This window comes from Convolutriloba macropyga, chromosome 7 (genome assembly GCF_964194025.1).
Source record: "Convolutriloba macropyga chromosome 7, txConMacr16.3, whole genome shotgun sequence".
In the NCBI taxonomy this organism is placed as follows: Eukaryota; Metazoa; Xenacoelomorpha; order Acoela; family Convolutidae; genus Convolutriloba; species Convolutriloba macropyga.
In genome coordinates this window covers 74,415,574-74,537,469 of record NC_134474.1, presented here as the reverse complement: position 1 = coordinate 74,537,469, position 121,896 = coordinate 74,415,574, and the positions used below count along the sequence as shown (strand labels likewise).

Below are 121,896 nucleotides of genomic sequence, written 5' to 3'. Positions count from 1 at the left end.
CTTGAGTATTTGTCTCTCTAACAATATGAATCAAATATGAGCATTTTTTGGTTGTATTAATTGAAAGGAAACAGTTTCAGTTGAGCTTCTGTTTTTCTTCAATTTGGTTTGACGGTTTGTTTTGTCTCTTAGTGTAAAAAAGGCAATTTTTGGCGACAATTTTTGGCGCTAAAATATTAGTTCAAATCATAATTTTGACTAAATGTGAATGCATAGGGCAAAAAACATTTTGTGCATGACAAAACGAAATTTGCAAAACCTCCACAAGAGGGATACTTATGGTTAGGGCAATTTCGGAATAACCCTAAAAATACAAGCACATGGACAAAATCGAAATATCCGGAATAGGAATGTTTTTAAGTAAATTGATAACAGATGTAAATATGTGTTGTAAATAGGCTAAATATTGTATATAAGGAAAAATTTTCGATTGAATTTTTTAGAATGTTTCCTAGAATTGTTTTAATTGTCATCTCAGACAAATGTAAATACATAATTTTATAGATTTACCGAGATGGTGCATATTTTGGCTGCAAGTTCGCTTCATCACGCCGTAAATAGTCTCCCATATTCAAGCAAGAAACAGTTTTTAAGGAAAGTAACATCAGTTCCCGGATTCTCCTTCAACAGAAATTCCAGAAATTGGTTCAAGAACGCGAGAAATCTCCATCAGAAGGGTCATCTGAGCAAGAGGAAGGACTTGGTAGTGTGGCACGACCTGATAAACAACACAATCTCACGTCACAAGTCAAACAACTACCAACCCTGCAGCGTGCCGGAGTTGACATCGTTTCTTAGAACAAACAAAGACCGCTTCTGTGCTATTGTGTACTGTCGACGTATAGGCACAGAGGATATTTTTCAGGAGCTGCTGAAGTCCGAGTTAATGGTGCTAAGCGTAACCAAGCACCTGATTTCGAAGAGAAAAAGGAAGACGCAGCCAGGAAAGTATTCTCAGCTGCATCAGGAAGCTGGGCTGGAGATTAAGACCTTGGAGACAGTATTACGCCATCAATACAACTTAAGAGGGCTGCTCAAGAAAGGAAAAGGCAAGAACTTGGGCAAAAGGCAGAGGAAAGTGAGAGCCAAGGCAAGGAAGGTGCAACAGACACAGACTGAGGAGGAGCTCCTGAACAATCGGGCTTCATTGCCCCCTGTCCTTGAGCTTCTTTGAGGTATGTGGTTGCTGCTACCGAAGACGTGGCTCAGGTATATTTTGAAAAAATCAAACTGTTTCAAACTTTACAGTGGGACACGATAAGGAGATGAAATTGTTTAAAAGGTATGTGGATGATATTATCTGCACGGTTCGTGGTGACCCGGATGAGTATTTAAAATTTGCAAATTCATTACACAACAACCTGCAATTTACCTTAGAGAAAGTGAACATGGATGGGGGTTTGGCTTTTCTTGACATTAACGTAAATGTGAGCAGCAAAAATAATATCACCTGTCATTGGTATCAAAAACCAACTGACACTGGAATAATACTGAATTTTCGCAGCTGTGCACCGCTTCAACATAAGAAAAATGTGATTCAAGGGACGGTTCACAGGGTTTTTAATGCAACCTCTAATTGGTTGGCCTTCGATCAGGCTCTTGAAAAGAACAAATCTTGCTGGACCAAAAATCAATATCCAGAGGAATGGTCTTCAAAAATTGTGAATCAGACTCTAGAAAAAATAATAAGTGGCGGTAAAGACCAATTAAGAACAACACCAAAAGAGCATCAAAAAAGCAAGACTAAATCTAATGATAAGCCAACTATTTTTCTACAATACAGAGGCAACCTCACTCAAAACTTCGCAAGCAAATTGAAGAAACTAAGCGAATTGCAAGTAGTTTTTACAACGCGAAAATTAAGATCGTGCCTCCCCACCCTGAAATCATCCTTTGATAGAGATCTGAAATCCCACGTGGTATATGAAATTAAATGTAATGGATGCGGATCCATCTATGTTGGGCAAACAAGCCGGCATGTTACCACAAGGATAACAGAACATCAAAAGAAGGATTCACAGGTGGGTCAACATCTAGTTGAATGTCGTGGCGCCACGAATGACATTGAATGGAGAATTTTGGACGCCTGTCGGTCAGTAGAAAAACTAATGATCATCGAAGCTATATATATCAGCAAGCTGAAGCCGGCACTAAACACACGCGACGAATATAGGGGGAGGGAACTCACGCTAAAATATTAGTTCAAATCATAATTTTGACTAAATGTGAATGCATAGGGCAAAAAACATTTTGTGCATGACAAAACGAAATTTGCAAAACCTCCACAATAGGGATACTTATGGTTAGGGCAAATTCGGAATAACCCTAAAAATACAAGAACATGGACAAAATCGAAAAATCCGGAATAGGAATGTTTTTAAGTAAATTGATAACAGATGTAAATATGTGTTGTAAATAGGCTAAATATTGTATATAAGGAAAAATTTTCGATTGAATTTTTTAGAATGTTTCCTAGAATTGTTTTAATTGTCATCTCAGACAAATGTAAATACATATTCATTTTATCTTTTAACAATTTGTAAAACAGTTTTAACCTGACGATGAACGTAAAGTTCGAAAACGTTTGTTTTAAGTATTGGAAGTAATTTTAATTTGACGAATTGGTTTCTTTTACATTAGACAATAATTATCAAACGATTTTTGATATTCATGGACTGATTTTTTTCTTCGTTATATGGTTTTTGTAAAAGCAATTCTGGAGTTTTTCTCTAGAACTGCCTTCCTAAAGGTAGCACATTTTTCCAATGCACTCAACATGAGAAAAAAAAAGTATTTAGCATCTTTGTAGTTTCTTGAACTTGCATATACCTTGAACGAAGTCTTAAGCTGCTTACAATTTTTGAATGCGTTTTTAAAATTAATGTGAACTATGCGTAGCTTCTGTTAAAATTTCATTGACATTCTGATCAATTGTTTTTGTTCAGTTTTAGCTACCGGATTCTGCTCCATGTCACCACAGTGTTCAAAAATAGTGCAGCATACACAAAAATTGACATTGCGTAAACTGCAGCGTCAGAAAGCGCAACGCCTCACAAATCAATTTTTTTTACATACATCAGAGAATAGCACATTATCCCATTTTTAGAATTGTACCCCTAGTTTAATTTTATATGGTACTCCTTAACATCAACTCTGATTAAAAAATCGTTATATGATAACCTCGATCTTTTGGTTTGCGACGTATTTACTGGAATATTCATCAAATAAGAAATCTACTCTGAAATTAACCAAAGATTTTAATTAATAATTAAATTATCTTCCATGTTAAACAACCTGAAAAGTATGTTCAACGCATACTCAACGAGGTGAAATAAATCATAATTGTTTGTTGAATTAATTGAATTAGATTCTCATGTAATAGCCTGTGCACAAAAGCGTAATAGAAATTGGATCTATTCTGTTTTGGCCCCTAGTGTTCCTTACTCCCCCCGTTACAAATTATGTTGTTATATTGCACGCTACTGTGTAAGAAAAATGCACATGCTAATGGGGGGGGGCGTCAAAATTATAAGCTCACTAAGTTGGGGGGGGGGGGCAAAAAAGAATAGATCCATTTAAGTTCCGTTTTGTTTTTATTGAGCACAATGAAGTTTGCTCGCTGATTACAAACTTGTTTGTAAATTTGCTGTAATTTTAGAATTGTAGTCGTATATAAGAATTTAAAGTTACTTGAATGGTGGTAACAGTTTGTGCAACGTCAATAAATTCACCAACTGCAAGCATATTTTCGGTAAGCTTTTGTCAATAAAATTTTGAGGTACAGATCAGTTAGAAAACTCTGTCTGTCATTAGGCTTTTGTGAAGCACTACGCTTACTTGCTAACTCGGGCATTCGAGACCAGAATTTTCCATCAGATTGGCTTCTCCAAATCATATAAAAATCGAGTTACTACTTCAACTTTTTCTTAATGATTTTTATTATTATTGGAGAACTTCAAAAATAAAATTTAAGATGCTATGCCCAGTGGTAACGTCTATCAATCTGGTAGTAGCAGTGGCAGCACTATCAAATACTGCAGTGATCAAGACAAGGCCTGTCTCACGAATAATTTCGAAAGGAAGGGATGGATTCATGTAGCACCCGACGATGATTGGAATTTCTACTGGTCCGTGGAGAAAGTATTTCCCTGTGTTATTAGTCCCGTTAATTCAGTACTGCCGTGGGCGAAAATGCGTAGTCTTGTTCGGTAACAGATCTTTCCAACTCCAGAATTCAGGAAAAAAAGTAAAATGAGTTAGAATAGAAATAAGATTTATCATATGGCGAAAAAGATGGGATACGTTTTCGGCGACGTATTTACTGGAATACTCACCAAATAAGAAATGTACTCTGAAAATAACCAAAGATTTTACTTAATAATTAAATTATCTTCCATGTTAGTTAACATGAAAAGTATGTTCAACGCAAGCTCAACGAGGTGAAATAACTCATAAATCAGCTGGAAACATTAAAGCAACAATTACTAGCGCCTTTTAAAATCAACTTCCAATTCTGAAACTAATACTTCGATTTCCAATAAATGATATTGTCGGCAACAATAATAGTCCAAAACCATCTCAAAAAGAATGGATCAATGGATCAGATGCAATTTGGATTACCTGTTTAACCAAACAAAGGCAGTTCAGGAGCGTTTACGTAAGACCAATAGATTGAGAGAAGTTAATGAATGAATTCAAGGCCTTCGATAAACAAATAGAAACCGGTAAGATATCAAGCGCTTGAGGACGCTTGTCTGATCATGCAACAGATGGTGTCTAACAGTAGATTCTAAGTATGTAATATCGGACTTGAAAGAACCTGATGTACAATTTCTTCCATCCATCTTCGAAAAAATAGTTTTATCGGAAATCAGACAAGCAGCAATGAGGACAAGTGGTAGTCATAGTCCCTCCGGTCTTGACGCGACCGAATGGCACAGTTTTTCAACATCATTCAAGACCTCATCCAGTGATCTTTTTAAAACAGTGTCAAAGTTAGCTTTTAGAATGGCGAGTCGTGGTTTCGGCTCCATACAATGCTTGCCGTCTGATAACACTAGATAATTGACCGAGGGTTAGATCTATTGTTATAGGCGATGTGTTGAGACGAGTAATGGGCAGAGTACTGTAAAATGTGTAAGACAAGATCCTCAGAAATTTGGAGGAAATGTACAGCTATGTATGGGACAAAAGAGTTGCATAGAGCATTGGACCAGCGTTTCAAGCGCTTCATGGACGCTTCCACGATTAAAATACATATGCAATTTTGCTGATCGATGCCAAGAACGCGTTCAAGAATCCCAACAGATCTTGCCTTACAGAACATACCAAACGTTGTTCATTGCTTTATGCAGCAGATAAAAAGATCGTATAACAGATCCTGCCTTACAGATAATAGCAAAGGTTGTTCATTGATTTAAGCAGCAGATAAAAAATCGTAAAGGACAACATTAGACCTCTTCATAGGTAAAAAAAAGTAATCAAGTCTTAAGAAGGTGCAACGCAGGGGAACCCTATAGCAATGCCCATGTATGGTATAGCTATTCTTCCATAGATTCACTCGAAGATCAGAATATCACGCACAAGTGGTACACTGATGATGGTAATGCTGCTGGTACCCTCCAGCCTTCGACATTTGTACTTGCACGACTCAATGAACATGGAAATGCCTTTGGATAAAACGTAATGAAGTTTCATCTATTAGCAAAACCGAGACTTAGAGAGGGCTCAATAGCTTTTTTGGGTATAGATATTGACGTGATTGCAGTTCATTGTGTTCTGGGGTCCATAATAGGCTCAAATGGGTTTTGCGAACAGTTCCTGAAAGAAAAGTAGAAAAATTATTCGATTCTGCTCCGAAAACTTGGCTAATAAATTAAGTTGTCTCCTTCGAATGTCCATACACACAAATTGAGGCTTACATAAACTCAACTTCATTTAAAGAACGACGCCACATTCCCACAAGGTACTTAAAAATCAGAAAATAAAATTGAAAACGATTTGATCTCTTCAATGATGAGCCATCCTTCCTTCAACGATAATTAGAAAAATTATCTTTCCTCTTCATGTGAGAGAAGGTGGCCTAAGCTTGTTATTACCCGAAGACAGGGCGCGCTAGTATCAAAGATCGCTTTAACTCTGTGAACCCTGCATGAGTCTATTGCAGCAGAGCCGGTCATGAAAAAATGGATCTTCGAGTAATCCGAAAAGCAGATACCAGTTCGCCAAAAATTCTCAAATGTGAGATCCTTGATGAACTTAACGCTTTTCCTCTAGATCTCGCAAAGATAATAGGAGTGATGTGCTGACTGATTGCACTTCCGTTGGGACGATACAATTTTGAGCTAACCAAGGGAGAATTTTGACGGTATTGCTGGGAACCTGTAAATTACCATCAGCCTGTTTATGTGGAGAAACATTTAACTTAGCTCATGCGTTACTTTGTCCAAAAGGTGGCTACACGACTTCAGCAACAAAGTATATGAGTTTCATTCGTCAATTTTCTTGATGAAGTATTTAATGTCGAAGTGAAGCCTTGTCTTCAGAGTTTGCGAGAAGAAACCTTTGCAATTAGTTGTATCACAACTGATGACGCTCAATTTGATCTCAAAGCAAATGAGTTGTTTGGTTCTTGCTTCAGCAAGACTTTTTTATGTAAAAGGGTTTAATCAGTTTGTTTAGAGTTGCTCTTAAGCATACCAGAGTAATATAATTATCTCAAGAACACAACAAAATTGAAGTATGATCAGAGTAATTGAAGTATGATCAGAGTAATTGAAGTATGATCAGAGTAATTGAAGTTGAGAAGGTCCCCTTATGTCTATTGATCTTCTGCACCGTGGGCAGTGCATAAAATCAATGGATCAGGAGCCCATCAGCATTTACAGCCATGCAGAGGTTGGCAGCAGGAATCAGCGAAAGCGAAGAGGATTCATATTCCGACGTGATTACATACATCAGAAAACCTCATTTCGCTCTCTGGTATTGCTACATGCCATGCCTCCGTGGCGCGGGGCCAAAGCTCCGCCATCCCGCTGTCAAAGGTTCTATTATTGGAACCATAATAACGAGGGGCGGTTGTCTTAAATCACGTTCTAGAATTTTCAAATCTTGATTTAAATTTTTTTGCACACCCTTTCTTATTCATACAGAAGCTTTTTTTAATTTACGATGCTTTGACGTTTGACTAGTGTAAGAATATAGATATATAGGAATTGACTTGCCGCCCTGAGTTGACCGGTTACCCTGTAAGTGGAGGGGATTTTTCTTAATTGACGGTTTTTTGTCGGCTTTACCCCACATTTATCTGAAACCATTTGAAGTTGGGTCTAACTAAAGTGGACCAGAATTTTTTGGTGCTACTAAGAGCAAGAATTGTGGTTCTTCTAATGCGAGAAAGAAACCAACAAAGTTCACGAGGGGTTCATTTACATTTCCCTTAACTTTTATCTTGCGGAATCAACATCTTATCTGCAACTCCACCGAATCTGTTTTGAGAGATGTTTGTAAACTCTTTTTCGATGTAAACATCGAAACCGAAGCACGCCTCTCTTATATGGGGAGTCCCTTTGGCGATGCTGGTTTCAAACACGTGTTTGTTGGGAACCATAAGTGACAACTTTTGACGAAATTTTCTGTTCTGAGTTGACCGTTGCAGGGGCACCGATAGTGGGCCAGGCCAGTCATTTTCATTATGTTGGTTACGTTTTTACTTAGTTTTTACGACAACTATCAGACCCGAAGATTACTGTTGAAATCATTACTGAGCCAAAACGTAAATTATCGCCCCGTTTTGTATCCCTTCTGGATCATTATCGAAAAAATGTTTTTTAAGTAGTTGTCTTACTCGTCCAGTTCATTACACGCGTGCCCGAGCCATGTATGCTAGCTTCACTTACTGACTGTAGTCTCAGTCCTTTATGACAACCTAACTTGCTGAAAAAAAGAAATGATCCTAATTCCAATTTAGAAGATGTGCTTGTGCCGACCAGAGAAGACACTTTGAAATTGATTTACGGTCCAGACAATTGCAGCGCTTGAAGTTGTAGAAGATTGCGAGGCAGGTTTAATTGTCAGGGATAAAATAGAATGTTGAATAAAAGAACAATTTGTTCAATGTATGCCATACAAATATAAAAGTCCTTTTGAAACAAAATGAAATTGAATGTGAACGACCTGTATGCATTTGTCAAGCGGCAAGTCCAGTCCGCTTTGATCAGTTGGAACAAGGAGCTCAGATGAATAGCGAGACACAAGCGTTAGAACGTCTTATTTCAACAATATGTCATCTTGGTAAATAATAAACACAAAAATGTAACGAAAGCAGATCTGATCATGGAGAGTTGTGACGATAAGACTTTTGCTCCAACAAATGCTAGAACATGTTGAAAAGTATAAAATAATAAACAGAATTCAATTTGGGTTTCTGAAAAGAAAATCTTCGAATGACAGTTATATCGTTGACGGAATCAGTGAACAGTTTGTTAGAAAATGAAACTGTTCCTAGTATATTCTTGGATTTAGCCAAAGCTTTTAACTCAATATCTCAATGTGCTTGTGCCGACCAGAGAAGACACTTTGAACTTGATTTAAGGTCCAGACAATTGCAGCGCTTGCAGTTGTAGAAGATTGCGAGGCAGGTTTAATTGTCAGGGATAAAATAGAATGTTGAATAAAAGAACAATTTGTTCAATGTATGCCATACAAATATAAAAGTCCTTTTGAAACAAAATGAAATTGAATGTGAACGACCTGTATGCATTTGTCAAGCGGCAAGTCCAGTCCGCTTTGATCAGTTGGAACAAGGAGCTCAGATGAATAATGAGACACAAGCGTTAAAACGTCTTATTTCAACAATATGTCATCTTGGTAAATAATAAACACAAAAATGTAACGAAAGCAGATCTGATCATGGAGAGTTGTGACGGTAAGACTTTTGCTCCAACAAATGCTAGAACATGTTGAAAAGTATAAAATAATAAACAGAATTCAATTTGGGTTTCTGAAAAGAAAATCTTCGAATGACAGTTATATCGTTGACGGAATCAGTGAACAGTTTGTTAGAAAATGAAACTGTTCCTAGTATATTCTTGGATTTAGCCAAAGCTTTTAACTCAATATCTCAATGTGCTTGTGCCGACCAGAGAAGACACTTTGAACTTGATTTAAGGTCCAGACAATTGCAGCGCTTGCAGTTGTAGAAGATTGCCAGGCAGGTTTAATTGTCAGGGATAAAATAGAATGTTGAATAAATGAACAATTTATCCAACGTATGCGATACAAATATAAAAGTCCTTTTGAAACAAAATGAAATTGAATGTGAAAGACCTGTACGCATTTGTCAAACGGCAAGTCCAGTCCGCTTTTTGATTAGTTGGAACAAGAACCTCAGCTGAATAGCGAGACACAAGCGTTAGAACGTCGTATTTCAACAAGATGTCATCTTTTTAAATAATAAACAAAAATGTAACGAAAGCAGATGTTATCATGGGAGTTGTGAGGGTAAGACTCTTGCTCCAACAAATGCTAGAACATGTTGAAAAGTGTGAAATAGTCAACAAAAAAGAGGACGTTTTACAGTTTGCATATGACACGTGCATTATTTGTCATTCCAAATCCGTTGAAAATCTTTTATTCGAAATTAACAGTGTTTTTGAACATACTTACAGTTATATGAGGCAGAATATGCTAGCTTTAAACCGAGATAAATCAGAAATTGTGATTTTTTCAAAAAAAAATGGTGAATCAAAAATTGAACAATTGCATTATAATGGAAATTTCAAAGAGCCAAAAATAAGTTGCCGTTATTTAGGTATGATGATTGATAACCATCTAAATTTTGACATACAGCTAAACAAAATTTTAGCAAAAATGGCAAATGCTATAAGGTCAATTTACTTAGTAAGTCATCTTATATTATTAAAAGCAAGAATGGGTCTTTTTAAATCACTCGTTTTGTCCCATCTCCATTTCAGTGCAATTTTTTTCCAATCGTTGTCGGTTATGTCACTTCAGATAGTTAATAGACAAATAAACTGGGAAATAAAGGTTAGCCACGTGCGCAAAAAGTTTGACAGTGCAAGAGATCTTTTTTTGAAAGACAAAATTTTACCAGCAGAGCTTTTCATTAAAAAAGTTTGTCTTGAATTTTTTGATCTTCTCTCACAATATAAAGAGAGCAGTCGAGAAACCAAAAATTCCTCATTCAGGTTTTTTGAAAAACTCGAATTGACCAAAAACTCCAGAACGGCCCAGTTTTTTCCAAAGAATAAGTGCCAATCCAAATGGAGTGACATGTCATTGATCAGAAATTTTTCTAGGAAGTGGAATAATTTACCCATTGAGATCCGAAAAGAAAAAAAAACTAAAAATAAATTTAAGGAAAAACTAAGCAGCGAAATGGTCAAATTGCATGAACGTGTTCCAATAGATAGACAAGTAAGAGGCTTTAGTAATTTTTTCTACTGAAGTATAAAGACCGAACTATTCATATATTTACGAGGTGATTTTGAAAATGTAAATTATTAACCAAACGTTTTTTGTGGTTATAACTTTAAATTTACAGCGCAGAATCTCGTGGATTGACTAGATCGTGGTAAATTGAGTTGACATGAGAAGAAAGTGACAACTGTGTTTTCATGGAGTTACAAAGAGGGCGACTTAGTTCTGCAATAAAAAAAGTTAAGATGGAAAGGTGAACGCTGGGACAATGGAAACGCTTTTGCTGTGCTATTTTAAGTAAAGCTAGCGTCCAGAAAGAGTGAACACGAAAAAAATAGAATGGCAATTGAAATAATAGATTTCTCCTCGGCTATCGCGTGATTATTTTAACTCTAGCTCTACAAACTGCCCATGATTAGTGTGAAACGCAATTCCAAATGAATTTTTGTTTGTAATTGAAGTAAATGTGTTGAATAGCATGTATATGGCTAATTGGTGGCTACAAAAGAGAACAAAACAAGATTTATGCAGTATTGATTTTGTTTCATAATTATAAAGATTTCGTAAATGTTGTGAAGAAAAACCTAGTGACGTAAAAACTAACACAGTTGTAAACTATGAATCTATCACGGCAATACAGTTTTCAATCGTTATTGATTAAATCAAAGTGATTGATTAAATCGGATTCAATCAAAGCTTGTATTCGATTGCAAAGCATTTTCTAAAAGGAGGAATAATTTGCAAATATAAGCTCTACAGTGAAAACGTGGTCAGATTTTCTGCTGTTGGTTAAAATGTGGCAATGAAAAACTAAAAATTATAGAAAAACTAAAAATTAACTAGAAATTATTTAAGATTGAGAAGTCAAATGGAAGCGCAGAGATAGTTGGACAAATATTAAGACGGTGACTAGAGTTTAATGCGCCACAAGCTGTCGATTGATTTAGTACCTCCTTAGCATTGCCGAGAACGATTTGATAATGATTATTATTAGCAATTTTTGTATTATCGTGTTTAGGGCTGGGGTTGGGACTGCGCGCAATATTTTCAGCGTAGAAAGTGGACATAGACTGGCGGATGATCAGTGAGTATTGTTTGTTAAGGAATTGATCATATTGATTGAGAGAACAATGTTTTTAAGTTCTTACCTTTGTAGGAATTGTATTAGCCCTGTGGTCTTCTTTATGCGATTTTTCGCTTGACCAATGTTTCGTCTGACTGGCCCTTTTGACTTCGTCCTATTTTGAGGAGACAATATCATGCTAGCATCTCTAAGCCCCAGCTGGGTACTACGAAAGCCAGTCGGTCGTTTGAGAGCAATTTGCCCGACGTTAGTCGATTAAAGTATTCTCTCAATCTTGTTAGTGATTCACTCAAATTTCGTGTTAATCCGGAACATATTAGTTTGGTATGTGTTTTAGGATTATCTGCCACTATCCGAACCACTTTGAGCTGACAAGGAAGGATTTGGTTGTGAAGAATATAAAGAGGTACAGGAAAGATTTAGAAAAAGAGGGAAGTCCCTTGGCTGAGAAGGATGAGAACGGACACTACATCCATTTAGGTAATTATTATCAATAGATAACTGATGAAATCTGTGGTTGTCTTAAACGATCATTTTTAAAAACGGTTTGTTGTTGATATTAAGCAATTCAAAATTACTGTTGTGTTATTCTTCCTTTTTGTGCATTTTTATGTTTTTGCGTGTTATTTCACCTTCGGTGGATACGAGAGGGTACATGAGTTTATTGTATTTTTCAGAAATAATGCTGATCATAAATTAGATCTGTATGCTCTGCTGCTGTTTAATTGCTCTCAATTATAATAGTCCTACTGGTCTTTTATGTATTTTTTTGTACTGCCAACTTTGTGTCTGATTGTTTCTTTTTCGCCTGACTATTTGACTCTCCGTCCTCAAGAACGGGATAAACAGGTAAAGCCCGGACGGTATTAAGTTCTTTTAGAGCCTTATGTCTCACCTGTCTCCTCACCCCCTCCCCCCCCCCCCCCCCCCCCCCACTGAACGATCGCTAGTCCTTTTCAGAGCAAATCGTCTGACACTAGTCGGATATGTTTTTGTTTGAATCATGTTAAGTTGACAATGATTTGGATACTTTTGCGAGCGTGGCTTTTCTGTTTAGACTTCATCCCTGTCACCTACATTCTTCCTGGTGATTACAATTTGTTTGCGGAGGAATTCAGAAAAAATCCGAACTCAACTTGGATCATGAAGCCATCTGGAAAAGGTAAGTGTCTCTTGATATTCAAGTGTAGAAATTGGTGAGAAAATGTCCACCCATATTTGTTGATACTCTTGTTTCAGCTCGTGGAATTGGAATTTTCTTAATAAACAAATTGACGCAGCTTAAAAAGTGGTCAAGAGATGGAAAGACGCAAAAGTAAGTGTAGTTGTGATTGATTGGCCAACGTTAGTTTCCCATTTCCTACTCGATCACTTTTAAATAAATTAATCGCTTTTATCAAGTTCAGTGGCTATCTGTTCAACTTTGAACAATTTTAGGTGGACAACAGATTGCTAGGAATTAGGGACGAATGAGAAAATTAGAGCCGTATGTTTTAGTCTGATCGGCCAGTTTGTAGAAACATCGAATAGGAAATTTTGCAAGAAATGCAGATATTGTATTACCAAAGGTGTGAGGTTGAGTCGCGCAGCAGTCGAACAGTCCATAATATTATTCACTAGAGAGGGCAAAGGGTACTAGGGTGGGATTTCGGGTAACATAGTCAAGACGTAGAGATTTCTAATTGCTCTCCAACAAAGTTTGTAGCAATTGTATCAGTCATGTGGTCTTTTCTATGCGATTTTTCAATTTTTTTGCTTCATGGATTTTTCGCCTGAGGCTTTGACTTTTCGAGTTGATTTTTGCATGTTCTAAATTGCTCTCATTCAGAATTTAAGCCCCTAACTAAATTCGAGGGGGTTTACAACTTCTGTTTTGCTGTACAACAGTGTGTAAGAATAGCTAATGGTGAGAATAGCCAAACTGTGCTCAAGGTTTTTTTCCTCGCAAAAAGTTTTGTTAATCAGTTTCCCGCGAACAAATATTTTAACCTTAATTTTTGTGTCTTGCTGGTCAATTTTTGCATGATTTTTTCTTCTGACTTTGAGAAATTTATATTGAGTGAAATGAGATAAACTGGCGAAGGACATTAAGTCGCAGTTTTGGTTTATGAGAGATTAACTAGTCTCAAACTACCTGTTTAACCGAAACTGTTAATTAGGCAAAAATTCTTGATGCATTTTGAAGCTATTGATTATCGCTTATTTTTCCCGCCCCTCCTTCCTAGTGAGACTAAGCTTAGGCGAGCCACAAACAAAGCAGGCATTCTGAAGCAATTTGTCCGAAGTTATCGGTTTTGTTTTTAATAGCCGCCCTCATCTTCTCAGCCGGCTATTATAGCACTCCTATTTTTTTTACAATTCAAAGAATTTGAATTGTATTGGGGCGCTGTCTTTTTTTTAAGATCTGTTCACACATTTTCGTGATTTTTGAAGTCAAATTGGAGCAGTGATTTTCGTCACGCCGAAACAGGAAGTGGAGCGAAAAAGCGAGTGGTTTTGCGGCGTGAAATTTTTTCGCTCTAAATTTAAAGTAGAGTGAGAGAACGGTGTTTGAACAAAAATAGCTTTCTCGCTAGTGGTTTTTTGTTCACATGCGGCAATTTCACTTTGATTTTTACTGTTTTTTTTTTCGATTCTTTGGGTTAGATTTTCTATATGGTTTTCTTAATCCATTCATAGTTCCTTCTGGGCCTATATATTTTGTTTGAACCAAATTTCATTGCCTAGTTTCCATTGTCTATATCCCTCAATGGGCAGTTAATGCTTTTTATGACTTTGACACTATTTTTGATCATAATATATTGGTGTTGTGTGGTCACATGCTGTCTTTAATGATAGTATTTAGACTTTGCTTATGAGGCATAATAATGAAATCTAATTGATTTAGATGATAATTGATGCTTTTTGTGACGGACTCTTTCTTTTCATGAAAAGTTAGTGAATTTTTGAAATCTGCCCGTTGTTATAGCATTTATTATGGTCTTGTCTCTTATTCTAAATAATAAAAGATTTTATCGGCGTTCTAATGCGGACTACTTTCATGGGTCAATCATCTTCAGTTTGGCGACTGTTTTCAATCCTTTAAACATTTGAAAAGTTTCAGGGATTTCTGAAGCTTGCCTTCACTTGTTTGTCAATTTTTCCCCAATGGAGTCGATTAAAGATATTTTTTTGAATTCTTTAAATTGAATGATATCCTGCAATTACGAATTTGAATATTGTCTCAACTTTGAGGTCTTTTTTTCATAGAATGTTACTTTACCAAGTTTCCCATTTTGTCTTTTTTATAGCTGCGAAGCTGTAAGCTGTGCGTAGCTATATTGCGGTGCTCTTGGTTTTTTACAATTCAAAGAATTTGAATTGTATTGGGGCGCTGTCTTTTTTTTAGGATCTGTTCACACATTTTCATGATTTTTGAAGTCAAATTGGAGTAGTGATTTTGGTCACGCCGAAACAGGAAGTGGAGCGAAAAAGCGAGTGGTTTTGCGGCGTGAAGTTTTCGATTTTTTGGATCGGATTTTTTTTCGAAATGGTTTTCCCAATCCATTCATAGTCCGTTCTTGGTCTAGTTTTCTGTTTAGTCAATGAAAATTCTTTGAATTGTGTGTCAGGACTTGTCCTGCTATGTTTTTTTACTTCGTCGAATAAAAAAATGTTCCGCTTTACCTCATTTTGCCGCTTTTTCAACATTTTGCGTGATATCTTTTTGACTTCTCTAGGCTAGTTTCTCTCTTCTCTCATTCTGCTAGAAGTGATTTTGAACATCAGTTGCTCAGCAAAGCAATTCAAAATGAACAGAGTCAGTATAAAAAAATGAAGTCAGAATTAGAAACGGGATAAACCCATAAAGCCCAATTTTAGATGCCCGCTATTTGAACGTCGTTCCTATAAGTCTTAGTTACCATCTCTAATGCTTATTGGTATTGATAACAGCCCCTGTAGCCTCTCTCTAAGAAACAGAAGTACGTTATGTTCAACTACGAAATGCCATCAAAATAAATCGGACTTAAAAAAATGTTTTTGTACAAAAATCTTTTTTTTCAATTTCTATTCTTTCAATCCCAATCATGCTTATTGGAATCAACGGCGGCTATTTTCCGGCAATCTGCCGGGTATGTTTAGTATTGTTTTATCTCCTTATACTTGTGTCAAAATGTCTCGGTACTTGTGAAATTTAATAATTATTTGAAATATTGTTATTTCTGTCAGCTCTGCCAGAAATAACGATATCGGCGTTAAAGGCCTGTCTTTTCAATATGTAACCTCCATTTTTGTTCCGACCCCACTTGTGGGGGGGAGGAACTATATACTCAAATGGGTTTTTTTTGTTCCGTGAATTTTGGCCGATCGATATATTCATCGTAGAGAAGAGTGAGTGGTATCATTGAAAAGCTCGTCTCGCGTAGAATTCGGAATTAAAAAGATTTTTTCGAATTTCGTGTTTTTTGAGGAATTATCGAGGTTTAAAGTTTTGCGTGAACACGTGAAGTTTGGCATGATTTTGTTCACTTTTTGTTCAAATTAAGCTATTTTCTATAAAAAAAAATATCAGTTCAAAATTACATTTTCTGCTATAAATGGAACATTCTTGTGATTCTAACAGACGAAAGGCCATAAAAGGGGTAGTTTTCGTCTCATAGTGATGTTTACTATAGAAAATCCTCGATTTTTATTTGAGAGCTGGATTTTTTAAAAACCTTTCCATGTTTTTTTTTATTATTTTTTTTCAAGTCACTTGGAGACTAGTCACATTTATTATCCAGGTTGTGTTCCTGACAAACCTCATTTACCGTCAAGTAATGCCCAATAAACAAATAATTAGTTTTTAAGGAATCGGGCAATTTTTATGGCTCCGATTCTGAGTTTTATTAATTTTTTTTTTAAATTTGATTCTTTTTTTTGGAGATTTTAATGAGATTTTGTAGACCTATGACATAGATTCGTTGGTTAGAATTGCAATACGCTTCCTAAAAAGCATTAAGCGAACCTTACTGGCTTCGACACCGGTTTTTCACAAGAAAAATAAATTAATTTGTTTTGTCATTTTTGACGTTCTTTTTGTAGACGTTAGACATATTCTGGATAACTGCAGGTCTCAAGAGGTTCCTATGGATGAATAAACGACCCTATTTGAACATATCATTATGTAATTAAAGTCTTTTTTGACTTCTGATGTAATTTTATTTCGAAAAAAATTATAAGTTTTACATACTTTTGCCCTTCTTTCTTTTTTGTCTACTTGTTACCTAGTCTCACTAATGAATGACCACATACTACATTTTTGGTATTTGAGGAAAGCGCAATCAAATATATTTTGAGGGCCAAAATATGGCTTGAAGGTTTTGACAGCGTTTTCTGGCAAGCTTCAATTAATTTTTTGTTTGTTGTTTTTTTGTTCTTTTTAGCCGCTTAAAAAATGATTAAGGTCAGGTCCCAATGCCCTTCTATGGAAGCATTGGTTATCGCACGCCTTTAGGATATTTTACTTGATTTTTAACGGTTTTCATTACTTTAAAGTTAATAATTTAAAAAAGAAAGCGAATTTTTTAACTTTACTGTTTTTGTTCTTTTTTTTCTAATTGTTACCAAACCTTTTTATGGACTGGTCCCATATCTTTTCTGGTGATTTTTAAGTTATTTTGTTGAGTCTTAGTTTTATCTGACGGTGTGTTGAATTTGTTATTAAGCTTGGTTTTTTAAAACGGACGTAAAATTTTTGATGTAATTAATGTTTGTTGTTGCTGTTGTTGTTTGATTTTGCTCTTCGTCTTGACTCGCTTTCTTAATATTGGCATATCACAGCAATCTAATGCATCAATTTTTACTCCACTGAGTTATTTGCTTTGGAGGCTATCTTATCGTTCATACATAATTTTTTTGAAAAATACTTGGGTTTTTTTTTAAAAAAAAGATAATTTTTGGGTTTTTCTATCTGTTCCTCATTTGGTAGACAATTATGCCAAAATTGTGGATGGGCGGGGTCGGAACCTTATGTGCCATCGCACATTACCGAGCCGCCTTGTTTCAATATATTATCTTTGGATCATTTTGATGGACATGAGCTCTCTGGCTCATGAGATTTTTGTTGAATTGTTTTGATGGTTTCAGTTACTCGACTCCAGTGAAAGACAACTACGTGATATCGAAGTACTTGGACAAGCCTCTTTTGATTGGTGGAAAGAAATTCGATTTAAGGCTCTATGTCTTGGTGCTATCTTACCGCCCTCTAAAAGTGTACATGTAAGTTTTTAACCGTCTTTTCCAGTAGTGTCAGATTTAAAAATGAAGTTATTTATTGAAGAACAAAATTAAATTTTTAACAATTTTCTTGATCTTTAAATCTCTGTAGCTTTCTATGCAAGAATGGAATGAAAAGTGGATCCAAAATGCCCCATGCTAAATTTGACAACTTTTCAAAGAATTTTTTATACAGTGACGAAATCGGAAAGTTATGCAATAAACATAAACTCCAGCTTTTCTTGTACATTGTCGATGATGAGTTTTGTGCTTTTTTCCTCTAGATATCGACTTGGCTTTGCCCGATTCTGCACAGTGAAATACAACACGAGTGTGGGAGAGCTGGACAACATGTTTGTTCACCTAACTAATGTGTCCATCCAGAAATACGGTGTAAGATGTCCATAGTCTATTACTTAAACTCCCTGTAGGCTCTGAAAAACATTTTTGAGAGACACTAAATTTTGCTGCATGTTTCACAATACACTCAAAACTAATTGCTACCGAAGTTTGTAGCAATTATATTAGGCCTGTTGGTCTTTAACGCGATTTTTCGCTTGACCAATATTTCGTCTGACCCATTTGACTTTTCGTCCTCAAAAACGGGAAAAACAGGTAGCGCCCAGCGGTAATTAAGTTCTGTTAGAGCCTTTCAGCTCACTAGTCTCCAAGTATGCGATTAACAGAAACTGTTTTGGAGACTTATACTTATGGTGTGAAGGGAAGTTCTTAGAGGTGAACCCCCTCCCCAGATCAGCCCCCTCACTTCACCCCAATCCCCACTCTGCTCATCGTTCAGGGCGTAAGGGCCCGTACAGCCAAAGACCCCCCTCGCACCACCCCATCCCCTATTGTTTATTAAGCTAAATAATAAGTACTTTTCAGCAAATTTAGAAAATTAAGAAAGCTTGAAGAGGCAAATTTTCTTGAATTGGACTAACCCCTTTACCCACATTCTTAACCCCGCCTCTCTTTTAATCAAACTCACCCTCTGAGGCTTGCCCTCCTGTGCTCCAGCTATCTAAAAGCAAAACCAGCTCTCACTGTCGTTCAAGAACAATTTTTCTGAAGTCAGGTAGTTCTTTTTTTTGTGTTATTAGTTTTTTTTGTGTTCTTAGTAGCTCTCGGACGAAGTTTGTCTTTTGACGAGAAGAAAAAAATTGGTTTTACGCATGTCTATATAACTCAAAGAGGACTAATTGCTGTATTAGTTGCTCTCAAACGAAGTTGTAGCAATTATATTAGTCCTGTCGGTCTTTATGCAATTTTTTGCTTGACCGATTTTTCGTCTGACGCTTTTGTCTTTTCGTCCTCAAAAACGGGATAAACCCTTAGCGCCCAGTGGGCATTAAGTGTTCTTAGAGCCCTTCAGCTCTGTCTCAGCTCAAATTGTTTATACTAATGGTGTGAAGGGCGGTTCTTAGAGGTTGAAGACACCCCCCACTGTTGACCCCCCTATTGCCCTATTGCCCCCACCCCAGTGTTGCCCCCCCAATCAGCCCACGTTGCACCCCCCCCTCCCGTGGCTAGCTACTGACGAACAACCGCTTGCTAAAAACGCAAATTTATACTATTTTGCAATTTTTTTCAAGCTTTTTGAAAATTTTTGACATTTTTTGTTTTATCAGCCCTAGCTGTCAAGGAACCTTCTAAAGGTTTGATAATAGGTTACTGCATTGTTTTTAGTGGTAACGGAACGTTTTCAATATTTTAACATCACGAATTTTACCAATCTTTTGACAAAACGTGCAATTTTCAAATTTTTGACATTTTTCCCTAATCAGGTCTTTGCAGACCCAGGGGCCAGAAAACATCCTATGGGTTTTGATAATAAGTTACTGACAAATTTTTAATGGTCATGGAATAGTTTTTCAACTTTTTAATGTCACAAATATTAGCAAATTTTTGATCAAAACTTGCTTTTTCAAGTTTTTTAAATTTTTTTTTCCTTAAGAGCAAAGGAACCTCCTCTAGGGTTTGAAAAAAGGTTATTGAATAATTTCTAGATTAAATGGAATGTCCTGCAAGATTCTAACATCACGATTTTTAGCATTTTTTTTGATATTTTTTGCCATTTTTTCAACATTTAGTCATTTCAGTTTTTTTGAGCGCCAAGAATCAAAAAAGCCTCCGTTCGGGTTTGATAATAAGTTATTTGAATATATTTGTTGGTCGTGGGTCAATATTCAATTTTTTAACATCACAAGTTTTTGCAATTTTTTTAAATAAAACTTGCAATTTTAAAGTTATTTTTTTTGTCATTTTGTCATTTTTTAGGCTTCTCTATTCTCAAGGGCCATGGAACTTCCTCTAGGGTTTGATAATATATTACTGCATAGTATATAATTGTAATGGAATGTTCTTCAAGATTTTAATAACACAAATTAAAGCAATTTTTTAAAATATTTGCAATTTCATGTTTTTGAATTTTTTCCGGCAACAGAGGGCCTAGGACCTCCTCCATGGTTTGATAATAAGCTGCTGTATGGTTTCTAGAGTTAATGGGATTGTGATCAACATTTTTTAAACTCCATTTTGAGTAATATTTGGATAAAATTTAAACTTTTCAAATTTTTATAAATTTTTTGTTCCAATCGTATGGATCCTTATGAGCCAGTAAAACTCATTCAGGCTTGAAACAGGGATACTGGATAGTCTCTTGAGACAATTAAATGGTTCATAAGATATCAATGTCTTGAATTTTAGCAAAGTTTTTTTTGAAATTTGCAATTTTCAATTTTTTTCAATATTGTCCTTTTCTGAGTTTAACGACCATTACTGGCCAACGAAACTTTTCAATTCAGGGAGATGGCTTACTTGGCAGAACTTACGAGACAAAAAATGGTTTTGATTTTTTTAATTGCTAAGTTCAAAACTTTTTTTTAGATTTGCCTTTTTCAATTTTTTTCAAGGTTAGAAAACTAGAAGTTGCAGTGTCGAATCCAATCATGGAAGATGTTCCTGTCTCCTTCTCTCTCGGTTAGGGTTGCTTTCCTTCTCGTTCACGTTTTATCTCTCTCTCTTTTTTTGTTGATTCCGCACTTCAGCTGCTGTTAGGTGGCGTAATGTCATGATCTCTGATCCTCATTATCAATGAGTTATAGTTGAAATGTTTTTTATCATTAACGATCTAACAGGCACTTTTAGGAAACCATTGTTGATTGCTCTCAAAAGCAATTTGTAGCAAATATATTAATCCTGTTAGTCTTTTATGCAATTTTTCGCTTGGCCAATTTTTCGTCTGACTCATTTGACATTCGTATTCAGAAACGGGATAAAGAGGTAGCGCCCTGAGGACACTAAATCATGGCTAGCTGTTGACGAAGCCAACCGCTCGCCGGTCGTTTGAGAGCAATTCGCCCGACGTTAGTCGGTTATGTTACAGCTTTTTAAACCTGAATCATCTGTTCTCGCCTTTCTTTTTGACATTGACTAGGGTCCTAGTTTTAAGTATCTCCTAGTTATCAACAAAATTTTAATTTTTGATATAAATCAGGGATAAAATCGTAATTTATGTGCTAAGTTTTTTGCGGTATACATGCATACCTTCTATCCATTTTGCCTGGCCCGTGTTATCAGTGTTTCTGAGACCCATCATTGGCCTATTGAATGTGTTTTTAATGTTCAAGGCGGACTACAACAATCACCATGGAGGCAAGTGGCCCATCCACGCATTGAGGCTTTATTTGGAAAGCACACGAGGCAAACAGGTAAGATAGTTCAACAAAAAATTTTCTCCAAAAATTACCCTCCACCCCGAAAGATTAAATTTAGTGCATTAAAACACGCATCTTGTCAGTTTGAAATGAGTGCTCGGTCTACGTCTCCTTTTGGTCTACGTGTATTTTGGTCTATTCTAGCATTTTACCTTCTGGCAGCTTTCGGCTTTTAAAAACTTGCACGTACGTTTTTTCACTGCCTTTAAACAAATAGAGGTCTCGAAACAAGTAATACATGGCCATGATTATACCTGCCATCTAATGAAAGCTGTGCTTGCCATATCTACATATCCTAACCTGTGCTATTAATCGGCAATAGGGCTTAAAGAAGAACATTTTTTTGCTGCACAGTGTGATCTGACCGTTTTCATTTATTACAAAATTGATAAATTTCCTTAAAAAACAGGTATATCTTGAATTCAATTCAAACCAAAAGATATTTAATTGCTCAAACAAAGTTTGTGGCAATTATATTAGTCGTGTTGGTCTTTTTTATGCGATTTTTCGCTTGACCGATTTTTCGTCTGACCCACTTGACTTTTTGTCCTTAAAAACGGTATGAACAGGTAGCGCCCAGCGGGCATTAAGTTTCATTAGAGGCACTTAGCCGCGTTTAGTAGTCCTTCAAGGCTTAGTTTGGTGAAGCTACTGGGAAGGCCGTAGTTAATGGTTAAAAGGTATTTTCGGAGCTTTTGAGCCCAAAATGTTGCATTTTTTCGTGTTTTTTTCGGCAGTTTTTGCTGGAGCAGTCTAAAATTGAGGCTGGTTAAAGTTGATAAAGGTCTTTCGCAATACAGAAGTACTTTTTATGACCTTTTCATGAGCTATGTTTTGGTACTGCAAACAAAAACACGCAATTTATTCTAATTTAACCAATTTTTAAGTTTTTCTAAACATTTTGGCATTTTTTTGGTTTCTCCAGCCTCAAGAGCCAAGGAACCTCCTCTGGGGTTGGATAAGAGGTTACTGAATATTTTCTAGGTGTGATGGAATGTCTTTCACGATTTTGACTTAACAATTTTTTTTTTGACAAAACTTTGACGTTTTTTGTCATTATTCGGGTTTTTTTTCAGCCTCATAGGCCAGAAAACCTAATTTAGAGCTCAATAATAAGTTACTGGAAAGCTTTTATTGGCCATGGAATAGTTATCAATTTTTAATTTTTATAATTAAATTTTTAAAATTTTTATAATTCATGTCACAAATTTTAGCATTTTTTTGATAAAACTCCTACAAGGTTTGATAATAAGCTGCTGAATAGTCTCAAATGGAATGGTTATCAATGTTTTAATGAATCGAGTTTTAGATTTTTTGATAAAATACATTTTTCAAGTTTTCGGAGAGTTATTCATGTTCCAAGTTTATGGATCTTTGAGTCAGTAAAATAGGGATACTGGATAGTCTTTTGAGGCAATGAAATGGTTCTGAAGATAATAATATCAAAAGAAAATTTGCAATTGTTAAGATTTATGGGTCACGTGAAAGAACTCCAGAGACAAAAAAATAGCATTGAACATTTATCCACTGCGAAATCTCGAAGTTGCAGAGTCGAATCTCTTCATGGAAAATATTCTTAGCTCTCTGTCTCTCTCTGTTTCAGTTGGGGTTTCTTTGCTTCGTTTTCTCGTTCACATTTTATCTCTCACATTCTCTCTCTCTCTCTCTCTCTCTCTCTCTCTCTTTCCTCAACTCTTTTGTTGATGCTCCAATTCAGCTGCTGTTATGTGGGGTGATGTCGTCATCTATTGCCTTCATTAACGCTGATTTACAGTAAAAAGGTTTAATCGTAAATGACTATCTTGCACTTTTTAGGAAATAATTGTAATTGCTCTCGAACGAAGTTCGTAGCAATTATATTTATCCTGTTGGTATTTTTGCGATTTTTTGCTCGGCCGATTTTTCGTTGGACCCATTTGACTTTTCATCCTCAGAAACGGGATAGAAAGGTAGCGCACAGTGAGCATTAAGTTCTTTTAGAGCCTTTCAGCTCACTAGTCTCCAAGTATGCGATTCACAGAAACTGTTTTGGCGATTTATACTTATGGCGTGAAGGGCGGTTCTTAGAAATTGATCCACTACCCCACCCCTCTCCCCACATCAGCCCCTCAATCCCCACCCCTTGCACATCGTTCAGGCCGTAAGGGCCCCGTGCGCCGACCCCGCTGTCTTTGACTACTCGAGTGACTTTTTCACGCTTGTCCTCGTTTTTGAGTGATCTCAATAAAAAACATTTTATCTAGGCTACATTTCCTGAATTAAATTGCCCCGCCTGTCGTTCGAGAGCAAATTGTCCGACGGCAGTGGGTTTATGTTTTCACAAGCAGGCAAATGGACCAAATAAATTTAAAATTCTAACTAAACTTAATTAAAATGAGCATTCATTAAACATCTTGGGCATTGAAGAGTGATGGGTGGTGTTGTGTGTAGGCAGCAGACAAGTTGTGGGATGAAATCCACTGGTTGATAGTTCACTCTCTAAAGGCAGTAGCAGGAGTGATGGCCAATGACAGACACTGCTTCGAGTGCTACGGATACGACATCATCATTGACTCTAACCTCAAGCCATGGCTAATCGAGGTCAGCACACCCACGCAGTCCTACATTTGTTATTGCTTACTCTTAAACGAAGTGCGGTTGGTCTTTTTTCCGATTTTTTGCTTGATCATTTTCTGGTCTGACGCCTCTATGGGTAAAGCTCGATGGAATAAGGTCTCTGTCAAAATCTGCCCTCATCAATCAGTGAGTCCTTATTAAGATCCTTATTAAGTATAAGTTTACGGCCGCAAAATCGAACCGCTTCCCTCGACAGTTGTTTGCAATTCGTCCGATGTAAGTTAGTAATGCTATATTAATAGCCTCCGTCAGGTACTCAAACGCTATTTTGGGCACGCGGTTTTTAAAACAAATCAATTTACCTTTTTCTGATTGTACACTTCTGACCTCCTGTTTCATCTGAATGAGATAAATTTCAATTGAGAGTAACAAATTTACGCAATATAGTGAATATGTTCGAGGTCAAAAAGCTCAAAGGCGGAAAACGGGATAAACCGATAAAGACCGCTCGTGAATTCAAATTGCGTTAAGTTATCAAAACTGTAATAGCCTTGAGTTTAGAGGCTCAATTTTAGACGAATCATCTATTCTAAGTTGGATTGCGCACCAAATAAGCACTCTTTGAAACAAAAAGTAGACTGGAGAATTAATAAATGTAATAGCCGTGTCAGCTCATTCACATCATCTACATAAATTTGCCGCTTTCAACACTTGGCGTTTAACTTTTTTCTAGGCAACTTGCATTCTTCGCTTATTCTGCAAAATTTGCCCTTCAACAGCAGTTGCTCAATAAAATGACTTTTACTTTTTAAAACCTAAGTTCAAATTGAATTAGTTTAACGTCAAAGGTACTCATATGTGAAGTAAAGGTGCCTAATAAAAGGCTTCTGTGGAATGAATTTTAACAAGCTTTTTTAATTTATCGCTGAAGGTTTTCTACCTAGCCTTTTGAGCGGCGTCTTTTGAGTTCTACCTGTTTCTATCCCTATTATACGGCACGCAAGTCTATTCTTTCGCAGCTATTCCGGCAATCTGCCGGCTATGTTTCAAAATGTACAATCTCCTGTATTAATCAAGATAACCAGTGTTTTTTTATTAATAGCCGCGAAGCGATAGCGGCTATTATTGGGGACATCGTGGTTTTTTTTACAATTCGAATTCTGTTGGGGCGCTGTCTTTTTTTAAGATCAGCTCACAAATTTTCATGATTTTTGAAGTCAAACTGGAGTAGTGATTTTGGTCACGCCGAAACAGGAAGTGGAGCGAAAAAGCGCGTGCTTTTTCTGCGTGAAATATTTTGGGCTCTAATTTTAACGATATTTTAACAAAAATTTACTTTCTCGCTAGTGTTTTTTTGTTTACATGCAGCAATCTCACTTTGATTTTTTTTTCGATTTTGTGGATCGAATTTTTTTCCAAATGGTTTTCCCAATCCATTCATAGTTCATTCTAGGCCTAGTTTATTTTAATTGAAACAAATTTCCATTTTCTCGCTGGTGGTTTTTTGTTCACATGCAGCATTTTGACGTTGATGTTCTGTTTTTATCCGATTTTTTAGAAATGGTTTTCCCAATTCACTCGTATTCCGTTCTAGGTCTAGGTTTTCGTTAAGTCAATGAAAATGCTTTGAATTATGCGTCAGGACTTGTCCTGCTAAGCTTTTTTGCTTCGTCGTCGCCATCGATGATTCTTACGACCTGACTTCTTGGATTTGACTTTTAGCGAGTGACCTCTAGTGCTTTGCGTACTTTAAAGTTTGTGTACATGGCGTCATTTGTTTTGCTTTTAGGTCAATTGCGTGACTTAACTCACTCAAAAAATGATTTCTGAACTCGCTTAATGAACTTAAAATGTTTTGAACATTCACTAGTAAAAGGTCAATAGTGAGCATCTAAGTACTGCAAAACGTTTATGACCTTATTCTTGAGTATTACAGTCTTAAGTTATTGATTTCGAATGTTTCTTTTGAAAAAGCTCCATTTGGTTATTTTCTTTATAGAGCGCATGTGTCCCATAAAAGATGACAGTCCGAATTTAACCCAAAAAGTCTAGTGGTCTATTAAAGGACTGTCTGTCTTATTTCTGTAGTTGCTTCAATTCCCTGGAAGGCCACAATTGTCTCGCGGTTTTTTCCGGCAATCTGCTGGCTGTGTTATTCATTTACTCTATCAATGGTCTATCTACTGTTTAGCCTAATTGTTGTGATAAAATTATTAAATAGTCTCCATGTGCACCCGGGAGGCTATTTAATTTCGTTTCAACTTCTGATTGCAATCATTTACTGGATCAAATGAGGCCGAACATTCTCTGGGTACAGTTATAGAAAATTTCAGATTCCAGCGGAAGGTATTCTTTTGCGATAATCGCTGCAATTTATTCATTGTCAAATCATACGAAGTCAAACCATATTTATTACTTTTTAACAAACAATACGAAGCCTCAGATAGGCTTCACTGGTATCTGAATTTTTCTCAGTCAACATTTGGCGCGAGGGTTCTTCGCATTTGGACTGATTTTTCAATTTTTCTTGTAGTTATCTATTTAGATAGAATTTAGATTATTCGTTTAATTAGGACCTATTCGTTTAATTGGGACCTAATCAGCGCTTACTGCAGTCTTTGGACTGCATTCATTTGTCCCAAACAATGACGGCTTTATCCCCGCCGCCTCCTCCATCCGATCCGCCATGCACTCTGTGCATGGGTATATGTACAGAACAAGAACGTGTTATCTGTGTTCGATGTAAATCTAAATGTTTTCATGGATGTTGCCTTGGAATTGCTCAGAAAAATTGCATTGGAATGATATTTTGGTCTTGTCCGAGTTGTTTGCCAACTTTTACAACAGAGTTATCAGCCCTTGATCGAATATCTGCTCTTGAAGTTAAATTAGAAAAAGTAGAATCGCTGATTTCTGAAATTCAATCACTGAAGCTGGAGATAAATTCTCTGAAGAAACCAGATTACACGTATCTCAGAGCTGCTTTCAGAAATCGGACTGACAGCACTGCTAGCGATCGTAATTGAAAGAAACGGAAAGCTGAAGGGAATGGAAATTTGTTTGCTGACAAAGAGTCCCAAGAAAAAACCAAAACTTTTCAAGACGGGCATAAATATTAAACATCAATCGACAGTCAGCGCAATTAAAAAGAAACCGAAAAGACGGCATCTCTACATTGGTCGTTTAAGCAACTCTGTCTCTACGGATGATATAACAGAATATTGCAAGAAGAAGGGAGTTGATATACTGTGTATTCGTGAAATATCCAGAGACGAATCTCGTATGAAATCTTTAAACTGTGTTTTCAAATTTGATAATGATCAAGTTGAATCTCCCGATTTCTGACCCGAAAATGTTTCGTTATCACGGTTTTATTTGAATCAGAAAGCGAGGGAGTGGCTTGCCTTCCTTGATACATGACTATCTAATTTTAAATCCGTCAGTGGCCGTGTAAAAGTTTGTTTACATAATGCAAGATCGGTTCGCAACAAGACCTCGCAAATAAGAAATCTTATTAAAGCTAATGAATTCAACCTTACATTTTTAACAGAAACTTGGATCAGAGATAACTCAAATGATGAGTTTTTTATCCAGCAGTGTTGCCCAAATGGTTATTATTACTTGAGTGCAAACAGAAAAGAAAGAAATGATGGAGGATTAGCGGTGTTCTATGATTGAACTGTACGTGTCGATAATTTTTCAAACAAGTGTTTAACAAACGCGGAGCTGGCTTCCCTTGAGTTTACGCTTGGCAATTCGGTGTATCTTTTGTTTTGTATGTACAGATGACCAAATACCATTGCCCGTGTCTTTATATGTGAGTTAATATCATTTTTTGAGGAGAAAGAGCTGTTGTTAAAAAAATTACTTATTGTAGGTTATATCAATTTTTCTATGCTGCTATCAAATGATGCGTCAAGAAATTGGATTTCTTTTTTAGATGATTTTGGTTTGCAACAGAAAGTTACTGAAGTTACTGTGCCTACTCACAAAGTTGGTGGAATTTTAAGCCACGTTATAACATCCGAGGAGGTTGAAGTATCAGAAGCTCCTGTAAATTTCATTACAAGCTCTGATCATGGAGTTGTGCACTTTGACCTTCTGCAAAAGCACGAGAATTTAGCTATAAAGAAGGCCTCGTGCAGAAATTGGCAAACTTTTGACGTGGAAGCGTTTGCAGAAAATATTATTGCTCCGATCGACAGAGATAGTCCTGAAAATGTTTGGAGCAATGTTTTCATGAACGAACTTAGTTATGTCGATAAGAACCATCCTCTGAAAACTAAATGTGTTCGAAATCATACGTGCCCTTTCTTTGACGATGAGCTTAGGACCATGAAAAAATTGAGAAGAAAATTTGAGAAAGCTTATCGAAAGAATGGAAATTCCCAAGACAAAAGCCGGTTTATTAATTCAGTTTTGGAGTATTTTGAGCTGTTTACCAAAAGGAAAAGTGAATACCTCGACAAATGTGTCGCTAGTGAAAATAAGCATGTTAGGTATTCTATGCTTCAGCAACTTTTAGGAAAAAATAATGTTGTCCTGCCGCAGTCACTAGGGGATCCTGAATGCCTAGCAAAGAAGTTGAATGCTTTCTTTGTTAATAATATAGAAACCGTGTTAGTTTCAATACCTATAACGAATGGTTTAAAATTGAATACTTCATACGACTACACTGGAGACTTTTCAGGTTCTTACACTGAGCGATTTGAAATTACTTCTACCAAAAATTTCGAACAGTACAGCACCGAATGATGTTATATCAACTAGGTTATGCAATTTTTTTTTGAAAAATTCTCCTGACTACTTCATTGCATTAATTAATTTAACTCTCCAGACAGGGTACCTTCTAAATCAATTCAAACAAGGCGTCGTGAGGCCGCTCATAGAGAAGTCTAACCTTGATCCTGATTTGTTGTCGAGTTAGCGCCCTCTTACAAATCTAAGATTCATGTCAAAAGTTGTTGAAAGAGTTGTTTTTGAGCAAATTATTTTGTATCCAGAATCTAATAATCTCAGGAGCAAGTATCAGAGTGCTTTTCGCTGCTTGCATTCAACGGAAGCGGCTTTACTGAAAATCTTTAATGATCTTCTGTGATATCTGGACGAGTCGCGTTCCGTGATGTATATTAGATTAGACTTGTCTGCAGAGTTTGATATAATGGATCATCAGTTTTTATTTGAGATATTAGCGAAAAGGATTGGTTTGCAATCTTTTGCGATAATCGCTGCAATTTATACATTGTCAAATCATACGAAGTCAAACCATATTTATTACTTTTTAACAAACAATACGAAGCCTCAGATAGGCTTCACTGGTATCTGAATTTTTCTCAGTCAATATTTGGCGCGAGGGTTCTTCGCATTTGTTGGACTGATTTTTCAATTTTTGTTGTAGTTATCTATTTAGATAGAATTTAGATTATTCGTTTAATTAGGACCTATTCGTTTAATTGGGACCTAATCAGCGCTTACTGCAGGCTTTGGACTGCATTCATTTGTCCCAAACAATGATGGCTTTATCCCCGCTGCCTCCTCCATCCGATCCGCCATGCACTCTGTGCATGGGTATATGTACAGAACAAGAACGTGTTATCTGTTCGATGTAAATCTAAATGTTTTCATGGATGTTGCCTTGGAATTGCTCAGAAAAATTGCATTGGAATGATATTTTGGTCTTGTCAACTTTTTATTTGCCAACTTTTACAACAGAGTTATCAGCCCTTGATCGAATATCTGCTCTTGAAGTTAAATTGGAAAAAGTAGATTCGCTGATTTCTGAAATTCAATCACTAAAGCTGGAGATAAATTCTCTGAAGAAACTAGATTACACGTATCTCAGAGCTGCTTTCAGAAATCGGTCTGACAGCACTGCTAGCGATCGTAATTGAAAGAAACGGAAAGCTGAAGGGAATGGAAATTTGTTTGCTGACAAAGAGTCCCAAGAAAAAACCAAAACTTTTCAAGACGGGCATAAATATTAAACATCAATCGACAGTCAGCGCAATTAAAAAGAAACCGAAAAGACGGCATCTCTACATTGGTCGTTTAAGCAACTCTGTCTCTACGCATGATATAACAGAATATTGCAAGAAGAAGGGAGTTGATATACTGTGTATTCGTGAAATATCCAGAGACGAATCTCGTATGAAATCTTTCAACTGTGTTTTCAAATTTGATAATGATCAAGTTGAATCTCCCGATTTCTGACCCGAAAATGTTTCGTTATCACAATTTTATTTGAATCAGAAAGCGAGGGAGTGGCTTGCCTTCCTTGATACATGACTATCTAATGTTAAATCCGTCAGTGGCCGTGTAAAATTTGTTTACATAATGCAAGATCGGTTCGCAACAAGACCTCGCAAATAATAAATCTTATTAAAGCTAATGAATTCAACCTTATAGTTTTAACAGAAACTTGGATCAGAGATAACTCAAATGATGAGTTTTTTATCCAGCAGTGTTGCCCAAATGGTTATTATTACTTGAGTGCAAACAGAAAAGAAAGAAATGATGGAGGATTAGCGGTGTTCTATGATTGAACTGTACGTGTCGATAATTTTTCAAACAAGTGTTTAACAAACGCGGAGCTGGCTTCCCTTGAGTTTACGCTTGGCAATTCGATGTATCTTTTGTTTTGTATATACAGATGACCAAATACCATTGCTCGTGTCTTTATAAGTGAGTTAATATCATTTTTTGAGAAAGAGCTGTTGTTAAAAAAATTACTTATTGTAGGTGATATCAATTTTTCTATGCTGCTATCAAATGATGCGTCAAGAAATTGGATTTCTTTTTTAGATGATTTTGGTTTGCAACAGAAAGTTACTGAAGTTACTGTGCCTACTCACAAAATTGGTGGAATTTTAAGCCACGTTATAACATCCGAGGAGGTTGAAGTATCAGAAGCTCCTGTAAATTTCATTACAAGCTCTGATCATGGAGTTGTGCACTTTGACCTTCTGCAAAAGCACGAGAATTTAGCTATAAAGAAGGCTTCGTGCAGAAATTGGCAAAATTTTGACGTGGAAGCGTTTGCAGAAAATATTATTGCTCCGATCGACAGAGATAGTCCTGAAAATGTTTGGAACAATGTTTTAATGAACGAAGTTAGTTATGTCGATAAGAACCATCCTCTGAAAACTAAATGTGTTCGAAATCATACGTGCCCTTTCTTTGGCGATGAGCTTAGAACCATGAAAAAATCGAGAAGAAAATTTGAGAAAGCTTATCGAAAGAATGGAAATTCCCAAGACAAAAGCCGGTTTATTAATTCAGTTTTGGAGTATTTGGAGCTGTTTACCAAAAAGAAAACTGAATACCTCGACAAATGTGTCGCTAGTGAAAATAAGCATGTTAGGTATTCTATGCTTCAGCAACTTTTAGAAAAAAAATAATGTTGTCCTGCCGCAGTCACTAGGGGATCCTGAATGCCTAGCAAAGAAGTTGAATGCTTTCTTTGTTAATAATATAGAAACCGTGTTAGTTTCAATACCTATAACGAATGATTTAAAATTGAATACTTCATACAACTACACTGGAGACTTTTCAGGTTTTTACACTGAGCGATTTGAAATTACTTCTACCAAAAATTTCGAACAGTACAGCACCGAATGATGTTATATCAACTAGGTTATGCCAAATTTTTTTGACAAATTCTCCGGACTACTTCATTGCATTAATTAATTTAACTCTCCAGACAGGGTACCTTCTAAATCAATTCAAACAAGGCGTCGTGAGGCCGCTCATAGAGAAGTCTAACCTTGATCCTGATTTGTTGTCGAGTTAGCGCCCTCTTACAAATCTAAGATTCATGTCAAAAGTTGTTGAAAGAGTTGTTTTTGAGCAAATTATTTTGTATCCAGAATCTAATAATCTCAGGAGCAAGTATCAGAGTGCTTTTCGCTGCTTGCATTCAACGGAAGCGGCTTTACTGAAAATCTTTAATGATCTTCTGTGATATCTGGACGAGTCGCGTTCCGTGATGTATATTAGATTAGACTTGTCTGCAGAGTTTGATATAATTGATCATCAGTTTTTATTTGAGATTTTAGCGAAAAGGATTGGTTTGCAATCTGTTTTGTTACGGTTTATTAAAAATTATCTTTCGAATCGCTAGCAACAAGTTATTATAAATGGATGTCTTTCTGGCGATGTCAAAGTTAAGACGGGTGTGCCACAAGGGTCGGTTCTTGGTCCTTTACGCTTTTCTTGTTACATGTTGCCCTTAGAAGATAAGCTGAAAGAATTAGAAATAAACTACCATTTCTACGCAGATGATACCGTTCTTTATTTTGTATTCGGTTCGGTCAATGCATGTTTGATAATGTTTTGACCTCGATTCAACGTTGTTTCAGCAATCCAAAATTGAAATTGAATGCGGATAAGAAGGAGTATATGATTATTCGGAAATGCAAAATTGTTAAACATGGTCTCTTACGTCTGCCAGAAGATGGTAACTACACTGAACAGGTAAAAGTTCTAGATTGTTATATTGATTGTCAACTCACTCTGCGACGACAGATTAACTTTGTTCGTTTTATTATCTCCGTAATGTATGGTCAATTCGAGATCAAGTTAAAACATCAGTCCTAATTGAGTTAATTAGAGCTTTAGTGTTATTCACGTGTTGACTACTGTAATTCGCTTTATTATGGTCTGCCAAACTTTTTATTAGCAAAACTTCAGCGAATAATGAACTCTGCCGCGCCTTTGATTTTTCGATTGTCACCTTCAACACCAACCTCGTCATACCTGAAGCAGCTACACTGGTTGCCAATTAGGCAACGCATTATCTTCAAAATCCTATTGTATGCGGATCGCTTTGTACGTCAGCCTGGCAAACTCCCACTATATTTATCTGATTTATCGAAACGAAACACGATAGTTACAAGGTCTCACTATTTTTACAGTTTATGTGTTCCCAAATTTCGCTCTACTTTTGGAAGACGTTCGTTCTCGCATGCCATCGCTGTTGAGTGGAATAAACACTCTTTTGCGCTGAAACTTATACCATATGAAGTTTTATTGCGGCGAAAACTCAAAACTCATCTGTTTTAATTTTCCCGCACTGTTGAGATTTTAAATGGTGCTCAAACCAATAATAATAATAATAACTTCATTTGCTTTTTTCAATACCGATCGGTGCTATAGTTATCAATTGCGTCTATTTGTCGGCAATCTGTCAGCTATGTGAATTGTACGGTAGCCACGTTTTTTTTCTCTATCTGTTGCCTCTATATAGTCACGAGAATTGCTTTGAAAACATTTGTGATTTCTTGAATATGCACAAGTTCAAACTGAACGATGCATAACACTGATCTACCTAGTTTCCCAATGCTCCTTCTCATTACGTTTCTTGAATAAAAAGGTTCAAAATTCTTTTCTTAATTGTTAATCGTTGCCGTAATTTCAGCTGCCATTATGCTGGTTGTTTATTGCTCTCAAACGAAGTGTGTAGCAATTATATTAGTCCTGTTGGCCTTTATGCGATTTTTCGCTCGACCGATTTTTTGTCTGACCATCTGACTTTTTGTCCCTAAAGCCTTTTTTGTCCTTCATTAGAAACCCTTAGCAGCGTTTAAAAGTCTTTCAAATGCTTAGTGCGGTCATAATACTGGAAAGGCCGTAGCTTATGGTAAAAAGGTCATCTTGAGGGGTTTTCGAGCCCAAAATGTTGCTTTTTGCCGTTTTTTAACCAATTTTTCGATTTTGTTAGACCAGTCTAAAATTGAGGCTGGTTAAAGTTGATAAAGGTTTTTGCGATATAGAAGTACTTTTTATGACCTTTTCAAGAGCTATGTTTTGGTACTCCAAACAAAAACGCAATTAATACTGATTTTTTCAATTTATTTGAAATTGTTTGCCAATTTTGAGTTTTTAAGCCTTAGTTGTCAAGGAACCTCCTCTAGTGTTTGATAATAGGTTAATGCATAGTTTTTAGTGGTTCTAAAATGGTTTCAACATCTTAACATACCGAATTTTTTTGACAAATGTTGTAATTTTTCAGTTTTTACATGATTTAATTACTAACAAGCCTAAAAAACCAGAAGTTGCAGAGTCGAACCTCATCATGGAAAGTATTCTTAGCTCTCTCTCTCTCTCTCTCTCTCTCTCTCTCTCTCTCTCTCTCTCTCTCTCTCTCTCTCTCTCTCTATCTCTCTCTCTATCTCTCTCTCTCTCTCTCTCTCTCTCTTTCTCTCTCTCTGTCTCTGTTTCAGTTGGGGTTTCTTTGCTTCGCTTTCTCCTTCACGTTTTATCTCTCTCAGACTCTCTCTCGCTCTCTGTCCTTAACTCTTTTGCCGATGACCTACTTCAGCTGCTGTTATATGGTGTGATGTCATCTATTACCTTCATTAATGCTGTTTTATCTCATCTGGTGGAAATCATTGTTAATTGCTCTCGAACGATATTTGTAGCAATTATATTAATCCTGTTGCTATATTAATCCTTTTTTTTTGCAGATTTTTGCTTGGCCGATTATTTGTCTGAAACACTTGACTTTTCGTCCATAATAACAGAATAAACAGGTGGCGCCCAGCGGGCATTAAGTTTCACTAGAGGCCCTTAGCCGTGTTTAGTAGTTCTTCAAGTGCTTAGTGTGGTGAAGCTACTGGGTATGTCGGTTGTGGTTAAAAGATCTTTTTTTGTGCCCAAAATGTTTTTTTTGTTTTTTCGTGTTTTTTTCGTCATTTTTTGATTATTTTGTTGGACCAGTCTATTATTGAGGCTGGCTAAAGGTCTTTTGCAATACAGAAGTATTTTTTTAACTTTTCAAGAACTATGTTTTGGTACTCTTTTTTTCAACTGCATTGAAAATGTGTGCAATTTTTGTGCTTTTCAGCCATAGGTGTCACAGAACCTCCTCTAGGGTTTGATATTAAGTTAATGCATTGTTTCTAGTGGTTATGGAATGTTTTGCAACATTTCAACATTACAATTTCTTTTACAAAACTTGCAATTTTTTCAGTTTTTTCGATATTTTTTGTCATCATTCAAGTTTCTCAAGAACTAGTGCTTAGATAACTTCCTTGGGGGTTCGGTAATAAAATATTGAAAAATTTTTTTGGACCATTGACTAGAATAATTTTCACGCTTTAAATATCACAATTTTTCAGAATTTTTTTATTAAACTTGCAATTTTCAACTTTTTAAATTTTTTTTGTAATTTCTGAGATTTCTCCAGCCTCAAGAGCCAAGAAACGTCTTCTGGGGATTCATAATAGGTTACTGCCCAGAAGTGACTGATCTAGCACGTTCTAGGATGTCGTCGTTAATTGCTCTCAAACGAATTTTGTAGCACTTATTTTAATCCTGTTGGTCTTTTTTATGCAATTTTTTGCTTGACCGATTTGTGTGACCCATTCGATTTTTCGTCCTCAGAAACAGGGTGAAGAGGTAGCGCCCGGCGGTTAGATAACCTCCTTGGGGGTTCGATAATAAAATATTGAAAATTTTTTTGGGCCATTGAATTGAATTTTTAAAGAATTTTTTTAATTAAACTTGCAATTTTCAAGTTTTTTTGAAACTTTTTATAATTTCTCCAACCTCAAGAGCCAAGAAACGTCTTCTTGGGTTTGATAATATGTTACTGCCCAGTTTCTAGATGTAATGAAATGTTTTTCAACATTTTAACATCACGAATATTAGCATTTTTTGAAAAAACAATTTTCTTTTTTTAATTTCAGGAATCAGAAAAACTCGTTACGGTTTGATAATAAGTTTTGGAAACTTTTTATTGGCCCTGGATTAGTGTTCAAACTTTGAATATCACTTTTTAGCTACTTTTCTCAGGTTTTTTGCAACTTTCATTTTTTAGGTTTCTCCAGCCTCAAGAGCCAAGGAACTTCCTCTAGTTTTTAATAGGTTGTTGCATAGTTTTTTGGTTTAATGGAATGTTTTTCAAGATTTCAATAATACGAATTTAAGCGTTTTTAATATATTTGCAATTTTTATTATTTTTTTATTATTTTTGAGTTTCTTTTGATATTAGCTGGCACCAGGGTCTCAAGGACCTCCTCTAAGGTTTGATAATAAGCTGATGAATAGTTTCTAGAGTTAATGAAATGGTTATCTTTTTGTTTTAATGAATCGAGTGTTAGCAGTTTTTGAAAAATTTTTAATTCAAATTTTTGGAAAATTATTACCATGTTCCAAATTTATGGATCTTTAGAGCCAGTGAAACTATTTAAGACTTGAATTAGGGATAATGGATAGTCTCTTGAGACAATAAAATGATTCTGAAGATAATATCAGGAATTTTAGCAAGATTTTGTCAAAATCTGAAATTGTTTTTAAAATTTCTGAATATTTTTGTGCTTTTGTAAGTTTAACGATCATTACTGACCAACAAAATTTTTTAAGTCTTGCAGATGGGATACATAGCAGAACTCCAGAGACAGAAAATGATTTGAACATTTCTTCCTTGCAATATCTGGAAACGTTTTTTTTAAACTTTGCTTTTTTTAAAGTGTTTCTATATGATTTAATTACAAGGCTAGAAAACTACAATTTTTAAATTTTGTCTCAAATTTCGGCAACTTTTTTATGAAACTCCTCAAGGTTTGATAATAAGCTGCTGAATAGTCTCTAGAATGGAATGGTTATCAAGATTTTAATTACTTGATTTTTACCTTTTTTTTGATAAAATGAAATTTTCAAGTTTTCGGAAAATTATTCTTGGTCCAAGTTTATGGATCTTTGAGCCAGTGAAATGGGGATACTGGATAGTCTTTTGAGACAATGAAATGATTCTGAAGATACTAATATCAAGACATTTTGCAATTGTTAAAATTTATGTGTCATTTTACAGAACTCAGACAAAATCTGGAAACTTTTTAAATTTTGCTTTTTTATGTTTTACGAATTAATTGCTAGCGAGGCTAGAATACTTGAAATTGCCAAGTCGAATCTCATCATGGAAAATATTCCTAGCTCTATCTCTTTATGTGACTTGGGGTTTCTTCCCTTCTGTTTCTTGTTCTCGTTTTATCTCTCACACACTTTCTCTGTCTCTTTCCTTACTCTTTTGTTGATGCCACACAGCTGCTGTTATGTGACGTGATTTCATCATCTTTTACCCTCATTAACGCTGAGTTCGAGTAGAAATGGTTATCAGAAATGACTGAACTAGCACGTTTTAGGAAGTCATCGGTAATTGCTCTCAAACGAATTTTGTAGCACTTATTTTAATCCTGTTGCTCTTTTTATGCGATTTTCTGCTTGACCGATTTGTGTGACCCATCCGATTTTTCGTCCTCAGAAACAGGGTGAAGAGGTAGCGCCCGGCGGGCATTAAGTCCTCTTACAGCCTTTCAGATCTCTAGTCAGAGTATGCGATTCACAGAATCTGTTGGATAAATTGATTCCGCACCCTTCGCCCCCCACATCAGCCCACCCCCCCCCCCAATCCACCCCTGCAATCGTTCAGGCCATAAGGGCCCAATGCAATCAAAAATACCCTCCCACCCACCGCTGCTATGCACCAACCCCTACCCCCCCCTTCCCCGCTGTGCTCACGCCCTTCCGGTAAGCTAAAGCTAGCCTCACTGAATCGTGGCTAGCTACTGACGGAGGCAACAGCTCGACGGTCGTTTGAGAGCAGGTTGCCCGACGTTAGTCGTTTATGTTTATGATTTTCATAGAATGCTGTCCTACTTCGCTAATCTAATAACGCTGTAGTTTTTGACAGAATTGCAAAAAAGAGAGCGCGTTTTTAATTGCACTCAAACTTATGCAAAATGTTTGCTATGACTTTTAGCAAGATCATTCTCGAACATTTTTTGCGCTTGCTAGAGATTTTATAGGCAACAATCAGTCTTCAAAAACCTGATAACATATTACAGCCCGAGTGCATTGAGGCTGGTTAAAGCTCTTTTGCAATACAGAAGTACTTTTTTTTACCTTTTCTAGAGCTATTTTTTGGAACTCTTTTAAATTTATTGAAATTGTGTGCCGTTTTGTGCTTTTCAGCCATAGGTGTCACAGAACCTCCTCTGGGGTTTGACAATAAGTTACTGTATAGTTTCTAGTTGTTATGGAATGGTTTGCAATATTTTAACATTTCAAATTCTTTTACAGAACTTGCAATTTTTTCAGTTTTTTCGATATTTTTTGTCATCACTCAAGTTTCATCAGAACTAGTTGTTAGATAACCTCCTTAGGGGTTCGATAATAAAATATTGAAAAATATTTTTGGGGCCATTGACTAGAATAATTTTCAAGCTTTAAATATCACAATTTTTCAGAATTTTTTATTAAACTTGCAATTTTCAACTTTTTTGTAATTTCTGAGATTTCTCCAGCCTCAAGAGCCAAGAAACGTCTTCTGGGGTTTCATAATAGGTTACTTCCCAGAAGTGACTGATCTAGCACGTTTTAGGAAGTCATCGTTAATTGCTCTCAAACGAATTTTGTAGCACTTATTTTAATCCTGTTGGTCTTTTTTATGCGATTTTTTGCTTGACCGATTTGTGTGACCCATTCGATTTTTCGTCCTCAGAAACAGGGTGAAGAGGTAGCGCCCGGCGGGCATTAAGTCCTCTTAGAGCCTTTCAGATCTCTTGTCAGAGTATGCGATTCACAGAATCTGTTGGATAAATTGATTCCACACCCCTCGCCCACCCCCCCATCCACCCCTGCAATCGTTCAGGCCATAAGGGCCCCGTGCAATCAAAAATACCCTCCCACCGCTGCTATGCACCAACCACAACCCCCCCCCCCCACTTGTGCTCACGCCCCTTCCGGTAAGCTAAAGCTAGCCTCACTGAACCGTGGCTAGCTACTGACAGAGGCAACAGCTCGACGGTCGTTTGAGAGCAGTTTGCCCGACGTTAGTCGTTTATGTTTATGATTTTCATAGAATGCTGTCCTACTTCGCTAATCTAATAACGCTGTAGTTTTTGACATAATTGCAAAAAAGAGAGCGCGTTTTTAATTGCACTCAAACTTATGCAAAATGTTTGCTATGACTTTTAGCAAGATCATTCTCGAACATTTTTTGCGCTTGCTAGAAATTTTAAAGGCAACAATCAGTCTTCAAAAACCTGATAACATATTACAGCCCGAGTGCATTGAGGCTGGTTAAAGCTCTTTTGCATTACAGAAGTACTTTTTTTTACCTTTTCTAGAGCTATTTTTTGGAACTCTTTTAAATTTATTGAAATTGTGTGCCGTTTTTGTGCTTTTCAGCCATAGGTGTCACAGAACCTCCTCTGGGGTTTGACAATAAGTTACTGTATAGTTTCTAGTTGTTATGGAATGGTTTGCAACATTTTAACATTTCAAATTCTTTTACATAACTTGCAATTTTTTCAGTTTTTTCGACATTTTTTTGTCATCACTCAAGTTTCATCAGAACTAGTGGTTAGATAACCTCCTTAGGGGTTCGATAATAAAATATTGAAAAATTTTTTTGGGCCATTGACTAGAATAATTTTCAAGCTTTAAATATCACAATTTTTCAGAATTTTTTATTAAACTTGCAATTTTCAACTTTTTTGTAATTTCTGAGATTTCTCCAGCCTCAAGAGCCAAGAAACGTCTTCTGGGGTTTCATAATAGGTTACTGCCCAGAAGTGACTGATCTAGCACGTTTTAGGAAGTCATCGTTAATTGCTCTCAAACGAATTTTGTAGCACTTATTTTAATCCTGTTGGTCTTTTTTATGCGATTTTTTGCTTGACCGATTTGTGTGACCCATTCGATTTTTCGTCCTCAGAAACAGGGTGAAGAGGTAGCGCCCGGCGGGCATTAAGTCCTCTTAGAGACTTTCAGATCTCTAGTCAGAGTATGCGATTCACAGAATCTGTTGGATAAATTGATTCCACACCCCTCGCCCACCCCCCCCCCCCCCATCCACCCCTGCAATCGTTCAGGCCATAAGGGCCCCGTGCAATCAAAAATACCCTCCAACCGCTGCTGTGCACCACCCCCTACCCCCCGCTGTGCTCACTTACGCCCCTTCCGGTAAGCTAAAGCTTTTCTCACTGAACCGTGGCTAGCTACTGACGGAGGCAACAGCTCCCCGGTCGTTTGCGAGTAATTCGCCTGACGTTAGTCGATTATGTTTTTTTTATTACTCGAAGAGGACTATTTGATGAGATTCTTTTTGATCTGTATTTTTGTTGGAGTGTTTTTGAAACCGGTCGTGGAACGCATGATATCACTGTTTGCGTGAAACTGATGTATAATTTTCGTGAGCACAGAGCGGGGAAATTAGTTCATGACACCTTTTTGAGAAAGAGTGAGAAAATTAGGTTCAGAAAAGTAGGTGCTTTTTGTTTAAGCTCATTTTCTCGTACAGAAATGTTTCCGCTAGGCTGGCTTATCAGTTAGTGTGTTGCTTTGCAGGCTGGCCATGTTTAGATTACCATTCTGGGCTAGCTATTTGGCTTTTCCACGATCTTCCGACTAAAATTATTCAATTCGTGAAATTAAAAACAGATTCGAAGTTTTCTGCATTATTGATGCAAAATAAAATATACAGAAACTAATATCTGTAAAAAATGACAGAAGTTGGATTTTCAAAGAGGTTAACAAGACAGTTGAAAGACCAAGTGTTATCCAAAAAATTTTGAAAATTGTTTGAACTGATTGTTGGGGTTTTTTGAAATTCACCCTTTTGATAAATTTAAATTTATTCTTAAGGTAGTTCATTTTTGCTGACATTGATTTGGTATTCTTAATTTTGGTGACACCAGTAAGCATGTGGCCATCTTACTACTTCGAGTTTTCGATGGAACTATTTTTTGTCCTTCGTCGAAGAAAAATGTTCACTTTATCATATTTCACAGCTTGGTGAACATTGTGTGAATTGTTTTCGACTTCTCTAGTAAGCTAGCGACACTTCTTCCATTCTTCTCAAAATCAGAGGCCACTGGCCATGACTCGCAAGAATTGCCCTGATCTCATGTTTAACCTTGCAAATAGCGATACTTGTTACCAGATTTTTTTTTGATCTACTGCTCTTGCGATTTATTCCTCGATCACACTAAAAAGTTGGTCTGGCATATTGTTCGTGGAGGACAATAATCACTGTAATGATTATTATGTAGGTGAACGCGAGTCCATCCTTGAGTGCTACTACAGTGAATGACCGAATTATGAAGTACAAACTGATCCTGGACACCATCAATGTACTGCTTCCAGACAACCAGCCCCCTGAGTTAGTTATGTCGATAAGTGGTAACTAAATAACCTTAGCGTCAAAAAGACTGCTAACAGTTACACAGCATTTTAACCAGCAAGATGTTGATCTCTGTTTATCCTCATAGTCCGATTTAATAATGGTAGAACGTGTACCCTAAATGTTATGTATTGTATTTCTGGCAAGCTTCTCTTTTTCTGCGTGCTTTCTTTTGAAATTGTTAATAGCGGCCGTCATCTTCTCGGCCGGGTCTTATTTGTTTTCCATGCATATGGTTCCAATGAGCATCCAAAATGATTTGTGATGCTTTAAGATGTATTGTCTTGATATGCTGCCTCACCATTGATTGGGTAATTAGTAAGCGGACTGCTGTTGGTAGTAGACAACCGAGCAGATAACTGGCCCCAAAACAGGTGACAATGACGGAGTATTGTTTCAGTGTGAAATCTCCCTCCTTCAAAAACCCACCCAAAGAGGCTCTGGGCAATTACGAGCTACTGTAAGTATACCCCACCACAATCACCAGCGCGCGCACACTTTATACACATATGGTTGTTTTGGTTTTGATAACTCATATGGAGCAGCGCTGCTTTGCTTGAAGAATAGGCTAATAAAAACTATCGGCTGTGTGATATAAGCGGTTTGATGAAAAGAGTGAATGAATTATGAGAGATTGTACATACTTTCTCGGACGCGCTTTTTAGAATAATGCCTCTTACCGGTAAAGAACGCGATTTCAAATCTAACTGCAAGCTGGGTATATTTTTCGAGTGAACTCTTCTTCAAATTCTGTGTGTTTAACAGATACGACGAGGAAGCACACTTAGCCATGGAGGGCAAAGGAGGTGGACTGGGGGGCTCATCCTTCTCTGGCGGGGCGGGTAGTGGAGGTGGAGGACACTCTTCTGGATCTGGTGGAGGGGTGGGTCCCGGGGGATTGTATGCGAGCAGTCTGCGAGACAGAAGAGCCCACTCAGACAAGTACAGGAGTGGAGGGGCAGGGGCAACTGGAGGGGGAGGGGTGGGATCTATCGGGGCATCATGGAAGTGAAGTGGAGTGAACCTGGACTGGGGAGGAGAGGTTTAGAGACAGCTGCAGTTCACGCCTGTGTGATAGGGAAAACCTCTCGGGTTCTAGTGTTTCATCTCACTACAACGCTGCATTTTTTGCTTCGTCACTGGATTTTCACCTTAATTTGCAGACCGAAATCAAAAGATGCTTCTCAATGTTTTAATTTAAACAGCCAGCCTTTTCAAGTGCAATCCTTGATTAATTGTGCTCATAAAACCTAATCATAATACTGGTGTTCATTGCAGACTTATGTACAACATAATGAATCCATTTTGCCTGTAAATATGTAAGATGTAAATATGTATATAATTGTATATTCTTTCTCGTTAGATTAAAATTAGAAAATATCGACCCAGTTTTATTAACCCATACGACCAAAAATCGAAAGAAAAAAGTGTACTTCAACTAAACCTGTTTTTGGCAAATAATTGGATTTTTTTCGTGTTCATAACTCCATCAATGCTTCCAAGATTTCGAAGGCTAGAAGCACAATTTGCAATCTCTCAATTCTGTTAGCATGTGGCATTGAGTTGGTTTTCTATCGGTTTCAACAACTCAAGAATTTCTAAATCAAATTTGAGTGATTTGGTCACGCCGAACGCTGAGCGAAAAAGCGAGATGTTTTGTCGCGTGAATTATTTTTTCTCTCGTTTTAAACTAGAGTTAAAAAAATGGTGTTTGGGCAACAATTTTTCTTGTTTTTTGTTCACATGCGGCAATAGGACATGTGTTTTTCTGAGTTTTTCGATTGGTTACTTTATTTTAAACGGTTTTCAAGTTCTGTTCATAGCCATTCTGAGTTGCGAAACCTATAAAAAGAATATATTGTTGATTTACCTCACTCATCAAGATAATCTTTACACTCGCCAACTTAACTTAGTTGTCATAGGAACCGTAATATTCAACGTGAACAGTTCAGTGAGGTTTCGGCCGTTTTGCTTTTCCAATTCTTTCGGCAGCCCACCACCTGCGTGACCCCCCTCCTCCCCGCGCCCAAACGTGCCCCTACAACATATACCTATCCACCAAACTATAATTTTATTCTACTACCGAAGCCTAAAAAGCGGAAGAAAGGAGAAATTTGATTGTTTTTAGATTTAAGAAGCAAAATGTTTTTATATTATTGCTCAAAAGTTCATCTTATTGTAGTTTTCAGTAGATTTCTGCTGTTCTTTTCTTCTTTCGCTTTTGTATGCTCTCATTTGTTGGTGTTGGCAGCTATTGCTATTGATGAAGATTTTGTTTAATTTCTTTTTCGTAGGAAAGAGAATCTCCCGGCGTTTTTAAAGAAAATTTTCTGGTGGTTTCCGACTTTAGCTAGTCTTTTTTTGTCCTTAACTTTTTGTGTTTTCCGAGATCTCAATTGATTTTCGCTTCACAGTTTTTAAGCATCTCAGCTCAATTGACTGCAGCGTACGTCTAAAAGTCAAATAAAATTTGCACCAAAATTGGTTTTTTTTAACTTGAAGTACTACTAGTGTTCTGTAATATTGTCTGACCTTTATCTTCCTACAAGCCACCTCGTATCCACCACTGCTCAAGAGGGCTAAAAATATAAAAACCATGCGATATAGCGTTCCTTTAAATTGGCTATGCTATCTTTTTGAATTGTTTATACCATTTTTTAGATCAGTTAGACCAATGTTGATACTGCGTCCGACGTAAGCAGGAATAGAGCCTCGCTAATCGTTTGAGATCAATTCGTCCGCCAACTCCGTCAACATTGTGTCGTTCGTTAAAATCAACGCCGGTCCAACAGAGTTTAGGTATATATCTGTGTTAAATTGTTTTACCGATTTATCATTTTTTATTTTTTGCTCGATCGATTTTTCGTCTGACCCTTTTGACCTTGTCCCTAAATACGGGAAAAAAAGGTAAGGTCCGGAGGGAATTAATGGGTCTTAGAGCCTTTCGACGTACTATACTCTAAGTATGCTATTCACCAAAACGTTTTTGGAGGCATAAGTTCTTTGAGCCCCGGTAAATTGTTTATTAATAGCCGCCCTCATTTTCTCAGCCGGCTATTATAGCGCTCCTATTTTTTTACAATTCAAAGAATTTGAATTGTATTGGGGCGCTGTCTTTTTTTTAAGATCTGTTCACACATTTTCATGATTTTTGAAAACAAATTGGAGTAGTGATTTTGGTCACGCCGAAACAGGAAGTGGAGCGAAAAAGCGAGTGGTTTTGCGGCGTGAAATTTTTTCGCTCTAAATTTAAAGTAGAGTGAGAAAACGGTGTTTTAACAAAAATTCGCTTTCTCGCTAGTGATTTTTTGTTCACATGCGGCAATTTCACTTTGATTTTTACTGTTTTTTTCGATTTTGGTCGAATTTTTTTTCTAAATGGTTTTCCCAATGCATTCTTAGTCCGTTCTATGTCTTGTTCTTCTGTGTAGTCTTTGAATTGTACGTCAGGACTTGTCCTGCTATGTTTTTTATTTCGTCGATGCGATTTTTGTTACGACCATATGACGTCACAACCACTTTAAATCTGCTTTTTGTTCATTCGTTCATGCAATTTCAACTGAATTGCGTGCGTGACGTCATTTTTCACTCTTAGTGGAGCTAGATTGGACACACGTGACTTACCTCACTCTTAAAAATAACTTCATCACTCTGAAATTTGACTTCTCTTTTCTTTAATTCAAAGAGATAAGGTCAAATGAGTGCTTGTCACTCTAATTGAAAGTTTTTTAAGAGCAGCAAATAGAAACAGCAATAAGTTATACAGATTCCTAATCAAAATTTAACCTCTCAGCCCTTAATAAAATCAATAAGTTTTTTTGGTGTGTCTTACCGTCTTTTTGAGACTACAGATCTATGGATCTGTTGCGGCTATTTTCTGGCAATTTGCCAGCTATGTTTTTAGTAGTCACTTTGGCAGGAACCAGTTACCAGTTGATTTAAAAGGCAATTGTTTCACGAATACGACTCTTCGAGTTAATTCCGGAATTCTTCCGGCTTTGTTTTTTTGTCCTCAAGATTTTTGTTACTACCATATGACGTCACAGTCACTTCAGTTCTGCTTTTTTTTTCATTGTTTCATGCGATTTTGGAAGTGAGTTGCGTGGGTGACGTCATTTTTCACGCTTTGTGGAGCGAGTTTTTGTTCATTCGCGTGATTAAACTTTTGGTCACACTTGACTTACCTCACTCTCAAAAATGACTTCCTCAATTCGAAATTGACTTTTATTTACTTTAATTCAAAAATATAAGGTCAAATGGGTGTGTGTTACTCTAAATGAAGGTTATTAGAAAGCAGCTAATAGAGGCAGCAAAAACTTATACAGATTGTTAATCAAAATTTAATATCTCAGCCTTCACTGAAAAGACTAATTTTTTTGGTCTGTCTTTTTACTTTTTTTAGACTGCAGATCTACGAAGCTATTGTGGCTATTTTCCGGCAATCTGCCAGCTATGTTTTTTAAGCAATTCCTTGAGAAGAGTTAGTTATATTGAATTGAAGAATTGGACCAAAAATCTTTCATCGGCACAACGTTCTTTCAGAACAACTCCAGTCAACTCCTGTTTAATAAAGGAGACTCATCAATCAGAGTTGTCACTGCACGTTTCAAATTTTGTGCCTTTTAGTTTTTCACCTGTACCATTCATTTTACTTGAGTGATGTCTGAGTGATGTTTGGGCGCTGATATGGGTCCTATCGCATATGCTTCTGTCTCGAGCATTGTATTTTTTGTCTTTCAGCAAAAAGTGCGTTACTACAGCAGAAAGGCTGAAGTTGGTAAACTGAACGCACCTCACAGCCACTTCCTCTTAGCTGACAATGGACTGTTCACGTGTATGGGGGCGGAAGTGAGACTACGTCGCAATTTGGAAAGATACCTCTCAGGTCGCCATTTTTTGAGGGCAATTGATAAACTTGTCAGCTTTTTCAGACTATCACTTTTTTGACCACCTTAATTATTTCGTTTTTTTGAACGTTGCCAAACGTTTTCAATAATATAAAATTTTGCTGCATTTTGTTTCTCTTGGTGACAGTGGTTTAAGTTTCACCAATTTTTAGAGCAGACCTGGAGAGGTAGTGAATTAATGATTTAATACAAAAGGTAGTGGCTTCCGTTTTAATTACGGTTTTGTTATTGAAGTTTTGACGCTTCGAGTCGCTTCCGGAATTCTTCCGGCTATGTTTTTTACTTCGTCGAACAAAAAAATGTTTCGCTTTACCTCATTTTGCCGCTTTTTCAACATTTTGCGTGAAATCTCTCTGCTAGTTTCTATGCTAGTTCTCTATGCTAGTTTCTCTCTATGCTAGTTTCTATGCTAGTTCTCTATGCTAGTTTTTCTCTTCTCTCATTCTGCTAAAAGTGATTTTGAACATCAGTTGCTCAGCAAAGCAATTCAAATGAACAGAGTCAGTATAAAAATTGAATTCAGAAATAGAAACGGGATAAACCCATAAAGCCCAATTTTAGATGCCCGCTATTTGAACTTCGTTCCTATAAGTATTAGTTGCCTCTCTCTAATGCTTATTGGTATTGATAGTAGCCCCTGTAGCCTCTCTCTAAGAAACAGAAGTATGTTCAACTACGAAATTTCATAAAAATAAATCGGGCTTAAAAAATGTTTTTGTACAAAAATCTTTTTTTTTTTCAATATCTTCTATTCTTTCAATCCCAATCATGCTGATTGGAATCAACGGTGGCTATTCGGCAATCTGCCGGGTGTGTTTTTTTATTGTTTCCGTGTTTGTTGTTTTTAGCGGCTGTCAGAGGAAACTTCGCTCTATCTGCCATATGGATTATCTGACGATTTGGAGTTCGTTGATCATAACTTGAACGCATCGCTTTTTGATTTTGTGATAAATTTGGGCAGCCTACCACAAAATGAAAATGATTGTTCTTGCTTGCATTTTTCGATAAAGTAATTTTTGAACGGTTCTGTGCCGAGGACGTAATCAGGCGAGCTTTCTAGCTTAATGTCAACGTGTTGATTGAGGCACCAAGTGTTGGACTAATTCCTTCAACTGTTGTCGATGTACAATGGAACAGTTAATCAAATTTTGGATTACAAATGTACTTACTTTTGTCACTCATATTCGCAATTTCTTATCACCGTTAGATGCAGTTTTTGTGATTTTTTAAAGGCGACAGTTATGGTGTCTTGTGTTGAATATACAGTGGCTTCTGCAGGCATTAAAATTTAAATTAATTTGCTTCAGTATAGCTGTTGATGTTTCAGTTTTGATACATGCTTCATTGTACCGAAAATTTGAGCTTTTGACAACTTGCTTGTCCTTGGATCTTCGAGGATTTTTTCGTTTCTGCGCTTTGAGGACAAAGTGGGTTTTATGAAACTTGAGTTGAAGCAGGCAGGTAGAAGTTACGAGAGAAAGAGACTATTGTTAGTGAGTGACCATTGAAAGTGATATCAGCGAAAGAGTGAGTGTGTGTGTGTGATGATAGAGATCACGTGTAATGACAGACTGGGAAAGAAGGTGAGGATAAAGTGCAATCCGAGTGACACTGTGGGAGATCTGAAGAAATTGATAGCAGCACAGACTGGTACCTCCAGTGAGAGGATCATCCTGAAGAAGTGGTACACAATTTACAAAGACCACATCACACTCGGAGATTGTTAGTAGAACAACAAAAACAACAACAACACCAAAACTAAGATTGTATTTGACATCTCGTAAACTCTTTTTTTAAAACACGCTAATTGGAACCTAGTACTACCATAGATAAAGATCTATAAATTGTTAAAAACGTCACTAACTTTTAAAGGGTTATAAATTTAGAAATTTTAACAGTTGAAATTAAATTTTGAAGTTTATAGCTAATAGTTATAATTCCCACATGAAACTATGGAAACCAAAAAATAAAAATTAACTAAAAGTAAAGTATATTTTCATCTGTTTCCCACCATAAATTTGTTTTGTATTAGTTTTTTTCAAATACCTTTTATTCAAAATAAGATCACAAAAAGTATCACGAAACTGTAAGATCTACAGTAAGGAACCCTGAGTTTGTTAAAAAAATGTGTCACAAATTTGTCCAAATACTCGCTCCCTTGAAATTGCAGCCGCTAAATGGCAGTGGAGTTCTGCTAGAGAATTATTATTGTCGGAATGTAATTTTTATTACATTATTATTACATAGAGAATTATTATTGTCGGTGAGAGGGCTGTGTGAAATCATTGTAAAGAAAATTTCGATCCCCCTTTCCACTCCTCTCTACCCCCTACCTACAACCCCTACCTCCTCTCAAGCTTGAGCTAGCTGCAACCAAATCCAGCCCCACACTAGTCGTAAGTCGATGGTTAACTCTGTAAAATAGAAGAAATACTGATGGTCCCCAATTCAGTCAGTACCTTTATGATTCAAAACCTTGAGCTTTTTTAAATGATTTTGGTCCATCAGATGATTACCAATAATTTTTCCAACACTAACAGAGGAATGTTTTGATTACCTATGTAAAAATTTGTTGGTCTGACAATAAATCAATCGCTACTGAATAATGTTCTTAACTCTAGCAAGACTTTAAGACTCGAGTGAAAAAAGAGAAAAAGGAAAAAAATTATCAAACTTTTTTCGGACCCTAACAATTGTTGCTTGACGCAAACTTCATTCAGTTCTAACTTCTCAGTTAATGTCGAGGCTTTTAAATATATGGACATTAAACGAATAGTGAATTTGTTACAACTGTTTTTGGACATTGGTGTTTATTTGTTTTTTAATGTCGTACGGCGGAGGTACTAATCAATCTACTGTTCCGAACCCTTAAAGCCCTGATGACTAAAAACTGTTGGTCGGGGGGTATCTAAGGATGCCCACCAATGGGGGGACCACAGATGAAGTGGGATAATTGAAGTGAAGGAATGAAATGTTTGTTTCAGACGAGATCCACGATGGAATGAATTTGGAACTGTACTACCAATAGAAGCGAAAGAACAGTCCATTCTATGAATGCAAAAACAATATTCTCAACTTTCCCCTGCTCTGTATGTAGATCTGATATGAGCTCATTTATTTTGATTTGAATATCTGCTGGTCGTTATCTTTGTCTCACAATGTGATTTATGAATGTTAGTTTAATTTTCAAATGATTTGTTTTCTTTTTGAGAATTTATTGAGCCCTCAGTGCCAATATTGAGCTCTCGGTGTTTCTGCTCTCAGAGCCCACCGTGCCCGGGTCTTCGTAGATTCTGACAATCTTGTCCCTTTTCTACGATTGGAACGGAATATGTGAACCTATTAAGCTATGAAATCTATCAATATGCTCCCTCTTTGTTCACGAGCCTACCAATAACGTGCAAAATGAGACAGCAAAAATTCCTCTAATTAACGTTGTTGCAATTTTGACAAATGAAAAATACTTGGATGTTAGCTGTTGTATGCAGTGTTAAAAGCAAGATTTTAAAAAGTGCATTGGAGGAGGGGGTAAAACAAAACTGCGCGATGAATAAGTTTGGGATAAGACCAGGGGTTGAATTGAGAAAGAGGAAGAATGTCTCTATTAGAGGGAGCAAATGGACTGTTAGTTTGATGTCCTTCTTAAGATTGCACTTCTATCTGAAGCTAAAGTGAAAGAAGAGCACTACTGTTAATTGAACTTCGAAACAAATTTACCCCTCAAAGGGTAACTTTGACCATTAAGTGTAATGGAATTGACTCCACTTGTGAACTACCGTGGAAAAATGGCAAATGTTATTCCCGTGAAAATTCGGAAACTTAGATGTTAGGTCATAATAAAAAGCTAATTGCGCACACAAGATTCGATTCAATTTGGATAAGAAAACACTAAATGTGGTAGCGCAAACCGTCTAATTATCACATTATTTTTATATCGGTAATATACACAGGCACGCAGTACATAGATAATTTTTATCGAATTTTTACAACTGTTGGACGTGGTGTTGAATGTCGTACGGAGGGAGGGTTGGAGTCAGTGACCCTTCCATTGTCACTGATGAAGGGTTCAATGTCAATTCTACTGTCTCTTCTGCTGTGACTGTGTCTACTTGGGATGATGCCACCTGGATTCTCACTTCCACTTTCATTATATTCACTATGCAAAGCGGGTAAGTACACCCACTTTATAAGTGAGCAGCAACAGGGGGGGGGGGGGGAGGGGGGTTTCGCGACAACTGGGAGTCTGATCTTCAGCCACAGTTTGCTTAACAGCCGCAAAGCAATAGCTGGGGCTATTATTTTTAAATAATAAATTTGGATGGTGAGACAGGTAAGGTCGCGGTCAAAGGGTGAGTTTTATGGCCTAATTGCCCAGATGAGCTGTTGTTCATTATTTGAAAGTCATTCAGAACTTAGGTAAGTATTGAATCATTCTACTTCGGAAAAGCTTAGAAATAACAGATAGAGGGTGCTCTATCATTAAAGCGCAATTTTGGAGGAAGTGCATTTGTTCCTTTTCGTTTAAAAAGAGTGAAAATTTTAAGCTGAAATAAATTAGCGCTATGGAAGAACACAATATTTAACAAGCGAAAGTTCAATACTTGTTGAAGTCCTTAGACAATTTTGAAGCATTACAATTGTATCAACCCAACGGTTACTGATTTTGGTTTTTAGCCAAGTAGAGAAGCTTAGATTTGTTAGAAATCTAATAGCTGACATACAGTGCATTTTTGGAAAAAGGGTGTTTAACTGCTCTCAAACGAAGTTTGGCTATTAGTCTTTTGGTCTTTGCGTGACCGTTTTTTCATCTGGTCCTTATTAACTTTTCGTCCTCATAAACTAAACAGGTTTTGTCCGCAGAGCATCAAGCGGCAGAGCTGCCCTCTTGGAGCATTACCCCCCAATAGTCTCTAAGTCTGCGATTGACCGAAACTGTTGAAGGGATGTTTTCGTGCAGTGACGGTCAGTCACCTCCCCCCACCCAACACTTCACGTCCATCTTCTTCTAGATGCCAATTTGAACCCCCCCCCTTCGTCCGGCCCTCTCCCCATCCCCCCTCACTTCTTTTGCTTGTCAACCGCCCCATAACGCTTTTTTCAATGAACTTGTCAACAACATTCATTATAAAATGGACAAGAAGTTCACTTCTCTTCAGTTCATTGAATCTTCAGAAGTTCAATGGATCTTCAGAAGTTCAATTAGAACTCTCCGGAAAAACCAATTAGGCATATAAGCAATTAAATTATTGATAGTTCCAACTGTAAACAAGAGAATTAAAGCAAAAATAAAATATTGGAAAACAAAATACAGACAAAACTCCAAATTTTCAGGAATTTTAATGACATATCTTTAAAGAACAACTTAAAATTCCATTATAACGTTACTAATGACAAATTGTTTCAGAAATAATAAATGTTAGGAACAATGGACAGAGATACCATTTAGGTTTAATAAATTTTTTTCGATCTTTAACGAGACTTCAATTTTTTTTCACTTGGTAAATATATGTAAAAACAAAAAAAGGACAAAATTTCAATGAGAAAAATTTAACAAAAGCATTAAATGCCCAAAAACCATTTCAGTCAACGGGATTTTGAAACACTGAGGCACATACATTGCGCATTTGTAAGACTTCTTCGATTTTTTGTAAAAAGTTATTACCATGTGAGATCAGTTTTTATTTCACTAGATTGAATACTTGTATGATTGGAACGACGGGCAATAAATCAGTTTTGAAGCAGCTTTGAGTATTAAAAAAGGCTATTTCGTCACGTAAACAACTAACTTTAGCGAATAACAAAAGATGTAATCCAAAAACCAACATCTATCCGGTTTTTGAAAGATTTTCAAACTGTAAGTTCTCGAATTTATCAACTAATTCAGCTTATTTAGCCTCCAATTAGTTTCGATTAAATTCCTAAAGCTCTATTAAAAAGAGCGTATGGAGCGGAAGTATGACCCCTGTTTTCAGTTATAAATCTAAATTAATTTACTTTACATTCAAATTGCTAAGAAGCAGCTCACAAAATTTTACTTTGAAACAGCTGCAACTTCCTGCTAACTGGTATGTTTTACCAGTTGTCAAAACAAAACTTAAGTGCATATTTTTCATATTTTTTAAAACAAATTATAAAACCATTTTTTTTTCAATTATGTATGACTATAAAGCTATTTGGTCTTCTAAGTTAACAAAAAAACGTAAACCCAATAGAAAGCAACCAAATTTACCTGAAAGAAACAAATGAAAAAAGAACCATATTTAGGTACAACTCAAAAGTTATGACAAAACTGGATGCAATCAATTTTAAATCAATGGTAAGTTTTCAGATGAAATGGAAAGGATTCAAACCTGAGTGTTAAAAGCTCCACTGAATGAGGTTGAAGGGCGATACAAGAAAATAACAACAAGCACAGTCAGAACTCAAACATTACCTTTTTAAGAAAAAACTATTCGCTGTCCAACCATAAAAACCATTACCTTTGAGTTAAAGCCATTGATATGCTTCTTCTGTGTCACTACTAAAATGAATGAGACTTTTCATTACTCAGAATGTAACAAACTTACAAAAGAAAAGAAAACAACTAAAACTCAAGACGTTATCACAGGTTTACTAAAACAGATGGTTTCAAAGTGATCAATGCCATAATGTAAGATGAGCTTTATTTTTGACTTATTAGAACTTCATGGAGACTTGTTAGTAATTGGACTCACTCACAAAAAATTTAAAATGTAAAAATAGACAAAATTTACAAAAAATTTTATTTAAAACCTTTAGTGTGACTTCAACAAAGTCATTGGTTGCCCACAATCCAATCCATACTACAAAAAACCAGAACAGAAGCTAAATAACTTCATTTTATTAAAAACAAAAAATGGCTCTTAGAACTGAAAAAAATGTTGATTCAAATCCAAATCTGTTTTACACTTAAAATCCGCGGGGAGACAAAAATGGCATTGGTATCGTTTCAGGTTTTCTAAAACCTGTGAATTTAAAAATAACAGAAAGATGAAAAATTGATTAAAAATGGCCAAATGTGTGAACACCAATAGTGTGAATAGAGAAATTTTCGCAAAAATCTCAATAACTCGAAATAGACGAAATTTTGAAACATTTTTTAATTCTACACTCTACAATTGACGGGCTTTCGATTGACTCGGTTCACATCTCTCGATAAAAATATCGTTAGGCCAAAAATGACTAAACAAAAAGCAGCAAATTATAGCTCCTCATCTCCTCAAGTGAGGTCAGAATAAATAACTTTCATGAAATGGCACTGAAAGAAATGCGATTGAATTGTCAGAACGAAAAACCAGCAAAACTGAAACAAAATCGGAATTTGGGAATTAATAGCTCCGGAGTTAGATTTTTCATGCTCGCGTTTTACGAATAAAAACTGTCCTTGTTACCAGGGTTGAATTAGTTCACTTAGGAGGCGAATAAAAATTTGTTCGCGTTTCTTTATCTCAAAACAAGAGGGAAGCATTTCAAGCTGCATTTTGCCTAAGCTTTTGTCTGTGCTCTCTTTGAGCAAGCATTTGGACTTCAAGGAAATGAGACAGTTTCTCGCGCGTAATATGTAAGGCAAATCGGAGCGTTAAGGCATGTATAAGACGTAATTAAATGTTATTTTTGGTAAGTACATGCCTAGATTCCCAAAGGTAACCTTTTGATACTGGTATTATAACGGTGCGATAGAAATCAGTCAATTGTTTGAAAAGATCTGCAATCTCAGGAATATACGCGTTATATGGAGATCATTTTTTGCAATAAATAATGAGCTGCGCCAAGTACACAATCACCCTGTACTCTTACATGAGTTTGAGGGTAATGAGGGGGGCGGGGGTAATTTCTCGACACGGGTATGACAAATAAGAAGCAGGAGGTTTATGACTCAAAGCTCCGGAGTTAGCATCATCGACAAAAAAAACTTGTGATTTTTGTTATCGACACTTAGAATGGTTAAATACTTAATATGCAGGTTCTAAAATTTGTTCAACAATAGTTAAATGGAGATAAACTGAGGCCTTGATATGAGAAAATTGATGTGGCCAAATGGTTATTAATTAAGCAAATATAAAAAAAAATAATTGAAAAATTTGTGCAGGCAAAACAGCCGGCACAGAAGATCAGATGATTTAAATCAAGATTGAAATCCGATTGCTACTGAATTGCAAGGGTTGAAATGTTGTTTCCCTACACAAATACTTCAATGAATTTTTTTTCTATATTTGTCTAATTAATAGCCAGTTGGCCATATCAACTCTCTTCTCAGATCAAGGCCTCAGTTTATCTGCTTTTGACTATTGTTGCACACAGTGTAGAACCTGCGTATTAAGAATTTAAAAATTCAAAGTGTTAAAAACACAAATCACAAGTATTTCGTCCATGGATCAATTTTCTATCCCTGAATGAGTTTCACGGCTTAAAAAGGTCCAAGTTTCACTGACATAGTTGAGAAATCTGGAGCCCAAAAAATCTGGAGATCAAAAAAGTTTTGGCCAAGAGAATGAAGGCACACAATCAATGTCTGTTGATTCGGTTCCGTTCATATTCGGAAAAATAGTTTATCTTTCAACATCTTGCAAGATTCTGCCAGAATCCTGCAAGATGATGCATTGTCTTACAAGAATTTCTTCCAAAATTTTGCAATGTCTTACGAGATAAACTTCTAGAATGTTGCATGAGAAAATTTTTCTTGAAAAAATCTTACAAGATAAACTTTAGATAGATATAGAGGGAAGGAAACCTAACGCTTCACATTTTGGAGCAAACTATTGATAAGTAATCTTATTGATGAAAACATGCAAGTGTAACAAGAGAAGAGAAGTTAACAAAGACGAGAAAAGCCACTAATTGAAACTAAAATGAGCTCCTTTTCTGGCGACCGAATTGCCGTGAAGTTGGTTTTTGCAAAGACTAGTGGTGCTGGGACTACATTTTCTCGTGATAAAAAATATTCGAAATATATCAGTACGTACTTTAAAATAAGAAATTTCCAAAATTGTTCCCTTAGGTTTTAATACACTCAATGTACTGATGCTATGTTTTTATATAGGAGATCGCAAGCCGGCCGTAAAAATATTTTTCAAGAGGCCTTGACAAAGTAAAGTAGAAAATTTTCTGATTTTGCAGAAACATTTCTTAAAAATCTCAGCATTTAAAGACACACATGTGTTGCTTTTTCAAAATAATTGAAGCAAACTTGTTTAATTTTTTTTCAGATATACCCGATCAAGGAAAACAACGCATGAAATTTGAGAGTTTTAATGCATTTTTATAAAGGTAATTTTTTTAAATAAGATATACTGCCCACTTTTATTTTTTGACCCAAAAGCATTTCATTAAAAAAGAAATTTCGTGTGGGGGTCTAGAAAGTGCTTAAGAGAATTTTGAGAAGAGTTGAATTGGCGTTGAACTAATTGCAGCACTGCTCGAAGTCGTGCGAAGTTTGGGGAAAATGTGAAGATACGTCGAAGGAAAGTCGGGGTCTTTCCCATTACAGCCCCCCATCCTCAGCTTAGTGGTCTTATAACCTATACCCACGAATCATGGTAATTATACCATAATATGCTGCGGGGGGGGGGGGGGTGTATAATGCAAAAAATTCGAAAGTTGCACGATACCGCGGGTTTTTCCGTAATATTTCAAAATTCAGCGCTTTTTCTCTGCTCAGCATTTGACGCCGTTATAAGTTCAGACCTCTTCCAGCAAACTTGAAAAAAAAAATGCTCAAAATTTGAACGAGGTTTTCTCTCCAAAAGATGACATGACTGAATGACTGATTAGATTTGGACTGCTAGAGTCTGGCTCAGTGAGCAGGAAGAACGAAGTGAACATCATGACTAAGAATGGAGTGGATGTGTTGTTTGGCAGTCTCTCCTACTGGATGCTGGGATACGCCATCAGGGAACTGTCTCCTCCCCCCCCCCCCCACCTCGTACTGAACAAAGTTTGTTTTCATTTACCATATTTGCACAAACTACTGATTGTTTTTGCACTGAGATTGGTTTGCTTAAATACAAAAAAAATAGGAGAGTTTAAAACCCGTAGATTTCCACCAGATTTGGTCAAGTTATCAATTCACCAATAGTTATTTTGCATGTTCAACTATGATAAGCAAACCAAGGTTAATTTGTTCTAACTTCAAGCATTTTAATTATTTTTTTAACGAACCCAAGTGTAGTGTAGCATGAATTAGTTTTTTTCATCATCGGGAGATTTTAAGTTTGAAATAAAAAATTTCTGGTTTATTAAAAATTTTTACACTGCCTCTGATATTTTATTCTACACAATTAAAATAATATGAAAATTTAGCTTCAGCACATTTTTAAATAAGGGGTGGGAATAGCCATTACAATACAATTATTATATCCCATTAAAAATAGTAAAAATATCAATTAAGTATAGGCTCATCTACCATAGAGAAAAATGAAACAGTTCCCCCATCAGTTTTGGCCATCCCTCTCTCTTCGGACTGATGGGATTGGGCGATTTCTTCACGTATACTAACGACCCTGACACCATGGGCGATAAATACGCCCATTTCTTCTTCGAGGCCAGTTTCGCAACCACCGCCACCACAATAGTGTCGGGTGCAATCGCAGAGAGGGCAAACTTCTTGGGCTATGTGATGTTTTCCTTCTTCAACACTTTCATCTACGTCTTTCCGGCTCACTGGATCTGGCACGAAGACGGGTTCATATTGAAGCACTTTGAGGCGATTGACTACGCTGGAAGTGGGGCTGTTCACTTGGTGGGGGGTGTAACTGGTACAGTATTTTTGATTTTCACTTTCCACGCTCACACTTTAGGGAAAATGGTGGGTTATTCGTTCACGAAGATTAGATTATAGAGCTTAGTGTTAATAACCACTCATACCATTCATTAGAAGGCCATGAGAAGCAGATGAATTATGTTTATCAATCATGTTTTTCATATCTTTTGTCAAACTTCTTTTTAAAAATGGTCAAATTTCGATTTAGACTATAGTATTATAAAGTATTTCCATTTGAACTACTGTAAAGCCCCACTAGATATTTAAAACATTTTATATAAGTCGAGGTCCAATCTGGAGAAGGAATTCGACTGGTAGGACTTTTTTGAGAGGTTCAAACTAAGCCATTCAGTCTAGTCCCATAATTTTTACAAGTTGTCAATTTAACTGAGTAACTAAGTTATGTAAGTCATGCAATCTTCTGATAATTTTGAATTGTTTCTTTTATTGTTATCATTGTTTTCATTCTAGCCCTGACAGCCGCGTGGATGTTGGGTCCCCGGAAGAACAGGTACAAGCACCCGGAGTTGTTCACGATGGACTCGCCCGCCACTGCCATCTTCGGCCTCTTTATGCTCTGGTTTGGCTGGATGGGCTTCAACTGTGGCTCAACTTATGGAGTCACGGGTGGAAAGTGGAAGCTGGCAGCCAAAAGTGCAGTCACAACTATAAATTCATCCGTCGGAAGCGGAATTGTTTCCATCATATTAAGGTGTCCCTAACTTCAGCTCACACATCAAAGTGACCTTTACACTTAATAAAACTTAAGAGCAAACTTTATGAAACTTTATAACCTTTATAAAACCTTGTCGGTTGCATTATTTAGATCAGCGGTACTGGTGACATCCACCAGTTATACATTTTGGCCCTACTTTCGAGAGTCTGGCATGTTAAAAGAGCATCCCATTTCATATGATCTTTTTGCGAGAGCTCTATGGGGCACATTCGCGGTCCAAATTGCAGGGCAACCAAAAAACACTTGGTAATTTCCACAGTTTTTGCATGAAGACTGGTCAGAGATTACTGTCCTGTGGCAGTCTTTTCCAACAAGAATTTTTGTTGTTTTCAAGTTTATAGAACATACCGAAATAGACGTCCCCTACTTTTTGTGTAAGAATAACATTAACAATGGTGGTGATTCAGTGTTCATTCTTCTTTTAAAAATTAGTTGCCTACTTATGTTGAGGTTCCAAATCCAAGCGACCTCTCATGAGAGCATCTTAGGTAATTTCGGACCCGAATTACGTGGTCGCCCAATAGACTTGATCAGATGGATCAAAGCCGAACATTCTCTATGATCTTAAGTCCGAAAAACGATCTGAGCAGAGGTTACTTGGGTCTGGAGCGTCAATCTGGGTACGAATCAGTCAAAATTGCTGATAAAACTGCCCGCTTGATTGTTTGTGTTGTTTTGTTTTGTAGCTATGTGTTGAAGAATGGCAAGTGTGAGATTCCCCTGATCATCAATGGACTGTTGAGTGGACTAGTTGGGGTGACTGCACTCTGTCCTGTCATTACACCTGGCGAGAGTATCATCATAGGTATATTTACAAACTGGCTCCCAATTTTAGGCTCCTCCTACCTTGACAATATAAACAATTGACAATTATGTTTCTATTAGACAAAATTGCTTCTGAATAAATTGTCGAATTTTTTCGCATTAAAAGCCACGAAGCGATAGCGGCTATTATCGTGTTTTTTTTTACAATTCACAGAATTTGAATTGTATTGGGCGCTGTCTTTTTTTAAAGATCTGTTCACACATTTTCATGATTTTTGAAATCAAATTGGAGTAGTGATTTTGGTCACGTCGAAACAGTAAGTGGAGCGAAAAAGCGAGTGGTTTTGCGGCTTTAAATTGTTTAACTCTAATTTCAAAATGGTGTATGAACAAAATTTCGTTTGGATGCTAATGATTTTTTGTTTACATGCGGCAATTTCACTTTGATTTTTACTGTTTTTTCAATTTTTTTCAACCGGATTTTTTTCTTAATTGTTTTACCAATCAATTCTTAGTTCATTCTAGGCCTAGTTTTTTGTTTAAACCAAATTTCCTTTTTCTATAGTGGTTTTTCGTTCATATGCTGCATTTCAAATTCGATTATCTATTTTTTTAAAATATTTTTGATCTATTTTTTTAGAAATGGCTTCGCTCATAGTCCCTTCTAGGTCTAGTCTTTTGTTTAGTCAATGAAAATTCTTTCAATTGTACGTGCACGTCAGGACTCGACCCGTATGTTTTTCTAATTTGTCGTCTCCATTGATGATTCTTTTCTCATTCATTTTTTCAATTTTTTCAATTTCAGTTACTTCTACTGCTTTGCAGTTAAAATTTGTGCGCGTGCGGTCATGTGTTCTGCTTTAAGGTCAATTGCGTGACTTATCTCACTCAAAAAATCACTTCTGAACTCACTTAAAGAACTTTAAATTTTATAAACATTTACTAGTTAAAGATGAATAGTGTGCATCTAAGTAGTGCCAAATGTATGTGCCCTACTTCTTGTCTTTAGTATTAGAGTCTTGAGTTTTTGATTTCGAATATTAATTTCGAAAAAGCTCTATTAGGGTTTTTCCTTATAAAGTTTATGTGTCTCATAAAAATGACAGTCCGAATCTAGCCCAAAAAATCCAGTGGTCTATTAAAGAACTGGTGGTCAATCTGTATATCTTGTTTCATTAGTTGTTTCAATTCCATGGAAGGCTACAATTTTCTATGGCGGCAATCTGCCGGCTGTGTTCTTTTTTGTCTTTTCTGACCTATAATTAAATGAGAAGTAATATGTTTGTTTTCAACCTGTTATTATCTGCTTTTTTTTGTATGCAAATTCCATTCCTGGGATACCTTCTCCAGGAGACAATTTTTTGGAACCAGTAAATATGTATTAGCTGGAAGTTTTTACGGCTACTTCCAGACCGCGGGATAATTCAAGAGTTTCTTTGCGAAATTCCCTTAGATATATTTATCTTATGTTTGCATTGAAAACGGACGATCTCAGATGATTGTTTCCTTGTGATCTCAAAATATAGTTTTTGGCTAGCTCCTTTTCCGTAAAATTGTTCCTAAGACTCTTTTCGTTGTCGTTTTTTTCTGTTCTGAAGTAGACACATCGGCCATATGAGATATATCATTTCTGTGTGTGATTTCATTTGTGTTTCCATCATCTTCCAAAGCTCCTAAGTGGTTAAATTATTGAGTTCCCAATTCGAGTACTTGCTCTTATGTCCACGAGACATCACTATCACTCGGCATCAGGTCTATGTTATGCAACAATTCAGTTCGTCATCAACAATGTTTTGAGTGTTTCTCCTCACATTCTGCCTTTTTCCTCAAGTTTCTGACAACAATGTTGCCGATTCATTTTAACTTGGGCATTGTATGATCTTCGTTCGCAATCTGATTGGGCCAATGTACCGTCAATTTTTCTCTCATTGATTGATTCAGTGGTTGTTTTTTGTTTTTAAATTTTCGGGTCTGTTTTATCTGGAGGTTGTGAGATGGACTTATCCAAATGGACGCTCTCTTTGACAAGGTTCTCTTCTATAATAATTGTTGTCCCATCGATTCTGAGTGTCAGAAATAGGCCTTTTTATGTCCTCTGAGTGCTTATAGCGACTAATTGCTCTCAAACGAAGTACGCAGCAATTAAATTAGTCCTGTTGGTCTTTTTTATGCAATTTTTCGCTTGACCGATTTTTCGTCTGGCCCATTAGACTTTTCGTCCTCAAAAATGGAATAAATAGGTAGGGCTCGGAGGGCATTAAGTTCTCCTAGAATCTTAAGCCTTACCATACTTTAAAAATACGGTTCACCAAAACTGTTTTCAGGAGACAATATTATGGTGTGAGGAGCGGTTTCGAACCTCTCATCTAGCCTTTGATGAGACCCTCATTGCTTGAAACCAACTCCCCCCCCCCACCACATACACACCCCCACAACACACACTCCTGTCACCCCCTCCCTAATGCTAGCATCCCTAAACCCAAGCTGGCTACAACCCAAGCCAACCGCTCGCCAGTCGAGCAATTCGCCTGACGTTGTTCGGTTATGTTTTTTTCTATTGAAAGCCTAATTAATTTAATTAATTACCTAAAATTTCTTAATTGACTCGCGGAGCGCAGGACTCAAGTTCCATACAGAGAGCGAATTAGACATTGAATTTGGCTGCCGCTTCTAAATTTCAAAAAAGAAATAATGCAGCTGTTCCTACCCCAAACTTTAGCTAGCAATTTAGTTGTCATTTGAATAGTTAAATTTCGTATTAGTGAGGGTTGAAGCCACATCTTTGTATTCTGGTACAATATAATTGTTCGAAGGTTTCATTCGCATGAACTCTTGAAAATAAATTAGTTTTTCTGAAGCTCAAGGTTAACAAAAGATAACGTAACAATCTATTGAAACACGTACGTGCAAGATTTAGAATGCCAAATCTTAGCACTGCCAGACTTTAGAATGCCAGATCTTCCATTATACAGTACCAGATCTTAAAGTACTCAAGCAAGTAAACAGGTCCTTTTCATTTGAAGTTGAATATACAGCTGCTACGTAGAGCCCCACTAAAGGAGCACGTGTCAATCGGCATATTTTCCGTTCGTACCAGCCCCCCAGCTTAGTGAATGCATATTATTTGCAACCTCCAGACCCACTTGCCACGTTTTAACAAAGAGTTACTATGTAATGGCACGTGCTCTCTAACTGAGCGGATACATAACGCATTGGCAGGGGGCAAAAACGGAAAAGATCCGTCGATCAAAGCTCCGTGGAATTCAGGATACGAAACTTTCTTCCACTTCAATCAATATTCTCTAGAGGTTTTCCAGTCATTGAAGTTTTTCATCTATCGTTTTTGCCAGTGTTGTATCTGAGGCTCCCATTTTTTAGTAAGGAAAATTAAACCTTTTCTTTTATTTGAAAAAAAATGAAATTTGGATAAAATGCAATATATACATGCAGCAGAAATGGAATCTCTTCCGTTTTTGGACCACTCGCCCGTACGCTAGGTTCCCCCAGTTACCTATATTATGGTAAATGTGGTGAATCACTATTTACAAAAATGCGTCCGGGGGTTGCTTATAATATGCACCCTCTATGCTTGCGGAGCACAAACGGAAAACATCACAAAATGATTCAAAAGTCGAAAAGTCCAAAACAGTTCATCAAAAGAGTTTCATCTTGACAAGAAATAAGCTGATTGTCTGTAGAAGTAATTTTCTAATTTTTTCTTTAAAAATTAGCATCTATTCGTTACCTCCAAATCACCTACAACCTAACCTCCAATATGGTCCTTGCTGGCATGAGATTGCAGTTATAGTGTGTAGGTGTAACTAAAAGCACTAATTATATGGAGTATGTAGATCCTCAGAGTTTTATTTTTTTGGCAATGAAAAATTGGAATCCCTTTTGCTAGTAAAGTGTTTTTGAGCAAACTTGCACGACGCGTGTTTCAAAAAAGTTACGTGACTCTGCTAAAGTCACTTCGAAAGACTTTCTCTGTGACTTCATCAGAGTCACGTAACCTATACTTAAAATATGCCGTTCTGAAGCGCTCAAAGTTGCAGGTCAATAATATTCACCTAAAATATCAACAAAATGTACATCTGATAACACCGATCTTAAACGTATAAATCTAAAAATACCTGTGAAAACAGTATCATGTCCCGCAAATTTTTGATCGTTTTTGACCGGTCACCTCAAATCCGGTAGACCATATTCGCACAATTTGGACTTCTTCGTTTTTGTTTAACAGTGAGTGCATGTTAGCGTGATGGTTTATATCTGATTTAACTGGGGTTATTTTTCGTTTGCCGTTTAGGGTGTTTAAGTCCAGTGGTGATGGTGCTGGCACAGGAACTGATGCACTGGGCCAAAATTGACGATCCTGTTGAAGCATTTGCAGTACACGGAGCAGGTATCTCTTTCTCTACACACCCACACAAACCACAAACACACATGGACAAAAAATACATGCCCAAACAATGCACACACATACAAACATACACAAACACACACACGACAATTGAAACACGACGCACACACACACACACACACACACACACACACACACACACACACACACACACATACAAGCACACAGAAACAAACAAACACACGCGCACACACACGCACACACGCCTGAACACACACAAACACACACACACACAATTAAACACCCACAAACACACACACACACACAAAACGATGGACGACACACGACACACATACACACGCACGCAAGCACACACACGCACGCAAGCACACACAGACACACACACACACACACACACACGCACACACACACACACACACACACGCAAACACACACACGAACACGCGCGCACACACACACGACACACTCGACACACTGTACATGATACACAAACGCAAACGCACACACAAATATGTATAAGCACGAGAGCACACATGCACGCAGGCACACACGCAAGAACGCGCAGGCCGAGGAGTACGTGCAAAATTTAGTAACATCATTGATCGAAAGTTAGCGACAAAATTTTTTCACCATTAAATGTTTTTGTAATTCATAGCACTGAATGCCATCAGTTTTTCGTAAGCCACATTCACATACTTCATTATCAATTGCTCTCAATCCAAAATAAAGTTCATTGCCAAAATAAAAGCGATTGTGAGCGATTGCGTATCGACGCCGGTAACACGTAGTGGTTATGATGACAAACTGCGGTCATGGAGGTGGCTTGTTCAAACCCCTCTGATTTGGGATGTTTTTGCTACACCACTTAAAGTATATTGCCCTTGCCTGACGTTCATGAATGTTCATCAATGTTAGTCGGTTAATGCCTATCTATGCATTATTAGCTAACATTGATAATAGGTTGGGCGTAGTTTTTTTGCTGCGAAGTTCACATTATCAATCACAGGTTTTTGAGTTTTTTGAATTACTAAATTTTTGGTAATATCTCAAAGATTGTGAGGCAAATCAACATCAGGATAACCCAATTTTATACCCCTTTTTTGCTGAGGATAGACAAAAAATCTCAACCCAGTTTCAAAAATTTCCACCTAGTTAAAATTTGAACTTTGTTTAAGATTAAGGATGTATTACTATAGTGTGTTTGCATTTATGTATGTATGTGTGTTAGTTGGGTTCTGGAGTCTGATCTGTGTGGGTCTGTTTGCCCATGCTGACCCCACTCAGGAAATGATAGTGGAGAGGAATGGGCTGTTGAGAGGGGGCAACTATGAACTATTAGCTGTCCAGATTGTGTATGGACTGGCATGTACTATCTGGGCCGCCACATCTACATACGTCATACTCAAGGTACACCTGTACATTATGCTTCTAATTGACTTTATTGATTGGTGGAAAAATCAGATGGATAAACTGTTCTAGTATAAACTGCTCCGGGTCAAGGTTTGATCAAAAAATAATGTTAATAATAATAAGATTAACGGTGAATAGCGGTGCAAAAAGTTTTTTTTACTGCAATGCGCAGAAAAAAAACTTTTTTGACTGCAAAGCGCCCGCATCTTTTAGCGTTGAATGCGGTGAATTTTTGCGGTTTTTAACGGTGAAAATTTTTTTCACCGCATTTACCGGATTTCTTGCAAAAAATAAACTGACGTACACGGGTTCGAACCTCTTACCTCCTGCATCTCTACAACTTCTTATTCCACTGCCCCATCTGTCACTTCCTTTCAATTTAAGATAAGCGGTGAATATTTGTAAGATTTGAAATTTTAGTAGTGAATTTTTTTTTTCATCGCATTCAGCTGGTAGCGGTGAAAAAATTTCTTTCAGCGCTTAAGAGGTGATAATAATTTTTTACCGCGTAAAAGATTTTTTTCACCGCATTCATCGCCTTGAGCGCAAATCTTAAACCTTTACTCAAATTCACTGCAAATCTTACATCTTTTGGCAATTTTTACCGGTGACACCTCGACCCGGGTTTTGTGTATATTAAATGGAAGTATTCGGTTACGGTAACCTATTTATATCGGTTGATACTAGAACTAGAACTTCCCCGAGTCATTCGACAATTCATAAATTACAAATTTTAGTGAAATTATTGAAAAAAAAATACATTTTGTAAGTTATTAAACATCGAAGCATTATTAGAATAAGTAAATAAGCTAAATAAGTAAAAATAGGTTATTGTTATGCCCACTGTTCGAGTAACTGATTACTCCAAACTAGCATTAAGTTGGGGTACTTTGACGATATAAAAGAAAGGAAACGAGTCTTTGAATTATTATTGGTTCCTGTCAGCTACTCTAATAGCTATCATTTAGGCCCTCTCTTTTTTAAGAGTTCAAAAAATTTGAACGTCATTGAGACGCTGTTCTGTTTACTAACTGTTGGGTTATGGACTTTCGCAAGCGGAATAAAAAGCGTTTTTAACTAAGTAAAAGAATTAATTTCTCAAAAATGAGAGAATAACAAAATGATATTTTACAGTAGAATTTAGAGATTTACAGGAGAGATCTGATTATAAGATCAAGATGGTGATTTGAATTTGGGGATGAAAAAGGACTCAAAAATCAGCTGTATATATACCCATTATCAGTGTGAAAAAGTCAAGATACAAAACTAATCTTAGCACCGTGATTTATAGTGGGGGTCGCAAAGGTTACCCAATATGGTTTGCTTCTGCAAATCAGTCGCAAAGGGAACCATAAATGGAATGCATTTGCACTTTTCTGAGAATTCATTCACACTTCCGGAGATATCATCATCATTTAATACATGCTGGGAAGATTTTACATCAATTAATCTAACTCTAATAATAGTTATCTAGATTCACCAATTTGAACCGAATATTGATTCTCAGCACCATTTGTTGACGATTCATTTATATAATTTCTTTGATCAAAATCAAATTGCTTGTCTTTCTAATCTGGTAAGTCAAACTTTCTTTCTAATTCTCACTAAGTTTAAGACTATAGTTTGATCGAAATTCTAACACCCCCACTCAGACTTGAGCTGATTGCGTAGAGTCTGTTCCCATCAAAACTGCTCTGAATGTTTCCACTTTCGAAACAGGTAAGGACTTTGTGAAGATGTCCGCTGCCATTTTGTCTGTAGGAACGTAATGAATTGAAATAGTCCCATCCTCCGTTTTGTCCCGGATGAAGTGAAACTTTGTTTCGATGTGCTTGCTCCTTTTGTGCATGACTGGGTTTTGGCAGAGTCTGATACAACTTTGGTTGTCTTCTCCAAATGCTATTGGACGTTTCTGTTGGATGCCAAAATCCTCTAGAAGTTGTTTCAGGTAGAGTGCTTCCTAAACTGCTGCTGCCATGCCCTGATATTCTGCTTCTGATGAAGAAAGAGCAACTGTGGCCTGCTTCTTGACACCCCAACTGAGTGCTGCGCCACGTCCGTTGAGCTTGAAGTAATAGCCCGTTGTTGATTTTCTGTCGTTCACGTCTCCAGACCAGTCTGCATCACTTTCCCCCACTAAATCATAACTAGCCTCTTTTGTGTAAGTAAGTTTTAAACCTTTTGAACCTTGAAGATATCGCAGAAGTCGTTTTCCGCACATCCAGTGTTGATTGGTAGGTGCATTCATGTGTCTGGACAGAATGTTGACTGTGAACATGATGTCTGGCCTCGTCTGTTTGGCCAGATACAGAAGTGATCCAACCAAGCTTCTGTAGATCCTCTGGTCCACTTCTTCGTCTCCGTTCTGTGCTGTCTGAAGTTTCAAATTCAAATCAGCTGGAGTTCTTGAGGGTTTGCATTGATCCATTTGAAACCGCTCAAGCATTTTTTCTATGTAGCGTTCTTGGTCGACTGTGACTTTGCCCTCTTCTCGTCTGATTCTTAGACCCAGAAACCAGTGTAGTCTCCCTCTGTCTTCCATGTGAAAGGTTGTTTCTAGTGCCTTCTTGACATCAGAGACCACTGTCATACTTCTTGATGCTACTATGATGTCGTCAACCCAGACCAAGATGAAGGTGTGATCCTCTGCCTCTGATCTTGCAAACAAGCAGTGATCGTTCCTGCTTCTGGTGAACCCCTGTCTCAGTAGGAAGTTTGCCAGCTCTTTGTACCAGTTGTTAGCAGCCTGTTTCAAACCATAACTTGATTTATTTAGTCGACATACTAACTTCTCCCCATCTGATCCGCGTTTTACAAACTCCTGTGGCTGTTCCAGATACACTTCTTCCTCGATTGGTGAGTGCAGGAAAGCAGTCTTGACATCAAATTGGTGCATCACATGGCCCTGCTTCGTTGATAGTTAAAGTAGAATCCTGAATGTCTCTGGCTTGCAGGTAGGCGCAAAAGTCTCAAAGTAGTCCAGTCCTTCCACTTGTTTGAAGCCTTTCGCCACATAGCGCGCTTTGTATTTGTCCACTTGACCACTGGGTCCCAATTTCACTTTGTAAACCCATTTGCCCGGTATGACGTCCCTGTCTGTGGGTGGTCTCACTAGGTTCCAAGTCTCGTTTTCTTGGAGTGCCTTGACCTCGTCCTTCATTGCCCGGTGCCACTGGTCCCAATCGTCACCTTGCTTGGCTTCGTAGACTGTTTTGGGTTCCACATAGTCGCCCTCAGTCACAGCAAGATGGGTCCTGACTTCTCCAAAAAAATGCGGAACATTCCTTGCTCGTGTCCCTCGTCTGGGCTCTGCTCTGTCCGCGTGTTCCAGTGCATCTTCATTGAAGCCAACTGTCTCTAACTGTGAGAAGTCTTCTGTGTCACTGTCTTCTAGTGACTCTGAGTCTCTGTGACTCCCTCTTGTTGCAGTAGATCCTTCATCTAGCGTTGTTTCTCCAACATCCGAGGCCTCTTGTCTCAGTGTTGTTTCTTGAGTATTCACGCTCCCTGCGTCATGCCACTCCTCCTTTATTGCAGTAGATGTGTCCTGTCGTTCTCTGTTGTCATCGTCTTGATGACCATCATCTGGGTGCCAGATTCCCAGTTCCGACCCATCATCTAGTAGGTCCGCCGTTTCTTTGTTGTCAGGGATTGAGCCCACTTCAGACTCCTTGATGATCACATCTCGAACTGCCATCACCTTACGTGTGTTGGGTATGTACACCAGGTATCCGTTTTCTCCTTCAGTGTAACCCACAAACTTTCCTTCCAGTGCCTTGGGTTCAAGTTTGCTGACTTCTCTGTCCCTCTTCCTCATGAAGACTGTGCAACCAAAAATATAATTTACTAATTGAAAGCTTAGGTTTTATACCTCTCATCAGCTCTGCTGGGCATTTTTCTCCTCCTCGTCTCACAACCAAGTTTCTGATCCTTGCTCCGTGAAGAATTGCTGCTCCCCACATCATCTTTGGAAGTCCTGAGTCAATGAGCAAACATCTTGCCATCTCCAGCAGTGTCCTGTTGCACCTCTCAGCTAACCCATTCTGTTGTGGCGTCTCTGGTATGGTCTTCTCCTGTAGAATGCCTGCATCTAAGCAGTACGTCTCGAACTGCTCTGAGAGAAACTCCTTCGCATTGTCTTGCCTCAGCTTCTTGGGCGTCCCCACACTGAGAACAAATTTCTTCAGGCTGGCCAGTGCTTCACTCTTTGCCTTAAGCAAGTCCACAAACACAAACTTCGTGTACTGGTCTGCAAACACAATGCAGAACCGGAACCCTGACAGTGACTCTACTCTGAAAGGTCCCATCACGTCTGTGAACACCCTCTCCAGCTTCTCTTCTGCTTGGGTCTCTGCCACTCTTGGTACTGGAGTCTTTGTGATCTTGGCCAATGCACACACATTGCATACATCATCGAGTTCCCCCACTGTCTCTGGTGCATTCCTGACCACATCTGCTTGATTCAAATGACCCAATCGTCTGTGCCACTTCCTTGCACTGTCAAGTTTCACGCTGTTGGAACTCATCTTGAATTCTAGAACGCTGCAGGGTAAGTAAAACAAATTATTTTCTTGTGTTAGTTTTACCCGAGTTCCCTTCTGGAGTTTCATGCAGCTGTTTCCTCTCTTGAAAGTGAAGCTATGTCCCCACTCCGTGCATCTTGAGTTTGATAGGAGGTTTGAAGAATAGTCCGGCACACACAGAACATTTTTGAGTTCGCATTGGAATTCCCCTTTGTTTGAGGGTATGCTGATCCTCACACAGCCTCTGCCCACAACTCTGGAAGCCTCTCCGTTGGGATTTCTGACCACTGATTGAATGGGCACAAAGTCCAGGAACGCATCGATGTTCGTCACTATGTGATCTGTACGACCACTGTCCACTAGCATGCCTGCTGTCTTCCACTGGGTAAGAGCTGCCCAGCATTCCTTCATCTGGTGTAGCCAATGTTGGACCCATTGCCACTGACTCATGTTTGCCTCCATCTCTTTGTCTCCTGCATGCCCTGTCTAGGTGACCCTTCTCACCACACTTGCTGCTTTGTTCTGTCTCCTTCTTCCTGCAGTCCTTGGCAAAGTGTCCAGGGATCCCACACACAAAGCAGTTTCCTTTCTTGGGTCCCTTCTTGAAGTCACGCTTCACTGCCAGTGCCACTGAACCACTTTGTCCCTTGTGTCTCTGCACCGTGCTCTCATGAAAGTTCTGCAGCCTTTTCCTCAACTCTGTGAAGTTCGTTGCCGGGTTGAAGCTTTCCTGTATTACAAAACTTTCATACCTCATTGGCAGACCATTGAGGACCAAGGCGTTGAAGAGGGTCTCTGAGTGCTTCCCCTGCTTCTTGTAGCCTTGTGAGCAACTCCTGTCCTCTGATGAAGAAGCTGTCCAAATCCTCAGCATCCTCGAGCTGCAGTCGAGCAAGCTGTGCCACTAAAGTCACCACTGTCGGCGTCTCCACACTCTGAAATCTCTCTTGCAAAAGCTTCCAAGCCTTTGCTCCATCTCCAATGCCGTCATCTCCCACACAGTCATGTCTCATCAGCATGAGGGTTGTTGCATCTAGAGTCAGTGCCAGATGGCACCACACATTGTTCCGTTTCTCCTTGATGTCTGCAACTTCCTTCTCATATGCATCCTTCAGCACCTTGTGGTTCTTCTTTTCATCATTGGTTGCCCCATTGGCCAGTGGCGCAGGCTCATTGGGTTGCTCCTCTGTCCCCAGTAGTGATTTGTAGAGTCCCTTCGTCTGCATCATCGCCACAAATCTTGTGCTCCAGATTGGAAAGTCCTGTGCCTTTCCTGTGTAGGTCAGCAGCTTCACTGTCTGTTGATCCATTGAAGTTTGAGCAGGCAAAACAGTTGTGAAAAGAAAAGGTACTAAGCAGAAAAGGATTATGACTGTCAACAACAAATTAGTTTTGTTTTGGAAATTATTTTATGACTTAAAAAATTGCTGGGCCCATAACCTGTTGGGTTATGGACTTTCGCAAGCGGAATAAAAAGCGTTTTTAACTAAGTAAAAGAATTAATTTCTCAAAAATGAGAGAATAACAAAATGATATTTTACAGTAGAATTTAGAGATTTACAGGAGAGATCTGATTATAAGATCAAGATGGTGATTTGAATTTGGGGATGAAAAAGGACTCAAAAATCAGCTGTATATATACCCATTATCAGTGTGAAAAAGTCAAGATACAAAACTAATCTTAGCACCGTGATTTATAGTGGGGGTCGCAAAGGTTACCCAATATGGTTTGCTTCTGCAAATCAGTCGCAAAGGGAACCATAAATGGAATGCATTTGCACTTTTCTGAGAATTCATTCACACTTCCGGAGATATCATCATCATTTAATACATGCTGGGAAGATTTTACATCAATTAATCTAACTCTAATAATAGTTATCTAGATTCACCAATTTGAACCGAATATTGATTCTCAGCACCATTTCTTGACGATTCATTTATATAATTTCTTTGATCAAAATCAAATTGCTTGTCTTTCTAATCTGGTAAGTCAAACTTTCTTTCTAATTCTCACTAAGTTTAAGACTATAGTTTGATCGAAATTCTAACACTAACCAAAAATTGGTTTATTAGTGTCCTTTTTGTACGATTCAAAGAAGAGTTATGATGATCTTATTTTCTTAAACAATTGAAGTATTTTCGAAGCAGTGTACAGAACTCATTGCCGCACGTGAAGGTTAGTGTTTAGTTCAATATACTGAAAAAAAAATCAAAAGTAGAGAAACGGATAGAGTGGGTTTTTGTTCTTGTATCTTTTTGAGAAAGAGACAAAAGTCGAGAAAAGCTTATGTGAAAAATTATCGCCGAGCCAACAATTTTTTGTTAACTTGGTGTGTTTTTCAAGCTTGCTTCTCCCCAAAAAATTGACACCAAAAAATGAAACTATTAGAGCATTCTTGATCATTTAAAAATTTCATTGGGCCTTTAGAAAACAATTTTTGGTAACTTTTTAGCGCATTTCAATGACTTCATCAACACTAGTTCTGCAATAATGACCGTTTCTCAACAACTGTTTCTTCTTGTTAAATTTTTCTCATTGTCAAATCTTCATCGCTTCGGTTTTCCGTTGCTCTTCATTTATTCACACATTTTTGAAGCCAGCTGCAAGTCATATTTGAGTTGTGCTTTATTCACGTCAAAGCGCTAAGAAGAGTGATCATTCGAGTAGTTTCTGTCCCAATTTTGTAAAAGCCTGGTATGAACTTTTGGTTTTCGAATGATTCTTTTCAATAGCGTCACTATGCGTTGAAATTTGTTTTCACGTTGTTTTCTTTTAATTTTTCTCACGAATCCTATGAAAAGTTGTATTTTTCCCAACAGTAATTGTTTTTACGACTAGGACTTAAGTTATTGGTGGAAAAACTGTGAAATTTTCTATTTCGTTTGATTTTCATAGTTTCTCGCCTTGTAAATAATATTACTAATGACTGTTTTCATTGCTTTTATAAGTAGGCACTTTTTAACTAGAAACTTTTTAATGTGAATTCATGTGTTTTTGTGATGACGTCATAGTCGTTATGGTTGTTCTTTTTTTAGGTCAGTATTTTTTCTGAGTTATTTTTTATCTTTTTTTCTGGCAGTGTTGCAACTCTTGCTTTGATTGTTTAACTGTTATCACTTTTATCTAAGGTTTCATGTTGCTCGCGCTCCACGAGACAGCTAGCATCTTTTTTAAAATTCCAATCCATTAGCCTGGAAGTTACTGTTGCTGGTGTAAGTTGAGCAGAAAGTTGATTCTCCCGGACCTTTTATAGAGCCCAAACACTAATCAAATCATCGATTGATTGGTTTGCAGATTGATTGGTTTTCAATGCAGCGAGGCTCTGCGCTACAAAATTTTTACACGTAGATTTAAGGTTGGGTTGCAACATTGCTTACATACAAACAAAAAACGAACTGCTCGTTTTTTGAAAAGATCGTTCGAGATTGACCAGTTCCGACTATTTAAAGATCATTGGGGGATCAATGAGAAATCTGTAGTTGGCAGATATTGGGTGCAAAAAAGACCGTTTGCTGACGTATGAAAAAAATTTACGTCTAAGTTACTTATTGTCTCGATCCAGAAATTAAGATAAAGAAACAACCGGCTCCTGGACTTTACAATTTTTTCCTATTGTTGAAGCCTCAACCTAGGTTGTCTATAGAAAGGGGTACAAAATAATTCTATTAATCATATTTTTTATTTCTTGTACTATTGATTTTTAATGAATCATTAATCTTGATCAATACGCATTCTCATGAACCATTGCCGACAAACTACTCAAACTGTAGCCTTGCTTTTCGTAAAAAGTTTTTCCTTATTGAAGCAATTTTGTTAATGACCGGAACGTTTAATCTGTTGCAAACAATGATTTCTGTTTTGCAGCGCTGGCATCGATGTCTAGAGCGCACAGCTGGTGCCTGTAATAAAAATCCAAATAATTTATTTCTAGTAAAACACAAGGTTATAAACTGAATTTAGATTTGAGAAGTTTGAGAACATTTAACACTCTGACAGTCTCAGTCCCGATCTCTTCTCTTGCCCAAAGCCTCCAACCAAAAATTACCCCCCCCCCCCCTTTATTTGCACCCTTCCCCAACTATCCCCCTTCTATTTGATCTTCTCACGTAGCCCCTCCCCATAAGCATCCCCCAACCACCCACTAGAAACTCTACCCAACTAATCCCTTCAACTCCCTCCCCCTCGACTACCTCCCCTTACATAACTAGTACACTTCAAGTACTCCTACTCTCACTATATCTGTCCCCCTCAAAACAACTCCCGCCCCATCTGTATTTCAAGTTTTCTTCCCATTAGTAACAGGCATACTATTCGATTTTATGGTTCGAAGAGGAGTATTAACATTCTACAAAAACTTGCGAGTCACACAAGACTAGCCTGGGTCTTCTAGAATTATAATAAATAGGAAATACTGGTAAAATTCAAAGGTACTTTGGAGCAATTTTAATCCCATAGCAGTCCCTCCTCCCTATCCGAATCTTGGGCACCCCAAACCCCAACCTATCTCGTTCTCCAATCTAATTGTCCCCACACGAACCATCTTTGCCACCTATCAAACCCCGAGCCTACTAACACCCCCCGTTGATATACAAATTTATCTAACCCCGGACTTCACCCCTAGACCCCTTCCTCCTCCCAACAACTACGCCACCAACCTACCAAAAACATCAATCTTAGTAACCACGTCAACACCATACTAAAATACACCCCTCGCCACCAACCCCCCCCCCCCCATTCAAATTGAATTTCTCGTTTTTTCTCGTTTGACTTAAACGCTAAAAAATAAGGAAGTATCCTGCACTTGCCTCACATGGCTTTTACTCATTAAAAGTGTGTTCAATTAAAGAGACCAGGTCATATTTTTTCATTGTTTCGACCCGCTTTGATTTCGTTTTTCTATACTGAAATCTCCTCTTTCGAACCTACACTCCTACCTACAACCATCACCTCGACCTGTCCATCTAACTGTCTGTTGGGAAATGGAATTTCTAACTTAAGCTATCTGAGGAGATTTAAGAAAACTTAAGAAAATATAGCAAAAGTACTAACTTGCGTTATTTCTCAGAAGTTTCGACTTGCATTAGAATAAAATTATAATGGCTAACAAAATTAGGACTTTATAGGCGGTTTATTCAGCAAATATTGATCTTGGTAAGTAATGGCAGTTTTGAATTGGTCTCATATGAACAGATTTAGAAAGTCTTATGAAACTTAGATTTCTAGAACCGAAATAGAGATCCTATTCTAAAAATGGTATGAAATGGTTTTAATCATGTCAATTTTTGGGACTTTTTCGAACAAGATTAGTTTATAAAAAGAAATCGGACTTGATTATATCTCAATTATTTACTCTCGCGGAGTATATATACCGCTTGATTTTTGTAGAATTTCAGAGCTTCTTTTCAATTCAATTTTGTATGTGAAGTCTCTCCTTTCTGTTGGTAAGACAGAGAGTTCGTAGTTAGATTTCGGCTAGTTTTTGATATAACTTTCTCAGTAGGCATAAGTAAAGTACTAGAAGTTAGCTGGTGTAAGTTAACTTTTTCTTAGAATAAGATTGTGCCCGTTTTTCGTTATAAGTTAGTTATGGCAGAAGGTCTTTAAGAGAAATAAAGTCGCCTCGAGGGCTAACTTAGAGAAAAACATTACTTAGGAATTATTTTAAAAATGTGTTGGAATTTAGAGGCTAAGGCCTCCGAACCACATTAGCCGAATTTTAAATTCTACATTGGCTACAAAGATGGGATTCAGGAATTTTTCATTGGAATTTACGGTTATTAATGTTTCGCTAATGAAAGTTCGAAACATTGTGAACAGCTCGCGAGGTGTTAAAATTAATTTTGAGAAGTTCTTTTACTACTTAAGATTTCTGACTAAGCGTTAAGTTGTTAATTCTTTTATTTTTCTTTAATTACCTGTTGAATAACAAAGTTTTTCATTATAGCAAAAACCTAGATTCACTGTTTATATCATTCCTCGATTGATATAATCGGTTAACTGCCCCGAAAAACGATAGATGTCCGGACACGGTTATCCAAAGGGTGAATCGTTGACCGCTTTTGTTTTGAAGGTTTACCGTGGAGTAGTTTCTATCGATTCGATTTTTTTTAAATCACCTGCTTGTTATGTAAACTTCTTTTTTTGGGATGAGATTGTTTCAAATAATATTTCACAAAATTCACATTTGATTTTTAAGAATAATGGGGGGACCGCAGAAAATTTGATACAGAGGCACGTTTGTTGTGGAGATAGCTATCAACAGTTGTATTAAATTAAAGACAAAGATTCAACACTTTCTTTCCCCCGTACTCTTGAACGAAGTCTTCTGTTGGACCAGCTATTAAACCCCATTAATGTTTTAGACAAACGTCCTCAAAACCATGTCAATATCCATGCACAACATCAGGCAGTATCTGGGAGAAACAGTCATGAATTGGGCATACAGAGCGTATCAGACTTTTGTACGTGAAAACACCTTGTCCCCAGAGTCAGAGTTGGATAGATTGGCTAATTGGATTTCTACAGAAGGACTGCTCCATGGGGAGATCTCCAAAGAATTGAGGCAACAGACATACGTGGGTCTTGCTGTGATTGTGGGCAAGGCTTTAGACTTGAGGTTGAACATCCCCGCAACCAACGACGACAATGATGATGATCGGTGGAGAACCATAGCAACAGTGGTTGTACGCGCAACCAAAGAAATGGCAACGCAAACCGAGATGGAGGAAGTACCCTTGAACCCAGAAATTCACTTCCATCTTCTGGATTTGCTTCTTTCTGGGCAGCAAAAGATGCGGCGGGCAACAGAGCATCTGATCAGGGGACAGGAGGTAATAATCGGTGACAAGCAGTCCCAGTCAAGAGCTCGGGTGATCTGCAACACCGAGCTACGCCAAGGACACTACAGCCGAGGTTGTGCGAAATAAGGGAATTCTGCAGAGATCAACGAGTTAGAAATTCGAGGAAATTTAGTGAACTTCTGTATGCAGCAGACCATGATAATTAGACCAAAGACTTGCTAGGACTTTATAACGCTTCTACTTGTAATTAAAATGTACTTTCACTTTGTTAATGTAATTCTTTTCGTTTTTTACTACTAACTATTCAGGAGAATAGTTAAGTCCGAGAGGATGGTGTAAAAACAGAATTTCTAACTTATGCTTTCTTAGAAGATTTAAGAAAACTTAAGAAAATATAGCAAAAGTACTAACCTTGTGTTATTTACCAGAAGTTTCGACTGGAACTAGAATAAAATTATAATGGCTGACTAAGTTATTACTTTATAGGCGGTTTATTTGGCAAATATTGATCTTGATAAGTAATGGCAGTTTTGACTTGGTCATATATGAACAGATTTAGAAAATTTTATGAAAGTTAGATTTCTAGAACCGAAATAGAGGTCATATTCTAAAAATTGTATGAAATGGTTTTAACCATGTGAGTTTGTGGGACTTTTTCGCATAAGATTAGTTTATAAAGAGAAATCGAACTTGATTATATCTCTATTATTTACTCTCGCGGAGTTTTTATACCGCTTTATTTTTGTAGAATTTCAGAACTTCTTTTCAATTTAATTTTGTAAGTGAAGTCTCTCCTTTCTGTTGGTAAGACAGAGATTTCGTAATTAGATTTTGGCTAGTTTTTGTTTTAACTTTCTCAGTAGGCATAAGTACTAGAAGTTATCTGGTGTAAGTTAACTTTTTCTAAGTCTAGGATTTTGCTCGTTTTTTTTATAAGTTAGTTAGGGCAGAAGGTCTTTAAGAGAATCCAAGTCGCCTAGAGGGCTAACGTAGAGAAAAACAATATCTAAGAATTATATACTTAAGAACTTGTTGGAATTTAGAGGCTAAGGCCCCCGAACGACCTTAGCTGAATTTTAAATTCTACACTACCTACAGCCATCACCCCAACCTGTGCATCTAATTTTCTGTTGGGAAATGCAAGAACAGTTGCTATGATCATTTTCTTCATTTTCAATATCCCAATTCAATAATACGATTGCATGTTGCGTCAACTGTACAAAAATATTGGCTATCACTTGAGCTGTCCAATAAAAGATAGAACTACAAGTATGTTGGCGTAATATTTATCATTAGTTAACAGTAGTGTACGTAAAAAAACTATTTGACGTCCGCAAAAAGAAATACACTTATCAGTTAAGCACATTAGACTTCCGCTTTATACAGTCGTGTTTAATGGTTTTATTTGGCCTACAGCCTGTTTTCACTCCAAAAATAACTCAAAAGTTGAAAAACAGTTCTCTAATAAACTCTTGTATTGCACTCACTGGCCTATGCGCGGATGAAAAATTTTGTTCTCATTTTAGAATTATCAGTTTGGTTTTGGTAAATAATTATACTTTCGATTTTTAGGAGCATAAGAATTTTATTATTTGAATTTTTGGGGCGCGAAAAAGCTGCTAATTTGATTAACAGGTGCCCTCTTTGAAATCGCGTTTCTGCTCCTAATTTTTTCGCTCCAGGCTTATAATTGACAGAATAAATATTGGTCCCCAACCTTTTGGTTTCAAGACTTTTGAAAAAATCATTCTGAACACCATTTGGAGTTTCAAAATGCAATGAGTGAGCGGCTCTGATAGCTGTTAATTTGTTTCTTATCCAGTGAACTATAAAATGAACGCAAAAAATTGAGATCTGTTTTTACATAGTAACGTGCTACATAGCTACATGCACATATCTAAGAATTGATCCGGAGCTTGATCCTTCTAGCTCTGAAAATGAGCAAATTACATACCCCCCCCCCCCCCCCCCAGCTTAGATGCCGATGCCATATAACTTCTATGCCATATCGAATTATTTGGTGTTTTCGGAAATTCCAGGCCTAGACTGGGGTAACATGCACGCAATTTGAACACTTGGCTGTCGTAAGGCACGGGGGAGCAGAATAGATTCAGATTTTTTCCACGGTCTTCAGCTCGTAACACGTGTATCGTTTCTCAATGTAGTCATGATGCCATAGGCGATTGACTTGACATTTGGAGCCAGGGCAGAGCCTATAGTAGAGTTGCTGGGTCATGATCTGGCAGAGCACGGGCTGGGGGGATTTCTGGACAGAAAGACGCGGGAGGTGTTTGATGAGAATGGACAGATGATGGGAATTGCATCGAAGGAGATGACTGAGAAAGAGCAGTGGGCTCTATTCCGTAAACTCATTCTGTGCAGAATGCAAAACCAGGCTAGTAAAAAGGAACTGGAACCTTTCCATTTGTGACGTATTATATGCACCCCCCCCCCCCCCCCCCACCCCCAGATGCACGCGCCATATTTTTACATAATGATTTACTATGTAATGACACGTGCTCTGTTTAGCTGTGGGGTGCATAGCGTACTGGGGTGGGAGGGGGGGGGGGGCACAAACGGAAAAGATCCAAGGAATTCTTTAGTTCTGTACGTGCGCGATTTTTTATACTCTCTTGTGAGAACCCCCCCCCCCCCGTTTAGTGGGAATGGTACAACGTCCAGCCATCTCCATCTCCTAATATATATATATATATATATATATATATATATATATATATATATATATATGGGGAAATTCTTTAGTCTAGTATCATTCTAAGTTACGGTTATCATTACCGAAGAACAAATTGAAGCAATAATAAAATATGTGCTCCAAAATCACATTTTCTTGAAAATTGATGTCTTTCATTGCTCTTTTTCGAGAGTTGTTATTAAAGGTCTCAGCGATGTGTGATGTCATCTTTGGTGACTGCCTCATTTCGTTGGATAATTTTATAGCGCATAAGAAGCAGTAGCGTAATATTTGCAGATTGTTTCTGGGGTTGAAGTATCAGCGCCGTTTTCGCAACTTTTTTGTGAGAAATGCGCTGAAATTTTGAGAAAGCGCTTTTCTTACAAAATTTAAGCACATTTTCGGCACATTTCCATAAATATCAGCACTTTTCTCAGCCCGTTTCTTACAAAGTTTCAGCGCATTTCAGCGCATTCTTATGTACGGATTTTTAGTCTGTATTTGAAAATTCAGCGTATTTATTGCATTAATTTTTGGAAAAATTTCTCGATCCGGGTAAAAGGCCAGTAGAGTTTTCTGGATAATCTTTTTTGCACTATATGCTTGTTAATTTGAACTCAACGAGTTATTTGTGAGAGGAAGCCCTTTTCGCTTCGGATTGGCAAACTGTACCACGCATAATCAAAGTGCTCAATTTCATTTTAAACAGCTTTGTTTAAAAACTTTTAAAACTAATTCTGCATAACTGAACTGCATAACTGATAGGTTTCTATCTAAAAAAAAACAAAAAAATGCTACCTGTAATTAGCAATGGTAGGTTTTTTGGACATACGTTAATAATTGAAATGTAGTGTGGCCATGTGTTTGTCTGTCTGTTTGTTTTTGTTTGTTTGTTTGTGGCTGATAAAGAGAGCCATAAAGAGTGTGTTGTAGTACCCCCACCTGCCAGACAAGAACGAGAGGAGGAGGTCAATTTCGGATATGATCCAGAACATGGACATTGACAAGACAATGAAGGAAGCGAAGAGACGAACAGTGCAGGAGATCTCAATCGCCATGCGTCCATTCAAAGCACACTAGTCGCACAATAAACAACACAACAGTAAACAAGACAGGCACTAAAACGATAGTTGCACAGGGTGTCAATATAGTGTGTGCCGTAAAGTTGAAATAAGTATTTAGTCAGTCCCATAAAGTTGCAACGCTATATCAAACCTTTCAACGGTCAAAGTTCAAATTAAGAGACCAACACTTCGAGACCAACATTTCGTTGTTAATTTGCAAGTTGAGAGGTTTTCGAACGCTCGCTTGCGTTGCAACTTTAGTATCTTTTCCGTCAGCCCCCCCCCCACCCAAGCAAATTAGGCACCCCGTTGGTATATGTTTAAACACTGTGCATGCATTTGAATTGTTGTTGTGTGTGTGAATACGTCTGATTAGGCCTTTAGAAAACATTAATAGAGTGGAAGTTTGAAATTATTACGCGCATAGAAATAACTCTCTGCATTTAATGTAAACATCAACCAAAAATTTGCTTTTATCGCATTTTATGGAGTTACGCGCTTTGTAGTTGGATCTACTAGTTTTATCTTTTTAGTTTTGTATTTGTGTTGCAAATATGGTTGTTGATGTACTTTACCCGACACTTAGTTATGAAAACAAATTGTAGCGCGCATGCAAATTAAACGCGGATTAAAATAAGAGCAACGAGTACGAACTTACTTGTATGTAGGCTTGTTGGAAAGCTCGCAATTAGGACAATCTAATTAAGTTAATAACACCAAAGCTAAATTGAACAAATTTAAGTACTCTCTTGAAAGCAAACACATGGTGCCCCGAGTTCTCATTAAAACAAATATGCACACAAGTAAGCAAAGTTACAAACCGGATAAAGGCCTAACAAATTGGTTGAGTTTAGTAATAAAAGACTGTCAAAACAGATTAACGAGACAAATAGGAGACCTGAGTTGTATACATAAGCAAAATAGTAATAAGTTAGTTAAAATGGCAAGGACAAAGAATACAAGGAGTATTATCAAAAAGTTGAAATTGTCGCCTAACCGAGATCAGGACAGGACCACAGGATCTCCCGACAGCGAAATTGTTCCCCCACCTTCACCTCCGGCCTCGCTATTTGAGCCATCAGCCTCGGGGAAACAAGCTTTGGTTGAAGTGGGGCTGAAGCCAAAAAAGAAAAAGAAAGTGTCAAAGAAAAACACTAAAAGAATGGCGGCAAAAGCAGCAAAAGAGACTGTTACAGGGGGAACTGAAGACCCCAAAATGAAAGAAGCCTTCCTCCGCATGATTGAGGAAGAGAAAAATATAGAAAGTGAGAACTAAAGGACAGTGGGGATTATGAAAAGTATTCATATAATTGGAAAATTTACCTTTTGAGAATTTCTTTCGGTTTGCAGCGCCACACAATAAGGCAATGAGGCACCCCTTCCACAATTTGAAATTTCAAGAATATTCCCCCATAACGTACGCCGTGTTTTGTACCATTTAGACCCAGATAAAAAGGTTGCTCGCCATCGCCAGAGTCATAGTGCACAAAAATATTAATCCGATATTGCCGAGCAAAGAGTCGTAAGTCTGTTGTGGTAATAAATTCAGTGTCCCCAATCCCTCTAGACAAAACCACTTTACCAGGTAACGTGTACAGATGCTTATTGGGCCCATTGCGTAGTTTTATAAAAATTTTCTCTATTTCACCAGCTTGTGAACGATTACCAGTGATAATAGTAGATAAACATGCGCTGACACAATTGTATTTCGGATGAGCAGTATCTAACGTAACTGGATCATAAAATGCAGTATCGAAATCCGACTGGCTGAAAGTAATCAGAGTTACAGAAAACGTGTGTTGTCACGGTTTTTTTTTAAAAAAAAAAGTACTGGACTTACCTTACAAATAGCTCGTAGCAGTGTCTTCTGTATTTTATTAGGCCAGTTTCACGACATATCCGATCGAGCACATTTTCTGACACAAGATTCATTGGACCTTTGCGGTATTTATAAAGCACTTTGTCGTTACAAATTGAACATTCTCGTGATATTGCAGTGCACAACTCTCTAATATCAAGTGCGGAATATATATTTTTTGCAATTTTCTCCAAATTTCTTCCCGCGGGATGTCCACTTTCTCGGTGCAGCTCTAATAATTTAATACGAGCATTTCCCCTGTGTAGAACCTCCAAATTGGAAACAATGAGATAAAGTCGACCATCTTTAGTGAAATATTTCCTGCTCCGGCGTCGCAATGAATGTCTGGTAGTTTTAGTGCTTTTTCGAGGGAAAAGACCTGATTGCAAAAAATGCACGACTTCAAAATATTTTCTGCTGTCCATTTAATCTAAAATATAAAGGGAGGCTCAAATGAAAGTAACTAAGGGTGAAATAAATTAAGTTGATCACGTTCTGTGTGCTTTAAGTAAACAAATGTGCTATTTTGAAGTGACAAAGATAAGGGGGGTAGCCGAACTTGGTGCCCTACAACTATGAGGGTTATATTAAGCGGACGCTTATGAAATTTTAATGTCAGGTACACCCAATGATCCTCTCAGGCTGATATAGCTTTTGGGCCAATCCGACTACCCAACCCCGAGCTATTAACACCGGAAGTGGGGTGATTTGAAGGTTTTCGATATTTTAAGTGGAAATATGAACTTTTAAGTAAGAAATAACTTTATTAACCAGTCGAAACTAGGTTTACGTGTGAATTAATGTACTGAGTGATCATGGGAAGGGTTTAGGAAGTTGTGGGAGAAATTTATTAGCATTTTAAAATAAGAATAGGCAGTTTTCACTAAAAATAGTTAACACTTAAATTGAAATAGCAATTTCTCAAAAAGTTGAAGTCGGATTGACCTGAAAATTGGGGGATAGACTAATTTGGGTACGGGGAATCCGATTTTGAGGTCGGATTTGACCCCACACCAACCTGCATGGAACTAGCGCACGCCCGTGCTGCGGAACATAAAATTTGAATTGCTCGTGGAGTATTGGTAGTAGCCCTATGATTTTTGGAGGGTTAGTGTAACTTTTCAAGGGCTTCCGATTGGTGATATTTTCAATCCCAGATTCCGACCGGAAGTCGGTGCTTCGGGACGACCCGAGTGCCGAAAACCGGAAATTGGCCTTTTTGAGCGGCCGAATGACTTTGAAATAGTTTTAATATGATAACCTGAGACAGTTAGTGACAAAAAATAACCACCCCGGTCAATTTTGACGAACTCGGATTTTTCGGGTTTCGGCACCCACGACTCGTTGAAAATTTTCAAATTGCAAACGACTCGCAACGGCTGATCCGTTGGTCATGAAACTTGGCAGGCAAGTTGGTGGCACCCTATAGTTACTAGAAAACTTTACCCGGAGACGTTTTGACCACTACTTCGCAAGTTATTAAGTTTTGAAATTTGGGGTCATCCGGGAGGTCGATGAAAAGTGTGCGCGGTCATTGCTCGTGTTCTATTAGTAGTTAGGTCATAAAAATTGGTGGGTAAGTGTAACTATGGAAGGACTTCCCGCGCCAATAGTTATTTTTACCAAGTTGACCCTTCATCTTCGACTATTGACCTATAATTGACCTCTAGAGGTCAAATTTTTGGGTTTTTGGGAAATTTGGGTTTTCGACTAATTTTTGTATGGGGAATTGCACGGAATGCTGGGAAAAGCATACCAAGCCATTATTTTAGCTTTAGCGAGCGTGAATTAGTGGTATATTTACACATGGAGACTAAAAGTCTTTGAATAACAAAAGCGACGAAATTAACTTGGCGCCAAGTTTGTGTGCGCAAATAAGAGCGATAAGGACCGCGGACTTTGACGTTAATCTGTTTGTTTAGTGAAGGGAACCCCTCCTGCGGATGTATCAATCAGTCAGAATTACTTATGGTGTTTACTTAAGTTCTAAAAGTGTATTTAATTAAGATAAGATAAAGTTAGTCAAATAGAAAAAGTTGTAATCAGCTTATCGTGCTTAAGTTGGAGAGAGAGAGAAAAGACTGAGCTAGTGAGCAGTTGGTTTAGTGGGACTAAACTTAAAACAGTCAGTAAAGTTGCAAGACCAGTTAGGAAACTGTGAGCAACTTGGTTAATTATACTTCGAGTGAATCACGATAAAATTTTGAACTTATACAAGATTTTGCAGTTGAATTTGTCTCAAGTTGTTAGTTGATTGAGAGTTGCATCTCTTTACTGTGGATTCTACATTTGTGCTGGTGTTCTCTGTTCAATTTAACGTCTTTTGGGACAAAGCATTTTTAACAGCCTGCAAGAGTGGACGAGGGGAAAAACTCGGAAAAGAGACAAGGTAGCGCTTGCTTCATCATTTTCTTCGGTGTTGGTTTTAATTAAATTTGTTCGATCTTCTGGGCGACAGATTCCCCTCACTGTTGGCCTAGTTAGAAATTCAGAAGACGACAGTGGCGCTCCTGGGTGGGCATCGCTCCTTGTAATTTTCTGTAAGATTATTTTTTTTTTTTATCCGCTAAGTGGTGAAGTTTTCCAAAATGAGCGAAAACGGAGACGATCTACCTAACAATCCTCTCGCCTTAGACAGAGGCGACGAGGACGGAGATGACGAAGCTCCAGACAACGGCCGCGGGATTTTTGGACCGGGCACGCTGAGGCCGGATCGATACCCTTCGAAAAAACACTCGACGTGGATCCAGTGGAAGCAGCACTTTCTCTGGCTAGCTGACACCAATGGTTGGGATGATATCACAGCAATTCGGGCCCTTCCAACGTGTTTAACGTCGTGGGCGCTTGATGAGTTCACTGCCATGCCTGCCAGGTTTACGAGACAAGTGGGAAGGAATTTGCCGCCAACACTAGCGAGGGTTTTTGAGTACTTGGATCCAAGAATGTCGCCTTACAGAGATCAACGTACGGCCAGAGCAGAGTTCAAGGCACTCATGCAAGGCGACAAGGAGGAAACGCGTGAGTTCTCGAGAAGAGTAAGGGCATTGGGTGATATCGCACATACACACATGAACGCTTTGTCCCGAGATGACATGAACAGAGAACAATTTATCGATGGATTGTTCGACTCCGATATTTACGAATTGCTTCTTCGAGAGGATCCACAGACATTCGACGAAACTGTAAACAGAGCGCTGAGTCTTGAAGCAATTACGAAAGGTTCACGATTTCGACAGCGGAAAAGAATATCGGCAATAAGGACTATGGCAGAGGCAACTTCGTTTCCTCCGGTGGTAGCTCAACCTTTGCCTTCACAAGCGTCAAGAGGTGTTCAGGGCACCTCAATTGCACAAACTCCTCTGACAAATGATGCGCTGGGGACAAAAATCGACAAACTGGTTGACAGTCAGGAAAAGTTTATGTCAAATATATCTTCGATGATGAGTAAGTTCGTCTCGTCTGTCATACCGGGACCACCAGCAGAGCAAGCTCGTGCACCTCAGAACACTGGAAAGCAGTTGTTCAATCCGTACCCTCCAGATAGCCGATACGGACAGGGATTTGCGTCAGCTTCTCGACCGCAGGGACAATACAACCCTGGCCAACAACGACGACAAGGTGGTACAGGCTGTTTCCAATGTGGAAGTTCGGATCACTTCAAGAGAGAGTGTCCGCTACTTGCCAATAGTCCTTTAAACTAGAAAGGGCCGGGCCCACCGGGGAATTCCGGAGGGAAGGGTTTATCCCGGCCGAATACAAAAATAAACCCCAAACAACGGTTGCTACCAGCAACGAAGGAGCGCAGTCCAATCAGTTAAGGATGTATCATCAGTTGGACGAGCCCCTGGTTACGAAAACATCCACAACAGACCAAATGCGTGAGTTGCCTGAGCAAGGAAAAGAGCCATACAGCATTCTGGTCTCGGGCGAATTGAATGACACGAAGCTAGCCTTCCTTATCGATACGGGAGCAAACACGAACATAATCAGTTACGATACCTTATTTTCTTTGGACATTCCGGTTAAAATGGAAAAGTATACTGGTAGACTTGAGACAGCGGACGGTAAACGAGTTGACGTTATCGGCAGAGCAAAATTGCATCTACGTTTGGGCGAAATCGACACTGATATTGAAGCTTTAGTCATGCATGATCTCGACAACCACATGATCCTGGGTCTTGAGACTTTAAAGGGGCACCGTTGCATTATCGATTTGGATACTGATCAGCTTTGGACAGGTCAGAAAGAGGGATCAACAGTGCCAATACGAATTGAAGGACCGAAAAGGTTGGCAACTTTTATTGAGGCAGTTCCTCATGACCGTCAAATGACTGTGCATGCTACTGAAATTTCTAATGGATCAAAGATTGACCCAAACCGATTTGATCGCATAGCCAAGACTGCTGAAACACATCTTGATGTTCAATTACAGAATGATTTGAAACCGACGTCTCAACTTGTAGACGACGTCCAAAAAATTCTTGAATTATCGGCACCTGGTGTGACAGGCAACGATTTGAATGATTTGAGAGCCTTAGTTCAAGAGTTCCGTGATGTTTTTGCCTTGACCAACGACGAGTTAGGCCGCACCAATGTTGTGGAACACAGGGTTGAGACTGGTGACAGCCCTCCAATAAAAATTCCTCCCAGAAGAGCGGGTTTACCTAAAGTAGAGATTATCAGGGAAGAAGTTAATGCAATGTTGGACCAAGGGATCATTCGGCCGTCCCAAAGTCCTTACAGTTTCCCAGTAGTACTTGTAAAGAAGAAGGACGGAAGTGTGCGGGTTTGTATTGACTACCGAAAATTGAATGACGTAACAATCAAAGATGCTTTCCCAATTCCTAAGATTGACCAGTCGTTCGATGCACTGAAAGAAGCAAAAGTGTTTTCGTCAATGGACTTGGCAAGTGGATATTGGCAGATTCCTGTGGCCCCGGAGCATTGTCACAAAACGGCTTTCGTGACACCGGATGGAGGTCTTTATGAATACGTTCGAATGCCTTTCGGATTGTCAAATGCACCTGGTACGTTCCAACGATTGATGAATGAAGTTTTCAGAGACTACCTCTACAAATTTATTCTCATCTTCCTAGACGACGTCCTGGCTTATAGTACCAATAAAGCTGATCACTTGGAACATTTGCGGACTATTTTTCAAACACTGCGGGCGCTGAACTTGAAATTAAAGCCCAAGAAGTGTAAACTATTTCAACGAGAAGTTGTATATCTTAGTCATATTATTGGCAACGGAGGAGCAAAACCGGACCCCGATAAAGTTTCGGCGGTAAAGCATTGGCCAGTACCAAAGACGGTGAAACAGATTCGGTCCTTCGTTGGCTTCTGCAATTACTATCGACGCTTTGTGAGAGATTTTGCACAAATTGCAAGGCCACTCACGGATCTCACAAAGAAAGATGCTCGCTTCGAGTGGAATTCCGACTGCCAATTATCATTTGATAGACTTCGAGTCGAACTTGCTACCGCGCCAGTGATGCAATTTCCTCGTTTTGATTGCCCCTTCATCATTGATACAGATGCCAGCAAAGTAAGCTTAGGGGCAGTGATTTCTAATGTTGTCGATGGTGTGGAACGGCCAATTGTCTACTCAAGTAGGGTTCTCACAAAAACAGAAATGATGTACTCCACCACCAAACGCGAGGCACTTGCAGTGATACAGGCATTGAAATGGTATAAGAACTACATATGGGGACTACCGTTCATCATTCGAACCGATCATGCTAGCCTTCGATGGCTCTTCAGGCAGGACAATGATGATGATGCAACCGGAATGACGTTCCGAATGTGTCAGTTCCTACAGGAGTATAATTTTCAAGTAGTTCATCGAGCTGGATCGAAACATGCCAACGCAGACGGACTCACAAGACAAACAGAGGAGAGTACTGAGTGGGAACCCGGAGAAAGAGAAGAGATGACCGGAAATTGTCCGGAGGCTGTGGATATAAACACAGCCATTTCCAAGGCCACTGATCATCTACGGCTTACAGTTCAGGGTCAGTATGACGAAACAGCGGATCTAGAAGATGACCAACTGCTAGAAAACGATGAAGAACAAGTTTCAATAACTTGGACTCGTGGTGAATCGGACGTGAGGTCGATGCAAGAACAAGATGAGGCGATCAGCCGCATTCTTTTTTGGGCAACTGTAGATGAAAACAAAAACTGTCTAAACTTTGGAACAAACCTGATAACCAAAGATGAAGCTGCCCAATACGGGCGAGAGGTGATGGCACTATGGGGAAGATGGAATGAACTGTCGATTAAGAACGGAATACTATATCGTAAGTGGTTTAAGAACGAGAGTGGTTCCTCGGAGGAGCCAGTCCTACAACTGATTGTTCCAGCAAGTGGTCGTAAAGAGATATTAGAACAACTACATGACTCTCCCGTTAGTGGAGGTCATTTTGCGTTCGAAAAAACACTCAACCGGGTGAGACAAAGGTTCTGGTGGCCGTCAATGAGATTGGATATAGAAAAACGGTTTTTGTGGTGTCTTCCCTGTGCTGCAAGGACAACCGCGGGCCGGAAACGTGTTGCCGGCCTCCAGCCGTTCAAAGTTGGAATTCGATTTCATAAGGTTGCGGCCGATATTTTGGGACCAGTAACAATGGCCAAAGCTTCGAAAGCAAAACATATTCTAGTGATAACCGATATGTTTACAAAGTTCGTTGTGAGCACACCTCTCGTAGGTACAGAGTCGGAAGATGTCGCGCGAGCAATTGTTGAGAAGTGGGTCTTAAAGTTCGGAGTACCAGATGTTTTGCACACAGATCAAGGAAAAAACTTTGGTAGTCAGTTAATCCTCGACCTGTGCAAACTACTGAAGATTGACAAAACACGTACGTCTCCGTATCACCCTCAGGGAAACGGCCAAGTGGAAAGGCACAATAGAATTTTGGCGGATGTCATATCCAAGTATTGTGCTGATAATCCTTGGACGTGGGACGAGATGTTACCCTACGTAGATTTCGTTTATAACACAACCGTTCACAGGACCACACAAGCCACGCCGTTTAGTCTAGTGTTTGGACAGGAGTGCCAGTATCCAATCGATTTGTTTTATCCAAAACCCCATGATGAAGAGCGTAGCCAAGGAGAATTTATCGAGTGGCTCGAGGCACAGTTTCGTGAAGCTCATGCTAACGCCAGGGAGCAATTAGGAGTAAACCAACAGAGACAGAAGGACCTTTACTTCAAAAAAGTTTATGGTGAACCTTACGAAATTGGTGCAAAAGTTTGGCTTTACTCGAAGCAAAAGGCCAAGTCAAAGAAGTTCTTTGTTCCCTACGAAGGCCCTTACATTATCCAAGAAGGGACTTCAGAAGTCAACTACATGATTTACAAAGAAGGAAGACCGAGAAAAACGAGGATAGTTCATTTTAATTTGCTGAAACCATATAATGGGGAGCGAACGGGCGACGCAAGTGGCAGGACCAAGCGACCTACACCTTTTCGTTCGCAGGATTTCTTCAATAAATTTCCTGATGATAAAGCGGAAGAGGATGATGATGATGGGGAGGTCATAAGGAATACCGAAAGCACGCTCCATAAAAGGCAACAACGCAGACGTAATATTGCTGCGGCACAAGTCCGTTCACGTGATGAGAGATCATACGAGCCCTCCGTCCCGCTAGTTGAAGCCGAACCAGTCTCTAAACCCTGCAATGTGGCGGAGATTGTAGACGTGTTAGCTGACACAAACATTGGCCACGCTAGTGATCTAACAAAAGCCAACCAGAGCAACGAGGAGAGTCCAACAGCTGTTAGAAACGACCAAGGACTTGATTTGGAGGAACAACCGGTGACCCAAGCTAATGAAACGCCTGAAACGCTAGAAGAGACTCCTTTGGCGCGCAGACGACCTCGGCGAGACATTAAGCCCGTGATCCGACTCGGGATTGACGAATAGACATTTTATTTTGATTTTATTGATAGGTTTTAGTTTTTTTTAGACCCCTCCCTGCAAAAATAAAATCAGATCAAAAAAAAATTACTTTTAGTATATTGGGTAAAATTATTTGATCTCGATTAACGAATAAGGTTTAATTTAGTATTTCGTAGTAAAATAATATTGACATTTATTTAGATACAATCCTTCATAATGGGAGGGGTGGTTGTGTGGAGGGCCATTGCGTTGCTCTCGTTTGCCGGAGTGGTGCAATCAGAGACTGAAAGAAACACGGCTGGAGCGGTTTTCATCCCTGAAACGCCAGTGATAATTTCAAGTGGACTTGAAGCGACGTGGGTAACCGTGCCAATTCCCGGACTACCGGCGATAAATTTGACTCACTTAGACTTGGCTTACCAGGAATTCCAGTTGAATTTGGCAATAAAGTGGAGAGGATATGATGGAACCATATGTGGGGATCAAGAAACACATGAACGATTGTTGAACAGTACATATGTGACAATCAAAGGAGTGGAATATGAAGTCCAGGAGATTGAAAAGGTTTGGAGGGACATTAAGGACCGAATAGGCACTTTTGTTAATGGAACGACTAATCCCCGTCACGGCCGCGAACGTCGCGGTGCTGGAGCAATTTTTGCCGGTATTGCGGCCGTCTCAGTAGTTTCCTCAATTGTACTTGCCCCTGTACTTAAGGAAGGTTTCTGTCACTATATGTCTTTCTTTGGTTTCTGTGGAAGCAGTAAGGACATTGACCGTTTGGGAGAAGAATCGGAATTCTTGGACGGAGCTATTCGAACAGTTACGTTGGAATCAGGAGAAAAGATTCACTTGCTTGGCCACTCTCTTAACAAGACCCAGGGTCAACTACGGCTGATATCCAAGGATGCAAATGCGAATTTTCACACTATTAGAGTTGCGGTTTCGCAACTAGCAAAAGCGGTATCTTATGGAGCTTATGGTGACCAAAAATCAGGATAGTGCGACAAAAGTCATGAGTGGGCATCAACTTTTAAAAAGAGCATTGCCTTCACAACAGGAATTCGAAATTTCAGCGATCATATGACCGCTATAAGATTGGAGTTAATTGCCTACAAAGTTGCTTTGCACAATTTTGGCTACGTGCTGGACGATGCATTGGGTTCTCTGGCTCAGGGACACATTCCTGCTACTTTGATTCCACCGGAAGTTCTGTTGCAGGTCCTAGACGGTCTTCAACTTGACACCCAGAAAGAGGCAATTCCACGACATGATCTTATGACGTATTATGGGTTTGAACTTGTGGAATCGACAATAGTTACACACAATAGTTTGAACATTCTGCTCAACATTCCGGTTCATCATACGAATGGTTTTCATCGTGTTTACCGCGCGGTACCTATTCCACAACCAATAGCAAATGGGTCGACGGCTACCAAGTACAGATTTGATAAAAATTATTTGTTGGTTTCGGAATATAATAATAATTTTGCAGAAGTTACCGAAGGAAAGATGAACTCGCACTGTAGGGGGAGTTCTAGGTTGTTGCTCTGCATGAAACCTTTTCCAATGGCAAGAAGCTCCTCGGCAACATGTCTTTCGAGCCTATTTTTCAACTTACCAACCTCTGCTTTGAGACTTTGTCCTCATGAAGTTGAAATTTTACCCGACGAAGCAGCTGCGGAATACCTGGATGACTCAACTTACCTGATCACGTCCAGCAACGATGATTTTAAATTCATTAACTATACTAGAGTGAAAGACCAATCACAAGGTGAACAGATACCTGGATGCAAGAGTTGTCTGATTAGACCTAGTTGCCTTGGAAGGGTTGAAAACCCCACGGGAACGATCGTTCTATATCCGGATTCCAGAACATGTCAGCACAATTCAAGCAAAGTTGTTATTGTTGAACAGCATCCGCTACTGCAGTCGTTGTTTGAAGTTTTGAGAACGGTGGAAAACGAGAAAATAGGAGTCGAAATTCCGGAAACTTTTGTAAACGCCGCCCATGAGGAGATGATAGAATCTTTTAGACTGAATTTGGTAGACTTACCAGAGGGAACAGTTGACCATGGGGAATTGGAATTGATTGCCAGGCCTTTTGCGGAACACATTCTTGACAAACATACGCCGTTCCACTGGAAGGCGTACCACAGTTCACCCCTGCGCATTCTTCTTGGTCTGGTAGCCATAACAATTCTGCTCGTTATACTATGGATGATTTGGAAAAAATTGCAGGAACTCAAATTGTGTCCCTGTCAGGAGAGACTGCACGACGAATCGTTTTTCGAACACTTGAGACGGACTGTGGTTCCCCCTGTGCGCTACCACCGTAGACACAAAAGAGGTAGCATCGATCGCATCAGCAATGATGAGGTGGTAATCGGTTCGCCGTCCCATAGCTCAACCAGGATGATTTTGGACGACATGGAAGGCAGACGACGCAGTTGGATTCATAATCGTGAACTGCTTCCTGAGGAGGCCGACCTACCGCAGTACGAGCCTGAACCGGCCAAATTGTTGGTCAGCTCGCAGGGAGAAAGGACAATGCCGAGACCCTCTAAGGCCTCACCCGGACGCGATTTGTTCCAGAAGGACTTCGGTAGGAAGTGACGTGGTTTGGTTGCGGAGAGAGCACGCTGGCCCTCAACACTAAGTTTTTTTTCTTCTTTAAACAGAAAGGACTCGCGTGAGTACAGACCTTCCTTTTTCTAATTTTAGTCAAGATTGCTTGGTGCTAATCGGATGACTTTATAGTCAAATCGTCTTTATATTTTAAATACGAAACTGATGTGCTATTCAGAACCTCTTGTTACCTGTTTATTCAGATCCAACAGTGAAACTGAGAGACGCTAGTAGTTAAAGTTCATTTAACAGTGTACCAACGGGATTTAAAGTGTTTTGATCTTTGAGGCGGTTCTCAGTTTTATTTTTGGTTTATTGTAGCTTAGTCTGTATTTGCTGCGCAGTTTAATCTTCAAACTTATACTCTAATGCTAGATCTTACCGGGCCTTATAACCTAGATAATTACTAACGTGATTCACTCAAAAAAAAACCATCGATTGAGAAACAAAACAGGTTTTAAGGTAAATTAATAAGAAGGCAGAAGGCATAAAAGTCTACAGTATAGAAGCGCTAAGTAAAGTAAAAGTCCCATAAGAAACAATACTGTGTTTTTTAAAAAATATATATACATCGAGTCCAGTCAAAGGTTTCTGAAAGTTTAACACGCGAGTTTAGGTTTCTCTAACCAAATGAGAGCTGAGTGCACAATTGACCCGTTCTCGTGCCACTCGGCTTCATTCTTTAGGGCCAATTTTAGTCGTTGCAGTGGGGCTGACGAATTTCCAAGCGGTAGCTTGGTGTCCTGGCCTTGGGGAATAACCGAGACATCTAGTAGATAGAATTCTTCCGGATTGGTTGGCACAGGGCTTTTAGAGACCACCTGGACCAGAATGCAATCAATTTCCATGGTTGGGAGGAAATCAAATGGTTTGCTGGTCAATCCATGAGGAAGTTAAAAGGCCAGAGTCCTGTTGTTGAAGGCGTCCCTGAAATATACAATGAGCAATGAGTTATGAAAAAAAAATACAAAATTTGGATCAACACACAAGTTACAGTATATAAGAAAAAGAAGATATAAGTATATAAAAAGATTAAAATTTCCTTACATTTTGGGTTTCTGTTGGATGACTGCGTTTGAGAATGCTGAACGGTTTGACGATTGAGCTGGTTTATGGTTAGGCAAAGATTGGATGTCCTGATTGAAACAATGGTTATCTTGAGCAAATATAGAATACGGCTTACTTGACAGATGGCGTGATTAATGAGATGTTTAAACAATGGGTTAGAATGAGTGAAGTTTTCTTATCACAAATTAAACATCCTTGAGTAAACAAAGAACTGACAAGACAAAAGAACTTGACTTGAGGCATAAGATAAGAGCATCCGGGGTAGTTGAAGAGAATTTAATTCGACCATTAAAGCGAATCATGAGCAGCCCACGACCGTGGAGTGACAGCGAAGGTGAAGTAAACACTGCGAGCCGAATTGAAGTCAGAGAACTAAATGAGTCGGCTAATGATCTGGATCAGGAGGATCAACAGAATCAAAACAACACAAATGCAAGGCACGCTGAAACCACTGGTGAAGGATCCGCTGCGGTAAGGGGATGGGCACCTAGATGGGGCCAGAGGCAAATTCCCCCTTGGGCCAGTAGAACCACTGGACAACGAGTGGCGTACTGCGTGGGGAGAAGACGCAACACTCGAGGGGTGAACACGTTTAGGAACGCGCACATTGCATACAAGCGCAAGATCGAGCGAGCGTTGGAGAGGTGCAGAGCGCGTGAAAGATCTCTGCTGGAGGAATTGTCTCTTTTGGAGCGAAGGGAAGTAAGAGTACAAGAACTGGGATTGTCGTCAAGCGACGAAGACTAAGTACTGCTTTAAAAAATTTTATTGTCAGGAAATTTATTTCTCGTTTTTCTGTATTAATAATTTATTTTAACTTGCAGGTTTTGCCATCATCCGGGAGTATGATGAGAATAGAGGGGGGGAGTGTAGCGCGCATGCAAATTAAACGCGGATTAAAATAAGAGCAACGAGTACGAACTTACTTGTATGTAGGCTTGTTGGAAAGCTCGCAATTAGGACAATCTAATTAAGTTAATAACACCAAAGCTAAATTGAACAAATTTAAGTACTCTCTTGAAAGCAAACACATGGTGCCCCGAGTTCTCATTAAAACAAATATGCACACAAGTAAGCAAAGTTACAAACCGGATAAAGGCCTAACAAATTGGTTGAGTTTAGTAATAAAAGACTGTCAAAACAGATTAACGAGACAAATAGGAGACCTGAGTTGTATACATAAGCAAAATAGTAATAAGTTAATTAAAATGGCAAGGACAAAGAATACAAGGAGTATTATCAAAAAGTTGAAATTGTCGCCTAACCGAGATCAGGACAGGACCACAGGATCTCCCGACAGCGAAATTGTTCCCCCACCTTCACCTCCGGCCTCGCTATTTGAGCCATCAGCCTCGGGGAAACAAGCTTTGGTTGAAGTGGGGCTGAAGCCAAAAAAGAAAAAGAAAGTGTCAAAGAAAAACACTAAAAGAATGGCAGCAAAAGCAGCAAAAGAGACTGTTACAGGGGGAACTGAAGACCCCAAAATGAAAGAAGCCTTCCTCCGCATGATTGAGGAAGAGAAAAATATAGAAAGTGAGAACTAAAGGACAGTGGGGATTATGAAAAGTATTCATATAATTGGAAAATTTACCTTTTGAGAATTTCTTTCGGTTTGCAGCGCCACACAATAAGGCAATGAGGCACCCCTTCCACAATTTGAAATTTCAAGAATATTCCCCCATAACGTACGCCGTGTTTTGTACCATTTAGACCCAGATAAAAAGGTTGCTCGCCATCGCCAGAGTCATAGTGCACAAAAATATTAATCCGATATTGCCGAGCAAAGAGTCGTAAGTCTGTTGTGGTAATAAATTCAGTGTCCCCAATCCCTCTAGACAAAACCACTTTACCAGGTAACGTGTACAGATGCTTATTGGGCCCATTGCGTAGTTTTATAAAAATTTTCTCTATTTCACCAGCTTGTGAACGATTACCAGTGATAATAGTAGATAAACATGCGCTGACACAATTGTATTTCGGATGAGAAGTATCTAACGTAACTGGATCATAAAATGCAGTATCGAAATCCGACTGGCTGAAAGTAATCAGAGTTACAGAAAACGTGTGTTGTCACGGTTTTTTTTAAAAAAAAAGTACTGGACTTACCTTACAAATAGCTCGTAGCAGTGTCTTCTGTATTTTATTAGGCCAGTTTCACGACATATCCGATCGAGCACATTTTCTGACACAAGATTCATTGGACCTTTGCGGTATTTATAAAGCACTTTGTCGTTACAAATTGAACATTCTCGTGATATTGCAGTGCACAACTCTCTAATATCAAGTGCGGAATATATATTTTTTGCAATTTTCTCCAAATTTCTTCCCGCGGGATGTCCACTTTCTCGGTGCAGCTCTAATAATTTAATACGAGCATTTCCCCTGTGTAGAACCTCCAAATTGGAAACAATGAGATAAAGTCGACCATCTTTAGTGAAATATTTCCTGCTCCGGCGTCGCAATGAATGTCTGGTAGTTTTAGTGCTTTTTCGAGGGAAAAGACCTGATTGCAAAAAATGCACGACTTCAAAATATTTTCTGCTGTCCATTTAATCTAAAATATAAAGGGAGGCTCAAATGAAAGTAACTAAGGGTGAAATAAATTAAGTTGATCACGTTCTGTGTGCTTTAAGTAAACAAATGTGCTATTTTGAAGTGACAAAGATAAGGGGGTAGCCGAACTTGGTGCCCTACAACTATGAGGGTTATATTAAGCGGACGCTTATGAAATTTTAATGTCAGGTACACCCAATGATCCTCTCAGGCTGATATAGCTTTTGGGCCAATCCGACTACCCAACCCCGAGCTATTAACACCGGAAGTGGGGTGATTTGAAGGTTTTCGATATTTTAAGTGGAAATATGAACTTTTAAGTAAGAAATAACTTTATTAACCAGTCGAAACTAGGTTTACGTGTGAATTAATGTACTGAGTGATCATGGGAAGGGTTTAGGAAGTTGTGGGAGAAATTTATTAGCATTTTAAAATAAGAATAGGCAGTTTTCACTAAAAATAGTTAACACTTAAATTGAAATAGCAATTTCTCAAAAAGTTGAAGTCGGATTGACCTGAAAATTGGGGGATAGACTAACTTGGGTACGGGGAATCCGATTTTGAGGTCGGATTTGACCCCACACCAACCTGCACGGAACTAGCGCACGCCCGTGCTGCGGAACATAAAATTTGAATTGCTCGTGGTGTATTGGTAGTAGCCCTATGATTTTTGGAGGGTTAGTGTAACTTTTCAAGGGCTTCCGATTGGTGATATTTTCAATCCCAGATTCCGACCGGAAGTCGGTGCTTCGGGACGACCCGAGTGCCGAAAACCGGAAATTGGCCTTTTTGAGCGGCCGAATGACTTTGAAATAGTTTTAATATGATAACCTGAGACAGTTAGTGACAAAAAATAACCACCCCGGTCAATTTTGACGAACTCGGATTTTTCGGGTTTCGGCACCCACGACTCGTTGAAAATTTTCAAATTGCAAACGACTCGCAACGGCTGATCCGTTGGTCATGAAACTTGGCAGGCAAGTTGGTGGCACCCTATAGTTACTAGAAAACTTTACCCGGAGACGTTTTGACCACTACTTCGCAAGTTATTAAGTTTTGAAATTTGGGGTCATCCGGGAGGTCGATGAAAAGTGTGCGCGGTCATTGCTCGTGTTCTATTAGTAGTTAGGTCATAAAAATTGGTGGGTAAGTGTAACTATGGAAGGACTTCCCGCGCCAATAGTTATTTTTACCAAGTTGACCCTTCATCTTCGACTATTGACCTATAATTGACCTCTAGAGGTCAAATTTTTGGGTTTTTGGGAAATTTGGGTTTTCGACTAATTTTTGTATGGGGAATTGCACGGAATGCTGGGAAAAGCATACCAAGCCATTATTTTAGCTTTAGCGAGCGTGAATTAGTGGTATATTTACACATGGAGACTAAAAGTCTTTGAATAACAAAAGCGACGAAATTAACTTGGCGCCAAGTTTGTGTGCGCAAATAAGAGCGATAAGGACCGCGGACTTTGACGTTAATCTGTTTGTTTAGTGAAGGGAACCCCTCCTGCGGATGTATCAATCAGTCAGAATTACTTATGGTGTTTACTTAAGTTCTAAAAGTGTATTTAATTAAGATAAGATAAAGTTAGTCAAATAGAAAAAGTTGTAATCAGCTTATCGTGCTTAAGTTGGAGAGAGAGAGAAAAGACTGAGCTAGTGAGCAGTTGGTTTAGTGGGACTAAACTTAAAACAGTCAGTAAAGTTGCAAGACCAGTTAGGAAACTGTGAGCAACTTGGTTAATTATACTTCGAGTGAATCACGATAAAATTTTGAACTTATACAAGATTTTGCAGTTGAATTTGTCTCAAGTTGTTAGTTGATTGAGAGTTGCATCTCTTTACTGTGGATTCTACATTTGTGCTGGTGTTCTCTGTTCAATTTAACGTCTTTTGGGACAAAGCATTTTTAACAGCCTGCAAGAGTGGACGAGGGGAAAAACTCGGAAAAGAGACAAGGTAGCGCTTGCTTCATCATTTTCTTTTAAACCTTCGGTGTTGGTTTTAATTAAATTTGTTCGATCTTCTGGGCGACAGATTCCCCTCACTGTTGGCCTAGTTAGAAATTCAGAAGACGACACAAATAACCGCTTCAGAAGGGAGCCGAATTTTTTTTTTGGGGGGGGGGGGTGCCTATATTTTGGCTATATGGGACTGGGGCACTAGCGAAGAAGATCCCAACTTCATTGGTCTAACTATTTAAGTTGAGTGACTCCGCTTGAAGTCATTGAGAACTTGTGGCGTTTATAGAGAACCAAGTAGAGGCAGATGTTGAACCAGAGTTGCTAACTGCCTTCTTGAGTGTCACAATACCTCGATGGAAAAGTCAAAATTTCATGTTAAGTCAAATTTACAAACCTACTAAATTTATAGAAACTTGGATCTTTTCAACAATTGCTCCCCTTGCCACCTAGTAGAGGATTGCTCCATTTCTGGGCTCTTTTCTGTTATTGCCCCCCCCCACCCCCCCCCCCCCCCCCCACGTCCATTTGCACCCCCCACTTATAGCATGTTATAGCATATTGGTTGCGTTTCATACACTTACATATAATTATATGCAAACGGCGTTTACAATTTAATTATGCCGCGAAGTTTTGAAATTAAGACGTGTACGGTAATTGAACTTTGCTTATAATGTAAGCAGACAAAGAATAATCCGTGTTTTTAATATTTTTGCGCTTTTCTTTGGCAGGAATAGCTTTATGGCACTAATTTTTTTGACAACCGGAAACAAAAGTTCATCCATTCGCCTACCGGTACCAGCAATTTATTATGACTGAAATAAGGGATCTCTAAGGACCAAAAAGTACATATTTGGGGGGTGCAAATAGACTGGCTATATAAGGCTGGGGGGCAATAACAGAAAAGAGCCCATTTCTGTAATATATTCTACCACAATATTACTTGGCCTACAGTTTAGATAGCCGAAAGTTAGTTTAAGCACAAATAAGGACTGCTGTGCACGGGCATGCCACTCATGCGCTGTGGGATGTAATCCGGAATTCGTGGGTCGGTTATTGCGACGAACGCGAAGCTCGCCAACCGACCGGAAATTTTTTTTCTATTTGTATTCCAATTGGGCTATTTAGCATAGCATGGCATATTTAATTCTATTCAGTTTGACATAATCTGGTCTGTCATAGTCTCTGATTGATTAATAAATTGCTTGCTAATTTTCTGTTCAAGAATAGTCCCGTTTGCAAAAGGGGACAATAGTTGAAAAGTTCCAGAAACTTCTGGAACGTGGGTGTTTCATGTGAAGATTTTATAATCACGGGCAATTGTTCAAAATTCAAGTTTTGCATCCAAAAACAGATGACATGAATTTATTTTCTCCCATAAAGTTGTAACGCTAGCAAACAGTTAGCAACAGTGAGTGCAGAGTAAGCCGAAATAAATGCAATCCTTAAAAAAGCCAGCCGAGAGTTCTGTCATAGTTATGTAATCTATCAGAAACAATATATTGTTAACGGTTAAAGTCAGGACTGCGCATAGTATTTTAATTTATAATGTGTTACAATGCACCAAAGAAACAATGGATCTTTTCTGCTAGCGCCCCCTCCCCCCGCTTAGTTAGGCACCCCCCATTTATAAATGTGTAAACATATTGTTAAAGCGAAGTAATCTTATACGTGAACATATATGAGCAATATGCATTTACTAAAAAAGCTAGCACAGCTATGGTTTGAAAGTATTACGTATTCAACCAAAATTTGTTGCATATAACGTAAGCATCAATAAAAATTCGGTATTAGATCATTTTTGGTGTTATCGGCTACTATAGAGCTTGAATTTTCAAAACTTTTTAAAGGAAACTATTCTAAAAGTGCCTTCAATCTACCTAGACACTCTTGTTTCAATGAAATTCAAATATCGCTCTTACAATTCGCGAAAACTTAGATTTTGGGGGGTGCAAAATTTATCGGCTATATAAGGCTGGGGGGCGCTAGCAGAAAAGATCCGAAACAATAATACGTCAATTTTTAGACATCTATTGGTCAGGGACCGATGTCCATGGTCATTCCTCTAGCTCGCCGTGGGATGTAATCTGGAATCCGCGGCCCGCCATGGACAATTTAGAATAGGGACCAAAATTTTCGGCTTTCTTGACCTCATTGTCAAAATTCGGCTTGCTTGGCAGTCACCTTTGACAACATCATGACTTGGCACTTGCTATGAAATCAAAGATTCGTACAAACTTGCATGATCTTTGGTGACTATCAAGAAACAAGATTTTGGCAATATAACCAAGAGAGATGAACCATGACATAGCAAGAGATAAAAAGTTCTAAAAGTTATAAACCCCCTTGATTTAGAAAATTTATAGGATTAAGCACGAATTAACATGATTTTATTATAACGAGAATTACAACTTTGCGGGAGGAACTGGGAAAAAAATATGAAGAAGCGATGTATTTAATCGACACTTTGACATCTTGGCTATATTATAACATGCTCCACCTCAACAGACTGTATTGCAATCGTATTATAGAAGAAATGAATATGAGTTATTCTGTTTTACCTCAACTGACACTCACGCTGAACCCCCGGACCGAAATGACCCTTCAGCAGACATTGCGTGTGCTTCTCTTTCCAGAAAAACTATTTTCAAATACAAAACTAGCCAGTGTTACCCGACGCAAACCTGACCAGGGGGCAGGAACCTCATTTTGATGCCCACTTTTGTGGGGGCTGTGCTGAAAAGCGCTAAACAAAGTGGACAACTGATGCAAATAGCAACAACAAAAAATTGTTAAAAAACAGATATAATTCAGCAATATCTCGAAACAGTATCAGAACGTTTTTTCTATTTCTCCATTTTTTTGGGTTTTAGTAATAAAATCGAGTGTTATGTCAACTTTCGACGTTCGTCCCTTCTTTATTTAATGAGGTACTGAAACAAAGGATGTCGCGCGAATTGTCCTTGAACGACTGTCGCAGGCTGAACTTTACTGTTGCCTGCTTTTACCGACCTGCAAGATTTGAGGGCTTTTGAAGGCCTTATGTGGGAGGGGAAATTTAGATCTCACAAAAATAAAACAATAGAGCGTGGAAAAAACATTAAATTTTGAAGCAATTATTGCAGTCGTATGTGTCTTTCTTTTTATGCAAAAATCTTGCTTGACCCTTTTGACTTTCGCCACGCACGATTTCTTGCTTTTTGCATGTTGCAAGATCTAAATGGCGCTTCCAATCAAAACTGTAGGGAACTGAACTCGAGTGGTGGCAGTTTGCGACGACTAAAAATGAGTTAGTCACTCAACTATCACTGATAGAAAAGTCATGATGGTTTTTCGGAAAACTGCTGAATTACAGCTAATTTTTTTACAATTCTTTGATGTTAATATTTTCATCACTCATCCGTTTTCTTTTCTTTCAGCATTTTTCAGCATAAAACTAAAGACACACAAGTCTGCAATGACTGCTTCCAAGTTTATTGGAGGGTAGTTAATAAAAGCTTAATGTCATTAGTAGTGGACATAGCTGTGTAGTAACTATTACGGGGGGACATTGCATGTTTTAAGACAAGGAATAACCACATAAGGAAAAAGAAAGGGGGACATAGGGGAACATTTTGACCTTTTGCATCCTAGAAGCAATCTTCTGAAAAAATTTTGAAGTGATTCTTGTTATGTGGGGGTCTGTAGATTTTAAAATTTTGGGCAATTTTGTGTTTTGGCTCTTTAACCCTTCGATAACCTGGAACAAATATTTCAATTTTTATCCTCGCGATATATTTGTTTATTGTTGAAAATCTTAGTCTAGCTACTACAACTTCTAGCCACAATTAATTGTGATCCACAATCTATGTCAACAGGAAAGTCGTCTGTATGTCTGCTATGACTGACGTCCAGTATATAACCAATATGATGAAAACCTTTGTGTGTAGGATCAGGTTTTGCTTGGAAACCAAGAATGCCGGGAATTTCTTCGCTTTAAAACGATAACCCCTTGTTTTTACCAAATGTCAAACTGAGCTGTCATGTAACGAAATCAAATTTGTAGTCGAATTGTGCCAAATGAGCTAACCGAATAAGTTCCTGAACCAGATCTTCCGTGCTTTTGTAAACAACTTTTCAAAGTTTCCTGAGTAATTCGGATCTATGATGTGAAGCATCAAGTTGAGATCCTGTGTCGATATAAACAATGATTTCTGCTGAGTTGGCTTTGCTGATATTTGATGGTAACGATATAGACGTTAAACCGATTTCCACTGTCGTTGAAGCTGTATCGGCTGTGATAGTTGATTTCGAAATGATGCCATTGTATAATCACGAAAAGTTTTTATCGACGCGTTTGATATTAAGTCTAATGTAAAATCAACGCTGGATGTAAGTGTCATGGTTTGGCTGTTGCGATTGACCATCTAGTTTGACAACTTCAGCCTCGTAGAATTTTCCCAGGATTTCTTTTCTGTTTGCATCCACAAGGTTGTAAGTGGGCGGACTGACTGTGGTATTATTCGTTAATGTGAAAACTTCTATCGTGTAATTTTTTGTGTAACCTTTCAGAAACGTTTCATTTGGCAAGCAATTCGAACAAAATTGCCTGCTTTGACACGTGGTGTACCTTTATTGTTGTCAAACAAAAATGCGATCAAAGTATGTTCGTGTTTGTTTTAAAATTTTTTGTGCTAATTTAGTAAAATGGTTTACGTGACTGTTAATAATATTTTACAATTTTAAAAATTTCTGTAACGTATGACTAGGACCACTTTAGCTCCAAAAACTGTTAAATAATGTTTTTGAGCGATCGAATGTTCCTCTCACCAAATGCCCAGTTTGTTTTTTTCTCTCTTTTATAAAAATGAATTCCCTTTTTTCACCAATTTTTTTAAAATTTTTCTTTGAATTCAGAGCCATGTCTGTGCATACATTCTCTGGTTGTTTCCTCTTGACCTTTTTTAATGCTTGAACTGCATCCTTTGCATATAAAGATTTCAAGGTTTGCACACGTAAGTATCTTGATAAAATATCGACGGCGACCTGTATAACGGTTGTTTGAATTGTTCTTCCGCGTTTGCACTACCTTCCTCATCAAGGCTAGCAGTCTCTGTTTCTTCTGTTCTCTTGACAGCAGTGTTTTGTTTCGTCTCCTTAGATTAATTTTCCAGCTGCTGTTTTTTTGTTCTTCAGGTTGTCTCAGGAGTTTTTTGCGTACGTTTTACAGTTAAATTGTTTGGGAATGTTTAGATTATGGAGTATATGATTATGTTCATCTGTTAGCTTTGACGAGGTCTGCTGTAATGCGTACAGAAAAATATGTGCCAAAAATATTGTGTCCTGTTTTGAAAAAATTAGGTTGCCTTTGTTGTCAATGGAAGCTATTCGAGAGTCATTAACTGTTTCTATCTTTTTGTTTTGCTTTTTGGATCTCTTCGTCTTGCAGAAAGCCGATATCATTTTGAAACTTGCTGCTGATGTTGTTATTCAGCGGTTGATTTTCTTTGTCAGCAGTTGTTACGTTACCAGTGTGCTGTTTTGAACTGAAATGCTTTGTAGATTGAGCTGTTTGTCGTTTTGAGTCTCTTAGCAAGAGTGACAATTCCCCGGCCGGATTCTGAATTTCGGGATTCTTCAAAACTTGTGAGCCCTGTTGTCGCTCTTTTAGAAACATATGGCTCGGAATCAGTACGAATCCTTCAGTTGATATTTTTTGTAAATATTGCAGACAAGGTTTAGCTGAAAACTGAATGAGACGATGACATCTTGCTGTTTGGAACAGCTTACTTCTCAACCCTGCGCTGAATGTTTTGTTAGAAAACTGTCGTAGCTCAGTCGCAAATTTTTGGATGTTTGTCTTGTTTGAAGGTACCACGTTGGAGAAAACGTTCAGAACACAGTTACTGAGAAAACAAACGAAGTCCAAATCGATCGTCAGAATTTTTCACTTATTTTTGTATTTCGAGTTAATGTTAACGCAACAAAGCTTTAGCATACACCTGTTTTCCCTTTTCATCTGCTATTAGTTCGATGACTGCTTCCTGCGAAGGAGTGTAGAGGATTGATGGTTCGGTTCTATTGAGGTTCGATGAGAAGCTTAAACCTGAAATTGTTTTTGGATCCAGATCGATCGCCAAATGCCCGTACGACTGAGCTGTGGTCAATTTTTAAGCATCTGTTAGCAGACGGACACAATTCAACTGTTTCCCGAGATATTCTATCTGCTGAATGTCACGTAGCGACTTGAAGAGAACAAAGCGAGTTGTCTTTTGGTACATTATGCGAGACCACTTACTGTAGTGAAACAAATTGTGTTTCACATAAATGACATGCAGCTTTTGTGTTTGCTAAATATTGCACTTTTGACAAATTCTTTATCGTTTACTATTTCTTCGCAAGAATCATCAAAAATCAGCAGACAGTTCGTTAAAATTTTCGTTATTTCAAATCTAGAAAATTTGATAAACTCGACATGTGGAAGCTGAAGTTGTTCATCCGTGAAATTCTCTTGGTGCTCTTAATGAAAGTAGTTAACTTTTGTAAAACGCGGATAGAATGTTAACCCTCGTAACATGTTGAATATGAGCTTAGTTTTTATCCTAATCCACTTTCGAAGACTTTGTTCAGTTTTTTTCACAGCTCTTTGATATCAAAAAGAGCATAGCAAAGCAAAGGCTTATCACAAGCACAATAATGACAACCTGCACGAAGAATATAACCTCTAATCGCGGAATTACAGTATCAAATCAGCAACGTCATGGTGGCCTCTCTTTTTCGCCTCTGTCAAAAAATGAATTAGTCACGCCACCATCAATTTCATCCTTCACAACTCGGCTAGTCATTGCAAGGGTTACTGCTGTAGACAGTTTCGAATAGCGAAATGAATGACTCAAATAATGTATTGCTATAAATAGAAACCTCCTCATTCTAAAACATGATTCTTCTATTTTTCCGATGACTCATCCGTTCATGCGCGACCTCTCATCTCGAATAGTATACCTGGACATGTTTAAAGTTATTGGAAATGTCCCCCATGTCCCGTTGCTTCCTATCTTCAAACATGCAATGTCCCACCCGTAAAAGTTAGTACACAGCTATGTCTACTACTGTCATTACTGCCAAGTAGCTCTCTGCACTGGGAATGGGTGGTTGCACAGCACTTCAAAATTTATTGGTGTGCGGGATATTCATGTTACAGTGCGCCTTAAACTGCTATTCTAAATTTTATGCCTTTTTCCAGTCATTTCTGCTCGCAAACGCAGACGATCTTCTAACCCATAATGGCCGCATGTAAAAAACGGCATAATTTTGTCTTCCACTCGTTTTTATTGAGTTCCAATGACAAGTTTCGAAACCTCGAAAAACAAATGACTGTTTTTCAGATATGCACGGACTTTAAAAACGTTGAAGTTTTCAGGGAACAATTGTGTTAGTCTCAGCGTTTCATATGGGCTTCTACAGAGTATATTTTGTTTTTGATCGACCAATATTTTTCATTAATTGGATCAGAAAAACTTAGTGCGATTTCCGGAAAATATAAACATGGTCTTAAACACTGATGAAATATGGATCTTGAAATTTCCCACTACAAAACAACCACCAAGATAACACGAGAAATGATTGATTTTTTTTTCGAAAACAGCTTATGCTAACTGGGTTGAACACATAATCTGCGCTGAAATTTGTATTTCAGAGAGCACAATAGTACTTATTTTGCAGGTTTATGCGTTGAGACATTTAGAAAAAGCCCGTATTGGTGAAGAGCAATTTTCTCCTTGCTACCCAAGATATAATCGTCTAAACCTTAATGGCCTTAAGTTTTTCAGTTGCTCTTGAGTTTGTAGCAATTATATAAACCTTGTGGTCTTCCTTTAATATAATTTTCGGTTTACGGATGTTTCTTCTGACCCTTTTGACCTTTTGTCTTCGAAAAGTGGACAATTTGGTAACACCCGAAGAGCGTCGAGTTATTTTAGAGCCTTTCGGATTACTAGACTGGATTCAACTGCGATTCACGGCAACTGTTCTGGAGACAAATTTATGGTGTGAAGGGCGGTTCTTAGAGTTTGACGCCCTCGCTCGATCTCCCATCCCCCCAACCCCTATTCACCGCTCAAATCATTATGCACCAGCACCCATTATCCCACCCGTAACTTATCTCACCAGTTGTTCGAGAGCAATTTACCCGAAGCTAGCGGTTATGTTTTTATTTTGGCAGTCCACCATAATCTCTTTGATGTCTTTCATGTGACAGCAGTTTTTTAAAGACCCGTGTCTTCTTGGTTACATTTGGAGAACTATTGAAACAAGTATACCCTGTGTTCTTGGATCAACTGTTTACTTTCTTTGAGTCAGCATCGCATTGAAGTTTTTTTTAAATGTGTAAAACTTTACAATACCATCTCAAATTCTTAAGTCTTTGTACACGCCCTCACTGTTGTCCACGGTTAAGGAATCTAATTTTCACAATAGTTTATTTTAAAAAAATGTCATTTGGACAAACAACGAAAACCTAAAGCAGACGATTAGTAGTTTCATACAAACCCTGTTCGTAATTGTTGAAACATTTCTCCAAAAATAGACTAAATAATTTCGAGCAAGCGAAAATAAAGTTTTTTTTGAAGAACTTCATGCTCAAAAAGTTTTGCAACATGATCTGTACAACTGAGTTAACGAAATTCTTGCATTTTACAACGGAATGTCAGTGTTGTCTGCAAAAACTCCCTGGAAACCCTAAAATTAAATAGTTTATCAGTAGTTACTGCTTACATTTTATCTTCGTCAGAAGTGCTGAGCAAGATTATTATTGGCGTTAATAAAGCCCGGGTCGAGGTTTTTGGGTGAATTTTTTTGTAAGAATTGCGGTGCATGCGGTAAATTTTCGTAAGAAATGCGGTGAATGCGGTGAAAAAAAATAATTCACCGCTTTTCACCGCATTTCTTACGAAAATTCACCGCCAAACCTCGACCCGGGTGACATATTTAGGGTGATAGAACGATGTGAGACTAGCTATCAAAATATGTCATTACAAGGCTAAGTGGGGCTAATAAGGCTATATAATGTAATCTAAACATGACCATTATCCGCGGTAGACAGCCAGAAAGGCAGTTTTCAAATCACTCTAGTTTGGTTTCAATTCAACTATCAAGTTCCAAAATTATGCCTCCAAATGCCATGATCTCGACCTGTACTGTTCATCAAGAGACCCATCTTCTCAACTTAGATACATTAAAAATATCGTAAATTTTGACAAGAGTGTCAAATTTGAAGTTAAAATTGCTTCGACAAGCAGTGGGTGTTTTACATAATTCCGGTGACTTCTAGTAGATAAGCGTTAGAATTTATGCACTGTTATCAGAATCAGTAGTTAGTCTGTGTTGGTATAGTTTCTTGTAGAAGACTAGGTTCTCTTCGATTGTCTCTCTGATCTCTGCTGTGAAGTGTGACATGTCTGGGGGGTGTTCCAGAAGATTCTGCACATCTGGCTGTCTCTTCACTGTGCTGGAGTTGATCAGATCCACAAACCAGGAGGCGCCCCATTTCTCCATCTCTGAAAAAAGAAACAACCTGACCAATTAATTTAAGCAACAACATTAATTCATTATTCAACGCCTTCTTTGTTTACATAGCGTGTGTGAACAAATTTGTTATTAAGAAAAACTTGAGTGAAAAACATGTGTGAAAAACTAGCGCTTTTGGGCACTTTTTTAATGGAAGTAGAAAAATTTTCTGCTTAAAAAACTATTTAACTAAAAAGGTTTAATAGCTCGGATTTTGGACTTTAGCTAGGAAAGTTTCGATCTTTTCAGCTGAACTTCCCAACTTTAATTTTAATAGATTAGCCAAATAATTATAGGGACAATGCATTGTTTCAGACAATCTTTCGAATCTTACAAATCAATCAAAAGTTAATATTTTAATAAAGTTGATTTTTAATTTGACTCCTAATAATCCTTTTTTAGATTTAAGCTCATGAAATAGTGTGTTCCTTTCAGTTTTTTTTAGAAATCTTCGATTTTTGGTAAAAGAGAAGATTATGTGATAATGTCTTCTGTCTTCTTCTCTGGGACGGTGATGAATTCAAATGGTCTTATGCTCAGAGCTCTCTGAAATATTTGGAAATTTTGTCTTCATTTTTTCCTCTGAATGTCTCGTTCAACTCTCGTTATAGACTGTAATTACTATTGGATGCACAGTATGATGTCTAGAAGTAGATTGAGTAGCACTCCTTTGGCTACGCCCTTGTGTTCAACTTTTTATGGTCAGAAATCTTTTTTTCTTTGGTTGCTTTTTCAAAGATTGTATCCAGCATTTTTTTCTTGTTTTTGAATGCTACCATAATGTGTTAGATCCAGATAAAGATGAAAGTGTGATCAATTGTTTCCGTGGAAGCAATGATCGTTCTTCCTTTTAGTGTAATAACCTTGCTCAATAATCAGGTTGCCCGGACCTAACGCCAAATCAATATCAGTACTGGCGATGTCTAGTTGAAAGTCTATTCTGGTTTTTCCGTATTGGGCAGCAACAAATTGGTTGCTGCCCAGTAGCCCCAAAATTGATTCCTAAATGCAAGTCCAACAAGTCTTGACCAAGAATCGGATAACACTTGCAAGTTGATTCCCGAGTCAAAACTAACTTTTCAAAAATTTTCGATTAGAAATTTCGAATTTCGAAAATTTTTGTAACGTGCCACGGTGTCCAGGTTTATTTTCAGCCACTTTCACGGGGTCTTGAACATTGACTCAACACTAGCACTGCTTCCGATTTCTACCTGCTTAAAACAAACAATTTGCGCTTTTTTCAGACATCCGATCGAATCAAGAATCCTCAAAACTGACTTTCTGAAGGTTAAAGAAAATTGCAAATGTGACGCTGCAGATTCTACAGACAAATTCGATCTCAAATATATGCTTTAAGTCTGTACTCATATAAAATCTGTCCCATTATTATTATTCTGGCGTATCTAATGGGGAATTACAAACATCAACCGACTAATGTCGGAAGAATTGCTTTCGAACGACAGGCGATGCAATTTAATTCAGGGGCTGTAGCCTAGATAATTTTTTTGGGTGCAACAATAGTTGACCACGCCGGGATTGTCGCCATGGACCTCGCAACCATGCAACAATCTTTACTTTGTGAGAGCAATAGAGATCACTCGAAAATGAAGAACGAAAGCGTGAAAAAGTCGCCTGATAAGTCAAAGAATGTTCTAGAATGTTCTAGAAGAATAATTAGGCATCGGCACTGAGGAGATTTGATTTTCTCTTACCTTCATTGAAGACTTGGTTGTTCCAGTGGAGCATGGCGTCACAGTACTCTATATTGTAGATAGAACAATATTTCCTCAACATTCCCTCAGGGTCACGCACAAAGTCATCTGCGTCTAGGCAAATTCATAAATGTATGGGATCTATTCTGTTTCGCCCCCCCCCCCCTCAATGTGTTTTACGCCCCCAGTTACAAATTTATATAGCACGGTATTATGTAAGAAAATAGCACGTGTTCTTGGGAGGCGTAAAAAATATAAGCCCACTAAGCTGGGGGGGGGGGGGCAGAAAAGACCCGATGTATGTTAGGGTGTATAAGCATGTAACGGCTGCTCTCCTTGTGTTTCACAAAGAAAGTTTTACACCGCCAAGTTCGCCCTGAGTGGTTACAAAATCTGTCCGGATACTTCGTTTATGCAGATCGCTTTTGTAACTGTATATACGCTCTGCTGTACTTACCGTTGCATTAACTAATTTAATTAACTTAGTTTTGGATTTTTTCTCAATCGAACTCCACAGATCACACAATACGGGATCTCTATATGTTTACCAGTTCAATCGTTTTGATGAAACAAATCTAAGGCAAAAATATATGCCTAAGAAGTGTTATGAAAATTGGTTTCCAACTTAATCCTAGGTGTGTGTGTGTGTGTTGCGATTTTCGCAGAGTACTCACGAGTTGAAGACTGAAAATCAGGACACAGAAAATTGAATTCACTGCTTGAGACGTTTTCGATACAAGACACAATATTTGATATAATATTGCTCAAGACAAATTTTTGTTATCAAGACAGTTTAATTTTAACAAATATACTGCTCAAGGGTTTGGTTTTAGCAAGACGCAGTAACAAATATACTGCTCAAGACTATATTATTTCAACAATTTTATTGCTGAGTTTATGTGCTAGCTTGAGTTGCTAGGCTGACAAGACAATTGGAGTTGTTATGAGTTCTTATTTTTGTTCAGTTTGTTAACAATTTTTCTGCTGACGTGGCATACGCGGCTGTTTCTGATTTGCTATACACAATTTCCCCGCTAGGGGGATCGATAATCCGGATAAAAATGGGATACAGTAATAGTTTTCGTCCTACGAAAGCTTAGCGAGCTCAGCTCCAACATCGCCGGCCCTGTTTTCCTTCGTGAAAACATCTTCGTCCATTGATAGCACTGGAGCGAGCTTCACTACTGGTCTCTTGTAGTATCCAGCTTTCGTTCGGATTTTCGCTGATCGAATCACTCCGACGGAACCTTCAAAGGTTTCGGTTATTCGACCCAGATTGTAATATCCACGTTTGTCACTGTCTTCCCCTAACCACACAAGATCACCCTGCTGAAGACTTCTATCCGTTGTGGTCTGGCATTTCTTTCGACTATTCAACGTTGGCAAGTATTCTTTACGGAATCTGTCCCAGATGAGGTCTGCGTAAGCTTGTGTTTGTCGGAAGAGCTTTCTATGATCAACAAATTGCTCTGCACCTGATAGATACGGTAAACAAAGGTTCTTGTTGCCAAGTAGGAAATGGTTCGGAATAATAGCTTCTAAATCCGTAGCATCAGAACTGACCGGCGTCAGCGGTCTAGCATTCAACGTCTGTTCAACAAGACACATCGTGATTGAAAGAACATCCTCCGTGACTGATCGATTGCCCAGCACTGCATACATTGCCTTCTTGCAACTCCTAACCAGTCTTTCCCACACTCCTCTAAAGTGTGGTGCTGCAGGTGGGTTGAACTTCCATCTGATTCCTTGTAGAATCAGATGTTCTTCAATTCGCACCTTGTTTCATGCTGCTATATACTCTGCCAGTTCTTTTTCAGCTCCAACGAAGTTTGTCCCGTTATCGCTAATCATTTTGACCGGTTTGCCTCTTCGTGCAATGAATCGCATAATTGCGTTCAGACAACAATCAGTGTCTAGTTTTGTTACAATCTCTATATGTACCGCACGTACAGTAAGGCATGTGAATAGACAGCACCGACGCTTTTCGTTTCTTCGACCAATCTTTACTGTGAATGGTCCGAAATATTCTACGCCCACATTCGAGATCACTGTTGATGCGACTAATCGTTCAGGTAGACCTGCCATTACTGGTGCCTTTGTTTGGGCTCTTCCCTTTCAACATCTAATGTATTTGTTTTTGATCGATCTCAAAGCATTTCGTATGCCTAGGATCCAGAATTTCTGCTGAACTATGTTTCTGACATGTTCAGTACCTTCGTGATGACTATTCTTATGTTCATTTCGCAAGAATAAATCAACTACAAGGTGCTTCCAATGTAACAGTATTGGATGCTTGGTTTCGAAGTTCAGTTGACTTTTACCTATTCTGCCTTGGGCACGAATAAGTCCTTGCTGGTCTATGCTGGTCAAAAACTGGAGGATTTTGCTGTTTTTTAGAATTTCCTTTTCAGCCTTGAGAGATGTCATCTCTTCAGCAAACTGTTCTTGCTGCAGTAGTCTGAAGATGCCTGCTTGTCCACCCTCTCTTTCTTCAACACTTAGTGTTGTTGTTGCCGGTTTGTGTTTTCTAAATACGCGCTGTACGTATGCCATTGTATTTACAAGTCGATTGAAATTGCTGAATCGTTCCCACTGAATCATCAGCTTCTTCTCTTCAACCTTTGCTGAGAAGACATTTATGATCGTTCTGTTCTTCTGAATCAAATGTTAAATTCACCTGTTCAGGCCATTCGTTTTCTCGTTGCGCAGGCCGGCCCTGTGAGCCATTAGCTTCTCTTAAGTTCGTCAACATTGGTCGCTCGTGTCCCGATGTCAGCTGGATTGTTAATACCACTCACATGATTCCACTGTGAAACATTAGTTGTATCCAAAATCTCAGCCACTCTGTTTGCAACAAACATCTGTTGCTTACGGTGGGAGCTATAAATCCATTGCAGAACAGTAGTGGAGTCTGTCCAAAAGTTACAACTGTGAATCTTCGATTCGTGTTCCTTCACTATCTGTTCTTTAAGTCTCACCCGCATCACTGCTGCTTGTAGTTCCAAGCGTGGTATGGAAAGGTGTCGCATCGGTGCAACTCTGCACTTGCCGATTACAAATGCTAAGTCTGCTGAGTATTCTTAGGGCTTTGAACGTAGGTATGCCACTGCGCACATTGTGTCTTCAGATGCGTCGGCAAACACATGAAGTTCCCATTTTTCCTTGGCTATGCTGAAGTCTCTTCTATCAATGCTGGTTTCTGCTACTTCTGGGAGCTGGTTTTTCCAATTCAGAAACTCTTCTTCTTCGTTAGGTTCTACTGAGTTGTCCCAATGTTGTCCATTTTTTGTCTAGATGCTCTTCAGAAGTCGTCTCAAATGAACACTGAATGGTGCAAACAGTCCAAGAGGATCGAACACTGAAGAAACTAGAGATAAGAACTTCCTTTGGGTGATTGAGGTCTCAACTTTTTTGCTTGTACCTCTACAAACCTGTAGACTATCATCGGTAATCGTCCACTGAAGCCCAAGCACCGATGACCTTTCCTGGTTGGGTTCTACTTCAACCTGCTTTGTTTTGCTGATTGATCTTAAGTCCTCTGGGATTGCGTTGGTTACCACGTCGCTGTTGGTGATCCAATTCTTCAGTTCAAATCCATGTTTTGAGAGAAGGAGTTGCAGTTGTTTGAAAACCGTGATTGCTTCTTCAGGTGTCTCGACTGACTTGATGAAATCGTCCATGTAGAAGTTGTTTTGGATTGCTTTTGCTGCAATTGGGAACTCGTCCTCCTTATCGATGGCTACTCGTTTCAGAGCGTAGTTGGCACATGTTGGTGAACTCTTTGCGCCGAAAATATGACGCTGATACTCGTAAATTTGCACAGGTTTGTTCACTGTTGGTCACCACAGGAATCTCAAGCAGCTTTTATCCCGTTCAGGAACTTGCAATTGCAGAAACATTGATTCAATATCTGCGGTTAGGGCTATTGGTCCTTCTCGAAATCTGAATATTGTTCCAATCAACCCGTGTAGTAGCTCGGGTCCGGCTAACAACTTGTCATTTAGGCATATATCCTTGTATTTTGCTGCAGCGTTGCAAACACGGCGAACTTTACCCGGTTTGTTGGGGTTTAGCACTGGATGGTGTGGCAAATACCATTCCTTTCCGAAAGTGCCTTTGACTTCCAATTTACCAAGGATCTTCACAAACCCCCTTTTCAACATCTGTATCAATTGACTGTTGATACAATTCTTTTGAATTTGGGTCTCGTTGAAATTGTTGTTCCAGTGAGTAGAGCTGACCAATGGCCGAGCTGTAATTGTTTGGAACATTGGGTTCTGGTTCATTCCAGAGCATGCCCACTTCGTACCGCTCGCCTGTAAACTTTGTAGTGCTCTCTAGAAACTTCTGAGCTTGTTGCTCTTTCTTTGATTGACTTACAACATTTATTTTGGAAGCATAAATTTCTATGTCCCACCATGATTGTATATTTTCGGCCACTTTCACATCTTCTGTGGAAGCGAAATGACAAACATTTTGACTTTTCTTGCCTGTCATGGGACCACTGACTACCCATCCTAATTCTGTTAAGACGGCGAAAGGCTCACTTCGTGTTCCATCTTATATTTCAATGGAAGTTGAATTTCGTAGGCATCTTGTCCAAGTATGATGCCTACTTCCATCAGGTTGAATGTTCTGTTAGCGAGAACATTCAAGTGTCTGAATTTGTTCTTCAGTTCCTTGTATTCATATGTTGTGTTTCCCAACGAGATTGATGCGTGTGCAAACGCTTCAATCGAATGCACCTTTGAATGCAGTCCCTTTATTGTGATAGGAACCTTTTCTGTCCTCAAATCTTGCGTCCCATATATGCCAGCTGTGTTCAAGGTAACGTCCGTGCCTTTGGCTTGTAGTTGATCCCTGACACTTTGATCAATGAATGATACTGTTGACCCACTATCGAGGAAAGCGTAGGTAGTCAACCTGTTACCACCGCTCTGAACCGATACCGGAACGATTTGATGAAAACTAGTAACTTGGTTACTCTGGTCGATTGTTGCTGCGCTTACATTAACTGCGTGACTGCCCTCGTCCATTTGGTTTTCTGAGTGTAGCAATCTGTTGTGCTTTTTGGTACATCCATTTATACCGCACGGGTGGACTTTGCAATCTTTGATTGCATGCCCTTTCCCTAGGCAACCATAACATAAGCGTTCTTTTCTCACTGCCGCATAGCGATCGGTGACATTCTTACTCTTAAATATTGGACAGTTCCATATTTTATGAGTGCCATCCGCCAGTGGACAGTTGATGTTTTGCATTTGCTTCGTTTCGTTCGCATTCGAACTCGCACTGATATTTGACGATTTTAAGAATCGTTTTTCCGTGTTAGCGTTTGGTCGATCATCTTCCTTTCGTTCGCTCTTGGTTGATGGCATTCCTTCATGGACAAAAGCCATTCGAGCTAAACATTTTTCAAGGAGAGTGAGACCGGGTCTATCTTCTTGACACTCGTCAACGAAAAAGAACCACTTTTCTTTCAAGTTTGTGGGCAGTTTTTCAATTGCCACTTGCAGTGTTGAACTTGAACACAGATCGCCCTCATAATTGTATTGCTTCAGTACATTAACTAGGTTGCTGATTGTTATTGAGTAATTAATTATAGCCTTTGAGTCGTGCATCCGATTTGGTTGTTTGCGCAATATGTTAAGCTGAGCGTCGACAATTAGATAAGGTCGCCCAAACATCCGTCCCAAGAGGTCCCACGCTTGAGCATAAAACTCTCCCGAATAGCCCATTCCTGATATAGCTGACTTTGCTTTACCTGTCAACAATGTTTTCAAGTGGCTCATTTTCTCTGAGTCAGGTATATCGCGATGGTGAACCGTTGCTTTGAACATATTCGACCACTCCGGCCACTCTAGGGGGTTTCCGTCGAATGAACTCAACTTCAATATAGGTAGTTGACTACTACTGCTTGGTTTGTTGCGCTTAAACTTGTCTTGTTCCCAGGCTGCGCTGGCACGCTGTCCACTTGGTGACCGTGACTTAAGTACACCTTCGCGGTTGAAGCTTACCCTGGGATAATTGTTGTCGATCCTGGTTTTCGCACGCTCGAAACTATAATCGTGCAAGTTGGAGAAGTTATCCGAGTTATCGAGCCAACCGGAAACATCTTTGTTCTTAGGGGTTTTCCAATTGAATGGCGATCTACTTCGAATACTAGGGGCTGCACTTTCATCAGAATCTGTTGCTCTTGCGTCAAGAGCTTCTTTCTCGTATTCCAGTTTCAGTGCACCTTCTTCTTCAAAAAGTTGCATATCCATTTCAAGCTCTTTCCTTTTCAATTCGAATTCAATTTTCTTCAACCTCATTTTTGCTGCAAAGTCTTTCTCTAAAGCCGCAAGTTTTTCTGCCTTTTTAGCTCGTATATCAGAGGAGGCCTTTAAATCATTGTCCTTGTTTGGGTTTCCATTTTCAACAATTCGTTGAGAAACTCCTCCAACAGACTGTGAAATCTTCGCGGCAGTTGGTTCTGCATCGCTTGTCAATTGAACAGTTTGATTCTGTTGATCCGTCATGTTTGTTTCTCCGCGGATATATGGTAACCACTCTGCGTTTAATGTTTGTAAGAAGTTTAGTCGTTCGGCTTCGTAACGTTCAAACAATTCGGGATCACGAAGAGTAGTTGCCCGCTTCCGAGAAAGAGTGCAATAAGAGTCGTCAAGTTTCAGTATCCGTTGATAAATGGTCTTGAGTTTGCTTGATCTATTATTGTTTCTGATTAGCTCCTGGCCCTCATGAGTTTTTTCGTCGAGTCGTTTTTTACAGTTGCTAATCTGTCTTTGCAAAATGTCTTGACTCTGTGACGTAGTCACTTCGTTTGTACTTTGGGACTTCAGCTTGAATCCCTACAGTACTTTAGTTTTTTTGCTTTAATTAAGCTTTGATATTCAACTTCTAATGCACTTTGCCTAATTGGTTTTGCGTCGTTGAATTGCCTGTTGAGTTTTGCTTTTTTCGTTGATGCCTTTAGCACTTCACTTGTTGAGTTGGACAGCAGTTTGTATTTCACTGTCCGGGTCGGCGGACCAAATGTAACGGCTGCTCTCCTTGTGTTTCACAAAGAAAGTTTTACACCGCCCAGTTCGTTCTGAGTGGTTACAAAATCTTTCCGGATACTTCGTTTATGCAGTTGGTCTTTGTAACTGTATACCCGCTCTGCTATACTTACCGTTGCATTAAGTAATTTAACTAACTTAGTTTTGGATATTTCTCAATCGAACTGGGTCCACAGATCACACAATACGGGATCTTTATTTGTTTACCAGTTCAATCGTTTTGATGAAACAAATCTAAGGCAAAAATATATGCCTAAGAAGTGTTATGAAAATTGGTTTCTAACTTAATCCTAGGTGTGTGTGTGTGTTGCAATTTTCGCAGAGTACTCACGAGTTGAAGACTGGAAATCAGGACACAGAAAATTGAATTCACTGCTCGAGACGTTTTCGATACAAGACACAATATTTGATATAATATTGCTCAAGACAAATTTTCGTTATAAAGACAGTTTAATTTTAACAAATATACTGCTCAAGGGTTTGGTTTTAGCAAGACGCAGTAACAAATATACTGCTCAAGATTATATTATTTCAACAATTTTATTGCTGAGTTTATGTGCTAGCTCGAGTTGTTAGGCTGACAAGACAGTTGGAGTTGTTATGAGTTCTTATTTTTGTTCAATTTGTTAACAATTTTTCTGCTGACGTGGTATACGCGGCTGTTTCTGATTTGCTAAACACAATTTCCTCGCTAGGGGGATGGATAATCCGGATAAAAATAGGATACAGTAATAGTTTTCGTCCTACGCAAGCTTAGCGAGCTCAGCTCCAACAAAGCACGCTCAACTACTGTGAAAATAGACCAGTACTGCATTCGAACCAGCATCTCTTACTTGGAAGCCTAGTGTACTACGAACTATTACACCAATTGGTCTTAAGTTCTCGAATGCCTGCAATTTATTATAACCTGTTTTCTGGTTCTTTCTTGTTACCCAAGGCTTCATCTCTCTAGCCAAGTATACGTTGAAATCCCTTTGGATTCCGATTCATGTAACCCGATATATTTTAATACCCCTACACTACATTATGCTGCAAAATTTTCAATTAACCTGAAATTCTTTCCCAAACCCTACATATCTCATGCTTGTGCTAGCTGCGAATCTTAACCCAAAACCATCGTACTCCTAATTTTAAATATTACCTGCAACAAGTATATAAAGAATAAAAATTGGGAAATTAAATTGATGGAAGGGTGAGAAGAAATTGCGCTTAAATGATAGAGGGTTAAGCAACTAAGAGTGAAGAAGTAGTACACCAGTTAAAACAGTTAAAAGTATAATATCTAAAATATACTTTTTGATACTGTTCTTTAGTTACTTTTACAGTTCCACTGATTGCTTTAAATTGAAACCTTGTTTAGATTTATTCCTTGTTCAATCAGTTTTTGGTTCTTAGCTCAATATTTGCTAACGAAGTTTGTGTGCTCACGAAACATGCTTTGATCTATTTATTCTGAAAATCCTGAATGATGATATCAAATTGACAAGTTTTTTTAAGTGCTGCAAAAGGGAGGGAGTGGAGTGATCGTTTTTATGGTCATCAAATTTGTTTCACATTTTCTGTGGTCATGTCAGAGGTTAGCTAATGTATTAGAAAAACAATTGTCAGGATCAGAGTTTCAATTTTCCCCCGCATTGTTGAATTTCTTGCCCGTTTGACACCTCTTTGCTCGTTGTGTTGATTAGATGTCAACACCATGGTAATGAGGGTAAAGTTTGGGACCTTTTGGGTTGCAACCACAAAGTCTCTTAATTGCAATCCTGTGCTCTCTACTGATTCAACTGGTCCACACTGGGAGAATCTTACCACGCTCTCTTATATTGAGAATCATTTCAAGTTCTAGCTAATGATTACATGCTTAATAGAGTGTATACTCTAACATTTGTTGTCATTTTTTCTTTAAAACTTTAAGAAGTTATAAGTCAATGTTTAGATTAAGACAAGCAGACATACATTGTATTCTGCTGACAAAATTCGAGATAAACAAATTTAAAGATTTGAACCTCTTGCAAAATAATAGTCACAATTTTTTTTCGTTTTTCTAACAAAAATAGCTTTATTCTTGACTTGCGGACTTACGTTTGATTATTTTACCGTGTTCAACAGTTAATTTTTGAAGAACTTACCACGGCAGAGTAGTAAAATTTCTTGTTTAAAAAGTGCATTTTGGAACTTTTAGCATAGCAATATCTTCTGATTACTTATTTGAAAACTTCTCTCAATCTAACTTCTGGCAAAATAGATATATGTCAATTTCAATTTTAGCTAATGTGAGTTCTTTGCAGCGTCCGATAGCGTGTTGTTTTCTGATATTTGAAATTTAGTTTGGTATCATTGTTTTTATTACCAGAAACTCGAGTTGCTCAATATGCTTCCTAAGTACGCAGGAAATTTTTTTACTTGATTTTTTTTGGCGTGAAAGCAAGCGCTTCTCAATTAGTTTTCGCAATCAACGAACGATCTAGCGGAATCTGCAGCAAAATAGCAGGTTGTGTAGTGGAACTCAATATAAAAATTAGTGAAACCTTTAAATCAAACACCGGGCCTCTGAAAAAAGGAAGTGAATGAAAAGTTATTTGTCAGCTATATGTGCTGCCATTTCAGTGATCACATTTAGAGAAATAAAGATTTTTCATCGTCAAATCTCTTATTCCAAGAAAGCCAAATATTTCCTAATTCACCATGAATGCGACGCCACTAGTTTGCTGAACGTACGCTTAAGGTTGACGTAACCTCGCCTTTTCTTTTTGCAGTTGAAGTCTCGTAATAATCTTTTTTTTTGCTGACCCACTTGAGATTTTGCAGCTTTATCCCTCTACTGACGCAGTTGAAGTCCTGTGTCTATGTTTTTTGCTTAGCCGGCTGAGGTCTCGGAATTCTATTTCCAGGTTAATGATCCCCGAATAATGATCCCCATCAATCTTTTTATCATTCCTGAACTTCAATACTTTTTAAAACTTAATTAGGTTTTGAAACTATATGTCAAATTAAAGCAGATAGATTGAGTTTTGGGCCATATACGGAACCCCATCAATAGAACGTCTTCTGACACGTCTTCGAACGATCTGCTACACTGCAGTTTTATGTCGCAAGTGGCATATGAACTAATGCAATCAGTTTTTTTTACCTCCTTGTCTTCAAAGTAGAGGAGACAAGCTCTAATTTCTAAAAACAAAGAAACAAATAGTAAAATGGTACTGTTTTTATCTTTAATCAGAAAAAATATACTCCGTCATATCGTCCTTTATATTGTCTCCTTGTTTATGTTTTTCTGCAAAACATATGATGCTTCCCAGGGCGTCCCAAGCGCCAATTATTGGAAAATTGCACACTCATATGGAGCGCACTTTGATGCCTTCAATGACCATCAGCATTTCTAGTCACATTGCGTCTGGCTTTCCTATCAAAAATTTAGTGGCTTTTATCTTAATGTATAAAATTATAGGTGATCTAGAACTGTATGCCAAAAGGGTTGTCCTTCAACTCGAGTTTTATACTCGAAAAAACTGTCCAAGAAGACAATTGGCTTCCTTTGTCAAGTTTGACTAAAAGTTTGTCAAGTTTCACCGGGAAAATAAATGGTTCTTTTCGAACCATTATTGCAACCAATGGAAGGTAGGTTTAGAGCGAGTGAATATCACTTGTTGCAAACTTTTCAATTGCGTGTTATTCCAGCAGTTCATGCACACGGGCTCTATTTGTCCTATTTCGGGACTGCAAAAACTTATCTTTGTCATCACTCAAGATCCTCGGATGGATCTGTTGCTTATTTTGAACACGCCCCAGACATTTGAGAATTTTTAATTTGTAAGATCTTACAAATTTATAACAAAATTGTCTCATAAGTACTTACAAGACTATGCGTCGCCTGACTAAGACTTTGTAAGACAATTTATCAGGTCCTACACGATGAAAAATTTTATCAGGTCTGATAAGATATTACACGATAAAGTTCACTTTTGTCAGATCTTACAAGATAAGAATTCTGGCTTATCAGATCTTACATAATAAAAATTCTGCCTGTCAAAAATTTTTATCGTGTAAAATCTTATAAGAATCTTATAAGATCTTACAAGATAAACATTCGGAAAGCTATGACTCAGCTTTTTGATAAGATTTTTATCAGGTCTTATACGATAAATTTTTTTTAACTATGACAGTCTTAATATTGAAGACAACTCAGTGTTGCTTTCAAGCAGTAGCCAAAAAACTAAATCATGCAACACTTAAGCGTCAGAGCAACCAAGAGAAAATTATCTTATATTGTCTTTTGAGACTTAAGATATTGTGAAAAAAGTTATTCGAGTGTTTGGGGCTCTTTCGGAGATAGAAATTATCAATCTAAGCTGTAAATTTTTTTTCAAAGACCAGAACTATCTTGGACTGCTAAATTTAGCCATAGTACCTAGTTAAGACTCAGAATAATACTGGAGTCAAAGAACAACAAACATTTATCGTTTCAAAATTGGTTAGTTGACCGATTGTTTTTTACTTTCATAAGAACTTGACTACGTTATACGGTTATATCGAAATCATTAAAACATGTCTTTTCAGATCTTACGCGATAAAAATTTAGCCCTACGTGAACTTTTATCGTGTACGATCTGATAAGATACTTATCATATCTTATAAGATAACATTTCAGCAAAATTGAATTATTATCTTATAAGATCTGATAAGTATCTTAACAGATCTTACACGATTAAACTTCTCCTCTTTGCACAAATTTCTCTGCGCACCAAATTATCCAAGTATGACCTGACAATTTTTAGACTTCCGAGTCTGATCTGAGGCTATCTTGGCATAGGACGTCACATCGTTTCTGTATAAAAAATACATGAAAAGGGGTCTGATCGAATTCTACTAGAGTCCTCAACAATTGCACCTGGACGAGGAATTTTAACACAAGCTTCCCGCCTCTGAATGCGTAGGTTTCTTGATGTGGCAGCCTGGCGACTTGGTATGTTTTCATTAAAATATTTGCCAATTTCAAATTTCATGAGATACATAACAGAAGACCCCGGTTCACAAGCCCTTTTTTCGCATAACGCAGAAAACTTGTGGGGGTCAATTTTGACCATAATAGGACAGTCGAGCTTCTTAGTTAAGGTAGCGCAAAAGTCTTTTCTTGGGTCTTGAAAAATCTTTTTATAGGAATTCACAGTCGAGCTTGAACTCTTCATAGGTCGAGCAAATGTCTATTTATAGCAATTTTTGTGCCAAGCCTGGTCTTTTCATAGGCTTTTTCGGTCAAGCATGGTCTTTTCATGGCTTGAGCTGAGCAAAAGTCTTTGTAACTCTGATTTTTTTTATAAGTATGGAGAAAAATAATGTCTTTTCCTGCTACGCATAATGAAGCAGCAATGCAACGAGATTAGCCAGTAATGCACCGATGCAGTCGGACATAAAACCATTGAATCAAACTAGGTAGTTTAATTTCAATAGCCTTCTTCCCATTAGCCAGGCTTTTCAGTATTTTTCCTTTTCAAAATAATGAATTGCCATTTTTAACAATGAAGATTTTTGATAAATTAATGGTTTTCCAGAAATGCAAAAATAGAGGAGCATACGTGCTGGCTAATTTTTTTAAGCAATTGTGAGCAATAAGTTTGCACGTTAAAAATCTAGACTGAAAAAAAGACTTTTGCTTCATTCATGATTTGAAGAGACCCATGAAAAAATATTTTCAGAACTTTTAATTTGACTTTCGCTCAACGCATTTTCTACTACCGATAATTTTGGTTGAGGAAAACTAATTTTGGGTTCAAGCAAATGTCCAGAGTGACAAAATTTGGGTTGCGCAAAAATCCAGCGTAACTTTTTGGTTCCAGCGAAATTCCAGGTGATTTATGAAGTCTGGCAAAATTATTTTCATAGCCCTTTTGAGAACAGCGTGGTCTATTGGTGCCTTTTTGGTCGAGCATGGTCTTTTCATATGTTAAGGTCTAGCCTAGGGTTGAAAGCCTTCATTTTGCTCTGGACAGAAATCTAAGTCTTGCGTGATCTCTGAACAAAGCTGGCCAAGTCTTGAGAGTCAAATTTTAGTGCAGCAGCACTATGAACCATTTTTTCTTTAGGTCTGAGTCTGAGACCAGGAAAGTTTAAAAACTACGCTAATCGTCTTTTTGTATACTTACAGTGACATCATTCTGGAAACCCAAGACAAAAACCCAAGACTTGGGTTCGGCTCTGACCAGAGAGCTCTCAAGTCTTCGGCATCTCTCTGCCAAGACTTACTTACTCTCTGGAAATTCTCTGAATCAGGTCTGATGGACTCTGGTTCAAGCTTGTACTGTTCCTTCAATATACTTACCAATAATTGTGGCGGT

At 38.2% G+C, this 121,896-nt stretch overlaps 4 protein-coding genes across 7 annotated transcripts in view; 3 read left to right on the top strand and 1 right to left on the bottom strand.

Annotated features, from left to right (window-relative positions):
• Positions 1 to 3,977: 3,977 nt before the first annotated feature.
• LOC142343323 (polyglutamylase complex subunit TTLL1-like) lies at positions 3,978 to 42,607 on the top strand. The gene is made up of 12 exons (XM_075395158.1): positions 3,978 to 4,127; positions 11,459 to 11,524; positions 11,862 to 12,004; positions 12,582 to 12,686; positions 12,764 to 12,839; positions 17,633 to 17,764; positions 18,046 to 18,154; positions 21,391 to 21,471; positions 23,908 to 24,057; positions 41,088 to 41,197; positions 41,619 to 41,678; positions 41,984 to 42,607. Exons 1-12 carry the CDS (start codon positions 3,979 to 3,981, stop codon positions 42,228 to 42,230), a joined length of 1,428 nt encoding a protein of 475 aa, XP_075251273.1. The 5' UTR covers position 3,978; the 3' UTR covers positions 42,231 to 42,607.
• Positions 42,608 to 47,421: 4,814 nt separating this feature from the next.
• LOC142343324 (ubiquitin-like protein 5) lies at positions 47,422 to 49,319 on the top strand. The gene is made up of 2 exons (XM_075395159.1): positions 47,422 to 47,847; positions 49,110 to 49,319. Exons 1-2 carry the CDS (start codon positions 47,670 to 47,672, stop codon positions 49,151 to 49,153), a joined length of 222 nt encoding a protein of 73 aa, XP_075251274.1. The 5' UTR covers positions 47,422 to 47,669; the 3' UTR covers positions 49,154 to 49,319.
• Positions 49,320 to 49,897: 578 nt separating this feature from the next.
• Positions 49,898 to 79,398, top strand: LOC142342536 (putative ammonium transporter 3). The gene is made up of 9 exons (XM_075393893.1): positions 49,898 to 50,294; positions 55,915 to 56,034; positions 56,578 to 56,897; positions 57,374 to 57,614; positions 58,325 to 58,443; positions 62,713 to 62,808; positions 64,016 to 64,194; positions 77,701 to 77,916; positions 79,147 to 79,398. Exons 1-9 carry the CDS (start codon positions 50,134 to 50,136, stop codon positions 79,291 to 79,293), a joined length of 1,599 nt encoding a protein of 532 aa, XP_075250008.1. The 5' UTR covers positions 49,898 to 50,133; the 3' UTR covers positions 79,294 to 79,398.
• Positions 79,399 to 106,474: 27,076 nt separating this feature from the next.
• Positions 106,475 to 121,896, bottom strand: part of LOC142342535 (uncharacterized) — a 30,036-nt gene continuing 14,614 nt past the window's right edge. For 3 of the 4 annotated variants that reach the window (XM_075393891.1, XM_075393889.1, XM_075393890.1), the window contains exons 4-6: positions 121,881 to 121,896; positions 108,507 to 108,620; positions 106,475 to 106,784 (exon numbers count right to left, since the gene is read on the bottom strand). The exon at positions 121,881 to 121,896 is cut by the window's right edge and continues 142 nt beyond it. In XM_075393891.1, coding sequence (XP_075250006.1) covers positions 106,576 to 106,784; positions 108,507 to 108,620; positions 121,881 to 121,896 — 339 coding nt within the window. In that variant the 3' untranslated portion in view covers positions 106,475 to 106,575. The remainder of the gene's footprint in view (positions 106,785 to 108,506; positions 108,621 to 121,880) is intronic. The other variant, XM_075393892.1, reaches the window with a different exon arrangement.

What these genes read in the sequence shown, in the direction of transcription:
- LOC142343324 (XM_075395159.1), top strand. Translation starts at nt 47,670, where the DNA reads ATGATAGAGATCACGTGTAATGACAGACTGGGAAAGAAGGTGAGGATA. An exon ending in CCACATCACACTCGGAGATT is followed by an intron (nt 47,848 to 49,109) that starts GTTAGTAGAACA and finishes TGTTTGTTTCAG; the next exon opens with ACGAGATCCACGATGGAATG.
- LOC142343323 (XM_075395158.1), top strand. Translation starts at nt 3,979, where the DNA reads ATGCCCAGTGGTAACGTCTATCAATCTGGTAGTAGCAGTGGCAGCACT. An exon ending in GATGATTGGAATTTCTACTG is followed by an intron (nt 4,128 to 11,458) that starts GTCCGTGGAGAA and finishes TATCGTGTTTAG; the next exon opens with GGCTGGGGTTGGGACTGCGC. An exon ending in AAAGCACACGAGGCAAACAG is followed by an intron (nt 21,472 to 23,907) that starts GTAAGATAGTTC and finishes TGTTGTGTGTAG; the next exon opens with GCAGCAGACAAGTTGTGGGA.
- LOC142342536 (XM_075393893.1), top strand. Translation starts at nt 50,134, where the DNA reads ATGTCGTACGGAGGGAGGGTTGGAGTCAGTGACCCTTCCATTGTCACT. An exon ending in ATTGTTTCCATCATATTAAG is followed by an intron (nt 57,615 to 58,324) that starts GTGTCCCTAACT and finishes TTTGTTTTGTAG; the next exon opens with CTATGTGTTGAAGAATGGCA. An exon ending in ATTTGCAGTACACGGAGCAG is followed by an intron (nt 62,809 to 64,015) that starts GTATCTCTTTCT and finishes TATGTGTGTTAG; the next exon opens with TTGGGTTCTGGAGTCTGATC.